The sequence below is a fragment of the Pseudophryne corroboree genome, chromosome 4, assembly GCF_028390025.1.
Source record: "Pseudophryne corroboree isolate aPseCor3 chromosome 4, aPseCor3.hap2, whole genome shotgun sequence".
NCBI lineage: Eukaryota > Metazoa > Chordata > Amphibia > Anura > Myobatrachidae > Pseudophryne > Pseudophryne corroboree.
Window position 1 is genome coordinate 450053284 of NC_086447.1, and position 144179 is coordinate 450197462.

General features: G+C 45.7%; 1 protein-coding gene across 1 annotated transcript; it reads left to right on the forward strand.

Annotated features, from left to right (window-relative positions):
* The first annotated feature begins 21835 nt into the window (after positions 1 to 21835).
* PM20D2 (peptidase M20 domain containing 2) lies at positions 21836 to 108839 on the forward strand. The gene is made up of 7 exons (XM_063916971.1): positions 21836 to 22425; positions 36418 to 36566; positions 40909 to 41051; positions 49281 to 49435; positions 57094 to 57229; positions 73316 to 73423; positions 108040 to 108839. The coding sequence occupies exons 1-7, from the start codon at positions 22003 to 22005 to the stop codon at positions 108240 to 108242; spliced, it is 1317 nt and encodes a 438-aa protein (XP_063773041.1). The 5' UTR covers positions 21836 to 22002; the 3' UTR covers positions 108243 to 108839.
* The last annotated feature ends 35340 nt before the right edge of the window (positions 108840 to 144179 follow it).

The window sequence follows — 144179 nt, forward strand, 5'->3', positions numbered from 1 at the left end:
CACAGCTAGGCCATAGTACAGTATCGTATTGCATAAATTGTATTGTGTATTCTGTTGTACTGTTTGCATTCTTTTTCCGAAAGTAATAGGCAGTTATGGGCCCTACACACTGGTCGATACCAGTGAAAGATATGAACAATATCGTTCATTAATGAGCAAGATACCGTTTATATCTTTCAGTGTGTAGGCACCAGCGATGAACGATGTGCGGCCCCGCGATAGTTCATCGCTGGAGCCGGCTTGTTTAAACATGCATGCCAATATGGACAATCTCGTCTATATTAGCATGCAGTGCTATGGAGTCGGGTGACAGGGGGAGTGAAGAAAGTTCACTCCCCCTGTCACCCCCCCCCCCGCCACCGGGTCGCCTGCCGACTGTATCGGCCGTCGGGCAGCTCAGCGGCGGGTCGACAAGTGTGTAGGGCCCATTAGGCATTCAAATGGGTGGGGCCATGATTGAGAATCTCAGTGCATGTCGTGCAAGATGTATGCGCACCTGGAGCAACCATCCCAGTGTGAGTACATCTGCGCGAGGTGTGTGCGAAAGGTTGCCCTGGAAGCCCAGGTAACTGATCTAGAGCAGACCGTTACACAACTGAGAGACATTCACAATCTTGAGCAAAGCTTAGATAGAATGGTGGAGGAGTTGCAGAGGGGAACACCGGTAGACAATGACGAGGACAGCCAGGTAGCTAGCTGGGTTACTGTTAGAAGGAAGGAGAAGAGGGGGAGACAGGACATCTCCGATCTGCCAAATCCCAATAAATTTGCATGACTGGACGAAGATTCTGGAGATGGCAGTGAGGAAATGACGGAGATGAAGGATACTGTCCCCTCTAGCAACCAGAGGAGCGGCCCCTCCATCAATAAGGGGAAAAAAGTAAGCAAGGTACCGAGTCAGGTTGTGGTGGTAGGGGATTCTATCATCAGGAAGACGGACAGGGCAATCTGCTACCGGGACCGTGATTGCCGTAAAGTCTGTTGTCTCCCGGGTGCTCAGGTACGGCACATCGCGGACCGGGTAGAAAGATTGTTGGGAGGGGCCGGGAAAGACCCGGCGGACTTGCTGCACGTTGGCACCAACGACAAAGTTAATGGTAGGTGGGATGTCCTTAAGAAAGATTATAGGGACCTAGGCCATAAACTAAAGGCAAGGACATCTAGGGTAATATTCTGTGAAATATTACCTGTGCCATGCGCTAGTTCAGGGAGGCAGAGAGAGATTAGGGAGGTTAATGTGTGGCTTAAAGACTGGTGTAGGAAAGAGGTTTTTGTGTTCCTGGAACACTGGGCAGACTTCTCAGTCAGGCGCCATCTTTTTTGGGGTGGTATTCATGTGACCGGCGGTCGGGAGACCGACAGTCACATGACCTACTCCACCATCCCGACCCCTCACTATCCCGATGGTCGGCATGCCGACCAACAGGGACTATTTTCACTCGTGGGTGTCCACGACACCCATAGAGTGGAAATAGAACGGTCGCCACCGAGCTCGCAATGGGCTTGCTGCACTCGCCCCTCCCCGCCAGGATCCTGGCGTCGTTATGCTGCCGGGATCCCGGCGTCGGTAAGCTGACCGGCAGTCTCCTGACCGCCGGTCAGCCATACTACACACTCTTTTTTGTCGTGATGGATTGCACCTGAATGAGGAGGGGGCAGCAGTGCTGGGGGAAGGATGGTTAGAAGGTTGGAGGAGATTTTAAACTAGTTGCCTGGGGTAGGGAGAAGAAAGAATTAGTGGGACAACTAAAGAGAGTAGAAAAAAACGATGTATAAACTATAATGGGGTGTAAAGGGGGTGAAGAGGAAAAATAGTCAGCGATGGTAAATTAAGGAAAACTCAACTTCCTAAGGAAACATCTACAACTAAACTTGCAGTCAAGGGAAGTAATAAGCTTAAGTGTATGCTTGCAAATGCACAAAACCTAACAAGTAAAATGGGGGAATTAGAAACGATTGCACTTAAGGACCAATATGATATCATAGCCATTACACAGACATGGTGGGACGATTCTCACGACTGGACAGCAAACATGGATGGGTACACCCTCTTCAGGAGAGATAGGACTAATAAAAAAGGAGAGGGTGTTTGTCTTTATGTTAAGCCATTCTTAAAACCGTATGTAAAGTAGGTCATTTACGAGGGTACTGGAGATAACGTGGAGTCATTATGGGTTGAGATTTCGAGTGGGGGTGAAGATAGAAAAAAGGTTTTAATAGGGACATGCTTCAAACCACCAGATATTAGTGTGTCTGATGAATTACAACTCTTGCAGCAAATCGAAAAAGCAGCATGGATGGGGGAGGTCATTATCATAGGAGATTTTAATTACCCGGACATAAATTGTAACACCAAAACAGCAAATACAAGAAGGGGAAACAAGTTCTTAAACACGCTAAAAGATCATTACTTGTCCCAGGTAATTGAGGATCCGACTAGGTATAGGACTATACTGGACCTAGTACTAACTAATAATATGGAGATAATATCAAATACTAAAGTAGGGGAGATCCTGGGAAATAGTGATCATAATATGATCACATTCGATATCAGCTTCCAAAAACAACACAATAAGGGTCTAACTAAGATTTTTAACTTTAAAAAAGCAAATTTCGACTTGCTGAAACAAGCAATGAAGGACATAAATTGGGAATTTGTGTTTCATGGTAAGAATACGGCTGAAATGTGGGATGTTTTTACAACTGAGCTCAATAAGTACACTCATTTGTACATTCTCAAGGTTAACAAAAACAGGAGTAGTAAATTCAAGCCAATGTGGCTTAATAAGAAGGTCAAGGAACAAATGGATAAAAAGAGGAGAGCTTTCAAAGCATTTAAGTCTGTCGGGAAGGCGGAATCTTTCCAGTTCTACAGGGAATGTAACAAAAAAATGCAAAAAAGAAATCAGAGCAGCCAAAATTGAAAATGAAAAACAAATTGCAAAGGAGAGTAAAACAAACCCCAAAAAGTTCTTTAAGTATATAAATGGTAAAAGGCTAAAAAAGGAGACTATTGGACCACTTAAGGGTGAGCTAGATGTCTTGATTAATGACGACAGGGAAAAGGCAGATTTATTGAATAAATTCTTTTCATCAGTATTCACAAGAGAGGACCGGTTAACGGAAGAAGTGCACAACATAAGCGATAATAGCGACCCTTTGCTAAGTACTTGGTTAAACAAGAAAGTGGTCTGAGAGAGATTAAGTAAAATTAAGATAAATAAATCTCCTGGGCCGGATGGACTACACCCCAGGCTTCTTATGGAACTTAACTCAGAGCTATTGAGGCCCCTATATTTGATTTTCAGTGAGTCAATTACATTAGGAATACCAAAGGACTGGCGTACAGCAGAGGTAGTCCCAATATTTAAAAAGGGAATTAAAAATCATCCCTGCAAACTATAGACCGGTAAGTTTGACATCAATAGAGGGGAAAATACTGGAAGGAATATTAAGGGATAGTATACTAGAGTACTTAGATACCTCTAATGTTATTAATAGTCACCAACATGGTTTTGTGAAGGACAGGTCATGTCAAACTAACTTAATAAGCTTCTACGAGAAAGTGAGTGACAATATTGATCGGGGTAAAGCAGTGGATGTGATCTTTTTGGACTTTGCTAAGGCCTTTGACACAGTGCCACATAAGAGACTAATTTTCAAATTTAGAGAACTTGGGGTGGAAAACACTATTTGTACTTGGGTAAGTAATTGGCTGTACAACAGAAAACAGCGAGTGGTGATAAATGGGATGTTTTCTGAATGGGCCTCAGTGCTTAGTGGAATACCGCAGGGTTCAGTACTCAGGCCATTGCTGTTTAACATATTCATTCATGACCTGGGAGTGGGCATAGAAAGCACAGTGTCAATTTTCACAGACGACACTAAACTGTGTCGAGTAATTAATTCAGACAAGGATGTTGAGTCTCTGCAGAATGATTTATCCAGACTGGAGGTCTGGGTAGACAAATGGGGAATGAGCTTCAATATAGAAAAATGTAAAGTTATGCACTTTGGGACTAAGAATAATCGGGCAGCCTTTAAATGAAATGGTGAAAATGTAGGGATAACCATAGTTGAAAAGGATTTGGGTGTGCTCATCGATAATAGACTTAGTAGCAGTACGCAATGTAAAAATGCAGCAACAAAAGCAAATAAGGTGTTAGCGTGCATAAAACGGGGAATGGAGACAAGGGATGAGAGTGTAATCCTGCCACTGTAAAAGTCATTGGTGCGGCTGCACCCGGAATATTGTGTACAGGTCTGGGCACCACACTATAAAAAAGATATCTTGGAACTCGAAAGGGTTCAGAGGTGAGCCACCAAACTGGTTAAGTGGTTAGAGGCACTGAATTATGAGGAAAGACTTACAAGGTTAGATATGTTTACACTGGAAATGAGGAGGCTGAGAGGAGACATTATTAACGTTTATAAATACATTAAGGGACAATACAAGGACTTATCAGACTAACTGTTTATCAAAAAAAGCTACACAGGACACGAGGACACCCCCTGAGGTTAGAAGAAAAAATATTTCATACACAACGGAGGAAAGGGTTCTTCACAGTAAAGGCCCGTACACACTGGCCGATATATCGGCCGTTCTCTTGAACGGCCGATATATCGCGGGTCCGTCGGCCAGTGTGTTCGGCCGATACGTCTGTGAACTCCGTCGTTCAGACGTATCGCGTCGGCCCCGCAGCACAGCCGGCGGCCAATATATCTAACGATATATTGGCACGTCGCTGTGTGTGTACGGCGGTCGGCGGTGATTGACACATGCTGCGGCGGCCGGCGGTGATTGACAGCTGAACTGGGCGGGAGTATGTACACGCCCGCCCAGTTCATGACGTCAGTCCCCGACGGATCGGGCAGTGTGTATGCTCAACACACTGCCCGATCCGTCCATGTATTATAAAATTATAAATCACTTAGTTGCTGTAGCCTTGGATAATTCTATCAGTTAGGAATTTATCTAATCCATTTTTGAACTTAGTTCACCATTACTACCTCCTCTGGTAGTGAATTCCAGATCTTTACTGTTCTTAAGGTGGGTACACACTCAGTGGCGTAAGTTCGTCCCAGTCGCCCGGAGGCATGATAAATGTTGGTGCCCCCCTACATATACACATACACACACATACCATATGTAGCTATCCGGCACTAAGGGTGAACAGTAGCAGCGTGCTCAGGTACCTTTCCCAGTAGTAATATAGATACACATACAAAGTGGACGCACACCAAGTCAGTTATTACAATAAAACAGACACCAGCATACCATTATAGTACACCTACAGTGCTCCCTCACCCGCCAGCAGGTCTCGATGGAGATGCTTTGGCGCAGTGGTGTGCCGATATAATTAGTGTTCACTGTAGGATTTTTTTTACGGCAGGGTGCTGATCACGGGGAGGGATGGGCAAACTTAGGTACATACTATAATGCTTGGTGCTCCCATACCTATGGGCCAAAACATGGACAGTGCGCGCCGAAGGCGCGCTCCAAAAATCTAGCGGCGTTGTTTCATAATAGGGGCCAAACACTTTATTACAACACGGTGGTGCACCTAATACACATTGCACCAGATAGAACCTCCTACACACTGCGACAGATAGAGACGTTATACACATTGCACCAGGTAGAGAGCACTGAGGCACACTGCACCAGGTAGAGAGCACTGAGGCACACTGCACCAGGTAGAGAGCACTGAGGCACACTGCACCAGGTAGAGAGCACTGAGGCACACTGCACCAGGTAGAGAGCACTGAGGCACACTGCACCAGGTAGAGAGCACTGAGGCACACTGCACCAGGTAGAGAGCACTGAGACACACTGCACCAGGTAGAGAGCACTGAGACACACTGCACCAGGTAGAGAGCACTGAGGCACACTGCACCAGGTAGAGAGCACTGAGACACACTGCACCAGGTAGAGAGCACTGAGGCACACTGCACCAGGTAGAGAGCACTGAGGCACACTGCACCAGGTAGAGAGCACTGAGACACACTGCACCAGGTAGAGAGCACTGAGGCACACTGCACCAGGTAGAGAGCACTGAGGCACACTGCACCAGGTAGAGAGCACTGAGACACACTGCACCAGGTAGAGAGCACTGAGACACACTGCACCAGGTAGAGAGCACTGAGGCACACTGCACCAGGTAGAGAGCACTGAGACACACTGCACCAGGTAGAGAGCACTGAGGCACACTGCACCAGGTAGAGAGCACTGAGGCACACTGCACCAGGTAGAGAGCACTGAGACACACTGCACCAGGTAGAGAGCACTGAGGCACACTGCACCAGGTAGAGAGCACTGAGGCACACTGCACCAGGTAGAGAGCACTGAGGCACACTGCACCAGGTAGAGAGCACTGAGGCACACTGCACCAGGTAGAGAGCACTGAGATTGAAGTTTACAGCTGCAAAATACTTACAAGGTTAATTTAGCCCAGGGGGACTCTCATGTGCTTACCGGGTCCGGCGGCGCACGGCTGGGTCTGGCGGCGTGGCGGGGTACGGCAGGCAGAAAACGGCGGGTTGGTAGGGCGCACAAAAACGGGCAGGGTGGGATTCATCTGTCTAAAAAAAGGTGCAGACACCTAGCGTGAACACTAGATATATATATAAAAAAAACACAAACGCCTCATTCACTTAAACACACACACACACGTCTCTTTCACTTACACACACAAGTCTCTCTTACATACACATGCCTCCCACTTACACACACATACATGCCTCTCACTTACATACACATGTCTCTCACTTACACACACACACACATCACTCACACACATGCCTTTTACTTGAATGCACAACTTTCATTAAAAACACACACACACCTCACTTAAAAACAAGCACACACAAAACACAGTGCTTCCCCCCAAATACACCTCTCCCCTACCCCCCACACAGTGTCTACCTTTGGCTTTCATCATCAGGCTGACGGAGCAGAGAGCTTCCCTCGGCTGGCTAGAAGAGGAGCTGTGCTCTGGAGCTCCCCCTAGCTGCAGCCAGTGCCATCTCTCCCTACAGGAGGCAGCTTCCGTGTCAGTGACTGCTCCTCCGTCCACAATAGCAGCGCAGTTCTCAGGCTGCGGGAGACAGTGGAGGAGATGCGCCCCCTTGTGGTCAGGAGCCCGGCGGCAGCCGACTCCACTGCCTCCCACAGTTCCGCCCCTGTACACACTGGAAAGATATATCTGCAGGTCAATTGATCTGCAGATATATCTTTCCAGTGTGTACCCACCTTAAGAACAGTAAAGATCTGGAATTCCCTACCAGAGGAGGTAGTAATGGTGAACTAAGTTCAAAAATGGATTAGATAAATTCCTAACTGATAGAATTATCCAAGGCTACAGCAACTAAGTGATTTATAATTTTATAATACAGGTTGAACTCGATAGACATCTTGTCTTTTTTCAACCTCACCAACTATGTAACTATGTAACTATGTAACTATGTAAACTAACCATTAAAATAAAAATACCTGTTTTGCAAATTGATATAGCTGAAAAGAGTTATTTCTATATGTTTGAGTTAATCAGCTCTTACAAAAACTTCCTCACCAGGAAGTCAACTGAACTGAACCCATGACCAAGCTCCACCAAACAAATGTGCGTTGAACCTTCTGGGGGTTCACGCTGTGTACAGACCGGGACCCCGCTGCACCATGGTCTCATGCAAGGAATATAGCAGGTGCAATCTGACATTGGCGGCGGGATGTAATGGAGTCTGAGATCGCTGGAGGTGCAGGGTGTTTGATGATCTCAGACTTTTTTTTAAAGGGGCAATCACTTACAAGTTATTATTCTCCCTTGTAAGTCTTTGGCCTTTTAAAAAAATGTCAGAGATTGACCGGCATCCCACACACGGTTATCTCAGACTCCATTACATCCAGCCGTGGGTGTTTATAAACACTGTGACTTTGTTATTTACCATAATACCCTTAAATGTATTTCCAATGCTCTAACATACATATGCAAAATTGTGTTTGAAACTGTTTGAATCCTACATGTTTGACCTTATATGCTGATTTAATAAAGTTAACCGTTCTATTGTATGCTTATTTTATCCCTTTTTTGTTTTATGGTGGAGATACAAATGTTGCAATGTGTAACTTTGGACTCTACAACGTGCTGATAAAATGTCTTTATGAACTAAAACAAATGTGAAATCACACATTTACTTTGTACAGTAACAATATTTGACTTTTTGAATTTACCTGTAGGAAGTAGAGAAATTATTGACTCACTTGTTTAAATAATATATCTAACACAATCTTCTTATGTGTATTATTTGAGAACTCCACCGTGGGAATTTGTTCCACATGCTACCATATTTACAAACCTTTTATATTTTTTCTGGGGTTTGCAGTTGTTAATAAAACCTTTCTGTAAGAGTTCTCCATTGTGATCAACATATACTTATTTTCGCTGATTGTACAACTTAATCAGGTCTGTCGTACATGAATCTATAGCTTTCTGATTCACCATTCAATGTTTTGACAAAGTGTTAGAATTTCATCATGAGAATTTTATTCCATATACTATTATAGCTAAACAGCTTTGATGTTTTTTCTAAAAATTTTAAAGTTGTCATTAAATCATTTATCTCAGAGTTCTCCATTATGATCAACATATAATTATTCTCACTATTACTCTAACTTATTCAGGTCTGTTGTACATGAATCTGTAGCTCTCTCATACAATGAAAAATATTTTGATAAACTGTCTTAGAATTCCAACATGGGAATTTTATTCCAGACTAGTTACCAGTCCATCAAAATGATGGAACAACAGAACAGTAATGTCAGCGGCGTTGCTCCGTCAGGCACTATCTAGTGGCTGCTGGCATGCAAAACATAGCCTTTTTATTATATAGGATACTACCGTAGCTACACAACTTTTGTAGCTATTTTTGTTTGAGGTTTCTAAAGTTGTCAATAAATCCTTTCTCTTAAAGTTCTCCATTTTTATTAACATATAATTATTCTCACTGTTACTACAACTGATTCTGGTCTGTCATACATGAATTTGTAGCTCTCTCATACACCGTCTAATATTTTGAAGAAAAAAAACAGAAGTGACCATTTATTTCTACACAGAACCTTGGTATCCCCTCTACTTCCACTAGATCATGGAATGTGCCATTAGCCCTCTCATCCACCATCCAATGCATTGTAAAATGGTGGAAAGCAGGAGTTATCATGCACAACCTGTCAATTAACTTATTTTCCGGGTGTGCCTGTGACTCTCTCATCCCCTATCCACATTTTTCAGACTTTTCCTCATACTTTGTACCCTTTTCCTTTAACATTTTCCTTAATACTTACTTGACCTTACTGAGATAAATTTTGGATTTATGAGACTGTGTTGCAATTGTTAGTATTAAGTGTTTTCTTCATTTACACAGTTTTTTTCAATATGTATCAGTTTTTGTTGGTATTATAAGACATAGGATGGGGAATTTGATACAAATTTACTTACATACACGGCATGAAGCAGACACAGTGCTGCAAGACACATCAGTTGGTATAATAAAAGCAACATTTGTCCATTTACAATAAGGTTAAATTAGCAAAACCACTACTAATATTGAGGTCTGACAGTGAGAATAAACCTATACATTAGCGAAGAGGAATTATTACATGTTAAATCTGTGTTTCAGTTGTCCAGTATTCGTTCCAGCCAAACCACTGGATCAGAGGGTTGGAGGCCGAGGAGGAATATGAAGATCCCATTGTTTCTAATTCATAATGGGAGTGAACATTATGTTCAATTTGGGCTATAGTAGAAACACAGGTATGCGGTTAACATACCATCCATCGGCATCCTGGCTGTCACAATAATGACGCCGGGATCCCGAGTGGGCTACTATGCCGCAGCCAGAATACTGGTGATTGCCCCTCTTTGGGTGTCCATGACACCCATAGAGGGAGAATAGTACCTGCGGTGAGCAAAGCTCGCCACCGAGCCTGCAAGGTGCTTCGCTGCACTTGCCCCCCCTGCTGGCATACTGGCGCACGGGATGCCGATGTTGGTATACTGACATTCGGCATCCTGTGTGGCGGCATGACATACCGATCCCGAAACATATGGTGACTGCCACTTTTGAGCTATCAGGAGTTTTGTAGCTATAAGAATGTGACTCATTCTATATCTATCATTATTATGGAGGTCTCCATGATACAAATTAACTAAAGCACAGGATCCAGTGCAATTGAGGTGCTCAAAACTTTATAAATAAGAGCAAATGTTAAGGACCATTTATTGGATAACGTTGGGCACGACTAGAAAATATGCAGAAGAGAGCCCTCATTGCCACAATTGTGCCAGCAAAGGTTCGAATGAGACGGTCATATCTTATGGAGTAAAACCGGTGTCAAGTATAGATGGTGCAATAGTTTATAGAAATGTCCCGAGTAAGACATACATTTAGTTGGAAACACGTCATCATCAGGGATTGACCTAAATAAATCAGCTTCCCATTTCATTAAGCAGGTAAGTTTAAAAATTCAGGTGAAATTATCATGAGGGAATACTGCCATGTGATTCCTCCTTTTGCTATCTGATCATTAAATTTGACATTAAGATTTTTGGGGAGTTTTGATAACTAATATGGGGACTGAGTAATACTAAACAACCAGTGTCTTAATTGCAAGTACTTAAAAAAATCCCTGGGTGAAAGGGAATATTGTGATTGAATCTGGGAGTAAGAGAGTAACGCCCCTGATGACATAACCTTGACTAAAGAAAATACTCCCTGAGTTATCCAGGATTCATAGGAAAGGTTCAGGATCAGGAGTGCTACACCCTCTAGTGAGAGAGGTAATGGAGAGGGATATATCTGCTAATTTAGCGACCAGCTCTAGCCACGCTTTATGTGTGGTCATAACAGAAGTAGATTGTATTAATGGGTGCAAATTGACAGATGGGGGTAGCCATAGACAATTTGTTAAAGGAAAAGGATAGACCATGCTCCACTCCAATATCACCCACACTTTAGGGTTATCTGTAGCAAACCATGCTACAATTTGGGAGAGGAGTTGGTAACTATGTATGTCCAGATATGCTAACCCTCCGTCATGTTTCGGGGGGTACAGGGTTTTCCTTGCCAATCTGGGTATTTTGCCAGATGTACTTGATAAAGGCAGTATGAAATGTATTTATCAACTAGCTGGAGTACCCGGCGTTGCCCGGGATTTTAAGAATGTCTGTTTACAAAAATAAATGTAAATATTAAACACACAGTATAAATAGCATTGTAGATAGCTGAATACCCGTGCTTCGCTACGGGATGAGGATGGTAAATGAGAATGTTAATTTACGTTGTTTGGAGATCTAGTATATAGGCATATCTTGCTTCCCTGACGCACTTTGTGTAGTGGATGGACCCCTTTTTAGTCCCCCAAGGGACCCTGCTCTTTCCACTATATAACTCTCAGTCTGTGGCTTCCTGCTGCCTCCATTCCCCTCCTCATATTATGTCAGTGGCCCTGTGAAATTATCGATTTTCTTACAGTTTCTTATATAGTGCAGCACATTATGTATCTCCTGATATACTCTGTGCTGCTGGGGGTCCGTGCTACTTCCACTATATAACTCTCAGTGTGTTGGTTTGTGCTACCTCCATTCCCCTCCTCACATCATGTCACTGGCCCTGTCACATGCAGCCCTGTCATCACTGACATATCATACATGTCCTGATGTAGTATGTGCTGCTGGCCCACTCCTAGGGGTCCTAGTGATGTGTTACCCCCACAGTGTTTGTTCCCAGAGTGTAAGTCATATGTGTAGCAAGTTTGGTGTAAATTGCTCCAGGCATTCCAGAGTTATGCTGTTTGCTGAAAAACTCTGTGCTACTGCCTCACCCCTAGGGGTGCTAGGGGTGTCTTATCCCCACAGTGTTGGTTCCCAGATTGTAAGTCATATGTGTACCAAGTTTGTTGTAAATTGGTCCAGGCATTCAGAAGTTATGTGGTCTCCTGAAATACTCTGTGCTGCTGTCCCACCCCTAGGGGTGCTATGGGTGTCTAACCCACACAGAGTTTGTTCCCAGATTGTAAGTCAGATGTGTACCAAGTTTTGTGTAAATTGCTCAAGGCCTTCCACAGTTTTTCTGTCTGCTAACATACTCTGTGCTGCTGTCCCACCCCTAGGGGTGTGTGACCCCCACAGTGGTTGTTTCCAGAGTGTAAGTCATATGTGTACCAAGTTTGGTGTAAATTGCTCCAGGCATTCCAGAGTTATGTTGTCTGCTGAAATACTCAGTGCTGCTGCTTCACCCCTAGGGGTGCTAGGGGTGTCTTTCTCCCACAGTGTTTGTTACCAGATTGTAAGGTATATGTGTACCAATTTTTTATTACATTGCTCCAGCAATTCCGGAGTTATGCTGTCTCCTGATATACTCTGTGCTGCTGTCTGCCCCCTAGGGGTGCTAGGGATTTCAAATTGTTTTAGTTGCCTCCGCCGTGTTTTAATACGCTCATATGTAAAATTTCACGATCTTCACCTGGCCAAAATTGGGGTAAGGTTGTCTTCAAAGTAGGTATACAATTTATTGATATATCTATCAGGACTATGGGCCTTATCTGTTGGGAGAGCGGCAATGACCACTTCTATTTCCTCTGTTGACCAAGGAGGTTCAAGGGAGTGGAGTGTATCTGCATCAAGCGAGGGTAACTTAACGGCTGTCAAAAACTTCCATTCTAACTGCGACTCCTTCCCAGGCTGGAAGTATTACTGAAGGCCGTAGGTTCAACTAGTCGGGTAGACCGAAACCTGCAAGGACACTGAAAAGTGTCCTCCAGCTCCGCAGACTGTACCCCTCGGAAGACTAGGCAAAGGGGCACCCACACAAGACGAGAAAAGCACTTTATATGTGCTGCTAGCTGGCAGCTCACTCAGTGCTCATCTGCTCCACTTGCTGGCTCCACTTACACATTTTTTTCACTTATCTGTCGTACTGTATTTCACCACTCATTTACATTTGTTTCACTTTGTATTATTTCTTTTTTGTATCCCTACATTTGTTGTTTATAATGTGTGTAGACCTTCTATTTTAAGTTCAGTATATTAAAATCTATACTTATATATTGTCATTATCACTATTACAAGTGTTCCCTCAAAAAAGTTAGTATTTTTCGGGGCATAGCTTGGACGCAAAAGCAAGAGGGAGCATGGTGCCGGAGCTCTGTCTTTTCTGATTGCCAACTCTACGAGGAGACCCTTTCAGCTGTCTACACCCGTCCAACCTTCCTCTCCAACATCTCCCCTGCCCCCATGGCTCGTGATTAGGACCTTCGGTTGCCTCTCCAACCCAGCCACAGCGATGTGCATGCAATCTGTACCCTATAGTCACTGGATGTATGACTGCCCTATTGCATTCCAGATGCTCCTACTTACCGCCTCCTTGGTGTCTGAGTCCCCGCTGGCCTCTGCTGCTGCCTGTCTCTTTCCCCCTGGGCTTTCTTGCAACTGAAATGCTCCTCTCCGTAGATTTTGACGCGTGTTGTTGCAATCTCCTGCCTGTTATCCACTTCCTGGCTGGGACCTCAATCTATCGGAACAAAAGGAAGTGGGGTGCGTGCTCCATGGTGACCTTCCTTTTATTTTATAATTCCTTTTTATTTGGAAGCTCACACCACCATTATGTGATTTTGGACTTTTGCCTTTATAAGTGCCCCACCTAGTGGTCAATCCTGCATGTGACATTGTTACTTATAAATTCATTTTCTCCATGTACCTTAAAAACACTGTGGACTTTATACCCCTTTTATCATTTCTATGTTTTTGCTTTCTGGGGTGTGGATATCTTCTTAGCCTTCCTCATCCAGCAAAATCTGCATATGGTCCTGTAGACGCTGCTGTGCTGACTATCTACCCACTCTACAACTCTGCTACGGCTCTGCTGCACCTGTTTCATTCAGCATGTAGTATGAGCGATTAAGGAAATCAGAGAGCCTCTTATGCAGCCACATGCTGATGAATTTGCTGCATGTCTCCAAGATATTAATGTTCAACTGCAGCACACTTTTAAACAGGTGACTGCGAATGAACAACACACTGGAAAATATTTACAAGATATTTCTGAGCTGGTTTACCAACTGCAGAATTCCAATACCCGAATGAAAAACAAAGTAAATGAGTGGGAAAATCGATCGCGAAGAAACAATCTCTGCCTGATTGGATTACCGGAATCTTTTGAAGGTTCTGCTCTGCTGTCTTTTATACAGATCTCCCGAGTGTATTAAGAGAGTTGTCCTTTTTCGAAAAATAGAGTGAGACCACTGTCTTTGTCCATCTGGGAGGGCCTTGATTCCAGACCCAGGGCAGTAATATTCCAGTGGCTACAGAGCCGGCCCTAGCCAATATGATGCCCTAGGCAAGATTTTGGCTGGTGCCCCCTAGCACCACCGCTGGTTCCGCCTCTGACCTTGCACCTCTTTCCCAGCACCATCAACCCTCACCCATAGCAGTCTTTATTTTGGGGTTTGTACCCCCTATATTTTAAATAGGAACAGTTCGCACATTTGGCGCACATCCCAAAAAGGGGTGTGTTTTTGCTGGCAAGGGGCATGGCCATACAATAGTAACCCCAATTCCAATTACGCCACACAGTACTGCAACTTTATTCACATTTGATCATGCGATAGTGTCCAAAATTCATATTACATCCCACAGTAGTATCACTTTACCTTATAAACGTTACTCCTCACAGTAGAGCCCCTTATTCACATTACACCACACTGAATTGCTCCTTATTCACATTACACCACACCATATTGCTCTTTATTCAAATTAGACGACACAGTAGTGACCTTTCTATACACAAGGCCACATAGTAGAGCACCTTATACACATAATACCACACAGTAATGCACCTTACACATATGAGACACATTATTAATGTCCTTATAAACATAATGCGTCTTACACATTATGACAACCTTTATTAATGCCCTTTTACACGTAATGTCCCTTACACATATGCTGCACATTATTAATGCCCTAATACACATAATGACATAGTGCCCCCTACACATTTGCTGCACATTATTAGTGCCCCTATACACATAATGACACACATACAGTAGTACCCTGTTACACATATGCCGCACATTATTAATGCCCTTATGCACATAATGACACACACGGTGCCCCTTACACATATGTTGCACATTATTAATGCATTTTAACATGACACACATAATGCTCCTTACACATATTCCAAACACTACTGCACAACCAACCCACTCACATGCACACAACAATCACACAGCCGCTAACACTGTGACCTCTGCCTCTGCTTGAATACAGATGTGTCCTCATAAATCTTGCCTCAATGCTAACGTCGGGCACTTTTTTTTATGAAAATGCATCTTATTTGCATTGCTATGTGGCTAGGATGCACAAGCAGCTTCTGCTGATTAAACTGATATGCAGCATGCCTATATACTCTGTGAGACTGTGGCTGTATCTGCATATGAAATGCTACACACAGAATATAGGCATGCCGCATATCATTTTAATCAGCAGAAGCTGCTGATGCCCCTAGGCATATCAAATACCCTAGGCAATTGCCTAGTTTGCCTATGCCTATGGCCGGCTCTGAGTGGCTAAACTTTCATCACAAGATGATACTGTGGTCTGCGGCTTGTCAGAATGGTCAGATTAAATGGAATGAGTTTACCCTCCTGATGTTCTAGGACTACTCCATGGAGGTTACTAGGGTTCATCGTGGAATGACTTCTATATGCATCAAGCTTGCCAGGGCTCACCAAAATTTGCTTTACTTTTCCCAGCACAATAAGGGTAAAGATTTCAAGGAATTCCTTACTGCTGCTGATGCTCATAAATTCTTTACAGAGAAGGATATGGAGAGTTTGGAGATAGCTGACCACCCCACTGCAGACTGTACAGGCTGAGTAATCAGCCTATATTTTAGTTATGAGTGCTTTATATTTGTTTCCTATCTAAGCTAATCATAGGACCTGCTATGGAAGATTTTAGTCTGTGCCCCCGTGCTTAATAATGTTTATACTGAGACTGCACACCCTAATTCTAAACATATTGAGAGGTACTACCATTCTGAGACTTGTAGTTCCACATAAAAAGGAGTCAATACAGGTGCACACTCTACTAAACACTAACAAGAAAAATTACAATAAACTCTGCATATAACAAATAGTTATTTTGTGGGTCCCTAACATTTCTAATGGTTCAGTCCATGCTGGCCTGGGGAGTCCCATACTCTGGACTTGAACCATAGTAATGTTAGGGGCCAAGCAGATGAGTTCACCTAGTCACAGTTGGTGGGCTCATATTTGTGGCCAAAATTATGCAAAGCACCTCAATTTTACTCTATGTTGCAGAGTTTATTATAGTTATTTTGATTAGCAGTGATTAGCAGTGTTTAGTACTTAGAGTGTGCATCTCCATTTTATCTATTTTAGGCTCATGTAAACATTGGCACTTTCAGACTTCCCTGTCAAGCTCCCCAAAATTTAGTGCTACGTTGCTAGCTGCATAGGACGATTTAACCTTTACTAATGAAATCCCTGTTGAGGAGCCTCTATTGTTTTGGCAGGCTGCCAAGGAATCTATCTGAGGCGCCATTATCTCTTTTGGCTCTAAATTTACTATAAAGACATGGGGTAAATTTACTAAGATGGGAGTTCTATTTAAGATGAGATGTTGCCCATAGTAACCAATCAGAATCCAGGTACAGGTTGAGTCTCCCTTATCCAAAATGCTTGGGACCAGAGGTATTTTGGATATGGGATTTTTCCGTATTTTGGAATAATTGCATACCATAATGAGATATCATGGTGATGGGACCTAAATCTAAGCACAGAATGTATTTATGTTACATATACACCTTATACACACAGCCTGAAGGTCATTTTAGCCAATATTTTTTTATAACTTTGTGCATTAAACAAAGGGTATGTACATTCACACAATTCATTTATGTTTCATATACACCTTATACACACAGCCCGCAGGTCATTTAATACAATATTTTTAATAACTTTGTGTATTAAACAAAGTTTGTGTACATTGAGCCATCAAAAAAACAAAGGTTTCACTATCTCACTCTCACTCAAAAAAGTCTGTATTTCGGAATATTCTGTATTTCGGAATATTTGGATATGGGATACTCAACCTGTATTATCTTCTAGAAGGTGTTAGATAAATAAGAACCTGATTGGTTGCTATGGACAACATCCCATCTTAACCCATTTTAGTAGATTTATCCCATGGTTTCATGAGTTCGGTGTGGAAGAACTTGATTGGCCCACACAAAGCCCTGACCTCAACAACATCAAGCACCATCAGGATGAACTGGAACGGGAGATTGTGAGCCAGGCCTACTCGTTCAATATCAGTGACTGACCTCATAAATGCTCCACAGAATGAATGGGCACAAATTTCCACAGAAACACTCCAAAATCTTGTGGAAAGCCTTCCAAGAGGAGTGGAAGCTGTTATAGCTGCAAAAGGGGGCCAACTCCATATTAAAGTATAAGTATTTGAATACGAATCCATTACAGTCCCTGTTAGTGTAATGGTCAGGCGTCTGAATACTTTTGTCCATATACATAGGCGTGCCTGGTGCGCACAGTCACCCCCTAATGCCTGGCACCCCCCCCCCCCCCCGCACGTCACGCCTGCTACTACAACATGAACACACACACACAGTGATGCCCGCGTGTTACCGCCGAGCCTGACCTCCTGTGCTGTCACTGTTCTCCCCCCACACCCTCTCCCGCTGCACCCGCCGCCCAAAGTCAGACTCTCAGTGTTGTGGATAGCCGGGGCCGCACAGCGCACCCGACGTCACGCTCCGAACGCCGCGCGCCCTCTCTCCCCTCATCCTGCACTGTCCTCCCGCCCGGCGCTCAGTCTCCCGCCCGCGCTCAGTGTGCCCTGCCACTGCCGACACGTCGGGAATCAGGAGGACTAAGAGCTGCCGCTGGAGCAGCTGGACAGACCACACTTAAGCAGAGAGAGTGACACAGGACCCTGTCACTCACTAACTATAGTCTGCAACTGTGAGTGAGTATGCTGCTGCAGCCTCCAGGGAGAAGAGTGGGGACCAGGGGGCATAAAATATAAAATATTAATTATTGAATAAATTTTTTTCAGAGATATCATATTAGTAATAGAACATTTTAACATTTGTTAAATTATATATATATATATATATATATATATATATATTTATAAATAATAAACAGAGGGCGTTCTATAGTGCAGATCAGTTTATTCATAAAAGACACAGCTATAAAGGATAAAAACCTCGGCACTTGATAATACTGTATATAACTGGTACTACATTTCTCAGCACTGTGGGCTTTAAACCACATGATTTTGTCTATTGTATCATGGCAAACAGGAACACTCTCCTAGTACCTCCATGTCGGACCACACACTGCACCACTGGCCGCAAGCCACAGCACGTCGGGACACCATCTACACTAGTACCAGAAGGTTCTAAATGGGACAAATGTATGGTGCAGTGTGTGGTCACAACATAGAGGTACTAGGAAGTGTTCCTGTCTGCCGTGATACAATAGACAAAATCATAAGGTTTTAAACCCACAGAGAAAGTTGGTACAAGTTATATATCTGTGTGCCAAGGTTTCTATCCTTTAAAGCTGTGTCTTTCATGAATAAACTGATCTGCACTATAGAACGCCCCCTCTGTTTATTACTTTCAGATCTTTTCATCCCATGGCGTCCCAGGACTTACTTACAACGGGGAGCTGTGATCTGGTAATTAAGAAGGGAGCGAGTGCAATCAGTCCTGTGGTTTATTGGATGTGGAATTGATTGATTCACCTATATATTATACACCTATATATTGGAATTTGAGCAAACCTATAAAGTAATCTTTTACTTCTTTGCATATTCAATGTGATCTGGACGCGATATTTGCATCCAGGATCTTATTGCAATATGCAGTCGTATCGCTTGGATGTATTAAGCAGGCTGAGAGATACAGATGGGAATGGGAGGCTGAAGGACTCAGAGTGTAGGGGACAGGCTGACAGAGACAGAGTGAAGGGGGGAGGCTGAGAGAGACAGAATGAAGGGGAGAGGCTGAGAGAGACAAAGTGAAGGGGATGATGATAGACGCAGGGATGAGATGATGGTGTGGCTAAGAGATGCAGAGGGGAGGAGGTGACACAAGTCTGGTTGAACCTCTGTTGTATGACGATAACTTTGGTTATATTACTACATAAACAGGCATCTTTTGGACCATGTTATTTCCTACATGAATAATGAATACCAACTGAAGATGTCGTCTGCCCAGGGAGGATACATTTCTTCAAAGGTTCCCCGTTGTGAGAAACCACTATATAGGTAAGGTGCATATGGAATGGAAAGGAATGCTCCCAGAGTGACAATAAACATATGGCATGTCATGTTGACACATCCTCATTTTCAGTAGTCATGCCCCTTGGGTGGGCTGTACAGTGTGTGTGTGTGTGTGGGGGGGGCTTGCTGCCGGACTGGGGAGAATTACTGTAATTGCATAGAGTGCCGTCAGGGGTGTTTGCTTGGTACACGCCACAATATCTGACAATGTTATAATTATTATGCATATATAATGTTATGCATTATTATGATTGGCACAAAGGTGGATGTTTTATATTGCAGTGACAGCCAATAGGCGGTGCTAGACATGCCCAATAGGTGGTTCTAGACATGCCCCCACGGTGCACCCCCTAACAAAATGTTCTGCGCACGCCTATGTCCATATAGTGTACCTACAGCATCTGGCATTTCCAGGTGGTCTCCCATCCAAGACCTAACCAGGCTCAGCACTGCTTTGCTTCCAAGGTCAGATGAGATTGGCTATTGCCAGTGTGATGTGGCTGAAATTTGCCATTGCAGGGTCACATAAGCCAGTCTGACCACAGCTCAAATAAGAAGAAATAGAAAGTTACCTGCTGTTAATAAAGTTTTCATTCTGTGATAGAGGGATACAGAATACTGTGCTATCACCACATGGTGCTAGGGTGCCCGCTCATGCACAATGGGTGCTTTGGAGTTCAATCGACAGCTGTTTTGAGCCATTGCTTCCTCAATATGACTTCTGATTCATCGTTCCAGTGTTCTTTGCTCATTGTAAATGTATCTACTTACTGACAATTGATCATTGTGTAATACTGTGTAACCAAGAGATGTTTTCATTTCATTCTCATGACAACTGTATTCTGGGTTTCCTTTCATTGTGTATGCACCAAGATTTATACACACATATGTATTCGTATCACAGTGATGATTAAGGAACAATGTACTTGCTTTAACACTTGCTGTGCTGATTGGGGAAATCTCCCTTGATGACCATCTTTGGCTGCTATTTTACAATGGTGAATTTTCACATCTAAATACTACACTATCATCTATTCGGATATAACATCTTATTACTTATCATATGTCGCAAACTACCTAAATTTATTATGTTTATCCTTTATACTGTATGTATGTTTGCCCTATTTTTTAAGCTGATTAATTAAAAGTTAAATATTAATATTGAACATGAGTTCCCCCAGCAACCCGAGAGTCCTTTTCCCCCTTTTTCCTGCTACATTATATATACTTCCAGTGGTGCACCTCCACCCGTGATATATTTTTCTCACATAATATGAGGCATAATAACCTTGCAAAAATTGTGGATGAATTTCCACACGAATATATCTCCACAGTTCAGAGTAATGTGACCTAATTCTTTCTTTAGTGCTTGGGTTTTCCCTGCTTTTCCTTTTCCCTGGCAATGAATGATAAACGGTGCTCCAGCCAATCGGTTTGAAATACAACTGTTGGAGCTGATTGGCTAGAGCACCATTAATCGTTAGTAATGAGTGAAAACAAGACTATATCTCATTGTGAAATCTGCACCTTTTTTGAAGAAGATAAATGCATTGGATGTCAGCATGCTGTTTCACTTATTTACTAGATTCAATGTCAGTGCTTGGGTTTGAAATCTATCTGCCTTGTTTTTGGCCAGTTCATCCTTCTTGTTTACTTCCCTAGAATCACCCTCTCAGTGACTGGAATACCTGGCACCATGCTCTGACTATTTCACAACATTAAGCAACATGGATCTATTATCCATAGTCATCAGAGTAAACAACCATGGTGCTGCTTAATAGTTGGACCCAAATGGGGGAAATTTACCACTTAAAAGGTTGCACAAAATAATTGCGTACAATATTTGTGCCCATATGCAGAACTGGAGAAGTACTGCAGCTAGCATGCCAGCTGAACTCCTATACCAGCCCCCATATAGCTGTGTATGGAAAACTACCAGGAGTGTGCATCTATAAAAACACGTTTATCATAAAAAATAAAATAATACTAATAATAATAATGCTATTATATATAATTACTATTTTGTTTACGTACTCTGTAATTGGGCGATGTGGATCCCTTATGGCGCCATATAAATAAAGGAGGATAATAATAATAATAATAATAATAATAATAATAATAATAATATCTGATCACTTTTCTACTGCATTATATAATTGTCCGATTGTCAGCTTTCTAGGCATACAGATATAGTTATAAATGACGATGTCTTCATACAGTACAGCTCACATTTAGTTCTTCATGCTCCAGATAAGAATAGTCAGTGGACACAGTGGATAAAGTAAAAATAGCAAAGAATGTGACAGTAACCAATTAAGGAGCGCTGAAAACAAACCTCGGGTGACTCTGGGAAATGGAGTCCCTGGGACAGTAACTGATAAGGATGTATAATAGGGAGCACCGAAGCTACTGACTACATTTCCCAGGAGGGCATTGCGGTGAGTCCTGGTACACGGTGCTGCGATCTGCAGCCTACTGCTGTTTCCAGGTATAATGATGTCACGGTCAACGCTCGGTGTTGGGGATAAATGCCAGCAGCGACTGCGTGTTCCTCAGTCTGTGTGTCAGTCACCGTTACAGAGTTAAGAGAAGAGGAGGAGGACATCTTGTTGCAATGGGACCTGACAGAGAGCTGAGCAGCCCGGACACCGGTCACCGGCTGGAGCAATGCAAGCAGCGGGTTTGCGACACTATCGAGCAGGAGTCAGAGCAGCTGCACACGCTGAGCCAGGACATATGGAAGCAGCCGGAGCTGGCTTATCAGGAGCACAAGGCCCACGATCTGCTCACCGGCTTCTTCTCCAGCAAGGGATGGTCGGTGCAGCCCCACTACCACCTGGCCACCGCTTTCCGGGCGGAATGGCACTCTGCCAACACCGGCTCTCCGCTCCTAAATGTGTGCTTCCTGTGCGAGTACGACGCACTGCCCGGGCTGGGGCACGGCTGTGGGCACAACCTGATTGCTGAGGTCGGGGTAGCCGCCGCGCTGGGGCTGAGGGAGGCTCTGGAGAGTGCGGAGCCGCCGCGGGAGGTCAAGGTGCGGGCACACTGTCAGGGCTGCCCCCTTATTCCAGCATTATGCCCTACCCAGCCTGTAATGGTGCTGATGGCCAGCACCTGCCAGCTCATGTACCCATCTCTAACTGGCCATTATTGCAGAGAACAATGGGCTGCGCACCCAGATAGCCTAATATCACACTTCTCAGTTAGTGGGCGAATGCTGATTGCAATGTAGAAGTCAGATAGTGGCATATTTCTTAGTGCAGACAGATATTGTCATATTTCTTAACATTGAATTGTATCAGACATGCAGAAAGAGGAGAATGTTTTGTATTGACTGGCACAAATTTACTTACAGCTGCAGCCCTACTTGTAGTAATGTGCACACCGTTTCTCACAATAGCATCATATAGCAATCGCATTCCAACACATTGAGCGCGATTCAGATCTGCGTGGATTGAATAGAACTGGGAATGAACTCCCGGTGCTATTCAATTCTGCACGCTGTCATGTCGATGATGGCCGGTTCTCGCAAACTAAACAGTGTTTAGGCGCAAGAATAGGCATTCTCCGTCTAAAGTCCCCTCGGTGATGCTGTTTTGTATGTGCTGCGGCACAAAACAGCATTGCGGACCTACGTTTTATCGGATTTCTGCTTGCTGGTGTGCAAGAAAAAATTCTCTAGTCGGGGATTACAGCTAGCTGAACTAGATAGCACTGGTAGCTCCCTCACGACGCTATTCAATCCGCAATGAATTGAATTGAGCCCAATTGGATTGGTTGGTTGTAAAAAATGTTAGGCCAAATAGATACTTTTGGTAGTGAATGACTTAAGCTGGCAGTACACCTAAATATATATTGTCAGATCTGGCTGGTTGGAATGAAAATTTGGTAATGAATGAGAGCAAATGACAATTGACCATTTGCTCCCAAACACTGGAAAACAGACAAAATGGTCAATCAGACAAATTAGTTAAATCCACAATCGTTATTGTCAGTTTTATGGCATCTAGGAGCAAATGGTCAATTGTCATTTGCTCTCATCCAATAGCAGGTTTTCATTCCAACCAGCCAGATCTGACAATAAATCTTTAGGTGTATGGGTAGCATTAGATATTGTTCTGTACAGTTGGTCAAATTAGTGATAATTTGGGTTGAAAGTGGCATTGTCGTTACCTTGCACAGATGAGCAGTAAGGTGGTTACTATTACCCCTTTTACACCGCCAGCTAGTAACATGGGTTATTGCACATGAACGTGCATAATCCGTGTTGCTGGCTGGTGTAAAAGGGTCGAGTTGGAATAGTCCGGGTCGAGTGACCCGGTATTCCAACTCGGGAAGTTTGCGGGGTTAAACACGTATTCAACCCGGCAAACTGCAGTGTAAACGGTAGCTGGGTCGATGCGACCCGGCTTCCCGTTTACACTCTATGTGTGGGCGGCGTTTGGAAATCATGTGATCTCCAAGCTCCGCCCCCGTCGCGTCACTGGCAACGTCACCAACCCGGCATTATGCCGGGTTGGTGACCGGTTTAAATGGGGGCTGACGCGGGTCGCAGCCGGGTAGCTCCCGTGTCGGGGCTCCCGGCTGCGACCCGCTATACTTGGTGTAAAAGCGGTATTTATGTAAAAAGTGTAGAGCAAGAGAAGAGCTGCAACGTCTGCAAAGTAAAATTCTAGCTATTACGTTGTTTAGTAAACTTGAAAATGCTATTAAACCTTCTTTGTTAATGTTTTCTGCTATCTTTTGAGTGTACTTTATAATTCATCCGTATCTGTTGTGAGATGCCCATAAGATGTCTTTCAGAATTAGGAGTTCTGCGTATGTTTAAAGTCAAAAAGTAAACAGGACAAAATTAATTGTTTTATGTCACATCGTAATGTAGTTATCCCGAACGCCGGTCACTAAACCGACGCCGGGATCCCGAACGTTTGCCTGCCCGACAGTCGGCATGCCAACTAAGGGTTTATCCACACTCGTGGGTGTCCATGACACCCATAGGACCAGATTCAAGTGTTCTCTCCCCCCTCCCGTCCGCAATCACACCTGCCGACAGTATTCTAATGTTACTGCCGACGGGCGCAACAAGTTAATTTCAGCTCGCTACCCCCGGTGGTAGCGAGCTGAAATGCGCGTAAAGAGACCCGTCTTTTCACGATCACGCCTATTACTTTAGTCGGGTTTGGGTGCTAAACCTGCGTATAATGGGCGTGATCAGCAGGATAACGGGGGGAATTTGTATATCGCCCCTCCGTCTCCCATCACTTAAGACAGGAGGAGATAGTGGGTGCGATAAAATTTGAATTCCCCCCATAGAGTGGGAATAGAACCTGTGGCGAGCACAGCGAGACACAGATACCGCTGCGTGTCGAGCCCGCAATGGGCTTTGTTACGCTCACCCCTCACCGGCAATGTAAAGGTCCGGATCCCGGTGTCGGTATGGTGACCGGTGGCATCCCAAACGCCGGTCACCCGAACCCAACCTGTCACATCTGCTGAAATCCCAGTATCCCATTAATATGTTTTGTTAGACAGTGCATTATTAATACACAGGCCCCCTGTCCTGCCAATTCCATTACACTGAAGTCGTCTGGTATAGATTTGGATTAACATAATTACATAATTTGAGGCTTGTGGCAGTTTTAAAACCACACCCAGGGGAGATGTATGTATAAGGCACATATTGTGCCCTAAACACTGGAGCAACAGCATTTGTTCGACAGCAGTACAAATGCCCTTGAGCCCAGATTCTGTGTACACACTGGAGCGACTTTAATGAAGGATGGGACGCTCATGTTCAGTCCTCCCATTAACATAAACAAGGTTGCTACCGATATTGCTGGGTTTGATGTGCAGCACATCAAACCTAGCGTCTGTCACATGCGACCACGGGAGCTGGAAATTACTCGTACACAGAGCGATGTAGGTGATTTGTCTGGCAGTGACACAACTGGTCAATTGTGACTTTGTCACTGCCAGGAGTATACTACACAAGAAATTCACTAAATAAGTCAAATATCCTATTGCTAACGAAAATTGCAGATTTGGGAATCTCTTAACTTAAATAAGTCAAATATCCTATTGCTAACGAAAATTGCAGATTTGGGAATCTCTTAACTGTATATTTTCGCCATTTGTGTCCTTTGCATCCATGTGATGTTGTTTTAAAGGAACCTCTCCTTTCCCCACTGACACCAATTTGCAGATTCAGTCAAAAGTTTCACTTCCAGGCAGGTGGAAAGTCTCCAAAACTAGGAGACCGGGGTCTCTATTCAGCTGGTTTTACAATTTCTCCTGTATTTGGCTCATAGCCCTTGCCAAATGTCTTTGTGAAGCTGCAGAGAAATGAATATTGCAGCTTCTTATTGGCTCCCTCTCTCACACCCACTGTGCTGCTATTTTGAGGGGCTGAACATAAAATATGCTAATATATCACTTTAGGTGGATTTCTCTTTGTAACCTGACACTGATTTTCTGAGGTCCCACATAAAACAGTGTATTCAACAAAAGCTATTTTCTAGCTTAGTCTATAGTATCCCATGGCGGGAGACGAGAACTGCATACCAACATTTCCCATAAGGGAGGTTTTTTAGCTGTGGAAAAATACTCGGCAGATGATGTTTGTTAGAGACATTGTGACCTTATTTTTTTCATTTAGATACAGGCCAGTAGTATTCCATTGAGCTTGGCCAACTTGTATATGGATATGTTTGATGATCAACATATCTGTGCAGGAAGGTTCAAAGTGAGACTATTATCCTATTGCCAGTACATAAACTGCTCTATTTTTTATTTTTTTGTTGTTTATTTGTGAGGATATTTTTCCATTAAGCACATGATCACATCTTTAAAAGCAATACTAGATCTTGCATGACCGCCATTCCCAACATTGACGGGTTGAGCTGCATGTCAGCTCAGTATTGATGAACGCTGAGCGATGTGCGGGAGCGCTTATCGTTCATCAATCTGACCCCCCATACACTCTGGCCGATTTCAAGCTAAAAATAAACACTTGTTTATTTTTTAAGCAGAAATCGGCTAGTGTGTGGGCACCTTAAGTGTTGTATAACTACCAAAATACATGGGGGGGTCATTCTGAGTTGATCGCTCGCTGCCGTTTTTCGCAGCATAGCGATCAGGCTAAAAACCGGCTGTTCTGCGCATGCGTATGGGCCGCAGGGCGCACGCGCCAAGTAAATTCACACAAAGCTAAGCAATTTTACACAGGGGCGAGCGACGCTTTTCAGTCGCTCTGCTGATCAGTGTGTGATTAACAGGAAGTGAGTGTTTCTGGGCGGAAACTGACCGTTTTCCGGGAGTGTGCTAAAAAATGCAGGAGTGGTTGGCCGAACGCAGGAGTGGCTGGAGAAACGGGGGAGTGGCTGGCCGAACGCAGGGCGTGTTTGTGACATCAAAACAGGAACTAAACGGACTGAGGTGATCACAATCTAGGAGTAGGTCTGGAGCTACTCAGAAACTGCAGGAAAAGATTTCCGAGCAGTTCTGCTAATCTTTCGTTCGCACTTCTGCTAAGATACAAACTCAGAGGGCGGCGGCTTAGCGTTTGCACTGCTGCTAAAAGCAGCTAGCGAGCGATCAACTCGGAATGAGGGCCATTGTAAGGAAAAATTAATAATCTGTAGTGGGTCAACAGTATACCACCATGGAGGGAGAACAGTATCCACAGGTTATGCTGAAAACTTTTGTATACTGTGAAATGTGGATGCAGAGGTCTATTCTTTTGATGTGTCTATGGGTGGTCTTCAGTATGCCGACTGTCGGGATCCCGGTGCACAGTATACCGGTGCCGGAATCTCGACAGCCGACATACCGACACTTTCTCTGACGTCCTAGTGGATGCTGGGGACTCCGTCAGGACCATGGGGAATAGCGGCTCCGCAGGAGACAGGGCACAAAATTTAAAAGTTTGACCACTAGGTGGTGTGTACTGGCTCCTCCCCCCATGACCCTCCTCCAAGCCTCAGTTAGGTTTTTGTGCCCGTCCGAGCAGGGTGCAATCTAGGTGGCTCTCATAAAGAGCTGCTTAGAGTAAAAGTTTTGATAGTTTTATTATTTTCAGTGAGTCCTGCTGGCAACAGGCTCACTGCAACGAGGGACCTAGGGGAGAAGAAGTGAACTCACCTGCGTGCAGGATGGATTTGCTTCTTAGGCTACTGGACACTAGCTCCAGAGGGACGATCACAGGTACAGCCTGGATGGGTCACCGGAGCCGCGCCGCCGACCCCCTTGCAGATGCCGAAGTAAGAAGAGGTCCAGAAACCGGCGGCTGAAGGCTTTTCAGTCTTCATGAGGTAGCGCACAGCACTGCAGCTGTGCGCCATTGCGCTCAGGCACACTTCACACCGGCGGTCACTGAGGGTGCAGGGCGCTGGGGGGGGCGCCCTGGGCAGCAATGTTAATACCTTTCTGGCTAAAAAGAATACATCACATATAGTCCATGAGGCTATATGGATGTATTTCACCCCTGCCAGGTCTCAGAAAAACCGGGAGAAGAGCCCGCCGGAATAGGGGGCGGGGCCTATCTCCTCAGCACACAGCGCCATTTTCCTACACAGCTCCGCTGCTAGGAAGGCTCCCAGGCTCTCCCCTGCACTGCACTACAGAAACAGGGTAAAAAACAGAGAGGGGGGGCATTTTTTGGCGATATTATATATATTTAAGCAGCTATAAGGAAACAACACTTATATAAGGTTGTTCCTATATAATTATAGCGCTTTGGTGTGTGCTGGCAAACTCTCCCTCTGTCTCCCCAAAGGGCTAGTGGGGTCCTGTCTTCTATCAGAGCATTCCCTGTGTGTCTGCTGTGTGTCGGTACGTGTGTGTCGACATGTATGAGGACGATGTTGGTGTGGAGGCGGAGCAATTGCCGGTAATGGTGATGTCACCCCCTAGGGAGTCGACACCGGAATGGATGGCTTTGTTTATGGAATTACGTGATAATGTCAGCACGCTGCAAAAGTCGGTTGACGTCATGAGACGACCGGCAAACCAGTTAGTACCTGTACAGGCGTCTCAAACACCGTCAGGGGCTGTAAAACGCCCTTTGCCTCACACGGACACCGAATCTAGTGTCGACGGTGAAGAAACGAACGTATTTTCCAGTAGGGCCACACGTTATATGATCACGGCAATGAAGGAGGCTTTGCATATCTCTGATACTGCAAGTACCACAAAAAGGGGTATTATGTGGGGTCTGAAAAAACTACCTGTAGTTTTTCCTGAATCAGAGGAATTGAATGACGTGTGTGATGAAGCGTGGGTTACCCCTGATAAAAAACTGCTAATTTCAAAGAAGTTATTGGCGTTATACCCTTTCCCGCCAGAGGTTAGGGCGCGCTGGGAAACACCCCCTAGGGTGGACAAGGCGCTCACACGTTTATCCAAACAAGTGGCGTTACCGTCTCCTGATACGGCCGCCCTCAAGGATCCAGCTGATAGGAGGCTGGAAAATACTCTAAAAAGTATATACACACATACTGGTGTTATACTGCGACCAGCAATCGCCTCAGCCTGGATGTGCAGTGCTGGGGTGGCTTGGTCGGATTCCCTGACTGAAAATATTGATACCCTGGATAGGGACAGTATTTTATTGACTATAGAGCAATTAAAGGATGCATTCCTTTATATGCGAGATGCACAGAGGGATATCTGCACTCTGGCATCAAGAGTAAGTGCGATGTCCATATCTGCCAGAAGAAGTCTATGGACACGACAGTGGTCAGGCGATGCGGATTCCAAACGGCATATGGAAGTATTGCCGTATAAAGGGGAGGAATTATTTGGGGTCGGTCTATCGGATTTGGTAGCCACGGCAACAGCCGGGAAGTCCACCTTTTTACCTCAAGTCCCCTCCCAGCAGAAAAAGACACAGTCTTTTCAGCCGCAGTCCTTTCGTTCCTATAAGAACAAGCGAGCAAAAGGACATTCATATTTGCCCCGAGGCAAAGGAAAGGGTAAGAGACTGCAGCAAGCAGCCCCTTCCCAGGAGCAGAAGTCCTCCCCGGCTTCTGCAAAGGCCTCAGCATGACGCTGGGACCTTACAAGCGGACTCAGGGGCGGTGGGGGGTCGCCTCAAGAATTTCAGCGCACAGTGGGCTCACTCGCAGGTGGACCCCTGGATCCTGCAGGTAGTATCTCAGGGTTACAGGTTGGAATTCGAGAAGTCTCCCCCTCGCCGGTTCCTAAAATCTGCTTTGCCAACGTCTCCCTCAGACAGGGCGACGGTATTGGAAGCCATTCACAAGCTGTATTCTCAGCAGGTGATAATCAAGGTACCCCTTCTACAACAGGGAAAGGGGTATTACTCCACGCTATTTGTGGTACCGAAGCCGGACGGCTCGGTAAGACCTATTCTAAATCTGAAATCTCTGAACCTGTACATACAAAAATTCAAGTTCAAGATGGAGTCACTCAGAGCAGTGATAGCGAATCTGGAAGAAGGGGATTTTATGGTGTCCTTGGACATCAAGGATGCTTACCTTCATGTCCCAATTTGCCCTTCACACCAAGGGTACCTCAGGTTCGTGGTACAAAACTGTCATTATCAGTTTCAGACGCTGCCGTTTGGATTGTCCACGGCACCCAGGGTCTTTACCAAGGTAATGGCCGAAATGATGATCCTTCTTCGAAGAGAAGGCGTATTAATTATCCCTTACTTGGACGATCTCCTGATAAGGGCAAGATCCAGAGAACAGCTGGAGGTCGGAGTAGCACTAACTCAAGTAGTGCTCCAACAGCACGGGTGGATTCTGAATTTTCCAAAATCCCAACTGATCCCGTCGACACGTCTGCTGTTCCTAGGGATGATTCTGGACACTGTTCAGAAAAAGGTATTTCTTCCGGAGGAGAAAGCCAGGGAGTTATCCGAACTCGTCAGGAACCTCCTAAAACCAGGGACAGTGTCTGTGCATCAATGCACAAGAGTCCTGGGAAAAATGGTGGCTTCTTACGAAGCGATTCCATTCGGCAGATTCCATGCACGAAGGTCACACAAGGAAGAAACTTCCAGGGCGTGTGGTCAAGCCTGGAAACGTCTCTTCACATAAATATACTGGAACTAAGAGCAATCTACAATGCTCTAAGCCTGGCAAACCCTCTGCTTCAGGGTCAGCCGGTGTTGATCCAGTCGGACAACATCACGGCAGTCGCCCACGTAAACAGACAGGGCGGCACAAGAAGCAGGAGGGCAATGGCAGAGGCTGCAAGGATTCTTCGCTGGGCGGAAAATCATGTGATAGCACTGTCAGCAGTGTTCATCCCGGGAGTGGACAACTGGGAAGCAGACTTCCTCAGCAGACACGATCTTCACCCGGGAGAGTGGGGACTTCATCCAGAAGTCTTCCACATGATTGTAGTCCATTGGGAAAGACCAATGGTGGACATGATGGCGTCCCGCCTCAACAAAAAACTGGACATGTATTGCGCCAGGTCAAGAGACCCTCAGGCAATAGCTGTGGACGCTCTGGTAACACCATGGGTGTACCAGTCAGTGTATGTGTTTCCTCCTCTGCCTCTCATACCCAAGGTACTGAGAATTATACGGCAAAGGGGAGTAAGAACGATACTAGTGGCTCCGGACTGGCCAAGAAGGACTTGGTACCCGGAACTTCAGGAGATGCTCACGGAAGATCCGTGGCCTCTACCTCTAAGAAGGGATCTGCTTCAGCAGGGACCGTGTCTATTCCAAGACTTACCGCTGCTGCGTTTGACGGCATGGCGGTTGAACGCCGGATCCTAAGGGAAAAAGGCATTCCGGAAGAGGTCATCCCTACCCTGGTCAAAGCCAGGAAGGAGGTGACTGCACAACATTATCACCGCATTTGGAGAAAATATGTTGCATGGTGTGAGGCCAGGAAGGCCCCGACAGAGGAATTTCAACTGGGTCGATTCCTACATTTCCTGCAAACAGGATTATCTATGGGCCTCAAATTAGGGTCCATTAAGGTTCAAATTTCGGCCCTGTCGATTTTCTTCCAGAAAGAATTGGCTTCAGTTCCTGAAGTCCAGACTTTTGTAAAAGGAGTACTACATATACAGCCCCCGGTTGTGCCCCCAGTGGCACCGTGGGATCTCAATGTAGTTTTGGATTTTCTCAAATCCCATTGGTTTGAGCCACTCAAATCGGTAGATTTGAAATATCTTACATGGAAAGTAACCATGCTACTGGCCCTGGCTTCAGCCAGGAGAGTGTCGGAATTGGCGGCTTTATCGTATAAAAGCCCATATCTGATTTTCCATTCGGACAGGGCAGAATTGAGGACGCGTCCTCATTTTCTGCCTAAGGTGGTATCAGCGTTTCACCTGAACCAGCCTATTGTGGTGCCTGCGGCTACTAGCGATTTGGAGGATTCCAAGTTGCTGGACGTTGTCAGAGCATTGAAAATACAGGTTGAGTATCCCTTATCCAAAATGCTTGGGACCAGAGGTATTTTGGATATCGGATTTTTCCGTATTTTGGAATAATTGCATACCATAATGAGATATCATGGTGATGGGACCTAAATCTAAGCACAGAATACATTTATGTCACATATACACCTTATACACACAGCCTGAAGGTCATTTTAGCCAATATTTTTTATAACTTTGTGTATTAAACAACGTGTGTGTACATTCACACAATTCATTTATGTTTCATATACACCTTATAAACACAGCCTGAAGGTCTTATAATACAATATTTTTAATAACTTTGTGTATTAAACAAAGTTTGTGTACATTGAGCCATCAGAAAACAAAGGTTTCACTATCTCACTCTCACTCAAAAAAGTCCGTATTTCGGAATATTCCGTATTTCGGAATATTTGGATAAGGGATACTCAACCTGTATATATTTCAAGGACGGCTGGAGTCAGAAAATCTGACTCGCTGTTTATACTGTATGCACCCAACAAGCTGGGTGCTCCTGCTTCTAAGCAGACGATTGCTCGTTGGATTGTAGCACAATTCAACTGGCACATTCTGTGGCAGGCCTGCCACAGCCTAAATCTGTCAATGCCCACTCCACAAGGAAGGTGGGCTCATCTTGGGCGGCTGCCCGAGGGGTCTCGGCATTACAACTCTGCCGAGCAGCTACGTGGTCAGGGGAGAACACGTTTGTAAAATTCTACAAATTTGATACCCTGGCTAAGGAGGACCTGGAGTTCTCTCATTCGGTGCTGCAGAGTCATCCGCACTCTCCCGCCCGTTTGGGAGCTTTGGTATAATCCCCATGGTCCTGACGGAGTCCCCAGCATCCACTAGGACGTCAGAGAAAATAAGAATTTACTCACCGGTAATTCTATTTCTCGTAGTCCGTAGTGGATGCTGGGCGCCCATCTTAAGTGCGGATTGTCTGCAATACTTGTACATAGTTATTGTTACAAAAAAATCGGGTTGTTTATTGTTGTGAGCCATCTTTTCAGAGGCTCCTACGTTATCATACTGTTAACTGGGTTCAGATCACAAGTTGTACGGTGTGATTGGTGTGGCTGGTATGAGTCTTACCCGGGATTCAAAATCCTTCCTTATTGTGTACGCTCGTCCGGGCACAGTATCCTAACTGAGGCTTGGAGGAGGGTCATGGGGGGAGGAGCCAGTACACACCACCTAGTGGTCAAACTTTTAAATTTTGTGCCCTGTCTCCTGCGGAGCCGCTATTCCCCATGGTCCTGACGGAGTCCCCAGCATCCACTACGGACTACGAGAAATAGAATTACCGGTGAGTAAATTCTTATTTTTTCTCCCTCGTGGGGGTCCACGACCCCCCTGGAGGGAGAATAAAATAGCGTGGCGCGCCACCGTGCCCGCAGCGAGCCCGCAAGGGGCTAATTTGCGCTCGCCACGCTGTCGGTATGCCGGCGGTTGGGCTCCCGGCGCCGGTATGCTGGTCGCCGGGAGCCCGGCCGCCGGCATACCATACTACACCCGTGTCGATGGTTAATGGGGTCAACAGCTATAGACAATATAAGAAACCTAGAATTTGACGGCAGATAAGAACCACTTTGGCCCATCCAGTTTGCGTCTTTTTTTTTTTTTTAACCTTGTAATAACATCAAAACCTATTTATCCTTCGTTGTTTGTAAGGATATCTGTATGCCTAGCCCATGCATGTTTAAATTACAGATGAGTGGTCCGGTTTTGACTCTGTTCTTCCCGTCAAGTTTGGATCTGAAAATGAGGCAAAATGTCATATTGCATGTGCATGCCAGAGTCGCCTATAAAAATCCCTGAAAGATGACATTTTGCCTGAAACGCTCAGAAATTGTCGTTTTTTTTTTTTTATGAGTGAATTAGGTGAAGAACATGAATTTAACCTTATCCAAAATAATTTTAGTTGTTGTGTTTTTTTTTATTAATTTAAAAATATTTTTTTTTTTTCTCAAACATCGGTCATTGCTTATTACACCCAAGACAGCTGCCAGGTACATAAAGGGGGGGTGGGGGTGGTTTACACTATCCCAGCAGCTGCCATTGGGTGCAGCCCCTGGGTGGGGGTCCTGCTGTACTGACCAATCGGCAACACTGAGGGGAGGGTGCAGGGAGAGCAGCAGCGGGGGGAAGTTTCCCTGCCGCTGCTAATACTGTATGTTTGACTGTTTGCAGCCTGTGAGACCAGGTCAGATAAAACACTTGCTGGTATGGTCACATCTGATGCGACCATGCCAGGCAAGTGGTTAAATTGCAGTAAAGTCCTGTTTTTAACCATAGTTATCAGGTACAATTGAATCCTCCCCATATCTATTGTGTGGAGGTTATGTCTTGGGGCTGCTTTGCTGCATTGGGCACAAACATACAGCCCAGAGTCAGAGAGCTGTGTCTCTGTTGTAGATCATAGGTCTTCCAACAAGATAATATCCAAAACCAACAGCTAAAAGTATCCGAGAATGGATAAGAACAAAACATTGTACTTTACTGAAGTAGCCTTCTATGAGCCCTGATCTGAATTCTATCGAACATCCAAGGAAAGACCTGAAACATGCAGTCTGGCGAGGGCACCCATCAAACCTGAGACAGCTGAAGCAGTTTGCTCAGTTAAAGTGGGCCAAACAACCTGTTGACAGGTGCAGAAGTCTCGTTGGGCTCGATTCAATATAGTGCAGGTTGAATAGCGCTGGAAATTAGCTCCCGGTGCTATTCAATTCAGCGCGCTGTGACACCCTGCAAAAGGTTTTCTTCTCTCACCCCTCTGGGGGTGCAAGCAGAAATCCAACAAAAGTGCTGGCACAATGTGATTTCTGCCCTTAGTGCGGCAGAAAACAGCATCGTGCCACACACTTTAGACTGAGAATACCAGTTCTCGCGGCAAAACACCCTGTTTAGTCTGCAAGAACCAGCCTTCCCCGACATAACTGCGCCATTAATTGAATACCATCGGGAGCTAATAAATGGTCCAACCATTTTTGTCCATCTCATTTTCGTTGTTTTATTTAAAATATCATTTTGAATCAAAAATCAAACGCAAAGTCTGATTTCTATTAAATCTGGAATAACCAATGATTAATGGCAATTCTTTTTGTCAGTTTCCAGTTATTTCCAAAAATAATATGGTTTCTTCTATTTTTTGTGGAAGCGTACTAGAAAATTTGTCCATGTCTATATAAGTGAACTGATGTGACACATCTGGGCAACCATACCATTCTTAGGTCTGTAGAAAGCATTGTGTAGCCAGTTTTCCTTTAATTTGTGCTGCCTATATAATAACACGCCACTGATACACATTTGATCAAAGATCTCTATGGAACTGTGAACTGCAGGCAAGTCAGCAAAATTGATGTAAGACAAAGTGCTCTTTTGTGCCTTTGGACTTTTACCTCCACAGTAACACAGCTATAGAGTATGTGGGTTGATAATTGTTTTATTCAAGAATATTTAAGTGATTCTCACTGGACTTTTAACTTTTTTGTATTCTGTAATATTGTTGATACAGATATTTTTTCCTAGCTAAAGTTAGTATATAGAATTTAGCATTTATTGAGACAAAATTTAGTTGCACAATTTCTGCCACATATTAACAGCCTTCTTTTTGTATTTTATTTTTTCTATCCACAGTTTCCTTTTATTGAACTGAATTATTTGCAGTAGGTACCTTGTTGAAGGCTTATTATTGTTGACATCCGAATCTTGACATAAAGGGGGGAATTCAGTTGTTTCAGGTGTCTAATATTCCTGTCTTTACGGGACTGTTTTGATGCCCAAACAGATAGGGTTTAGCTGCGTAAAACGGCTAAACTTTAGTTTGCGCAGTCGTGTCCCCCTTCCCCCCCCCCGCACCTCTGGAGGCTGCAAGAAAAGATGTGTACTACATGGCTAATGGGTGCACGAACAGCAGTACAATTACATTTCTGTAATTGGGCGCCCCCGCACCCCCACCCCCTCTCCATGACTATAATGCTCATCATCAGCACATAGCTTTATTGGTTGGGGCAGATGGATAATATATAATAAAGTAGCATGTTCCTCCTACAGTATCTATTCTAGTCCCACTGTAACACGGAGACCCACAGTGTTGGGTTTTCCAGACACTTCCATGTTAGTGGAATTACTTATGGTAATCGGCAGAGCAAACAATGGTCTGTCCCACACCCATCCTCTCTACCCTGTAAAGGCTGCAAAATAGCACTTGGACACATTCTGGCATCCATTGGATGGTGTTTGCCAGGGTAATGGTTTAAAGTCGGAAAGCATTACGTACCCTCCACATATTTCCATGCATCTACATAGTAATGGTGTATTTTGAATAGGATATGTGCATCACGCATTAAGGCCATCATTTTATCCTTCAGTTTGATCTACTCTAAATGAGGCTGCTGGAATGGTAATTGCTGAAATGGTGACGTCCTCTTGTAGTTGTCAGGCCAGCATCAAAAAAGGTCTTTCTCTGCTTTTGTCATCACCACGCTAAATACTCTCAGTGACTAATTTATGAAGGTAGTACGTGTATGTAGTTTCACACATTATTCTTGTCCAGTATGTTAGTGTTTTCTACAGAGACATAATACAAACAATGTGTGTATTTTTCTTTGCCTAGATTACGGTTTTAGGGACACCTGCCGAGGAGGAGGGTGGTGGTAAAGTCGATCTTATAAATGCCGGAGCCTTTGATGATATTGATGTTGCATTTATGGCCCATCCCGCCCAGTCTGATGCTGGATATCTACCAGATGTTGCTATACATGAGTAAGTAGGACAATAATAAAATAATAATTGTAAGCAGTGTCACAATACATTAATACACTGTGCTGCTTTAAAAACAAAAACAAAAAAACCCACCTTGATTTACCAATATTCAAAGGGGATTGTTTCTCCCAGTAAGAGAATTAGGAATGGTAACCGATAATAACCGCAGTGTTAACAACTTAATTTTCTAGAAAACAATTAGTCGTCATCAAGGGCGTAGCTACCATAGGTGCAGACAGTGAAGCTGCTATGGAGCCCAGAGCTGAGAGGGGCCCACCTTCCCTGTTAAAGTTACATGTGTTATATACATTTTTTTGCCATTGGGAGTTACGTAGGGGTCCTTCTAAACTTTTTCCTTGGGGCCTGCAATATATCTAAGTATGCCCCTGGTCCTGCTCATTGTAGTGTGGTATAAAATGAACTGGAGAGCATTTTAATGTTATATAATATGAACCGGGACACTGTAATGAGGCACAATATGAATGGGGAGCAATATATATCATAATGTGAATTGGGGGTACTGTGCAGCATAATGTGTACTGGCAGCTCTAAAATGTGACATTGGGTGAACTTAAGCACTACTGCGATTCATAAAAGAAATTAGGGCACTACTATGGGGCATAACATTTAATAAGGCTCTACTATGGTTCAGAAAATGAACTAGGGCACTATTATAGGGCATAAAATTATCAACTGCTGCAGAGAAGTTTCTCTCTAGAAGCATTGGGATGGGGGCCCCTTCAAAATGGGTCCCCACCCCCTTAACTGGCAGCTGCAGCTCTTCTCCTCAGCCTAGCACATGCTGCTGTATGCCTGGCTGCAGTGTGGCCAGGGAGGCGCTTAAAATACAAACATTTTTTTTCTAAGGGCGCATGGCCACACCTCCTGCAGTTAGTCCACCCCAATCCCGAAAAGTAACTGGGCCCAGCCAGGCTCTCTAGTGCTCTGATCCTATGTGTAAATCTTATCCTGGACAACAGGGCTGTTGGAACTTGTACTGTAGTATTCACTGTCTTTAGTGCGACGTTGGTGTCACCAGCCCCAGTGCTGTGGTGGCTATATCAAAGTTATGCCTGAGTCAGATGCCAGGCAGTGGCACTCCTCTCAAATGTTTCATAGATGCAATCCACCCCTTGCCCACCTCCCTCCCTGTTCCAATGCTTATGACCAAGCTGCATGTTTCCTTCTCTATCTTAGGGGAGCATTTTCTGTAGCCTGCGTGTGTCCATATTTGGGATGCAGAATGTTTGCATTATGACAACACACCTTTTTCATTCAGAATATATAATGAAAATATTAATGAGTTGCAGATATTTGCTTTACAGTCATTGGTTACAAATAATTCCTTTTGACATGGGCATTAAACAGCAGAATTACTTTATATATTGTGAGTGAGTTGCCCGTTATACATTTATTGTAAATTACAAATACAAAAAGATTAGGAAGAATAGTCTAGAACTAAATATCTTGTAAAATGTTCTTTTCGTATGTGTTACGGACCATAAAAGCTACAGTTTCTTGCAATGTAGACCTCTGCAAATATGTAGCTGCTGTCACAGTATGTAATTGGTGATTTTCTAGGCATTACCTACTACTAATCATGTAAGACAATCAAATGCAATCAAATGCAGTGACATTGGGCTACATGTAAAAATGGGTGGTCTTCAGTATGCCGGCGGTCGGGCTCCCGGCGACCAGCATACCGGCGCCGGGATCCCGACAGCCGGCATACCGACAGCCGGCATACCGACACTTATTCTCCCATGTGGGGGTCCACGACCCCCCTGGAGGGAGAATAAAATAGTGTGGCGCGCGTAGCGCGCCACCGTGCCCGTAGCGTGGCGAGCGCAGCGAGCCCGCAAGGGGCTCATTTGCGTTCGCCACACTGTCGGTAAGCCGGCGGTCGGGCTCCCGGCGCCGGTATGCTGGTCGCCGGGAGCCCGGCCGCCGGCATATCGTAGTGAACCCGTAAAAATAAACCCCATTCTATTCAGGGTGTCCATTCCCCTTTAAGCTATACTTCATTTGCATAATGCTGATTTTTTTCCAAATCTTCTTGGCCCTTTTCAGTATGTTCAAATGATGTCGCCACACTTGAAATTGCAATAATCTCTTCATGAGTGCATATGTACATGCCCACCACAGTGTAACAGTAGTTACTCCATTTTTGTGCTGTATTGAATACCTTTTTATTCAAATATCAAATTCATTTCAATGGGTTTTGTGCTACAGAACTTAAATTAAAATGAATGGGCCTTGGACCTGAATGGTGCTTCACCGCATTGTTAATTGGTTTCCCTACATAAATAAAAAAGTCTGCCAATATTTGTATGTGATCAAAGCAGGCATTCCCCAGAACCCACATTTCCAACCAAACTATTCATGATAAACCACTTCTCGAAATAATGATAATCATCATGTTATTAACTACGTTAGTCCGTTTTTCATAAGGAAAGTCTCTGGCTATAATGAGCAGCCCAGGACTTCCATATTTTCAAAATTATTTGTCAGAGTTCTTAATACAGGTCACACATTCCATCTACTATACAGGTCAAAGTCTAGACAGAACAGTCTGGAAAGATGGGTGCGTATGTTTCCAGTCATCCTCTAACTGGCAGGCAGCAGCCAAGGCTTTGTCTCATTCTGGTGCGAGAGACCATAGTACTGAACCCAACAGCATCCATTGGTTTGCTGTATGCACTCTGATTTCTAACGCATAAAATGAGAGACAGATTTAGATTTGGCTCAATTCTAAATGCCCAGTATGTGTGCTCTACATGGAAAATAATTCAGTATTCCGGCATGCAAAAAAACAATTGTGTTTGCCCCATTAACATTGCGTCATGGTTTGTCCACGTGCAATTTTTTTATTTTTTTTTATTTCTGCTCTGCTCCAAACTGTACATGAGGGTCACTGTTTTCAAAGGTTATTACCTGGCTAGTATTTTTTTTTTGTTTACTAATTTAACTTTGAGGTTATTCATTCTATTACTTACATTATATTTTGGCAGAATACATATGTAATCCCGGCAGACGGGATGCTGGCTGTCACTTTACCGACAGCGGCATCCAGTCTGCCGAAATCCCGCCAGCGAGTCCCCTCATCAGGCCCAGCGGCTTGTTTTGCTCGCCACAGGTTCTATTCCCACTCAGTTGGTGGCGTGGACCCACCAACCGAATGGGAAATACGAGCGTTTGCTGGGATTCCGGCCTGCGGCATATCACCGGCTGGCAGGATTCCTGAACGCCGAGATCACGACGGCCGGTATATTAACTGCATCCCATTTTGCCATGGTTATGTATTACAGCTGCGACTCCAATTGATAAATAAATTTGAGGGTACAGAGAATAGATCATGTCCATACGCTTTGCAAAATATGTAGAAATAATACTTGTATACTCTCTTGTGGTGATGGCATTGCTTCTATTTTGGGTAGTGTGACAGGTGCTTTGATTTCTAGTACTGCTCCTGTAAAATAGCCCTCAATCGTTCCCGTGTTGTCACGTTGAATTGAATGGGCACTGCTCTATGAATGCCATATAGGAGCGATTGCACTCTGAGAACATTGGGGGTCATTCCGAGTTGATCGTAGCTGTGCTAAATTTAGCACAGCTACGATCATCTTCCCTGACATGCGGGGGGACGCCCAGCACAAAGCTAGTTCGCCCCACATGTCAGTCCGGCCCCCCGCACAAATACAAAAGCATTGCATAGCGGAGATGCTTTTGTATTTGTGGAGTAACTACCGGTCAGCGCAGCTCCTGAGACGTAACGCAGCCGCCGCGGCCCGCCCCCCTCCAACGGACCAGCCACGCCTGCGTTGGCCGGACCGTGCCCCCTAAACGGCGGCTTAATGCCGCCGTCCAGCCCCCTCCCGCCCTGCGACCGCCTCTGCCTGTCAATCAGGCAGAGGCGATCGCTACTAAATGACGGCCTTCGGCCGTCCGGCATGCGCAATTCCGACCCGATCGCTGCGCTGTGATAAACTGCAGCGTGTGATCGGGTCGGAATAACCCCCATTGTGTGTATGATTACTATAAATGCCTGCGCTTTTAAAACTGGAATAGGACATGTCTGAGGCCACCATTTAGGTAGTTGCATGTAGAGAAACACCCAAACACATACCGTACTCCTTTAGAAATGTTAGGAGCCTTATCACTACAGATGTAGACTTGCAAAGAAAGTACTTCTGCACTTTATTTAATACTTGCTATTTATTTTTATTTTTCCCCCTTTCATGGTTGCTTAGTATGTTACCAATTTTATTTGTCTACTGCACTGGTCAGTTTAAAAACCAAAGAGAAATACAAGCGAATATAATTGCTGGCTTTTATTTCCTAGTGTTACTGTGAAATATCATGGAAAAGCTTCTCATGCAGCTGCATACCCATGGGAAGGAATTAATGCGTTAGATGCTGCTATTCTTGCATACAACAATCTTTCTGTCTTAAGGCAGCAAATGAAACCTTCCTGGAGAGTTCATGGTGAGAACTGTATTTAATAATTATGTTTTTCTTTATGTAATGATGAAGAAAATGACCATTTGTTGTTTGTACACGTCATATAACTTTAATTTCTCTATCGTCCTAGTGGATGCTGGGGTTCCTGAAAGGACCATGGGGGAATAGCGGCTCCGCAGGAGACAGGGCACAAAAAGTAAAGCTTTCCGATCAGGTGGTGTGCACTGGCTCCTCCCCCTATGACCCTCCTCCAAGCCTCAGTTAGATTTTTGTGCCCGGCCGAGAAGGGTGCAATCTAGGTGGCTCTCCTAAAGAGCTGCTTAGAAAAGTTTAGCTTAGGTTTTTTATTTTACAGTGAGTCCTGCTGGCAACAGGATCACTGCAACGAGGGACTTAGGGGAGAAGAAGTGAACTCACCTGCGTGCAGGATGGATTGGCTTCTTGGCTACTGGACATCAGCTCCAGAGGGACGATCACAGGTACAGCCTGGATGGTCACCGGAGCCTCGCCGCCGGCCCCCTTGCAGATGCTGAAACAAGAAGAGGTTCAGAATCGGCGGCAGAAGACTCCTCAGTCTTCTAAAGGTAGCGCACAGCACTGCAGCTGTGTGCCATTTTCCTCTCAGCACACTTCACACGGCAGTCACTGAGGGTGCAGGGCGCTGGGAGGGGAGCGCCCTGGGAGGCAAATGAAAACCTATTTGGCTAAAAAATACCTCACATATAGCCTCCGGGGGCTATATGGAGATATTTAACCCCTGCCAGAATCCACTAAAGAGCGGGAGACGAGCCCGCCGTAAAAGGGGCGGGGCCTATCTCCTCAGCACACAGCGCCATTTTCCTTACACAGCTCCGCTGGTCAGGACGGCTCCCAGGTCTCTCCCCTGCACTGCACTACAGAAACAGGGTAAAACAAGAGAGGGGGGGCAAAATAGTGGCAAAAATTATATTATAAAAGCAGCTATACAGGGAGCACTTATTATAAGGCTATCCCTGTCATATATATATAGCGCTTTGGTGTGTGCTGGCAGACTCTCCCTCTGTCTCCCCAAAGGGCTAGTCGGGTCCTGTCTTCGTTAAGAGCATTCCCTGTGTGTCTGCTGTGTGTCGGTACGTGTGTGTCGACATGTATGAGGACGATATTGGTGTGGAGGCGGAGCAATTGCCAAATATGGGGATGTCACCTCCTAGGGGGTCGACACCAGAATGGATGCCTTTATTTATGGAATTACGGGATAGTGTCAACACGCTAAAGCAGTCGTTTGACGACATGAGACGGCCGGACAATCAATTAGTGCCTGTCCAGGCGCCTCAAACACCGTCAGGGGCTGTAAAACGCCCTTTGCCTCAGTCGGTCGACACAGACCCAGACACAGGCACTAATTCCAGTGGCGACGGTGACGAATCAACCGTATTTTCCAGTAGGGCCACACGTTATATGATTTTGGCAATGAAGGAGGCGTTACATTTAGCTGATACTACAGGTACCACTAAACAGGGTATTATGTGGGGTGTGAAAAAACTACCTATAGTTTTTCCTGAATCAGAAGAACTAAATGAGGTGTGTGATGAAGCGTGGGTTGCCCCCGATAAAAAGATGCTAATTTCAAAGAAGTTATTGGCTTTATACCCTTTCCCGCCAGAGGTTAGGGCGCGCTGGGAAACACCTCCTAGGGTGGACAAGGGGCTCACACGCTTATCTAAACAAGTGGCGTTACCCTCTCCTGAGACGGCCGCACTTAAAGATCCAGTAGATAGGAGGATGGAAAATATCCAAAAAAGTATATACACACATACAGGTGTTATACTACGACCAGCTATAGCGACAGCCTGGATGTGCAGTGCTGGAGTAGCTTGGTCAGAGTCCCTGATTGAAAATATTGATACCCTGGATAGGGACAATGTTTTACTGTCTTTAGAGCAAATAAAGGATGCATTTCTTTATATGCGTGATGCACAGAGGGATATCTGCACACTGGCATCACGGGTAAGTGCTATGTCCATTTCGGCCAGAAGAAGTTTATGGACGCGACAGTGGTCAGGCGATGCGGACTCAAAACGGCATATGGAAGTTTTGCCGTATAAAGGGGAGGAGTTATTTGGAGTCGGTCTATCAGATTTGGTGGCCACGGCTACAGCCGGGAAATCCACCTTTTTACCTCAAGTTACTCCCCAGCAGAAAAAGACACCGACTTTTCAACCGCAGCCCTTTCGTTCCTTTAAAAACAAGAGAGCAAAGGGATATTCATATCTGCCACGAGGCAGAGGAAGGGGGAAGAGACAGCAACAGGCAGCTCCTTCCCAGGAACAGAAGCCCTCCCCCGCTTCTACAAAAGCCTCAGCATGACGCTGGGGCTTCTCAAGCGGACTCGGGGGCGGTGGGCGGTCGTCTCAAGAATTTCAGCGCGCAGTGGGCTCACTCGCAGGTAGATCCCTGGATCCTGCAGATAATATCTCAGGGATACAGGTTGGAACTAGAGACAGATCCACCTCGCCGTTTCCTGAAGTCTGCTTTACCAACGTCCCCCTCCGAAAGGGAGACGGTCTTGGAAGCCATTCACAAGCTGTACTCTCAGCAGGTGATAGTCAAGGTACCTCTTCTACAACAAGGAAAGGGGTATTATTCCACTCTATTTGTGGTACCGAAGCCGGATGGCTCGGTAAGACCTATTCTAAATCTGAAGTCATTGAACCTGTACATAAAGAAGTTCAAGTTCAAGATGGAGTCACTCAGAGCAGTGATAGCGAACCTGGAAGAAGGGGACTTTATGGTATCCTTGGACATCAAGGATGCGTACCTCCATGTTCCAATTTACCCCTTCACACCAGGGGTACCTCAGGTTCGTCGTACAAAACTGTCACTATCCGTTTCAGACGCTGCCGTTCGGATTGTCCACGGCACCTCGGGTCTTTACAAAGGTAATGGCCGAGATGATGATTCTTCTTCGAAGAAAAGGCGTATTAATTATCCCATACTTGGACGATCTCCTGATAAGGGCAAGGTCCAGAGAACAGCTAGAGATGGGATTAGCACTGTCTCAAGAAGTGCTAAAACAGCACGGGTGGATTCTGAATATTCCAAAATCCCAGTTAATGCCAACAACTCGTCTGCTGTTCCTAGGGATGATTCTGGACACGGTTCAGAAAAAGGTTTTTCTCCCGGAGGAAAAAGCCAAGGAGTTATCCGAGCTTGTCAGGAACCTCCTAAAACCAGGAAAGGTGTCTGTACATCAATGCACAAGAGTCCTGGGAAAAATGGTGGCTTCTTACGAAGCAATTCCATTCGGCAGATTCCACGCAAGAATTTTCCAGAGGGATCTGTTGGACAAATGGTCAGGGTCGCATCTTCAGATGCACCAGCGGATAACCCTGTCTCCAAGGACAAGGGTATCTCTTCTGTGGTGGTTGCAGAGTGCTCATCTATTGGAGGGCCGCAGATTCGGCATACAGGATTGGATCCTGGTGACCACGGACGCCAGCCTGAGAGGCTGGGGAGCAGTCACACAAGGAAGAAACTTCCAGGGAGTGTGGACGAGCCTGGAAACGTCTCTTCACATAAACATTCTGGAACTAAGAGCAATCTACAATGCTCTAAGCCAGGCAGAACCTCTGCTTCAGGGAAAACCGGTGTTGATCCAGTCGGACAACATCACGGCAGTCGCCCATGTGAACAGACAGGGCGGCACAAGAAGCAGGAGTGCAATGGCAGAAGCTGCAAGGATTCTTCGCTGGGCAGAGAATCATGTGATAGCACTGTCAGCAGTGTTCATCCCGGGAGTGGACAACTGGGAAGCAGACTTCCTCAGCAGACACGACCTTCACCCGGGAGAGTGGGGACTTCATCCAGAAGTCTTCCACATGCTGGTAACCCGTTGGGAAAGACCAATGGTGGACATGATGGCGTCTCGCCTCAACAAAAAACTGGACAGGTATTGCGCCAGGTCAAGAGATCCGCAGGCAATAGCTGTGGACGCGCTGGTAACGCCTTGGGTGTACCAGTCGGTGTATGTGTTTCCTCCTCTGCCTCTCATACCAAAAGTATTGAGAATTATACGGCAAAGAGGCGTAAGAACGATACTAGTGGTTCCGGATTGGCCAAGAAGGACTTGGTACCCGGAACTTCAAGAGATGATCACGGAAGATCCGTGGCCTCTACCTCTAAGGAGGGACTTGCTTCAGCAGGGTCCCTGTCTGTTTCAAGACTTACCGCGGCTGCGTTTGACGGCATGGCGGTTGAACGCCGGATCCTAAAGGAAAAAGGCATGCCGGAAGAAGTCATTCCTACTTTGATTAAAGCAAGGAAGGAAGTAACCGTGCAACATTATCACCGCATTTGGCGAAAATATGTTGCGTGGTGCGAGGATCGGAGTGCTCCGACGGAGGAATTTCATCTGGGTCGATTCCTACATTTCCTGCAATCAGGATTGTCTATGGGTCTCAAATTGGGATCTATTAAGGTTCAAATTTCGGCCCTGTCGATTTTCTTCCAGAAAGAATTGGCTTCAGTCCCTGAAGTCCAGACTTTCGTTAAGGGAGTGCTGCATATACAGCCTCCTGTGGTGCCTCCAGTGGCACCGTGGGATCTCAATGTGGTTTTGGACTTTCTAAAATCTCATTGGTTTGAACCACTAAAAAATGTGGATTTGAAATATCTCACATGGAAAGTGACCATGCTACTAGCCCTGGCTTCGGCCAGGAGAGTGTCAGAACTGGCAGCTTTATCTTACAAAAGCCCATATCTGATTTTCCATTCGGACAGGGCGGAACTGCGGACTCGTCCGCATTTTCTCCCTAAGGTGGTGTCAGCATTTCATCTGAACCAGCCTATTGTAGTGCCTGCGGCTACAAGTGACTTGGAGGACTCCAAGTTACTGGACGTTGTCAGAGCATTGAAAATATATATTGCAAGGACAGCTGGAGTCAGAAAATCTGACTCGTTGTTTATATTGTATGCACCCAACAAGATGGGTGCTCCTGCGTCTAAGCAGACGATTGCTCGTTGGATCTGTAGCACAATCCAACTTGCACATTCTGTGGCAGGCCTGCCACAGCCTAAATCTGTAAAGGCCCACTCCACAAGGAAGGTGGGCTCATCTTGGGCGGCTGCCCGAGGGGTCTCGGCATTACAACTTTGCCGAGCAGCTACGTGGTCAGGGGAGAACACGTTTGTAAAATTTTACAAATTTGATACTCTGGCTAAGGAGGACCTGGAGTTCTCTCATTCGGTGCTGCAGAGTCATCCGCACTCTCCCGCCCGTTTGGGAGCTTTGGTATAATCCCCATGGTCCTTTCAGGAACCCCAGCATCCACTAGGACGATAGAGAAAATAAGAATTTACTTACCGATAATTCTATTTCTCGGAGTCCGTAGTGGATGCTGGGCGCCCATCCCAAGTGCGGATTATCTGCAATAATTGTACATAGTTATTGTTAACTAATTCGGGTTATTGTTGTAGGGAGCCATCTTTCAGAGGCTCCTCTGTTATCATACTGTTAACTGGGTTTAGATCACAAGTTGTACGGTGTGATTGGTGTGGCTGGTATGAGTCTTACCCGGGATTCAAAATTCCTCCCTTATTGTGTACGCTCATCCGGGCACAGTACCTAACTGAGGCTTGGAGGAGGGTCATAGGGGGAGGAGCCAGTGCACACCACCTGATCGGAAAGCTTTACTTTTTGTGCCCTGTCTCCTGCGGAGCCGCTATTCCCCCATGGTCCTTTCAGGAACCCCAGCATCCACTACGGACTCCGAGAAATAGAATTATCGGTAAGTAAATTCTTATTTTACTTTCTTAGAATTATTTGTTACTGCTGTATGTATTACATTTGTGCTGTAAGCAATCTTGCTATTACATCTAAACCTGCCCTTAGAAACTCTCCTCACACTTATTTGCAGGGTTTGGGGGAAAAAAACAGATTTCTGGAAAAAATAAATAAATGAACAGTTTTGTTTCAACTTTTATTTTTTTTGCATAAATATTTTAATGAAGAAAAAATTAATCCTGCTTATTATATTAATACTGTGAAACATTGCTTAGTATTAGAAACCTTTTGTCACCCATGTTGTAATGCTTTCTAACATTAACAATCCAAAGTTTTACATCTATTAATTAACCAATTAACCATTTTTTGCTGTTAATCACTCCTATTACATCTGAATATGCCCCAACACCATAGTCCTCCTTTCTCTTTGTTTGACTGTACATCTGAATATTTGTAGATAAATTAAACATATTAAAACATACAAAGTACACTCAGATATAGATGAAATTGAAAATAAGAATTACAAGTTAATGTTAAGCGTTAGTCCTACTTATTACTTATAATTAAATAAATCTGAATAGTAATTACAAAATGTTAAAGCACATTTCAGAGAAACACACACACAAAAGGTTAAGTATCAGCACTGGGCATACCACTGGCATTAAACATTTTGGGGTAAATTTACGAAGATGGGAGTTCTATTTAAGATGGGATGTTGCCCATAGCAACCAATCAGATTCCCTGTATTATCTTCTAGAAGGTGGTAGATAAATGAGAAGTAGAATCTGATTGGTTGCTATGGGCAACATCCCATCTTAGTAAATTTACCCCCTTGAATAAAAAAACTTTTCTTTTAGTATAGTAGGATTTTTTAAGAAGTCATGGCGTCCTGCCTGTAGTCACAGCATAATAAAAACCCAGAGTGATTTTAAAAAACAAACAAACAAACAAACAAACAAACAAACAAACAAACACAAGAGAACCATTTGGTTTAAACCAGCTAACCCTGATTAATTGTTATATTCAGCTGCATTGACATACAAGAACAGCTGCCTGCCTCTTCTCCATAATCCAGTGGCTCCATGGTCTCCCTATGTTTCCTCCACTCTTGTATAAATAATGAAAACAGGATGGGCAATTGAACTGGTCATTCATCTTTATATGACCCAACAGATAAAGGAAGACTATGGTTGTTGGAGGTACCATCCTTGTAGTTGGAGCAGAGTGACTGCAGGGAATCTGCACATGTCCTCATTCATCTATCCTCAACACGTCACGCAGTGTGAGATGCCTGGCATAAGCAAGCCGCCAGGTCCTGTGCAACTCTCTTAATGTCAGGCCTCTTTTTTTTTTTTTTTTTTGACAAAAATACATCTTCATTAAAATGCAACTAGGACGCACAAAGAGATTTTGCTTATTAATTTGATATGACACTTGTGTGCGATGGAGTCTGTATATGGAGCAGAACAGAACTTGCATTGGGGAGAAAAAGCTGCGGCTGCTACATTGTAGCACTTCGTATACAGATTCAGAGACTCTGGCACACACAGATATACAAGTGTCATATACAGATATAGCCACACTCATTGTGGCTATGATGCGGCCACATGGGCACTCCCAGAGCACCTAGTTGCCCCTGCGCCTTAGTACGCCGGGCTGTGCTTTTTGCTGCTCCGTGCAATGTCAATGGGGCACAGGTGTCTTAGTCGCACCTGTGCTCCATTGACATTGCACTGAGCAGCAAAAAGCACAGCCTGGCATACTAAGGCCCGGGTGCAACTAGGTGCTCTGGGAGTGCCCATGTGGCCGCATCATAGCCACAATGAGTGTGGCTATATCTGTATATGACACTTGTATATCTGTGTGCGACGGAGGCACACCTGTGCCTAGATGCAGCCACAATGAGCATGGTTACATCTGTATCAAAGTAATCAGCACAGTCGCCTTGTACGTGTCATTGCGTTGCGACTAAGGCACATTTTTGGCAAATAAGTAGTCCGACGCTAGAAGTTTCTCACATGACCTGATTTGTCAAGAGGGGCTGTTTGGCGTGACTGCAGAAAAGATGAATGAGGACAAATATATTTCTATGCAAATCTACTTTTGCTGTGCACATACAGAAACTTTTAGTTGATGTTAAAAAGAATTGTGTGACATCAGTAATTACTGGTGCAATAAATCAAAGTAGCAGCTGTATGCCTATACAGCAAGTCATCGGTATGGTTTTTTTTTTTTGCCATAGGTAATGTTGCACTTTTAATTTGTATGGATGCAGATTATAATACATACCTTGCTATGCTTGTGTCAAAGAACACAATTATTGAATTGTAACAAGTTGTACATTGTGTCTAGATTCTGTTCCTGTCCTACTGTATTTGATAATTGCTTTTGTTTCCAGCACATGGAAGTACTTAATCCACTAAGGTCATTTAAATATTGATGACTAATACGAGACTTTAACTGTTTGTTTTGTTATTATTTCTTTCTCTTAGGAGTCATAAGAAATGGTGGTGTGAAGCCTAACATCATTCCATCATACGCTGAATTAGAATTTTATTTGCGAGCACCATCCCTCAAAGATCTTTCCATTTTAAACGAAAAGGCAAATGCTTGCTTTACTGCTGCTGGCACTGCTACTGGATGCAAGGTAAGTCTGAGATTGTACATGAGCGTGAGCTATGAGAAACCTGTCATGAGACCATTATACTATAATATTATTATTATTATTATTATTATTCAGACACTGTAATTTTCTCTTACGTCCTAGAGGATGCTGGGGTTCCATTTAGTACCATGGGGTATAGACGGGTCCCTTGGGAGCCACTGGCACTTTAAGAGTTTAATAGTGTTGGCTGGCCCCTCCCTCTATGCCCCTCCTACCAGACTCATTTTAGAAAATGTGCCCAGAGGAGCCGGTCACAGCTAGGGGAGCTCCAGGGAGTTTTTCTAACTTTATTGTTTTCTGAGTTTGTTAGGTTACAGGGAGGCTGCTGGCAACAGCCTTCCTGCTTCGTGGGACTTAGGGCGGGGAGTAGTTAATGGTTCTCTATCTCCACTGACAGGACACTGAGCTCCTGAGGGTGCTGATCGCAAGCCCACAAGGCGACCACTCCTGCAGAACGGCCGCCACCCCCTAACAGAGCCAGAAGAGTGATGAGTACAGCGCCGGCGGCCCAGTTAGCGGGTCGCCGGCGGGAATGGCGGCACAAGGGTGGGAGCGCAGCGCTGAAAAGGCTGCGCTCCGGCAGGCTCAGCAACACACTGTGTAGGCGCGTGAGGGGCGTCCTGGGCCAGCGCAATTCACCCTAAACTGGTCACTAGGCTAACAGGGGCTAATCCCTGCTGTTAGCAACAAACACCTCAGGCCAGTATAAACAACTTAGTGCGGGAAGCCGCATGCCATTGCAAGGGGCGGGGCTTCATCTCAGAGCGGATCCAGCACTCACCAGCGCCATTTTCTTCCTGCAAATCATAGGAAAGAGACACTGACAGGGAGCGCTGCCTTCCAGATAACTCCAGCAATACCTCTGCGGTACCAGGGTGTTATAGACAGGGGGGAGTGTGATTATAGTACTAGTTACCCTATTAAGGTTAATTAGTCAGCGCCAGAGTTTTATCATAATAACTGCCTACAGGGGCGCTGTGTGGCTGGCTCCTTTTACTCCGTGACTCTCTGAAGGTACTCTGGGGGAAACTGTGTCTGACATTTTCCTGTGTGTGTGTGTGTGTGTGTGTGTGTGTGTGTGTGTGTATTCACTTTACCATGTCTAAGTAAGGACTGTGTGTCCTGTGCTGCAGAGTGTGCATCTTCTTCTGAGGAGTCTATCCCATGTACTCAGAACTGCAATGTGCTTTCCCGGCCTTCTGAATCCGAACCCCCATGGGTGGATTCTTTAAGGGGAATGATATCCCATATTTCAACAAGGATGTCACATAGTGAGAAAGAGACGCAGTTTTTGTGAAAATTTGTAGAGGGTTTTACGTATTCAGCTCCTACTACTTCCTCAAAAACCCCACCTACATACCTGAAAAAACGTACACTTGCCCAGATAATGCAAGCTGACACTGATACCGACTCTGATACAGGTGACGGTCATGGGGATATGCAGGGGAAGATGCATCCCTTGCTAGAGGGGTGCAGCTAATTATTGAAGCCATTAGGGATGTTTTACATATTTCTGAGAAGGTACCTGAGCAGGAGGAGGAATCTTATTTTACCGAAAATAAGAAATCCTCGCTTACCTTCCCTACTTCTATACAGTTAAACTCTTTATTTGAAAAATCCTGGGAAAACCCAGAGAAGAAATTCCAGATCCCTAAAAGAATTCTCATTGCTTTCCCTTTCCCTGAAGAGGATAGAAAGAAGTGGGAAAACCCACCTATAGTAGACTCTTTTGTATCTAGGTTGTCTAAAAAGGTAGTTTTACCTGTCCCTGGTTCAAACGCCTTAAAAGAGCCAACTGACCGCAAAATTGAGACTACGCTCAAATCACTATACACAGCTACTGGTGTGGTTTTAAGGCCCACTATTGCTTGTGCATGGATTTCTAAGGCCATAGTAAAGTGGTCAGGCACATTACTAGAGGACTTCGATACTATGGATAGGAATGACATTGAATTGCTTTTACGTCACATGCAGGATTCTGCAGGTTTCATAGTGGAGGCCATGAAGGACCTTGGTATGCTGAACGCAAGGGCTACTTCCATGGCGGTCTCGGCGTGCAGAGGACTCTGGCTACGCCAATGTACGGCAGATGTAGAATCCAATAAAAGTGTGGAGAACCTACCCTTCACAGGTCAGGCTCTGTTTGGGATCGCACTGAATGTGTGGATCTCCACGGCAACTGCGGGTAAGTCAACCTTTCTTCCCTCAGCAACACCACCAACTAGGAAATCTTATCCTACGTCTACACTGCAGTCCTTTCGGACCGCAAAAGTTAAGAAGTCCAAACCCCCTTCCACTTTCTTTAGGGGTGGTCGGAGAAAGTCCAGAAAACCTGCACCAACAGGTTCTCAGAACAGAAACCAGGTTCTGCTTCCTCAAAATCTTCAGCATGACGGACCTCCCAGCCTGTAGATCGGTAAGGTGGGAGCGAGACTAAAAAATTTCAGTCACATCTGGGCATCATCATGCCCAGACCCCTGGGTAAGAGATATTGTTGCCCAGGGGTACAGACTGGAATTTCAAGAACTCCCACCTCACAGATTCTTCAAATCAAGCTTACCAGCTTCGCTGACAAAAAGTGCTATCCTACAGGCAGCCATTCAAAAACTGGTTCAAACAAATGTTATTGTTCCAGTTCCACCTCGCCTAAAACACAAGGGTTATTACTCAAACCTGTTTGTGCTACCGAAACCGGATGGTTCGGGTAGGCCGATATTAAACCTAAAGTCATTGAACCCATACTTGAGGGAATTCAAATTCAAGATGGAGTCTATGAGAGCGTGATCTCAAGTCTGGAGGAGGGGGAATTCCTAGTATCCCTGGATATCAAGGATTTGTACCTTCACATTCCGATCTGGCCGCCTCACCAGCCTTATCTCAGATTTGCGCTACTGGACTGTCACTATCCGTTCCAGGCACTGCCATTTGGCCTCTCCACAGCACCAAGGGTGTTCACCAAGGTCATGGCAGAGATGATGCTACTCCTCCGCAGGCAGGGAGTGAACATAATTCCATATCTGCACGATCTGCTGATAAAAGCATCTTCCAGGGAGAGGTTGTTGCAGAGTATTGCTCTCTCAACTCGACTACTCCAGGGTCATGGGTGGACCCTAAATTTTCCAAAGTCACATTTGGAACCGACAAGGAGACTGCCCTTCCTGGGGATGATGCTCGACACGGAAGTGTAGAGGGTGTTTCTACCGGTGGAGAAAGCGTTGGTGATCCAATCAATGGTACGGGATGTCCTGAAGCCAGCCCGGGTATCGGTTCATCAGTGCATTCGCCTTCTGGGGAAGATGGTAGCCTCCTACGAGGCTCTACAGTACAGAAGATTCCATGCAAGGTCATTCCAACTCGATCTTCTAGACAAATGGTTGGGATCACATCTTAACATGCACCAGCGGATACGCCTGTCGCCAAAAGCCAGAATTTCACTCCTCTGGTGGCTGCAAACTTCTCACCTGCTCGAGGGCCGCAGGTTCAGGATTCAGAATTGGATCCTTCTAACCACGGATGCAAGTCTCAGATGTTGTGGAGCAGTCACCCTAGGGGAAAACTTCCAAGGAAAGTGGTCAAATCTGGAATCCATCCTTCCAATAAACATTCTGGAACTAAGGGCCATATACAACGGCCTTCTACAAGCGGCACACCTTCTGCAAGATCAAGCCATTCAGGTTCAGTCGGATAATGCAACGGCAGTATCCTACATAAACCATCAAGGCGGAACAAAGAGCAGAGTGGCAATGTCAGAGGTAACAAGAATCCTCCACTGGGCAGAAAAGCACGCAGTGACGCTGTCAGCAATCTTCATTCCGGGAGTAGACAACTGGGAAGCGGACTTCCTCAGCAGACGCGATCTCCATCCAGGAGACTGGGGCCTCCACCCGGAGGTGTTCGCAGAGGTGACAGGCCGATGAGGTGTACCTCAGATAGACATGATGGCCTCTCTCCGCAACAAGAAACTTCGGAGGTACTGTTCCAGGTCGAGAGACCCACAAGCAGTGGTGGTGGACGCACTGGTAACTCCGTGGATGTTCCAGTCAGTGTATGTGTTTCCTCCACTTCCACTCAGCACAAAGATTCTCAAACTAATAAAAAGAACAAGAGTTCAGGCGATCCTCATTGCTCCGGATTGGCCAAGAAGGACTTGGTACGCGGATCTTCTGGAATTACTGCTGGAGGATACGAGGCATCTTCCTCTTCGCGAGGACCTTCAACAGGGGCCATTCGCCTATCAAGACTTACCGCGGCTACGTTTGACGGCATGGAGGTTGAACGCCAGATCTTAGCTCGGAAGGGCATTCCAAACAAAGTCATTCCTACCCTGATACAGGCTAGGAAGGGAGTAACATCTAAACATTACCATCGTATTTGGAAAAAGTATGTATCTTGGTGTGAATCCAAGAAGTTTCCTACGGTGGAGTTTCAACTGGGACGGTTTCTCCTCTTTCTGCAAGCAGGTGTGGATGTGGGCCTACGCTTGGGCTCCATAAAGATCCAGATTTCTGCCTTGTCCATTTTCTTTTAGAAACTATTGGCTTCTCTTCCTGAGGTTTAGACATTCTTGAAAGGGGTTCTGCACATCCAACCACCCTTTGTGCCTCCTGCAGCAACATGGGATCTTAATGTGGTACTGCAGTTCCTGCAATCGGCTTGGTTCGAGCCCTTCAGGAAGTGGATGTCAAGTTTCTTACTTGGAAGGCGGTCACTCTGTTGGCATTAGCATCTCCTAGACGTGTGTCGGAATTGGGTGCATTGTCATGCAAGAGCTTCTATATGATTTTCCATGAGGATAGAGCTGAGCTCAGAACGCTTTTCATATCAACCAACCTATTGTGGTGCCATTGGCTACTGACTCCTCAATTACCTCAAAGTTCTTTCATTGTTGTGAGGGCTTTGAAAATTTATGTGAAGAGAACTTCTCGTCACAGGAATTCGGACGCTCTATTTGTCCTTTATGATCACAACAAGATTGTGTGTCCTGCTTCTAAGCAGACGATTTCTCGCTGGATCAGGCTTACTATCCAGCATGCTTATTCTACGGCAGGCTTGCCGTGCCCAAAATCCGTTAAGGCCCACTCTACTCGTAAGGTGGGTTCTTCCTGGGCGGCTGCCCGGGGTGTCTCGGCTTTACAGAGCAGCTACTTGGTCAGTGTCGAACACGTTTGCTAAGTTCTACAAGTTCAATACTTTGGCCTCTGAGGACCTAAAGTTTGGTCAATCTGTTCTGCAGGAACCTCAGCACTCTCCCTCCTGTGCTGGGAGCTTTGGTACATCCCCATGGTACTAAATGGAACCCTAGCATCCTCTAGGACGTAAGAGATTTTACTTACCTACCAGTAAATCCTTTTCTCGTAGTCCGTAGAGGATGCTGGGCACCCGCCCAGTGCTTCATTTCCTGCATTGTTACTTGGTTAAGTATTGTTGGTTCAGTCGTTGCTGAATCGTTTCAAGTTGGTTAGCTTGGCTTTCCTTTTCTTATGTGTGAGCTGGTGTGAATCTTGCCACTATCTGTGTAAAATCCTTCTCTCGAAGATGTCCGTCTCCTCGGGCACAGTTTCTAGACTGAGTCTAGTAGGAGGGGCATAGAGGGAGGAGCCAGCCCACACTCTCAAACTCTTAAAGTGCCAATGACTCCTAGTGGACCCGTCTATACCCCATGGTACTAATGTGGATACCAGCATCCTCTACGGACTACGAGAAAATCCTATTTTTACTGATCTATCAACACCTGGAAAATGCTTATTGATATACAGTGAAGTCACATTATTATGACCACCAGCTAATATCCAGAATTACCGCCGTGTGCAGCATGGACGGCAGCTAGACATTCGCTGAACTGTCGTTTTAGACACACGTCTGGTAGCCCCCAGGTTCATTTTGATGGTGAGCTGCTCCACTGTAGCGTGTCGGTCGGCCCTCACGCACCTTTACAGACGACGTTCACATCTCACATAAATGGCATATGGTGATCCACAGTTTCCACGACGGTTGTTCGCAATGGTGCCATTTGTCCAGTCACGATACACCTTCACAGCAGCACGCGAACAGTTCACTAACTGCGCTGTTTCAGAAATACTGCCACCCTTGTCCCAAAAGCAGGATAATCATTCCTTTTTGCAACTTGGATAAATCGCCCCTTTTAATAATGACAGCAACGAGTGAATGCTGTGCAGACGGCCTATCACATACCTTTTTATACCCACCAAGCCAGCGCACCACACGTGACGTACTTCATGGGCTACGTACTGCCGACATGAAATGTAGGAGGTGGTCATAATAATGTGACTCGATCGTGTAGTTTTACAGAGAATTGGCACAGGAGAAATAGGCTCTACATTGTCGGAGCACTAAATCCAAGAATTAATATCTTCAGATATGAACTACAAACATAAGATACATTGGCCCTCATTCCGAGTTGTTCGCTCGCTAGCTGCTTTTAGCAGCATTGCAAACGCTAGGCCGCCGCCCTCTGGGAGTGTATTTTAGCTTAGCAGATTAGCAAACGAAAGATTAGCAGAACTGCTACTAAATAATTCCTTGCAGTTTCTGAGTAGCTCCAGACCTACTCCTAGATTGCGATCACCTCAGTCCGTTTAGTTCCTGGTTTGACGTCCCAAACACGCCCTGCGTTCGGCCAGCCACTCCCCCATTTCTCCAGCCACTCCTGCGTTTTTACCTGGCACGCCTGCGTTTTTTAGCACACTCCCGGAAAACGGCCAGTTTCCGCCCAGAAACACCCACTTCCTGTCAATCACACTACGATCACTCGAGCGTTGAAAAAATGTCGCTTGAGCTTGTGTAAATCTCCAAAGTTTTGTGTTAAATTACTTAACGCATGCGCGCTGCGTACCATGCGCATGCGCATTTTCCATCTAATCGCTCCGTTGCGAAAAACGGCAACGAGCGAACAACTCGGAATGACCACCATTGTTCGGTGGTAGTCTGATTGCACTCTAGTAATGAACAACCTCCCCACTTCGGTACAGACAAACTTCTTATTAAGATTAGTTTTGTTATTATTCATTATCTTTCAACTCCTTTACAGACATTATTATTATTATTATTATTATTATTATTATTCCCTTTTCATTTTTATTGTCTTTATAGTACTTATCTTTCACTAATGGTAAGCTGTATAAGGAGCCTATTTATTACATTTCCGCACGTTTTGACTAATGGGCGCATTCATCATTGAAGCCTTGATATGTTCATCAAGCTCCTCAAAAGATGGCCTTTGCTCCTGCAGTCCAGCATGTGAAGAGGAATCTATGTGGATCCCTCCGCATCTCTTCTGTTGCATGTGGGGGAAAAAGTTCACATGTGCACTTATACTGCCTCTCAGTGTAACCTTCCACTGTTACTAATTAGCGGCAAACGTGACTGTTTTAGTGATTTCGGTGCAGCTGTCCCAGCACCAGAGCAATACTAAACTGCTTTTGTGCTTTCATCAGCCTCTGAAAATCACAGTCAGTCTAAAACCTATTTTCCATTGGGCATTCATTTATAATGAGTAGGCTCCTAAGACTCTGGGAGTATACTTACTAGAATCTACAAGTCAGTATTTTAGTATAGCATAACAACTCTGTTATTGCAAGGTCTAGAATATTTTAACTTTTATGGTAATGTTTCCTTTTCAGGTAGAGTTGTGTCCTGTTGGCAATGATTATTTTAATGTGCTTCCAAACAAAACTCTTGTAAAAGCTTTTACAGAGAATGGAAAAAAACTGGGAATGCAGTTTACATCTGATGAATTGGTTTTAAATGCTCTAACAGGTAATTGTAAACTTTTTCAAACATACACAATGTATTTATTAAAATGGTTAAGTGGAAATTTAGTAAAATAAGTTTTTTTTTCTATTTAAGCCAATTGAAAATGGCTGCAAAATGGCAAAAATTGGCAGGTATTGTTCACACCGTTATATTTATTGAAGTAGGGGCTTTTGGCGATTTCTGACTGTTTCAATGTGTTCACTCATTTGAATGTGGTTTTCGCCTTGTGCATAATATGTAAAATCTCATTGAGATGGATGGGAAAAGCTTGATTTTCTGGAGCCTCTGTAATACTTTGACATTTGGACCCCCTTCTGGAGTAGTGAGGTATATTCTGGAAATCGAATTTCTCTATCGTCCTACTGGATGCTGGGGTTCCTGAAAGGACCATGGGGAATAGCGGCTCCGCAGGAGACAGGGCACAAAAAGTAAAGCTTTAGGATCAGGTGGTGTGCACTGGCTCCTCCCCCTATGACCCTCCTCCAAGCCAGTTAGATTTTTGTGCCCGGCCGAGAAGGGTGCAATCTAGGTGGCTCTCCTAAAGAGCTGCTTAGGAAAGTTTAGCTTAGGTTTTTTATTTTACAGTGAGTCCTGCTGGCAACAGGATCACTGCAACGAGGGACTTAGGGGAGAAGAAGTGAACTCACCTGCGTGCAGGATGGATTGGCTTCTTGGCTACTGGACATCAGCTCCAGAGGGACGATCACAGGTACAGCCTGGATGGTCACCGGAGCCTTGCCGCCGGCCCCCTTGCAGATGCTGAAGTAAGAAGAGGTCCAGAATCGGCGGCAGAAGACTCCTCAGTCTTCTAAAGGTAGCGCACAGCACTGCAGCTGTGCGCCATTTTCCTCTCAGCACACTTCACACGGCAGTCACTGAGGGTGCAGGGCGCTGGGAGGGGGGCGCCCTGGGAGGCAAATGAATACCTATTTTGGCTAAAAATACCTCACATATAGCCTCCGGAGGCTATATGGAGATATTTAACCCCTGCCAGAATCCGTTAAGAGCGGGAGACGAGGCCGCCGAAAAAGGGGCGGGGCCTATCTCCTCAGCACACAGCGCCATTTTCCCTCACAGAAAGGCTGGAGGGAAGGCTCCCAGGCTCTCCCCTGCACTGCACTACAGAAACAGGGTTAAAACAGAGAGGGGGGGCACTAATTTGGCGATATGCTTATATATATATTAAGATGCTATAAGGGAAAACACTTATATAAGGTTGTCCCTATATAATTATAGCGTTTTTGGTGTGTGCTGGCAAACTCTCCCTCTGTCTCTCCAAAGGGCTAGTGGGTCCTGTCCTCTATCAGAGCATTCCCTGTGTGTGTGCTGTGTGTCGGTACGTGTGTGTCGACAGGTAGGAGGACGATGTTGGTGAGGAGGCGGAGCAATTGCCTGTAATGGTGATGTCACTCTCTAGGGAGTCGACACCGGAATGGATGGCTTATTTAGGAAATTACGTGATAATGTCAACACGCTGCAAGGTCGGTTGACGACATGAGACGGCCGACAAACAATTAGTACGGTCCAGACGTCTCAAAAACACCGTCAAGGGTTTTAAAACGCCCGTTTACTTTAGTCGGTCGACACAGACACAGACAGGGACACTGAATCCAGTGTCGACGGTGAATAAACAAACGTATTCCTTATTAGGGCCACACGTTAAAGGCAATGAAGGAGGTGTTACGTATTTCTGATACTACAAGTACCACAAAAGAGGGTATTATGTGGGATGTGAAAAAACTACCATAGTTTTTCCTGAATCAGATAAATTAAATAAAGTGTGTGATGATGCGTGGGTTCCCCCCGATAGAAAATTATGGGCGGTATACCCTTTCCCGCCAGAAGTTAGGGCGCGTTGGGAAACACCCTTTAAGGTGGATAAGGCGCTCACACGCTTATCAAAACAAGTGGCGGTACCGTCTATAGATAGGGCCGTCCTCAAGGACCAGCTGACAAGGCTGGAAAATATAATAAAAAGTATATACACACATACTGGTGTTATACTGCGGCCAGCGATCGCCTCAGCCTGGATGTGCAGAGCTAGGGTGGCTTGGTCGGATTCCTTGACTAAAAATATTGATACCCTTGACAGGGACAGTATTTTATTGACTATAGAGCATTTCTATATATGCGAGATGCACAGAGGGATATTTGCACTCTGGCATCATGAATAAACGCGATGTCCATAACTGCCAGAAGATGTTATGGACACGACAGTGGTCAGGTGATGCAGATTCCAAACGGCACAGTATGGCCGTATACAGGAAGAGGACTTGTTTGGGGTCGGTCCATCGGACCTGGTGGTCACGGCAACTGCTGGAAAATCCACAGTTTTTTACCCTAAGTCACATCTCTGCAGAAAAAGACACCGTCTTTTCAGCCTCAGTCCTCTCGTCCCTATAAGATCATATCTGCCCAGGGATAGAGGAAAGGGAAGAAGACTGCAGCAGGCAGCCCATTCCCAGGAACAGAAGCGTTCCACCGCGTCTGACAAGTTCTCAGCATGGCGCTGAGACCGTACAGGACCCCTGGATCCTACAAGTAGTATACCGGGGGTACAGATGGGAATGTCGAGACGTTTCCCCTTCGCAGGCTCCTGAAGTCTGCTTTACCAAGTCTCCCTCCGACAAGGAGGTAGTATGGGAAAAAATTCACAAGCTGTATTCCCAGCAGGTGATAATTAAATTACCCCTCCTACTACAGAAAAGGGGTATTATTCCACACTATATTGTGGTACTGAAGCCAGAAGGCTAGGTGAGACTTATTCTAAAAAATTTTTTTTGAACACTTACAAAGGTTCAAATTAAGATGAAGTCACTCAGAGCAGTGATAACGAACCAGGAATAAGGGGACTATATAGTGTCCCGGGACATCAGGGATGCTTACCTCTATGTCCCAAATTTGCCCTTCTCACTAAGGGTACCTCAGGTTCGTGGTGCAGAACTGTCACTATCAGTTTCAGACGCTGCCGTTTGGATTGTCCACGGCACCCTGGGGTCTTTACCAAGGTAATGGCCGAATTGATGATTCTTCTTCGAAGAAAAGGCGTCTTAATTATCCCTTACTTGGACGATCTCCTGATAGGGGCATAGTCCAGGGAACAGTTGGAGGTCGGAGTAGCACTATCTCGGATACTGCTACAATCAGCACGGGTGGATTCTAAATATTCCAAAATCGCAGCTGATCCCGACGACACGTCTGCTGTGCCTAGGGATGATTCTGGACACAGTCCAGAAAAAGGTGTTTCTCCCGGAAGAGAAAGCCAGGGAGTTATCCGAGCAAGTCAGGAACCTCCTAAAAACAGTGCATCATTGCACAAGGGTCCTGGTAAAAATGGTGGCTTCCTACGAAGCAATTCCATTCGGCAGATTTCACGTAAGAACTTTTCAGTGGGATCTGCTGGACAAATGGTCCGGATCGCATCTTCAGATGCATCAGCGGATAACCCAATATCCAAGGACAAGGGTGTCTCTCCTGTGGTGGTTATAGAGTGCTCATCTTCTAGAGGGCAGCAGATTCGGCATTCAGGATTGGATGCTGGTAACCACGGAGCCCAGCCTGAGAGGCTGGGGAGCAGTCACACAAGGAAAAAATTTCCAGGGAGTGTGATCAAGTATGGAGACTTTTCTCCACATAAATATACTGGAGCTAAGGGTAAATTTATAATGCTCTAAGCTTAGCAAGACCTCTGCTTCAAGGTCAGCCGGTATTGATCCAGTGGGAAAAACATCACGGCAGTCGCCCACGTAAACAGACAGGGCGACACAAGAAGCAGGAGGGCAATGGCAGAAACTGCAAGGACTTTTCGCTGGGCGGAAAATCATGTGATAACACTGTCAGCAGTTTTTCATCCCGGGAATGGAAACTGGGAAGCAGACTTCCTCAGCACGACCTCCACCCGGGAGAGTGGAAACTTCATTGAGAAGTTTTTTCCACATGATTGTAAACCGTTGGGAAATACCAAAGGTGGACATGATGGCGTCCCGTCTGAACAAAAAACGGGACAGGTATTGCGCCAGGTCAAGAGACCCTCAGGCAATAGATGTGGACGTTCTGGTAACACCGTGGGTGTACCAGTCGGTGTATGTGTTCCCTCCTCTGCTTCTCATACCTAAGGTGCTGAGAATTATAAGACGTAGAGGAGTAAGAACTATACTCATGGCTCCGGATTGGCCAAGAAGGACTTGGTATCCGGAACTTCAAGAGATGCTTACAGAGGTCTTATGGCCTCTGCCGCTAAGAAGGGACTTGCTTCAGCAAGTACCATGTCTGTTCCAAGACTTACCGCAGCTGCGTTTGTCGGCATGGCGATGGAAAGCCGGATCCTAAGGGAAAAAAGGCATTCCGGAAGAGGTCATTCCTACCCTGGTCAAAGCCAGAAAGGAGGTGACCGCACAACATTATCACCACGTGTGGCGAAAATATGTTGCGTGGTGTGAGGCCAGGAAGGCCCCACAAAGAAATTTCAACTCGGTCGTTTCCTGCATTTCCTGCAAACAGAAGTGTCTATGGGCCTCAAATTGGGGTCCATTAAGGTTCAAATTCGGCCCTGTAAATTTTCTTCCAGAAAGAATTGGCTTCAGTTCCTGAAGTCCAGAAGTTTGTCAAGGGAGTATTGCATATACAAACCCCTTTTTTGTGCCTCCAGTGGCACTGTGGGATCTCAACGTAGTTCTGGGATTCCTCAAATCACATTGGTTTAAAACCAGTCAAATATGTGGATTTGAAGCATCTCACATAAAAAGTGACCATGCTCTTGGCCCTGGCCTGGACCAGGCGAGTGTCAAATTGGTGGTTTTTTCTCAAAAAAGCCCATATCTGTTTGTCCATTCGGACAGGGCAGAGCTGCGGACTCGTCCCCAGTTCTCTCCCTAAGGTGGTGTCAGTGTTTCACCTGAACCAGCTTATTGTGGTGCCTTGCACCTACTAGGGACTTGGAGGACTCCAAGTTGCTAGGAGTTGTCAGGGCCCTGAAAATATGTTCCAGGACAGCTGGAGTCAGAAAATCTGACTCGCTGTTTATACTGTATGCACCCAACAAGTTGGGTGCGCCTGCTTCTAAGCAGGCGATTGCTCGTTGGATTTGTAACACAATTCAACTTGCACATTCTGAGGCAGGCCTGCCACAGTCTAAATCGGTTAAGGCCCATTCCACAAGGAAGGTGGGCTCATCTTGGGCGTCTGCCCGAGAGGTCTCGGCATTACAACTCTGCCGAGCAGCTACGTGGTCAGGGGAGAACACGTTTGTAAAATTCTACAAATTTGATATCCTGGCAAAAGAGGACCTGGAGTTCTCTCATTCGGTGCTGCAGAGTCATCCGCACTCTCCCGCCCGTTTGGGAGCTTTGGTATAATCCCCATGGTCCTTTCAGGAACCCCAGCATCCACTAGGACGATAGAGAAAATAAGAATTTACTTACCGATAATTCTATTTCTCGGAGTCCGTAGTGGATGCTGGGCGCCCATCCCAAGTGCGGATTATCTGCAATACTTGTACATAGTTACAAAAATCGGGTTATTATTGTTGTGAGCCATCTTTTCAGAGGCTCCGCTGTTATCATACTGTTAACTGGGTTTAGATCACAAGTTGTACGGTGTGATTGGTGTGGCTGGTATGAGTCTTACCCGGGATTCAAAATTCCTCCCTTATTGTGTACGCTCGTCCGGGCACAGTACCTAACTGGCTTGGAGGAGGGTCATAGGGGGAGGAGCCAGTGCACACCACCTGATCCTAAAGCTTTACTTTTTGTGCCCTGTCTCCTGCGGAGCCGCTATTCCCCATGGTCCTTTCAGGAACCCCAGCATCCACTACGGACTCCGAGAAATAGAATTATCGGTAAGTAAATTCTTATTATTGCACTGTTCAGAAGTTCCCAAAATGTGTTTCACTTGTAGATTGCTTTGTTTTCACTCTTCTGTCCAGCTCATTCCAAACCAGCTCAATGTAAGTCTGGAGACTGTGGCCATTTCAATATCTGAATCCTACAAGTTTGCAGTTTTCCCTAATGTTGGTTCTGACATAGGTGGTCATTCCGAGTTGATCGCTCGCTAGCTGTTTTTAGCAGCCGTGCAAACGCTAAGTCGCCGCCCCCTGGGAGTGTATCTTAGCTTAGCAGAAGTGCGAACGAAAGGATTGCACAGCGGCTACAAAAAAAAATTGTGCAGTTTCAGAGTAGCTCCAGACCTACTCAGCGCTTGCGATCACTTCAGACTGTTCAGTTCCGGATTTGACGTCACAAACACGCCCTGCGTTCTCCCAGCCACACCTGCGTTTTTCCTGGCATGCCTGCGTTTTTTCGAACACTCCCTAAAAACAGTCAGATAACACCCAGAAACGCCCTCTTCCTGTCAATCACTCTGCGGCCAGCAGTGCGACAGAAAAGCTTAGCTAGACCTTGTGTGAAACTGCATCGGCCATTGTGAAAGTATGTCGCGCGTGCGCATTGCGCCGCAGTGCCGGTTTTTTGCTTCATCGCTGCGCAGCGAACATTTTCTCTGACGTCATAGTGGATGCTGGGTACTCCGTAAGGACCATGGGGAATAGACGGGCTCCGCAGGAGACTGGGCACTCTTTAAAGAAAGATTAGGTCCCTCTATGCCCCTCCTCCAGACCTCAGTTAGAATCTGTGCCCGGCCAGAGCTGGATGCACTTAGTGGGCTCTCCTGAGTTCACTAAAAAAGAAAGTATTTGTTAGGTTTTTTATTTTCAGTGAGATCTGCTGGCAACAGACTCACTGCTACGTGGGACTTAGGGGAGAGAAGCAAACCTACCTGCTTGCAGCTAGCTTGTGCTTCTAAGGCTACTGGACACCATTAGCTCCAGAGGGATCGAACACAGGGCCCGACCTCGATCGTCCGTTCCCGGAGCCGCGCCGCCGTCCCCCTTGCAGAGCCAGAAGACGGAAGATTCCAGAGAAAATCGGCGGCTGAAGACTCCGGTCTTCAATAAGGTAGCGCACAGCACTGCAGCTGTGCGCCTTTGCTCCCACAGCACACCACACGCTCCGGTCACTGGTGGGTGCAGGGCGCTGGGGGGGGGGCGCCCTGTGCTGCAATTTGTATACCTTACTTGGCAAAATGCACATAATACAGTTCTAAACTGTATATGTGCCTAATCCCCCGCCATAAATATTATTAAAAAAGCGGGAGAAGCCCGCCGCTGAAGGGGCGGGGCTATCTTCCTCAGCACAGCCAGCGCCATTTTCTCTTCACAGCTCCGCTGGAAGGACGCTCCCCAGGCTCTCCCCTGCAGTATACACTACGGAAAGGGTAAAAAAGAGAGGGGGGGCACATAAATTTAGGCGCAATTGTGATAATAAGCAGCTATTGGGGGAAAATTCACTTTGTATTAGTGTAAATCCCTCTGTTATAAAGCGCTCTGGTGTGTGCTGGCATACTCTCTCTCTGTCTCCCCAAAGGACTTTGTGGGGTCCTGTCCTCAGTCAAGCATTCCCTGTGTGCGGTGTGTCGGTACGGCTGTGTCGACATGTTTGATGAGGACGCTTACGTGGAGGCGGAGCAGGAGCCGATAAGTGTGATGTCGCCCCCTGCGGGGCCGACACCAGAGTGGATGGATATGTGGAAGGTATTAACCGACAGTGTCAACTCCTTGCATAAAAGGTTCGATGACGTAACAGCTTTGGGACAGCCGGCATCTCAGCCCGCGCCTGCCCAAGCGTCTCAGAGGCCATCAGGGGCTCAAAAACGCCCGCTACCTCAGATGACAGACACAGATGTCGACACGGAGTCTGACTCCAGTGTCGACGAGGATGAGACAAATGTACAATCCACAAGGGCCATCCGATGCATGATTACGGCAATGAAAAATGCGTTGCACATTTCTGACATTAACCCGGTTACCACAAAAAAGGGTATTATGTTTGGGGAGAAAAAGCAGCCAGTGACTTTTCCCCCATCTGATGAGTTAAATGAATTGTGTGAAGAAGCGTGGTGTTCCCCAGATAAGAAACTAGTGATTTCTAAGCGGTTACTAATGGCGTACCCTTTCCCGCCAACGGATAGGTTACGCTGGGAGACATCCCCTAGTGTGGACAAGGCGCTCACACGCTTATCAAAAAAGGTGGCACTGCCGTCTCAGGATACGGCCGCCTTAAAGGAGCCTGCAGATAGAAAGCAGGAGGCTATCCTGAAGTCTGTGTATACTTTGCTCCCACAGCACACCACACGCTCCGGTCACTGGTGGGTGCAGGGCGCTTGGAGGGGGGCGCCCTGTGCTGCAATTTGTATACCTTACTTGGCAAAATGCACATAATACAGTTCTAAACTGTATATGTGCCTAATCCCCCGCCATAAATATTATTAAAAAAGCGGGAGAAGCCCGCCGCTGAAGGGGCGGGGCTATCTTCCTCAGCACAGCCAGCGCCATTTTCTCTTCACAGCTCCGCTGGAAGGACGCTCCCCAGGCTCTCCCCTGCAGTATACACTACGGAAAGGGTAAAAAAGAGAGGGGGGGCACATAAATGTAGGCGCAATTGTGATAATAAGCAGCTATTGGGGGAAAATTCACTTTGTATTAGTGTAAATCCCTCTGTTATAAAGCGCTCTGGTGTGTGCTGGCATACTCTCTCTCTGTCTCCCCAAAGGACTTTGTTGGGTCCTGTCCTCAGTCAAGCATTCCCTGTGTGCGGTGTGTCGGTACGGCTGTGTCGACATGTTTGATGAGGACGCTTACGTGGAGGCGTAGCAGGAGCCGATAAGTGTGATGTCGCCCCCTGCGGGGCCGACACCAGAGTGGATGGATATGTGGAAGGTATTAACCGACAGTGTCAACTCCTTGCATAAAAGGTTCGATGACGTAACAGCTTTGGGACAGCCGGCATCTAAGCCCGCGCCTGCCCAAGCGTCTCAGAGGCCATCAGGGGCTCAAAAACGCCCGCTACCTCAGATGACAGACACAGATGTCGACACGGAGTCTGACTCCAGTGTCGACGAGGATGAGACAAATGTACAATCCACAAGGGCCATCCGATGCATGATTACGGCAATGAAAAATGCGTTGCACATTTCTGACATTAACCCGGTTACCACAAAAAAGGGTATTATGTTTGGGGAGAAAAAGCAGCCAGTGACTTTTCCCCCATCTGATGAGTTAAATGAATTGTGTGAAGAAGCGTGGTGTTCCCCAGATAAGAAACTAGTGATTTCTAAGCGGTTACTAATGGCGTACCCTTTCCCGCCAACGGATAGGTTACGCTGGGAGACATCCCCTAGTGTGGACAAGGCGCTCACACGCTTATCAAAAAAGGTGGCACTGCCGTCTCAGGATACGGCCGCCTTAAAGGAGCCTGCAGATAGAAAGCAGGAGGCTATCCTGAAGTCTGTGTATACACACTCAGGTACTATACTGAGACCTGCTATTGCTTCAGCATGGATGTGTAGTGCTGCAGCAGCATGGTCTGATTCCCTGTCAGATAACATTGATTCCCTTGACAGGGATACTATTTTGCTAACCATAGAGCATATTAAAGACGTAGTCTTATATATGAGGGATGCACAGAGGGACATTTGCCGGCTGGCATCTAGAATTAATGCAATGTCCATTTCTGCCAGGAGAGTATTATGGACTCGGCAGTGGACAGGTGATGCTGATTCTAAAAGGCACATGGAAGTTTTGCCTTATAAGGGTGAGGAATTGTTTGGGGACGGTCTCTCGGACCTCGTGTCCACAGCAACAGCTGGGAAGTCGACCTTTTTACCTCAGGTTCCCTCACAGCCTAAGAAAGCACCGTATTATCAAGTACAGTCCTTTCGGCCCCAGAAAGGCAAGCGGGTCAGAGGTGCGTCCTTTCTGCCCAGAGGCAGGGGTAGAGGGAAAAAGCTGCACCAGACAGCCAGTTCCCAGGAACAAAAATCCTCCCCTGCTTCCACTAAGTCCACCGCATGACGCTGGGGCTCCACAGGTGGAGCCAAGTGCGGTGGGGGCCCGTCTCTGGAACTTCAGCGACCAGTGGGTTCGCTCACAGGTGGATCTCTGGGTTCTACAAGTGGTATCTCAGGGATACAAGCTGGAGTTCGAGACGTCTCCCCCCTCGCTGTTACCTCAAATCAGCCTTGCCAGCTACTCCCAAGGAAAGGGAGGTAGTACTGGCGGCAATTCACAAGCTGTACCTTCAGCAGGTGATAATCAAAGTTCCCCTCCTTCAACAGGGACGGGGTTACTATTCCACAATGTTTGTGGTACCGAAACCAGACGGTGAGACCCATTCTAAATTTGAAATCCTTGAACACTTATATAAGGAAGTTCAAGTTCAAAATGGAATCGCTCAGGGCGGTTATTGCAAGCCTGGAAGAGGGGGATTCTATGGTATCACTGGACATCAAGGATGCTTACCTACATGTCCCCATTTACCCACCTCACCAGGAGTACCTCCGGTTTGTGGTACAGGACTGCCATTACCAATTCCAGACGTTGCCGTTTGGTCTGTCCACGGCACCGAGGGTATTTACCAAGGTAATGGCCGAAATGATGATACTCCTTCGAAAGAAGGGAGTTATAATTATCCCGTACTTGGACGATCTCCTTATAAAGGCGAGGTCCATGGAGCAGTTGTTGGTCGGAGTAGCACTATCTCAGGAAGTGCTACAACAGCACGGCTGGATTCTGAATATCCCAAAGTCGCAGCTGGTTCCTACGACGCGTCTGCTCTTCTTGGGTATGATTCTGGACACAGAACAGAAGAAGGTGTTTCTCCCGGAGGAGAAGGCCAAGGAGTTGTCATCTCTGGTCAGAGACCTCCTGAAACCAAAACAGGTGTCGGTGCATCACTGCACGCGAGTCCTGGGAAAGATGGTAGCTTCTTACGAAGCAATTCCCTTCGGCAGGTTCCATGCAAGGATCTTTCAGTGGGATCTGTTAGACAAGTGGTCCGGATCGCATCTTCAGATGCATCGGCTGATCACCCTGTCCCCGAGGGCCAGGGTGTCTCTGCTGTGGTGGCTGCAGAGTGCTCATCTTCTCGAGGGCCGCAGATTCGGCATTCAGGACTGGGTCCTGGTGACCACGGATGCAAGCCTCCGAGGTTGGGGGGCAGTCACTCAGGGAAGAAACTTCCAAGGACAATGGTCGAGTCAGTAGACTTCCCTACACATAAATATTCTGGAACTAAGGGCCATTTACAATGCCCTAAGTCAAGCAAAACCCCTGCTTCAAAACCAGCCGGTGCTGATTCAGTCAGACAACATCACGGCGGTCGCCCATGTAAACCGACAGGGCGGCACAAGAAGCAGGATGGCAATGGCAGAAGCCACAAGGATTCTCCAATGGGCGGAGAATCACGTGATAGCACTGTCAGCAGTGTTCATTCCGGGAGTGGACAACTGGGAAGCAGACTTCCTCAGCAGGCACGACCTCCACCCGGGAGAGTGGGGACTTCATCCAGAAGTCTTCCAGCTGATTGTAAATCGTTGGGAAAGGCCACAGGTGGACATGATGGCGTCCCGCCTCAACAAAAAGCTAAAAAGATATTGCGCCAGGTCAAGGGACCCTCAGGCGATAGCTGTGGACGCTCTAGTGACACCGTGGGTGTACCAGTCGGTTTATGTGTTCACTCCTCTTCCTCTCATACCAGAGGTACTGAGGATAATAAGAAAGAGAGGAGTAAGAACTATACTCATCGTTCCGGATTGGCCAAGAAGAACTTGGTACCCGGAACTACAAGAAAAGATCTCAGAGGACCCTTGGCCTCTGCCGCTCCGACAGGACCTGCTACAGCAGGGGCCCTGTCTGTTCCAAGACTTACCGCGGCTGCGTTTGACGTCATGGCGGTTGAACGCCGGATCCTGATGGAAAAGGGCATTCCGGTTGAAGTCATTCCTACGCTGATAAAAGCTAGGAAGGATGTGACAGCAAAACATTATCACCGCATATGGCGAAAATATGTTGCTTGGTGTGAGGCTATGAAGGCCCCAACAGAGGAATTTCAGCTGGGTCGATTTCTGCACTTCCTACAGTCAGGAGTGACTATGGGCCTAAAATTGGGATCCATAAAAGTCCAGATTTCGGCCCTGTCTATTTTCTTTCAAAAAGAACTGGCTTCACTGCCTGAAGTTCAGACGTTTGTTAAGGGAGTGCTGCATATTCAGCCCCCTTTTGTGCCTCCAGTGGCACCTAGGGATCTCAACGTAGTGTTGGATTTCCTAAAATCACATTGGTTTGAGCCACTTCAGACCATGGAGTTGAAGCATCTCACGTGGAAAGTGGTCATGCTTTTGGCCTTGGCTTCGGCTAGGCGTGTGTCAGAATTGGCGGCTTTGTCATGTAAAAGCCCTTATCTGATCTTCCATATGGACAGGGCAGAATTGAGGACTCGTCCCCAATTTCTCCCTAAGGTGGTATCAGCGTTTCATTTGAACCAACCTATTGTGGTACCTGCGGCTACTCGGGACTTGGAGGATTCCAAGTTGCTGGACGTAGTCCGGGCCCTGAAAAGTATATGTTTCCAGGACGGCTAGAGTCAGAAAAACTGACTCGCTGTTTATCCTGCATGCACCCAACAAGCTGGGTGCTCCTGCTTCAAAGCAGACGATTGCTCGCTGGATCTGTAGCACGATTCAACTTGCACATTCTGCGGCTGGACTGCCGCATCCTAAATCAGTAAAAGCCCATTCCACAAGGAATGTGGGCTCTTCTTGGGCGGCTGCCCGAGGGGTCTCGGCTTTACAACTTTGCCGAGCTGCTACCTGGTCGGGTTAAAACATTTTTGTAAGAGTCTACAAGTTTGATACCCTGGCTGAGGAGGACCTAGAGTTTGCTCATTCGGTGCTGCAGAGTCATCCGCACTCTCCCGCCCGTTTGGGAGCTTTGGTATAATCCCCATGGTCCTTACGGAGTCCCAGCATCCACTAGGACGTTAGAGAAAATAAGATTTTACTCACCGGTAAATCTATTTCTCGTAGTCCGTAGTGGATGCTGGGCGCCCATCCCAAGTGCGGATTGTCTGCAATACTTGTTTATAGTTATTGCCTAACTAAAGGGTTATTGTTGAGCCATCTGTTGAGAGGCTCAGTTATATTTCATACTGTTAACTGGGTATAGTATCACGATTTATACGGTGTGATTGGTGTGGCTGGTATGAGTCTTACCCGGGATTCAAAATCCTTCCTTATTGTGTCAGCTCTTCCGGGCACAGTATCCTAACTGAGGTCTGGAGGAGGGTCTTAGTGGGAGGAGCCAGTGCACACCAGGTAGTCCTAAAGCTTTCTTTAGTTGTGCCCAGTCTCCTGCGGAGCCGCTAATCCCCATGGTCCTTACGGAGTCCCAGCATCCACTACGGACTACGAGAAATAGATTTACCGGTGAGTAAAATCTTATTTTTAAAGGTGAAAACGGAAAATCATATATATTTTTTTAAGCTTGAGTAATATATATTGATTTTCTCTTACGTCCTAGAGGATGCTGGGGTCCATATTAGTACCATGGGGTATAGACTGGTCCAGCAGGAGCCATTAGCACTTTAAGAGTTTAAGAGTGTGGTCTGGCTCCTCCCTCTATGCCCCTCCTACCAGACTCAGTTTAGAAAATGTGCCCGGAGGAGCCGGTCTCAGCTAGGGGAGCTCTACAGACCTTCTTTAGTAAAAGTTATTTTTTTTAGAGTTTATTTTACAGGGAGGCTGCTGGCAACAGCCTCTCTGCATCGAGGGACTGCGGAGGGGGAGTAGTGTCCGCTCTGCAGGTTCTGAGCCACTATTTCCACTGACTGGACACTGAGCTCCAGAGGGGATAGATCACTCCCCGCCCTCACCCCAGCAGCATGCCGCCACCCCCTTGCAGAGCTGAAGAACGGTGGCGAGTGAGTCATCGGCTCCCTGGCAAGCGGGGTGCCGATGTGAAGATGGCAGCAACAGGGTAGGGAGCGCAGTACTAACTATACCCTATACTGACCATAAAGACTGTCGGGGTCCCTGGATCTCAGTCAGCAACAAAATCCTCAGGCCGGTATAATCTTCAAGGAGCGGGAAGCCAGCGCCATTGAGCGGACCCAGCAGCGTTTCAGCGCCATTTTCCTGCCTGCAGCAGAAGAGCAGTCCCTCCAGATACACAAATGCCCCACGGTGCCAAATACATAATTGCCCCAAAGTTCCAGATACAGAAATGCCCCCAGCAGTGCCATATATGCCCCCAGAGTGCCAGATACACATATGCCCCCAGCAGTGCCATGTATGCCCCCACAGTGCCAGATACACAAATGCCCCCAGCAGTGCCATATATGCCCCCACAGTGCCAGATACACATTTGTGTATCCCGACCACTGCAGACTATGGACCTGCTGCTACCACCAAGTATGCGAACAATGGTTATATCTGGTAAAATGGCGCTTCAGGAAAATAACTTTCAATAGTACTCCCCTGTTAACCTATTACCAAGTGCCCGGCAGGTAAGAGAAGCAATTCTGCTGTTCTTGCACTGAAATGTTGCCATAGCCTTTGGAAAATTGTTGTCTTCTTAGTCCTTATGCCAGCCCAGAGTCCCCCTAACTTACAGCACCTCTCCTGGTCTGTGTCTGAGTACTGTCTCTGGATCCTGTCCTGCTCAAAGCTGTATAACCAGGATGCAGTGACAATCCTCACAGATATTAATAATATTTGCACTTACTTGTGTTACTGCATGTTGACTTTATTTTGTCTCTGGTACCTATTTAAGTATTTATATGTGCATTTTGTGCTGCCTATTTCCCTTTTGGGGATGCAGGGATTTTGCACTGCCAATTAGCAGCTAACACTCTGCTCATTTACCACCTTTTTTTAATATGTACTCTCATTAACAATCTTAGGGCTATTTCGCTTACCCTGTGACTCTAAACCCATGGTTATCAGCAGATTCAGAACCTTAACGTAATGATGTGGGTAGTATGGTGCTCTCATTAACCATTCACTGCCATCTGGCACACTGTTAACAGTAGAACCTAGCACACACTTTATGTACCTTTTCCACTTCCACTTGCACTTTACTTTTCTATACACACATTTAACAGACTGCAGTATTATTGTGCACATTTTTTTTTTTTATCTCTGCTATATGTGGATCGATTTATGTGCTTGAATATCAGTACATTTGCAGATTCCACATAAACTGCACCTTTCATTACAGGTTGAGTATCCCATATCCAAATATTCCGAAATACGGAATATTCTGAAATATGGACTTTTTTGAGTGAGAGTGAGATAGTGAAACCTTTGTTTTTTGATGGCTCAATGTACACAAACTTTGTTTAATACACAAAGTTATTAATAATATTGTATTAAATGACCTTCAGGCTGTGTATATAAGGTGTATATGAAACATAAATTAATTGTGTGAATGTAGACACCCTTTGTTTAATGAACAACGTTATAACAAATATTGGCTAAAATTACCTTCAGGCTGTGTGTATAAGGTGCATATGTAACATAAATGCATTCTGTGCTTAGATTTAGGTCCCATCGCTATGATTTCTCATTATGGTATCTAATTATTCCAAAATACGGAAAAATCCGATATCCAAAATACCTCTGGTCCCAAGCATTTTGGATAAGGGATACTCAACCTGTATTCGTTTTAGAGACTCTCTTGCTTCAGCAATATCCAATTTTGTCTTGGATATGATATTTGAACTATACTATGTTACCAAAGGGGCTCATACCCAATGTATAATTATTTGGAACACCAATATACTTTGTTCTGTATTAGCTAATCTTACCCTGCGTGACTTATTCACATTATTACTACATGCATGTACATCCCCTTATTATATGATTCTTAGAAACTTTGTTGTTGTTGTGTATTTTGTTTTTTTACTTGTTTTTTTATTTTTATTTAAATCTGATCTGTGACAATGGGTTATTAAAAGTTTTTATTAGAACTACAAGAGTTCCCCTAAGAAAAAAAAAAAAAGTACTTCCTTTCCATTTACTATGAATCAGGCATTTGGGGCAGCTCTGGCCTGTTGGAGCTTTCGGGGACATTCTGAAAGAAATTTTATGAAATATCGGGTTACTGTATGGTGTACACTGATGTCTGCATATTTTATACTAAACTCATTTTACAGTCGTCTTTCCATTCTTTTAACATGTTTTACTATATCTTTGTTTAAGGCTCTACAGATTTTGGAAATGTTACCTTTGTAGTTCCTGGAATTCATCCTTATTTTTATATTGGTTCTGATGCTCTTAATCACACTGAAGAATACACTAAATCTGCAGGTAAGCATGGAAATGGGGAAATCCATGTAATAGATAAAAAGCTGAACTGTGCAAATCAACAAATAAGTAAAAGTTTGCAATACAGGTTTCCTTTCTGTATATAGAGAGATAGAAAAAAATATTTATATATATATATATATATATATATATATATGTAAAAAATAGAAGTAATCAGCGCCTAATAATGCCCAGAAAATGACGGTGGGGACATAGAATGAAATTTAGTGAAACAAATGGGACAAGCACTTATCTCAGATAGGAATCTTCGGTCCTCAGACCAATATCATCACAGTGATATGCAAAAGAGAAAAAGAAACAACTAATAGTGTGTACCGTTTAAACCTATATGTACTTATAGCATTTTTCTACTTAGTGAGTGTTAATTGGAAACGCTCCCAGAATATCACACTCCACAATAGAGTAGTAGAAAGATAATTTTTCACATTTAATTAAGTACATAAAATATATCCACGGTTTAAAATGAGCAGGTATCGCACGTACAAGAAACAAATGATATAGAAGCTTATCTGTCCATAAATATAGGGTCCAGGATATCTCCCTTCACATTTACTTTAGTACATAAATTAAACCACGGTTTAAAACGAGCAGGTATCACACGTACAAGAAACAATTGATATAAAAGCTTATATGTCCATCAAAAGAGGGTCCAGGGTTACCCTGACACACTCCAGCCACATGAGGTCTAGCATTGTCTTGCATTAGGAGGAACCCAGGGCCAACCGCACCAGCATATGGTCTCACAAGGGGTCTGAGGATCTCATCTCGGTACCTAATGGCTGTCAGGCTACATCTGGCGAGCACATGGAGGGCAGTGCGGCCCCCCAAAGAAATACCACCCCACACCATTACTGACCCACTGCCAAACCGGTCATGCTGGAGGATGTTGCAGGCAGCAGAACGTTCTCCTTGGCGTCTCCAGACTCTGTCATGTCTGTCACATGTGCTCAGTGAGAACCTGCTTTCAACTGTGAAGAGCACAGGGCGCCAGTGGCGAATTTGCCAATCTTGGTGTTCTCCGGCAAATGCCAAACATCCTGCACGATGTTGGGCTGTAAGCACAACCCCCACCTGTGGACGTCGGGCCCTCATACCACCCTCATGGAGTCTGTTTCTGAACGTTTGAGTAGACACATGCACATTTGTGGCTTGCTGGAGGTCATTTTGCAGGGCTCTTGCAGTGCTCCTCCTGTTCCTCCTTGCACAAAGGCGAAGGTAGCGGTCCTGCTTCTGGGTTGGTGCCCTCCTACGGCCTCCTCCACGTCTCCTGATGTACTGGCCTGTCTCCTGGTAGTGTCTCCATGCTCTGGACACTACGCTGACAGACACAGCAAACCTTCTTGCCACAGCTCGCATTGATGTGCCATCCTGGATGAGCTGCACTACCTGAGCCACTTGCGTGGGTTGTAGACTCTGTCTCATGCTACCACTAGAATGAATGCACCGCCAGCTTTCAAAAGTGACCAAAACATCAGCCAGAAAACATAGGAGCTGAGAAGTGGTCTGTGGTCACCACCTGCAGAACAACTCCTTTATTGGGGGTGTCTTGGTAATTGCCTATAATTTCCACCTGTTGTCTATTCCATTTGCACAACAGCATGTTAAATTGATTGTCAATCAGTGTTGCTTCCTAAGTGGACAGTTTGATTTCACAGAAGTGTGATTGACTTGGAGTTTTTTTTTAGCAGTGTATATATGTATATATACTGTTTATGTATGTATGTGTATAGATTTTTTTTTTATATATATATATATATATATATATATATATCGAATGTGGTTCTAATAGAGAGGGGTATGCATCCATCCACTCATCATTTATATAGAACAGGAGGCACTCACAGGTCTTTGTAAAAGAGTGTATTCTCAAAAATTCAATAAAGTGATTGGCACATGCTGCCAACGTTTCAGCGCCGCGCAGGGCGCTTTTCTCAAGGCTGTGTGCAAAGCTACAAGCAAAAGAAACCCAAATAGTGTATGTTCTTACCTTAAGTAGGTGAAGGACCGCGCTGTGGAGCTGCGAGGACTGGCGTTCGGCGGGGCTTCCGGTGAGTGTTCCCCTCGCATAACCAGGAAGTGACGTCACTGGTTGCTGGGTTACCGCGAGCGTCCCCGCCGTCGTTGTTATCCCGCTGATCCTGGCGGAAAATAATACAAAACATTGACAGATCGTGTCCCTGAGTGCTTAAATGTATGTGCACGATTCTGAATATTAACCACGAGTAAGTGCAGTGAAAGATCTGTGTTTCCCAGTGTGGGGGACAGAACCGAGAAGTGATTAATGATGCACCCTGTGTAAAAAAGAAACAGTGACTGACACATAATTAAAATAACTGAACCAGCAAGAAGATGCCTATTATTACAACAATGTATATATAGCAACTGTGCTTGTGGAATAACGATGTTTTAGATGACATGTGTGTGAGGGAACAAGCTGAGGATTATTAGTTGCAGATTAGGAACACCAAGAGCGTGTTGAGGAGGTGGGCATGCTATATAGATGTGACTTTATGTTGACATGTTACCATGTATGTATGCATGGCTAATGCACAAAGCCCACAGAGGCTTGGTGCAGTATACTGCTATGGATAAAATAAACGACACATTTGGCTGTTGCATCCTTGGATGGCACTAAAGTTTGCAGCATCTATGTGTATAATGCCATTCAATGTTCATTCCCAGAAAACGCTCCAAGCGACATGTTCGTTAAGTCCGTGCGGAGTTAATGTGGACAAGCGGTATATCCATTCGATCTCCCGTTGGGCCAATGCCCTGGCTCGATCTCCTCCTCTAGCATTGGCCGGTATATGGTCCACAATCATATGTCTAAGATGTTGTAGTTGGTGCTGTGCTTGTTTGAAGTGACGCGCCACTGGTTGGTCATTGGGCTTTCCCTCCAGGGCGGCCTTAATGGCCGATCTGTGTAAGGCCATTCTCTCCCTGAAACTCCAGACGGTCAATATGGACTATGAGGAGAATCGAGTTTACCGATGGCTATACGGCATCTCTGACGCACCGGCAGGTGGAGGCAGAAAACAACGACAATCCTGGAGAGATAAAAGAGCCAGGTCGACCAGACGTACGTATTCTTCTAATTCGGATAGCGACTTCCGCTGCCAGGACTCTGACGGATCCAAATCTCCCAAACAGGCCCCTTTAGGGGCAGCTACCAAGATGCGCCACGAACCAGGAGGCCAAGGCCAACTAGACGGGGAGGACAAAATTATAGAATCTGGAAAACCTCCGCGCGGAGTCAGGAACAGAAAGAAGACTTAGTGTTCAACTTATCATCCAGAACTCTAACCGACACAGAAAATCAAATCCTCAAAAAGGGACTCTCATTCATTCCCACCAACCCACATGACGATTTCAAATGGACAGTCGAACAGCACCGATTCAGCAGGACATTGCGACTCAAGGAGTTTTTCCAGCATCAACCCACAGTCAAAAATACGGATGAACGCAGCAAGCTCCGGTCGAGATCAACTTTTGATCCCCCATCCAACAACGCAGCTATAAAAACTTTCTCCAGACTGCTGGACACTTCAATTAAAAAATACGACCGAGCAGCTCCGGTCTTACACAGTAACCTTACTAGGCAGGAACAACAAGCCATTAAAAACTTAAGTTCCTACAAGGACATCATTATACGACCGGCGGACAAAGGGGGAGCAATTGTCATACAAGACCGCAACAAGTACATCGCTGAGATAGACAGACAGCTGACAGACACTACCACATACAAAAAATTAAGAAATAATCCCACTGTTCAATTTAAATCTGAAATTGACAACATTTTGAAACAGGCAGTAACAGACGGGCATTTGGATTCAAAAACGGCAACATCCCTTATGCAACCTCACCCCATGGTTCCAGTACTGTACACGGTCCCGAAAATACACAAGAATCCTACACATCCACCTGGGCGTCCAATTACCTCAGCCAGAGGATCTTTAATACAGCCAATTTCCATATTTCTGGACACTCTAATTCAACCATTTGTCACCAAGCAAGACACATATTTAAAGGACACCACGCACCTATTACTCATACTACAGGAAATATCAAAAGTACCCAATAACACAATCATGTGTACAATGGATGTACAAAGTTTGTACACAGTAATTCCGCACACACAAGGTCTGGCCGCAATGTCACAATTCTTGGAAACAGAAAAATTCAAAGCTTTGCACATACTGTACCCCTGTTTATGAAACTGCTGGAATACATCTTGACACATAATTATTTTTTACATAATGGCGAATTCTTTTTGCAACTCACAGGATGCTCGATGGGATCCAACGTATCCCCTAGTTACGCCAACATATACATGTATGCTTTTGAACGCAAACATCTGAGGTCAGAGAGCATTTCAGCTAAAACACTCCTGTACAAACGCTACATAGATGACCTCTTACTTTTTTGGACGGGGAGTGCTGGAGAATTAGATAACCTGTTTAACCAAATCAACACAAGTAACACCCCAATTAAACTAACTATAGAAAGCAGTACAAAGTCTATACACTTTCTAGATGTCCAAATTGACATAAGGGATGACATCATCTCTACCTCAGTATACCAAAAACCTACGGATCGTAATACACTACTGAGAAACAATAGCTTCCATCCCCCAGCATTGAAAAAGGGCCTACCCAGGTCCCAAATGCTACGGGTGGCTCGCATCACCAGCAATAGTGAACTATTAGACAGTGCCCTCGATCAAGTCGTTTTCAAATTCACACAAAGGGGGTACGACAGACGCCAGCTGGCACGTATTAAACAGGAAGTTCTCATCATCCCGAGGAACAAATTATTTGGTTCCATGAAACGTGAAAGTACCAACAAAATACCGTTCATTACAGAATATACCACAGCCAGCTCTATTACTACCCGAGCCACGAGGGCATTGTGGCCCATAGTGAGCACGGATCCGTCACTACCCGCCTTTAAAAACACCACCATCATGCCTTGCTTCAAAAGAGGTCGCAACCTCAAGGACACCCTAGTAAAAACCGATGTGACACAGAAAAAACAAACAGCTTTCAAAACCGGGTGCCAAAGATGCTTGACGTGCACCACTTGCAAGCACATGGACACAGGTCCGACGTTTGTGCATCCGAAAAGTCACAAGACATTTAAAATTCGTCACCATGTCACCTGCATGTCACAATTTGTCATTTATGTCATCTCCTGTCCGTGCGGCTTACTCTATGTGGGCCAAACTGTCCGCACTTTCAGGGAGAGAATGGCCTTACACAGATCGGCCATTAAGGCCGCCCTGGAGGGAAAGCCCAATGACCAACCAGTGGCGCGTCACTTCAAACAAGCACAGCACCAACTACAACATCTTAGACATATGATTGTGGACCATATACCGGCCAATGCTAGAGGAGGAGATCGAGCCAGGGCATTGGCCCAACGGGAGATCGAATGGATATACCGCTTGTCCACATTAACTCCGCACGGACTTAACGAACATGTCGCTTGGAGCGTTTTCTGGGAATGAACATTGAATGGCATTATACACATAGATGCTGCAAACTTTAGTGCCATCCAAGGATGCAACAGCCAAATGTGTCGTTTATTTTATCCATAGCAGTATACTGCACCAAGCCTCTGTGGGCTTTGTGCATTAGCCATGCATACATACATGGTAACATGTCAACATAAAGTCACATCTATATAGCATGCCCACCTCCTCAACACGCTCTTGGTGTTCCTAATCTGCAACTAATAATCCTCAGCTTGTTCCCTCACACACATGTCATCTAAAACATCGTTATTCCACAAGCACAGTTGCTATATATACATTGTTGTAATAATAGGCATCTTCTTGCTGGTTCAGTTATTTTAATTATGTGTCAGTCACTGTTTCTTTTTTACACAGGGTGCATCATTAATCACTTCTCGGTTCTGTCCCCCACACTGGGAAACACAGATCTTTCACTGCACTTACTCGTGGTTAATATTCAGAATCGTGCACATACATTTAAGCACTCAGGGACACGATCTGTCAATGTTTTGTATTATTTTCCGCCAGGATCAGCGGGATAACAACGACGGCGGGGACGCTCGCGGTAACCCAGCAACCAGTGACGTCACTTCCTGGTTATGCGAGGGGAACACTCACCGGAAGCCCCGCCGAACGCCAGTCCTCGCAGCTCCACAGCGCGGTCCTTCACCTACTTAAGGTAAGAACATACACTATTTGGGTTTCTTTTGCTTGTAGCTTTGCACACAGCCTTGAGAGAAGCGCCCTGCGCGGCGCTGAAACGTTGGCAGCATGTGCCAATCACTTTATTGAATTTTTGAGAATACACTCTTTTACAAAGACCTGTGAGTGCCTCCTGTTCTATATAAATGATGAGTGGATGGATGCATACCGCTCTCTATTAGAACCACATTCGATATCCATTGGACTTTAGGACGGCACCCAGGCAGATGTCGACATAAGTGAGTGCCGACCTCACCAGTTTTGTGTATATATATATATATATATATATATATATATATATATATATATAATCCAAAATCATACCGGCACTCCAGAAGATAAATAAGTTCCTTTGCTGCGGTGCCATCCAAGTCAGCAAGTGACAAGCATATGGTGTAGAGATCGGTGGCACTCAGGCAGACTTGTTAAATGCAGAAAAATGTCTTTATTTTATGGCAAATAAAGAAATTTTTCTGCATTTAACAAGTCTGCCTGAGTGCCACCGATCTCTACACCATATATATATATATATATTCTAGTTCACACTGATACATTTTCTATCTCACTGCACTATCCAATTCGCTCCGATGCGTCCTGCTGCTGCCCCCGATGGGGATAATGCATAATCTGCGATAAGTGTCCTGCCGGAGCAGCGATAACACATGGTCTCGTAGATCAATATTTTATTATAGATTCTATGGGGCAGATATATGAGTGATATTCTTATTTTCTCTTACGTCATAGAGGATGCTGGGAACTCCAAAAGGACCATGGGGTACAGACGGATCCGCAGGAGCTTGGGCACACTATAAAGACTTAAACTGGGTGTGGACTGGCTCCTCCCTCTATGCCCCTCCTCCAGACCTCAGTTAGACTTTGTGCCCAGGAGTGACTGGATGCACACTAGGGGAGCTCTACAGAGTTTCTCTGGAAAGACTTTTGTTAGGTTTTTTATCTTCAGGGAGACCTGCTGGCTACAGGCTCCCTGCATCGTGGGACTAAGGGGAGAGAAGTCAGAACTACTTCTGCTTAGTTAAGGGCTCTGCTTCTTATGCTACTGGACACCATTAGCTCCAGAGGGTTTGATCACTTGGTTCGCCTAGCTGCTTGTTCCCGGAGCCGTGCCGTCACCCCCCTCAGAGAAGCCAGAAGAAAGAAGCCGGGTAAGTATTAGAAGAAAAGAAGACTTCAGTGACGGTAGAAGACTTCATTAACGGAGGTAACACGCAGCGGTTGCGCTGCGCTCCAGGCTCCCACACACCAACGACACTCACAGGGTGCAGGGCGCTGGGGGGGGCGCCCTGGGCAGCCAGTTACTGTAAGTTGAAATAAAGCTGGCATATGTACATGTTAGTTGCTTGGGCACCGTTTCCGATACCCCCCGCCAGATCCCGCTACGGCCTCACTGCGCGCCATTGTTCCTACACGCTGATGGTGGTTACAAGGGTGCAGGGCGCTGGGGGTAGCGCCCTGGGCAGCAGGTTAGAGGATCGTTGTTTTTACAAACCCCGATACCCTATACGATACCCCCGCCATTTAGCAGCGGTAGCGCTGCGCGCCATGGTTCCCGTACACGCCTGCGGCTGGTTGGGTGCAGGGCGCTGGGGGGGGGGGGCGCCCTGGACGGTAATTTAGAGGTGTTTGGTGACTGTATATAGTGCCTAGACACTATATACAGTCCTTTGACTGCATTATATACTTTTTTATAAAGAGGGCTGAAGCGTGCCGAAAAGAGGCGGGGCTTACCCCTCACAGCAGGGTTCAGCGCCATTTTTCTGTCTGTCCCCGCCAAAATGGTGATGAATACTAGTTTTTCTGTCGACCATATCGTTCCTGGTGAATCCACAAGTGGGGCGTATTTGTACATGATTATACATTCGGAACAAATTACTGTCACTAGGGACCTATTGGGTCCGGACTATTCACTTATGTATATATGTTATATATATATATATATTTGTGTGTGTGTGTGTGTGTGTGTGTGTGTATATATATATATATATATATATATATATTATAGATAGATAGATAGATAAATACGTTGTTGGGTATTACATGTTGTATATTAATGAATGCTGAAGTAATAGTATTCTTTTTCATGTGCTGGTCGCTCTGTAGATTAAGCTTTACGTCGGCAGTGACGAGTTGGTGTTCGGTCCTCTCAAGGAGTACGAAGGTTTAAATACTTTCCCCGACGAGGTGAGAATTCTGTGGAAGTCAACTCCTGGTCGACACGGGGCCCTGTCAGAAAGGATCGTATACAGGAAGCTAATTGATATTTTATTCCTATACTTTGACCCTGTTTACATTACATGCACCTGCGGGTAAGGTTGGTTTCTCCTGGTGGTTCTTCTTATGCCATTACGGTGGCTGCCGTGGGTATACAGGAGGGCGACCGGGGAAATGCTGAGGTTGTCTCCGGGAGATTCTGGAGTTTTTTCCCCTGGGACGGTGTATCACTGTTGGGGGATACCTCGGCTCAGTCAATACCGGGGCATGCTGCTGGTGATTCTAACTTCCTGAGTTAGTCTCCTTCACAAGGGTTGGTGACGCATTTTTTGGTGGGATGTAGTCGTTTTAACCAGTTCGATTCCGTTCTTTTTCCTTTTCTGTATTGACAGTGGAAGGTGAAAAATTTAAGGTTTCTGCAACCTTGTTCGGTTCGCAGAACGGGATGTCGTTGTCTGTTTATACCACATACATTACATGTCGCTGGGTCTACCTGGCTGGAGGCCACCTTGGTGCGACCTCGTTTACTACGTGTCAGTCGGTCTGGGAATAGACTAGGAACTGTGAGTTACTTATAGAATCCTAGGGGGACCTTCTGGTGTGACAGATGGTTCCCCGCACTGATTTTTCTGTTAGATCTTGCTGTTCCCCTTTGGGAGGGGAGGTGGTACGCAACGCCATACCAGAGGTGCGTAAGGTTCAGGGAATTGTCCTGATTTTCCAAAAAAAAAAAAAAAAAGACAAGGATTTCTCCTTACGATATTGGACTACAGGGTGGAACCTCTCCGACGAGGGAGCTCCACCACGTCATGATAGTAAGGAGTTCAAGGCGTTCTTCTCCGCATTCAGGTTACCTGGATGGGTATTCAGGGATGTCGTGGCCATTTCACCGGAGGGATGGCAGTAGGATGGTATTTTTTCCATAGTAAGATCCATCGTTATTCTGTAGGGGGGCACTCTCCTGATTAAGGCGAGGTCAAGCCATAAGTGATGCAAATTGTCGTTTTCTCTCTGACTGTTCTTTGACACAAGGGAAGCCGGTCATTCTCAACGGCACAGACGTCGGAGGTGGGTATCTGAGTAGATACAGAAAGGTTGAGGCTCTGTGTGTTCCTGTGGACGGTAGTCGGAGGATCCGGAGTCGGATCAGATAAGGAGAGTGGGTTTTTTTCAGTGAGCTCGTCGCCTGCCAGAGTGGTTGTCACACTCGCGGCGCTGCGGCTGCCGCGCTTACCGCTCCGGGTGCGCTGGGTCTCTCGGCGGTCGCCGCCCCCGGTGGGCACCGGGTTGTTGCGTCTTGCTGGCGCTGCCTCCGGCGGGTTCCCGGGGTGTGGGCGCCGCCATTGCGCCTGGCGTTCACGGGAGCGTGGTGGGCGAGTGACGTCATCGGCCCCTTCCGCCAATTGGGAGAGAGCGGGAAGTTCAAAGGAAGACGCCGTGCAGAGCTCCGGCGCCTGAGTATCGTCTCTTCTATGATCACCAGTGCTAGCAGCGTTCAGTGAGTTCTCTAACTGAACGTCTCCTGTGTACCAGCGTTTGCAGAGTATCTCTCAGTGGAACATTCCTTGTGCTTCCAGCGTTTGCAGAGTATCACTCAGTGGAACATTCCTTGTGCTTCCAGCGTTTGCAGAGTATCACTCAGTGGAACATTCCTTGTGCTACCAGCGTTTGCAGAGTATCACTCAGTGGAACAATCACTGTGCTACCAGCGTTACAGTGTATCACCTAGTGGAACATTCACTGTGCTACCAGCGTTACAGTGTATCACTCAGTGGAACATTCACTGTGCTACCAGCGTTACAGTGTATCACTCAGTGGGACATTCTCTGAGTTACAGTGTTTCTCTTAAGGGGACACCTCCTGTGTTTCCTGTATTACATGATATCTCCAAGTGGAACGCCTTCCATACTTCCAGAGTTACACTGAATCTTAAATCCTCATTCATTTCTTCAACATCGCTCACAAGCTTCTCATTCTTCCAACATCGCTCACAAATTCTTCATTCTTCAGTGTGCTTCACCATCGTTCTCAAATCCTCATTCATTTCTTCAGCAACGCTCACAAGTTCTTCATTCTTCTGTGTGCTTCACCATTGTTCTCAAATCCTCATTCATCTCTTCAGCATCGCTCACAAGTTCTTCATTCTTCTGTGTGCTTTACCATCATTCTCAAATCATCATTTAATTCCTCAGCATTATACGCCAGTTACTACGGCTAGTTCTGCATGAGGAAAACCTACATCCGGCCATCCCTGCTCCGGCCCAGCTGTGGTTCCTCCTTCCGATCATCGGAGGAACCCCCGAGTTCTCAACACTCCGAACCCAGGTCAGTGACAGTATACTCAGGCCACATGGACCCGGGGGATCGGAACCCAGAATCAAGTGCCATCCAAAACTTAGTTTCCCGAGTTCAGAGTCAGGAGGCGGCACAGTGCCAGGTGATGCAGTATCTCCAGGAATTATTCGGCCGGCTGGATCAAATTCAGGCTTCCCTGGCTTCTGTAGTTCCGGCTCCAGTTCCAGTACCCGCTCCAGTGGTTGCCACCAGTAATGTTCAATCCTTGTCCGGAACCAGGTCACGCCTTCAGCTTCCCACTCCCTCTCGCTATAATGGGAATCCAAAGAATTGCCGTGGTTTTCTCAATCAATGCGAGGTGCATTTTGAACTTAGAGAAAATAGACCCCTAATGCGCTATACCACCAATAGCAGCCTTGGAGAACCAAAAGAGAACCTTTCACCGTGATTCTAAATGATACACAATATATAAACAACTTGGAACTCCACGTGGCGCTACTTAATCATCTTCAGAGAAAGCTTACATAGTAGGCATACCAAATTTCAGGTCTCACAGCTGTCTTGATTTGAAAATCAACTACAAGACATAAAATATATACAACACATAGTGCAATACTGTAAAATAATTATTGGGTATTTTATTAATGGTCCCACTCACATATAAATGTGAAATAAATTGCATGTAGAAAATCACAAGACACGCAGTGTAGTTTTCACTCCACGACTGAATCCTCCTCCATAGAACTCTTGAAATAAAAAATAGGGATAATAGTGCAACACCGTCTTTTTTAAGGACAAAAATTTAATAAGGAATGCACTCACAAAACATATAATTAAAATCAGCATAAAATATCCACATAGAACTGCAAGCCTGATAAGGTCTCCCGGATATAATCACCGCAAAGTCCTCAAGTTCCAGCGTCTCCACCGGTCTCAGGTCGCAGCTCCAATCCTCGTCTGGCTCGTTTGTCTGCTTAAGCGCTTTCGGACTTGCGTCCTTCCTCAGAAGCATGAGAGCCAAAGTGTTCTATTCCTCCTTAAGTAGCACTTTGATTAGTCTTTAATCAAAACACCTGTTTCCTCTTCGGAAGCCGCAGCCCCCGGATATGATGTTTTCCGGATATGTAGTGCTGGTCACATTACCCGTGCGTCTCAGCTCTATTGATGAAAAGCCGTTCGTACTATCCGTCCCAGGAAATGACATAGACGGAAGTGACGTTAGCGGAAGTGACCATGCGTTCCACACCATAATGTTTGCATTCCACTGCAGATTCCTCCATATTGTATCAGTGAATCCATTCATTACATAAAAATGAAAATAACAAACAATCATAAAAACGAATAAAAATAGGATTTTAACGAAAGTGACTGTGCATTCCACAATAAGACACCTCTGTATTAAAACAGTAATTGATTACATAGGATAATAATAATCTTAAAAAATAATTAAAAGGGTAGGAGTAGAGATACAGAAATAGCTTATAAGAACTAGAGAAACCATTTTAGTTCGAAGTCACTATTTAGACCAAGGGGTACTAGAGATTTCAATTTATATATCCATTTCATTTCTGTTTTTGAAAGGACAGTTTCTATTTCCTTATTCCGTGGTGTGGGTTTAATTATTTGTATTCCCCAAAAACTTTTAAAATGATTCGGGTTGCAGGAGTGTTTATCTTTAAAATGTTTAGAGACCGTGTGCGTCTCTACCCCTTTCCTAACATTGTATGTGTGTTCATACAATCTAGTTTTCAGATTTCGGCCTGTCTTGCCGACATAGACCAAGCCACAATCACACTCCAGCGCGTATATCACATCCCTTGAGTTACAGGTGATAAAGTCATTTATCGGATATGTGGTACCATTAACTGTAAATTCCTTTAATTTGCTAGGTCCGTTGGTACATTTACACATGGCACACAGCCCACACCTATAAAAGCCTTTGCTTCTAATACTACTTCTTTTTATAGGTTCTATAGAGCTGTGTACTAAACGATCTTTAATAGACTTCGATCTCCTATAGACAAATTTCGGTTTAGCCGGTAATAGAGAACCTATAACCGGATCTTTGACCAAAACCTTCCAATGTTTTTTTATCGTGGATTCAATTTCTCTATGTTGCGAATTAAAATCCAAAGAAAAAAGGGAAAAAGGGGAGGAGTAAAAAAGAAAAAACCCCCAACTAAAACAAAATTGAATACCCCTGATAAAACAGTCAATAATACTGTTAAGATATTCAATTTGAGCAAAAGGGTCCTTACAATAGATGAACAAAGAGTGCTCACTAGAGGGCTAAAGTTTTCGCCAACTAGCCAGTTAGAACCCTTTGACTTCTATATAGACCTACAAAAGTTTATACGGAAGCTCACATTGAGAAAGTTCTTTGTCAATAAAGGAGATTTAGTTAATGAGAATGTTGTGAGTTCCACTAAATCTCAATTTAAACCTAAATCAACATTCTTTCCATCATATGTGAAGGGGAGTTTTATTGACTGTTTCAGTAAATTGGTTCTGGACGAAGTTGAAACCACTCTTCGTAAGAAACGGAAGAAATGTAATTTGTCGAAAAAAGAGTGGATAGCTTTAAAATCACTAAGGGAGGATACCAATTTGATAATTAAGCCTGCCGATAAAGGCAGTGGATTGGTGCTTATGGATAAGACTGACTATGTAGCAGAATTAGATCGTCAATTAGGAGATGGTGTCACCTATTCAAAAATAAAATCTGATCCCACTAATAAAATCAGCGAGGCATTGTATAAATTAACTTCTGAGGCACTTGTGAATAATACCATCACTAAAGATGAATTTGAATTCATCAATATTAAACAACCCTCTATACCTACAATATATTGCCTACCCAAGGTCCATAAAGACCCTCTACATCCACCGGGTAGGCCTATTGTTTCGGGGACTAATAGTATTACCTCCAATTTATCTATGATCATTGATCATTACCTTCAACCACTGGTCAAAGAGACCAAGTCTTATTTAAAAGATACGGGTCATCTTCTAAAATTCCTGGAGGACTTTGATTGGAGTAGGGACTATTTACTTGTGAGTGCTGATGTGTCAACCCTATATACCATCATTGTAGAAGAGAAGGGGTTGGAGGCAGTTTCCTACTTTTTAGACAAATCTGAATATACGAGTGACTTACAAGACTTTATAAAAGAAGGCATTAAATTCATCCTTAGAAACAACTATTTTGTTTTCAATGGGAATTATTATCTCCAGCGGGTGGGCACCGCCACCCGCTTTCGTTAAAATCCTATTTTTATTCGTTTTTATAATTGTTTGTTATTTTCATTTTTATGTAATGAATGGATTCACTGATACAATATGGAGGAATCTGCAGTGGAATGCAAACATTATGGTGTGGAACGCATGGTCACTTCCGCTAATGTCACTTCCGTCTATGTCATTTCCTGGGACGGATAGTACGAACGGCTTTTCATCAATAGAGCTGAGACGCACGGGTAATGTGACCAGCACTACATATCCGGAAAACATCATATCCGGGGGCTGCGGCTTCCGAAGAGGAAACAGGTGTTTTGATTAAAGACTAATCAAAGTGCTACTTAAGGAGGAATAGAACACTTTGGCTCTCATGCTTCTGAGGAAGGACGCAAGTCCGAAAGCGCTTAAGCAGACAAACGAGCCAGACGAGGATTGGAGCTGCGACCTGGGACCGGTGGAGACGCTGGAACTTGAGGACTTTGCGGTGATTATATCCGGGAGACCTTATCAGGCTTGCAGTTCTATGTGGATATTTTATGCTGATTTTAATTATATGTTTTGTGAGTGCATTCCTTATTAAATTTTTGTCCTTAAAAAAGACGGTGTTGCACTATTATCCCTATTTTTTATTTCAAGAGTTCTATGGAGGAGGATTCAGTCGTGGAGTGAAAACTACCCTGCGTGTCTTGTGATTTTCTACATGCAATTTATTTCACATTTATATGTGAGTGGGACCATTAATAAAATACCCAATAATTATTTTACAGTATTGCACTATGTGTTGTATATATTTTATGTCTTGTAGTTGATTTTCAAATCAAGACAGCTGTGAGACCTGAAATTTGGTATGCCTACTATGTAAGCTTTCTCTGAAGGTGATTAAGTAGCGCCACGTGGAGTTCCAAGTTGTTTATATATTGTGCATTTTGAACTTCTCTCACACAACTTCCCCACGGATCGGGCCAAAGGGGCATACATTATTTCCTTGCTTGAAGGTTCAGCGTTGGATTGGGTGTCTCCGTTGTGGGAGCGATCTGACCCTTTGGTTTCCAGTTACACCAATTTCATCGCGTCATTCCGAAGGATTTTTGACGAGCCCGGCAGAATGACCGCTGCTTCCTCGGACCTGCTCCGAGTCCGTCAAGGCTCCCGTTCAGTGGGACAGTATGTGATTCACTTCCAGACCATAGCCTCGGAACTACGCTGGAATAATGATGCTCTCCGGGCCGCTTTCTGGAACGGGCTCTCCGACCGTCTAAAAGACGAGCTGGTCACTAGGGATCTGCCAGATTCCTTAGAACAGTTGATCTCACTCTGCGTTAAGGTGGATTCCGCATGCAGGAACGAGGTGGCGAACGTAGTCTGTCAGGTCGATCCAGATTCCGGTCTCTCCCGTCTAAGCAAACAGTTACCCCAAGTTCGGATGAACCCATGCAAATCAATCAATCCCGGCAGTCCCCGGAAGAACGACAGCGCCGTCGTGAGGGTAAACTCTGCCTCTACTGTGGAGCCGCGGATCCCTTTATCAAATACTGCAAGTCCCGTCCGGGAAACGGGCAGTCCTAGCTTGTTCCGGAGAAGTCGAGTTAGGGGTTACATCTAAATCTTCTCCGACAGTGGATTGTTTACTCTCCGTGTCTCTGTTTTCTGAGTCTATAGCTAAACCTGTTAAAGCCCTGCTGGACTCTGGGGCTGCAGGGAACTTTGTTTCTCTTTCTGGGTTTACAGTTACAGTCTGTCAAACGACCTATTACGTTGACCGCCATTAATGGTACCAAAATATCTAATGGTCTTATTACAAATCGCACAGAGCCAATCAAGCTGCAGGTCGGAGCTCTGCATCAAGAACATCTGGAGTTCCTAGTAATTCCGGAGATGCCTCACGATCTTGTTCTTGGTCTACCATGGCTTAGAATTCACAATCCTCACATCGACTGGAAGTCGTCACAAATAATGTCCTGGAGTTCGTTTTGTCACTCTAATTGTCTCACTCCTGTTTACCCGCTCCGTGCATCTTCCAAGTCGGATGAGGAGCTTATTCCAGAGGCCTATCGGGAGTTCACAGACGTATTTTCAGAACAGGCGGCCGATCAGTTACCACTGCATAGACCCTGGGACTGTCCCATTGAGCTTATCCCAGGGAGAATGCCACCTCGGGGACGCACATATCCCTTATCATTACCCGAGACCCAAGCTATGTCGGACTACATAAAGTCTAATCTGCTGAAAGGATTCATTCGCCCCTCTACCTCCCCGGCTGGAGCAGGTTTCTTTTTCGTCAAGAAGGACGGAGGGTTAAGACCATGTATTGATTATCGTGGCTTAAACGATATCACCGTTAAGAACAAATACCCTCTACGGCTAATCACGGAGCTATTTGATAGGGTTCGTGGAGCCCACGTTTTCACTAAGCTCGACTTAAGAGGAGCCTATAATTTGATACGTATCCGACAGGGGGACGAATGGCAGACGGCCTTTAATACCAGGGACGGGCATTACGAGTATCTGGTAATGCCGTTTGGCCTCAGCAATGCCCCTGCCGTTTTTCAGGGATTTGTAAATGAAATCTTCCGAGATATGTTATATCAAAGCGTAGTGGTGTACTTGGATGACATTCTGATATTTTCTAAGAATCTTGCAGAGCACAGAGTACAGGTCAAAGAAGTACTTCTTCGCCTACGAAGGAATCGTCTCTACGGCAAGATTTCCAAATGCGTCTTCGAGGTCCCTTCAATTCCATTGCTCGGATATGTCATCTCAGGTACGGAGCTTCGCATGGATCCGGAGAAACTCACTGCCATTCGAGACTGGACTCAGCCTCTCTCCTTGAAAGCGGTACAAAGATTTCTGGGCTTTGCAAATTACTACCGGAAATTTATAAAGGGATTTTCTGCCATTGTTGCACCTATTACTGCCCTAACCAAAAAGGGGTCTGACCCAAGTCACTGGTCTTCAAAAGCTGAAGTAGCGTTTGCCCGGTTGAAATCAGCCTTCATGTCTGCTCCGGTACTCCAACAACCAAATTTTTCTAAACCATTCTTCTTGGAAGTCGATGCTTCTTCAGTAGGCATCGGTGCCGTTTTTTCACAGTACTCCTCTGATGGGAAGTTACATCCATGTGGTTTCCATTCTCGTAAGTACTCTCCTGCTGAACTAAACTACACCATTGGAGATCAGGAGCTTTTAGCAATAAAATCTGCCCTAGAAGAATGGAGGTACTTATTGGAAGGTGCTAAACACCTAATTACGATCTATACCGATCACAAGAACTTGTTGTATATCAAGACGGCCCAGTGCTTGAATTCCCGTCAAGCTAGATGGGCGCTCTTTTTCACTCGATTCTCGTTTGTTATTAAGTACCGGGCCGGGACTCTCAATGCTAAGGCTGATGCTCTGTCTCGTTCTTTAACGGCCTCGGATGAGGAGAATTCCTTTGAAAAGAGTTTGATTCTCAGTCCAGTCTCTATTTCAGCAGCTCCCACTACTTTGGGTCCTCCTCCTGGGAGAATGTCTGTACCAGTTGAATTTTGTCCAAAGTTGCTGCAGTGGGCTCATCCTGGTGTTCAAAAAATGTGTGAATTTCTACGAAGGTCATATTGGTGGGACACCATGAAGAAGGATATACAAGATTATGTCAACTCATGTCCTCAATGTGCTCAGCACAAAACTCTTCGTCTGCCTCCTGCGGGGTTGCTTCGTCCACTGTCCATTCCTAAGAAACCCTGGACCCATATTTCCATGGACTTTGTTACTGAATGACCCCTCTCCAAGGGTTACAATACCATCTGGGTGATTATTGACCGCTTTTCTAAAATGGCACATTTTGTTCCGTTGTCCGGGTTACCAACAGCTCCCAAGTTGGCTTTACTATTTATTCGTGAACACTTCCGCCTGCACGGGTTACCTCGGGAGATAGTCTCTGATCGAGGGGTACAGTTCACTGCTAGATTCTGGAGGGCCCTCTGTTCAGCTTTACAAATAAAACTCAAGTTGTCATCTGCTTACCATCCACAAACCAATGGGCAGACTGAATGCGTCAATCAAGATTTAGAGACTTTTCTCCGCGTTTATCTTTCTCCTTCGCAGGGCGATTGGGTGGAACGGTTACCCTGGGCCGAGTTTGCCCATAACCATCTGTATCACTCTTCCACTGGTGAGTCTCCATTCTTCATTAATTATGGATTCCATCCACGAGTTCCAGAATTACCCATCTCTCCTTCGGAGGATGTTCCTGCTGCAGCTTCTACTCTCCAGCACTTCAGTCAAATCTGGAGTAAGGTTCATGCTAATCTCAAAAAAATCTCTGGCCGCTACAAATTCTTTGCGGATAGGAAATGGCGAGCAGCTCCTCAATACAAAGTTGGTGACAGGGTATGGCTCTCTACCCGCAATCTTCGTTTAAGAGTGCCCGCTATGAAGTTTGCTCCGAGGTTCATCGGTCCTTACCCTGTTTTCCAAGTCCTGAACCCGGTTGTCTGCAAATTGGGGTTGCCTTCCCACTTTCGGGTACCAAATTCGTTCCATGTTTCTCTTCTTCGTCCCCTCATCTTAAATCGGTTCCATTCAGAGTCTCCTAGGCCGACCTCGGTAGAGACTGAAGCTGGAACAGAATTTGAAATCAAAGCTATTCTTGACTCTCGTTATCTTCACAAGAATTTACAGTATCTGGTAGAATGGAAAGGTTATGGTCCTGAGGAGAGGAGCTGGGTCAAAGCTTCTGAAGTCACTGCTCCCCGACTAGTCCGGATCTTTCATTCTAAGCATCCCACGAAACCAGGAAAGTGTCCAGGGGCCACTCCTAGAGGAGGGGGTACTGTCACACTCGTGGCGCTGCGGCTGCCGCGCTTACCGCTCCAGGTGCACTGGGTCTCTCGGCGGTCGCCGCTCCCGGTGGGCACCGGGTTGTTGCGTCTTGCTGGCGCTGCCTCCGGCGTGTTCCCGGGGTGTGGGCGCCGCCATTGCGCCTGGCGTTCACGGGAGCGTGGTGGGCGAGTGACGTCATCGGCCCCTTCCGCCAATTGGGAGAGAGCGGGAAGTTCAAAGGAAGACGCCGTGCAGAGCTCCGTTGCCTGAGTATCGTCTCTTCTATGATCACCAGTGCTAGCAGCGTTCAGTGAGTTCTTTAACTGAACGTCTCCTGTGTACCAGCGTTTGCAGAGCATCTCTCAGTGGAACATTCCTTGTGCTTCCAGCGTTTGCAGAGTATCACTCAGTGGAACATTCCTTGTGCTTCCAGCGTTTGCAGAGTATCACTCAGTGGAACATTCCTTGTGCTTCCAGCGTTTGCAGAGTATCACTCAGTGGAACATTCCTTGTGCTACCAGCGTTTGCAGAGTATCACTCAGTGGAACAATCACTGTGCTACCAGCGTTACAGTGTATCACCTAGTGGAACATTCACTGTGCTACCAGCGTTACAGTGTATCACTCAGTGGAACAATCACTGTGCTACCAGCGTTACAGTGTATCACTCAGTGGAACATTCACTGTGCTACCAGCGTTACAGTGTATCACTCAGTGGGACATTCTCTGAGTTACAGTGTTTCTCTTAAGGGACACCTCCTGTGTTTCCTGTATTACATGATATCTCCAAGTGGAACGCCTTCCATACTTCCAGAGTTACACTGAATCTTAAATCCTCATTCATTTCTTCAACATCGCTCACAAGCTTCTCATTCTTCAAACATCGCTCACAAATTCTTCATTCTTCAGTGTGCTTCACCATCGTTCTCAAATCCTCATTCATTTCTTCAGCAACGCCCACAAGTTCTTCATTCTTCTGTGTGCTTCACCATCGTTCTCAAATCCTCATTCATTTCTTCAGCAACGCTCACAAGTTCTTCATTCTTCTGTGTGCTTCACCATCGTTCTCAAATCCTCATTCATTTCTTCAGCATCGCTCACAAGTTCTTCATTCTTCTGTGTGCTTCACCATCATTCTCAAATCCTCATTCATCTCTTCAGCATCGCTCACAAGTTCTTCATTCTTCTGTGTGCTTCACCATCGTTCTCAAATCATCATTTAATTCCTCAGCATTATACGCCAGTTACTACGGCTAGTTCTGCATGAGGAAAACCTACATCCGGCCATCCCTGCTCCGGCCCAGCTGTGGTTCCTCCTTCCGATCATCGGAAGAACACCCGAGTTCTCAACACTCCGAACCCAGGTCAGTGACAGTGGTTTCACGAGACCAGTTAGGAGGTGCTCCGGGTCTCCCCTACACATGCGCCGGAATTATAATCCTAATAGCCAGGATGTCGTTCCTGTGGTGTTGGCTGTGTTCTCACCTCATAGAGGGACGAAGGTTCGGAATCCAGAATGGGATCCTGGTGTCTGTGCATGCAGATCTCCGAGACTGGGGAGCAGTCCTTGCATGGGAAGTATTTCCAGAGTAAAAGGTCAAGCTGGGAAGCTTGTCTGCATTAAGCCTTCTTGTGTTAAGAGATATTTTCAATGAACATATGCTTCGGGATCTGCCCGTGCTAATTCTGTCGGACGGCTGGACAGCAGTGGTGTATGTAAGCCGAGAAGGCGGAACGAGGTGAAAAGCGGCAATGGCAGAGGCCAAGAAGTTTTCCGCTGGGTGGAAAGACTGGTAAATGCTATATTAGTAGTTTTCGTTCCGGAGGTGAATGACAGTGAAATAGATTCCTCTGCAGACGCGAACGCCGTCCGGGAGAAATATAGTCGCCATCGAGAAGTTTCTCTGAAGTGACAGGTCTTTGAGGAGTGCCTCAGGTGGACATGTTGGCGTCTTGCCCCAAAGAGAGTTCTCAGGGATATTGTTCCGGGCCAGGGGACACTCATGCTGTAGCGGTGGACGTCATAGGGACACCTTGGGTGTTTCAGTCAGTTTATGTATTTTCCCTGTTTTCACTTTTTGGACGGTGATAATCGTAAGAAGAACAAGGGTTCAGACGATCTTCATTGTTCCGGTCTCACCAAGGAGCGCTTGGTATCCAGTTATTCAAGATTTACTTGTAGAAGATCCATGTCCTTTCCTCTATGTGAGGGACTGTTACAGATTGATCCGGGCGTGTATCAATACTTACCGAGGATGCGTTTGACGGCGTGCCGGTTGAACGCCATATCCTGGCCAGAAAATGTATTCCCATGTGAAGTCTTTCCAACACTTCTTCAGACTGGAAAGAAGTAACGGCAAGGTCTTACCACCGTGTTTGGAGAAAATAGGTGTCTTGGTGTGAATTCAAGGTGGCTACTACGGAAGACATTCCCCTGGGTCGTTCTTCTCCATTATTTTTTGGAAAGCAGGTGTGGGTGCAGGCTTAAAGTTAGGCTCCTTTGAGTGCGAAGTTTTGGCCTTATAAATTTTCTTTCAAATAAGAATTGGCAAACCTTTACGGAAGTTCGGACCTTCGTGAAAGGAGTACTGTACATCCAACCTCCATTTGTGCCCACGTTGGCACCATGGGACCTGGACGTGGTGTTGCGTTTTCATGTGTCACACTGTTGGAACCTTTTGTGAAAGGTTTGGTTGAAAATTCTCTCTTGGAAGGTGGTCATGCTATTGGCTTTGGCGTCCGCAAGGCGGATGTCGGAGGTAGCGGCTTTGTCTCACAAGAGTCCTGTTTGATCTTCCATGTGGATAGAGAGGACTTGGGAACTTGGTTAATAATTCTGCCAAGAGTGGTTACTGGGTTTCGCAGAAATCAGCCTGTTTTGATCCCGGTGGTTACTTAGACATTAGCTGATTCAAAGTATCTCGATGTAGTCAGGGCTTTGAATATTTATGTCGCCATTTTGGCTCAGGACGCCTGCGTCTATGCAGTCTGTTACACGTTGGTTCTGTGTTACGATGCGGCGTGTTCGTTCTACGGCTGGATTGCCGTTACAGTAGTTGGTGGAGACCAATTCTACTAGGAAGGTGGGCTCATCTTGGGCGGCTGCCCGAGGGCTCTCGGCACTTCAACTTTGCCGAGCAGCTACGTGGTCGGGTTCAAACACTTTGCTAAGTTTACAAGTTTGATACCCTGGCTGGGGAGGACCTCGTGTTTGCTCAATCGGTGCTACAGAGTCGTACGCACTCTCCCGCCCGGTCTGGAGCTTTGGTATAGACCCCATGGTCCTTTTGGAGTCCCCAGCATCCTCTAGGACGTAAGAGAAAATAGGATTTTAATACCTACCGGTAAATCCTTTTCTTCTAGTCCGTAGAGGATGCTGGGCGCCCGTCCCAGTGCGTACTGTCGCTGCGGTAATTGGTTATGGTTACACTCTTGGGGTGTTTCTTTTCTGTCGGCTGTTGCTGGTGTTGTGCATGCCAGGGCGTGCGGTGTATTATTATTGTTTGTCTTGACACACAGGTTGTGTTACCTATTCTCTCAGCATATGGCTGTATGTTTTTTCATGCCGTGGGCTGGTATTCTATTGAATGCCATGCTTTGCGGTATGGTCGTGGTGTGAGCTGGTGTACCACTCATTGTGTTAAATTGAAAAATTCTTTCCTCGAAATGTCCGTCTCTCCTGGGCACAGTTTTCTAACTGAGGTCTGGGGGAGGGGCATAGAGGGAGGAGCCAGTTCACACCCAGTTTAAGTCTTTATAGTGTGCCCAAGCTCCTGCGGATCCGTCTATACCCCATGGTCCTTTTGGAGTCCCCAGCATCCTCTACGGACTAGGAGAAAAGGATTTACCGGTAGGTATTAAAATCCTATTATCACTCTTTATGCTTTTAAAGCTTTAAAATGGTGCTCAAGCCAATGAGCTCCTAACTGTCAGGTGTTTGAAAAGTGACAATTATGAGCTGATTGGCTGGAGCACCATTTATTATTCTTAACAGGTGATAACAAGAATATAATTTGTTGTTAAATCTGCGCCTATATTTTTTCTTTTCCTTTTTTTTTTTTACACCTAAAAATTTTACTTTTAATTTTTTGAGTTTTATTCACTATTAACTGCTTAACTTACTTTTACTATTCAAAAGTGACAAAAAATGTCTTTTTTATTTTTTCTGTTCACAGATGTGTCCTCTGTCAGCTTGTGGGTAGTCGCTTGCCAGCGATTACCCGCAGCCTGCCGTGACTAGCCGTAGCCTGCCGTGACTAGCCGTAGCCTGCGTACTCTCCATGCTTCCCTATTGAAGTGTGTACGCACGTGCCTGCAGACATTTGGCAACGATTACCCGCAGCCTGCCATGACTAGCCGTAGCCTGCGTACTATCCATGCTTCCCTATTGAAGTGTGTACGCACGTGCCTGCAGACATTTGGCAACGATTACCCGCAGCCTGCCATGACTAGCCGTAGCCTGCGTACTCTCCATGCTTCCCTATTGAAGTGTGTATGCACGTGCCTGCAGAAATATGTGGTCACACTATTAGCTGCGCATGAGTCTCGTTTTCCGCAACTCCTTTGCAGGATGTCAGGCCATATATGTAAAAATCAGTAAAAAAAAAAAAAAAAAGTATCTAAATTTCACTATCAACGGGTCCCCAAAGTAATGTTGCACCTCACCCCTGGTTGCAATTCGTCCCCAAGTGATATTATTCCCATCCACCTGCCACGGGATCAGTATGTGAGTTAAACAGTTGAAAGGTCAGCACTGAGAATGTAGATACTATTAGATCAAACATGGGATGTGGACCTTTAATAATGTTATTTACAGCAGTTTAGCTGTGTTGGCTTTACAACTTCAAGTGTGATGAATTAAATGTTGAAATGGGAACTGCATACCCCTTCCTACCTCCAGTGTCCATTGGTCCTTATCTAAGAATAAGCCCCTTACCCCAGTGGCAGCAAATTCATTCAGTCCATCGAATCCCCTAGGAGGCAATGATACCTTATGTTGAACTAACACCTCCCTCCCCACCACCTTCACCCTAATGAAGAGTACAGCTGAGCTGGTCATGCACTTGATTTTTACTTTTCTAACCAGCATGAGCAGAATGCTGTTTGCACGGCTTTCCTAGAAGCTTATTTGGCAGTGATGTTGGCGGTCACAAACTGCTATATTACTGCCTAAGTGACAAAGTAGCACCGCTCTGCACATGTGCACAACAGATGTCCTCTGAAATTGCTGGGGTACAGTGGAGCAGACACCATGGGATGTGATTATGTCAGTAAAAGCCCAGCTGGCAGCACTTCCATACCATGCGACCACGCCTTTTAAATGGTTACACCAAAGACACTGGATTCAAAATGTTGTTGACGTAAGTGGGGCATGTACAGTAATATCCAGCTTTTCATCCTTCTAACCAACTGAAAGATTATTTGACCAACTAAACAATCATGAAGTGTTCTCCCTACTCCTAACCAACATTTGCATCAGTCTAGCCAACTTCTGTCCAACTAAACTGTTCTGTCATCACAAAAGTAGGCAGAAAGTGTCTGCCTACTTTGCCCCTTCCCACACAGTGGCTTTATTACACATACCACATAAGAACCATGCAACCTATTATTCAGTCGGGTATCCGAATGTTAGGTTGAAAGTGTATAGGTTGACTCCATATACCCGACATCATAAGGTTGACAGGTTCAAAAGGTTGACATGAAAATTGTCGACACACACTTTGGGTGGGTCTTTACATGTTTTCTTAACTTTTGCTTGATTTACTGTCCACGTGGACTATGATTGAGAATAGTAACCTGTGGCGAGTGCAGCGAGCCACCTTGCCTGAAATATGGCGAGCCCGCGATGGTACACTTTTCCACTGATTGGGTCACATGTGATGAAACATACAAAATGACACCCAAAACCCCCCCAAAAAAACAACTTATGTTGAACATTCATTACTTTTGATCCTGTTGACCTAATGACGGGCTACCTAGACACACTAGGTCTTCTATACCACACCCATTCAGAGAAATGCGGTAGTGTTTGGTTTTTAAAGGTTAAACACATACTTTCCTTTTTATGCACTTGAACATAATGAAGAAATCAATTATATTTCTGCAACAGGGTACACTGTGTTCCACAGGGAAAACATTGGGTGTAGAGTGGATCTTGTTCCAGAGGCACCAACAGGCTGAAGCTTTAGGCTGTCCCAGGATGCATTGGGGCCTTCTCTGTAACCCCGCCTCCAGGCACTGTGAACAGGAGGGCTGCACTGGGCATCCCTGAAAAAGCTTTTTCTGGCAGAAAATTTCTTCAAAACTGGGCTGTCAGCACTGTATGCCATCGTGACACTTCAGAGCTGCAGCTCCATCACCTCCCAAGCGGCGTCGCATACTCCAGCGGCCTGTTCCCGGGTACTTGCGGCGGAGACTCTGGCTTTAGGCACACGGTTGCAGACGCGTGGTTCGCGTGGCTGCTACAGGGAGGAGATAAGAGGGTCCCCCAGGCGGGACCCGACATTAAATCTTGTTCCAATCACACGTCTAGGGAGACGGACTGCGACGCTGGCGTGGACACTGTCACCGAGCAGGGACCCCACTATATCCGCCAGGGCATAGGAGTACAGGTCGGGTGTGCTAATGCCCCTGTTAATAAGGCTCCATAGTACCGAGGGTGAGGCCCAGCATAGGGGAGTCGGCGCTTGACCTGTAGCCACTCCCTGGCCCAGGGCGACATCTACTGCAGAGTTTCCCACCCTGGAGCTTCCTCACACTCTCCCTCACTCCCTGACTGAAACGTTGGGCGCCATCTTGGGTATAGCTGCAGCTGGTCTCCGGGACTGCAGGGCAAGGGCTCCCTTGTAAAGCAGCCTGTATAAAGCTCTGTGACTTTACAAACACTTGAGTATTATACATGTCTTTATACAGACCGTGTTAGTTAAGAAAAAGTGTATCGATACAGAATATATTGTACAAGTATTCTGATGTATACCTCCGGTCTAGGACCGCGCTGTGTGTTATGGTGTGTTCAGTGCAGTTTTATTGTACTATAATAATTACATGCATTGCTAATGTGACTGTGTGTGCCTGTATCTGCAGTGAGGTTTCACTTTCAGTGTTTCCCAGAGATCTATCACTATATTCTGTACCCTAAGGGACTAGGTGCGTCAGGGTCGTGTATATAGTGCGTCACAGAATTTACCTATGACGTGTATTCTACTGTGTACTCAGTCACATAATACCAGATTTATTCGCAGGTGTTGTGTACTGGGGACTCTGGTCATTCCGAGTTGTTCGTTCGCTACCAGTTTTTAGCAGCCGTGCAAACGCTATGCCGCCTCTCACTGGGAGTGTATTTTAGCTTAGCAGAAGTGCAAACGAAAGGATCGCAGAGCGGCTACAAAATAATTTTGTGCAGTTTCAGAGTAGCTTCAGACCTGCTCAGCGCTTGCGATGACTTCAGACTGTTCAGTTTCTGTTTTGACGTCATGAACACGCCCTGTGTTCGGCCAGCCACGCCTGCGTTTTTCCTAGCACGCCTGCGTTTTTTCGCACACTCCCTGAAAACGGTCAGTTGCCACCCAGGAACGCCCTCTTCTTGTCAATCACTCTGCGGCCACCAGTACGACTGAAAAGCTTTGCTATACCTTGTGTGAAACTACATCGTTCATTGTAATAGTACGCATGTGCAGAAGTGACGATTATTTGCCTGATCGCTACGCAGCGACCGAAAGCAGCTAGCGATCAACTCGGAATGACTCCCTCAGTCACATATTATCGGATTTATTCGCAGGTATTATACTCTGTCTGGCTTCATCCTACTAAACCGCTCTGTGTTGCATTTGTGTGCAATGTGTAACAGAAAGGGGAGTTAGTCTGGACGCTCCTGCATCATGCAGAGTATGCGCCAAGGATTTACCAAAGGGGGAAGCTGTGTATGATGGTCTGTGTACTACAGATGTAGCCACCTTTAACTTGACCGATTCTCCGCCTAGACGGACGTTTAATCACAGGCAGGCGCGTTGAGGCGATTCTAGATACTCAGCATGCATTATACATCTCCACCACTGGGTGGCTAATGCTCCACTAAATCCAGTACTTTCGATCGTATAGCGGCGGATTGATCTACAGCTCTGGCAAATGGTCAGTGACGACTGTAATGTTAATAGATGGTGACCAATGTTCAGACGGTGAGAGTTCTCAATATGAATTAATCGTTTATACAGACACAAACGAACATGTTAAAACACTTGTGTATGCAGACGCAAGATTGTGTATGGAGACGCAACTAATTGTGCAAAAGGAAATATGTACAATGCATAAACACCGTGCTTTTGAAATACATGTACAGTATGAGCGTCCGAGTTCCCATGACATTCACTTTATTAAATTTTTTTTTCTTTGTTATACATTCAATGGAAGGGTGCACACAGGTTTCACATAAATCTTGTCTTGTAACCTGATCGGAACTCCCTGTCTACTGCATGAACTGTGCAGGCTCCCAGGGGGGAAGGGGAAAGTGGGATGGGGGTAGGGCGAGGCAGTGGAAAATACTGTGTTCAAAGAATGGGCCAATGCTGAAGGAGCGTCAGAATCCCCTAGCTAAAATACACAGGGTCGATAGGGATAAGCGAGGTCTATGCACATAACGATACACCAGACCCCATCGCATCACAAAGTGACAAAATGTCCGAGGCACATGACCCCCCTTCTTGTAGCATTATGTGCATAGACCTCACTTAACCCTATCACCCCTGTGTATTTTAGCTAGGGGATTCCGACGCTCCTTCAGCACTGCCCCGAAGCCTGCAAAACCTATGTCATCACTCGCTCCATAGCTGAGTGCTGACACAAGGTGGATGTTCATGTGCCTTGGACATTTTGTCACTTTGTGATGCAATGGGGTCTGGGGTATCGTTAAGTGCATAGACCTCGCTTATCCCTATCGACCAGGGGATTCTGACGCTCCTTCAGCATTGCCCCGTGACCTACAAAATCTGTGCTGTTACTTGGTCCATAGCCGAGGGCCTCCATGGGGCAAGGAGTCACAGGCGGTAGCCATTTCAATTGAGTCTGCCCTGCTACAGAATTGTATGTGTACCGTATGGTGCATAGAACCTTAACAGTACAACCGCTCCTGCAGCTTTGCCCTGGTTTATGTGAATAACTCCCTCCCTGTTTACTGCATGACCTGTGCAGGCTCCCAGGGGGGAAGGGCGATGGGCTAGCGGGAGGCGGTGGAAAATGCCGTGCTTTTGAAATGCAAGTACTGTATGAGTCCGATACCCCAGTATGTTCTTCTAGTGTACTAATTAGCACGAACAGCTTGTAAATTACAGTGGCAAGTTTAATCTTTCTATGTATAATGGAGAGATAAAAGCTCCTCCCTAAGTTCCTAGATGCCAAATCACCGTCCTTAGTATCTCTGTACAGTATGTTCTACTAGTGTACTAATTAGCACGAACAGCTTTTAACTAGATGCCAAATCACCGTACTTAGTATCTCTGTACAGTATGTTCTATTAGGGTACTAATTAGCACGGACAGCTTGTAACGTACAGCGGCAAGTTTAATCTTTCTATGTATAATGGAGAGAGATAAAAGCTCCTCAGTAAGTTCCTGGATGACAAATCACCATACTTAATATCTCTGTACAGTATGTTCTATTAGGGTACTATTTAGCTGTTCGTGCTAATTAGTACCCTAATAGAAAATACTATACAGAGATACTAAGGACGGAGATTTGGCAACCAGGAACTTAGGGAGGAGCTTTTATCTCTCTATATATGGAAGGGTGCACACAGGTTTCACATAAATCAGAGTGGGTGGGGGATTTTCCTACATACAGTAGTATACTGTTGCACGTGTCTTGTAACCTGATCGGAACTCCCTCCCTGTCTACTGCATGTACTTTGCAGGCTCCCAGGGGGGAAGGGGAAAGTGGGATGGGGGTAGGGCGAGGCAGTGGAAAATACCGTGTTCAAAGAAAAGGCATAATCAAAACCATGGGGAACTTTGTGGTGTATCGTTATGTGCATAGACCTCGCTTATCCCTATCACCCCTGTGTATTTTAGCTAGGGAATTCTGACGCTCCTTCAGCATTACCCCGTAGCCTGCAAAACCTATGCCATTGCTCGCTCCATAGCTGAGTACTGCCACAAGGCAGGGGTTCATGTGCCTCGGACATTTTGTCACTTTGCGATACGATGGGGTCCGGTGTATCATTATGTGCATAGACCTCGCTTATCCCTATCGCCCCTGTGTGTTTTAGCTAGGGGATTCTGACGCTCCTTCAGCATTGCCCCGTAGCCTGCAAAATCTGTGCTGTTACTTGCTCTATAGCCGAGTGCCTCCATGGAGCTAGGAGTCACAGGCGGTAGCCATTTCAATTGAGTCTGTCCTGCTATAGAATTGTATGTGTACCGTATGGTGCATAGAACCTTGACAGTAGAAACTCTCCTGCAGCTTTGCCCTGCTTTATGTAAAACTTGTGTTTTGTCAGTTTGCTATGCGATCGAGCCCGGTGTAATGTAATGTGCATAGACCTCGCTTATCTTTATCGCCCCTGTGAATTTTGGCTAGGGGACTGTGACGCTCCTTCAGCATTGCCCCGTAGCCTGCAAACTTATGCCATCTCTCACTCCATATCCGAGCGCTGCCTGCCATGTAGTGGGGGTTCAGGGGCGGCGGCCATTTTGCCAGTGTGCTATGCGATTGAGTCCGGTGTACCGTAATGTGCATAGACCTCGCTTATTCCTATCGCCCCTGTGTATTTTAGCTAGGGGATTGTGACGCTCCTACAGCATTGCCCCATAGCCTGCAAAATCTGGACTGTTACTTGCTCCGTAGCCTAGGGCCTCCGTGGGGAAGGAGTCATAGGTGGTAGCCGTTTCTATTGAGTCTGCCCTGCTACAGAATTGTATGTGTACTGTACGGTGTATAGAACCTTAACAGTAGAACCGCTCCTGCAGCTTTGCCCTGGTTTATGTGAATAAAAATAATAATAAAGTGTCTGGAAAAAACTAACATGCATTCGTACTTTAGGAATCGAACTCGGGACTCTGAGTATAGGAAGCGGAACACTTCACCACTTCGCCGCAGACAGATTAATAAATCCATTGGTTTTGATTATGCTGTAATGGCTATGGGATTAGGGCGCTAACATACTGTACAAAATTCCTAATCTCAAGAGGCAATAGTGAACTTCTAACACGTCCATTTGCAACAGTGTACACTACTGGTTTTATGTTGTTTTGTCTGCGGGACTTGGACGCTCACATATTCATAAAGTACTGTAGATGGATCATATACTGCATGCTGTTCTATTTGCGTCTGTACCATATATACTGTATAAAATAATGCAGCTTAATGAGTATTTACTGTATGCAGCGTAATGAGACGCCTTAGTAAAGTAGTCCTTATTATATATTTCAGTATTGTATTTTACGGGAGACCACACGCATGCGCAGTGGTGATTGTAAAAAGCGACATCTGGTGGATGATTGCAGGTATTACACGTAAAGGTAACGCCAAACGCTCTGTCTGCCTCATGCGATTAGGTACGCCTCTCTGTGACTAGGCGCGCCTCCCTACTCCCCGGTACGCTGCGTATGCTCGATCGGGACAAACGCCTCAGCCAGTCAAGATAAAGGTGGCTACATGTGTATGTGCCATACTCCCCTAGTCAGTCCGCGGCTCCTGTAACCAATCAAGAGCCACCCTGGGCCGCATGCCCAAATCTACTGGGTACTCTATTGGAACGCCTAATGCCCCCTATGGGACCACCTGTGCCATTACAGCCTCAAATAGTCCCTATGGTCAATCCGCCTTGGGCGGACAACCTGTCTAACCAGTTGCAGCAGTTCCTTGGTCAGACAAAAATCTACCCCAGGTCAATCCCGTGTCTCTGGGTCATCTAAGCGGGCTGCTTCCTCCTCAAAATCCACAAATCTCTCAGACGTTTCATTGGAAGAGGAGGGGAAACATACTGAATCAGGCGTTTCTGATGAGGATTCTACATTGCAAGTTGACGTCCCTTCTCTAGTGGTTGCTATTAAGCAAATCCTACAAATCACTGATGATGAGGATTCCACTATTGTCACCAAGAAAACTGACATGCTTAAGTGGCAGAATGGCTAAAAATCTATTACCCTCTTCTGACCACTTGGTAGACATCAGGCAGGAACCCTGGTCTAATCCAGGGATAAAAATCCCTCTCTCCAAACGGGCCTTAGCTCACTATCCTCTCCAGGCAGAGTTATGTAACAAGTGGGAAAATTCACCGCCGTTGGATTCTCATGTCACCCGCCAGTGGTGTCATCCACTCTGCCTGTCACCACTGTCAGTCACTGAAAGAACCGACAGATAAGCATGTGGAGGGATGCCTAAAATCTATTTACTCCCTGACAGGTGCTGTACATAGACCCACTATTGCTGCCTCCTGGGCTGCTAAAGGTATTGAAGCATGGGTTCAGACATTAGAGGGAGAGCTGCCCGAGGATATATCTAACAATGCCAGACAATACCTGTCTCACATCACCACCGCCTCTTATTATATTCAAGAGGCGTCCTCTGAGGCGGGTGTGTTGGCGGCCAAGGCGTCGACTACGTCTGTCCTGGCTCACCGCATTCTGTGGTTGAGGTCATGTAAGGTGGACCTGGACTCCAAAAAGACCTTGGAGGTACTCCCTTTTAAAGGAGACATCTTGATTGGGGAAGACTTAAATAAAATTGTGTCTGAACATGGCGGCTGCTAAGACTGCCTTTCTCCCAAATACTAATCCTCCTTCACAGAAGGCAAAACATACCACTTTTCATTCCTTTCGACCTCAAGGGAAAGCAAAAGGTCAGGCATTCTCAAGACAATCTCGTGCTTCCGAAACCACAAAGCCCAAGGCAAAGCAGTCCTGGGCGGCCCGTCAGCCTGCTTCTAAACAAGACAAGCCTGCCGCATGACGGGGCGGGCCTCCCTCTGGGGAACCTCAGGGTGGAAGGCCAACTTCTGCAGTTCACCCAGGTCTGGGTAAAGACCACTTCAGATGCATGGGTGCGAGGAACTGTCTCTCACGGGTACGCAGTCTCTTTCAAGAGACGTCCCCCTTGCCAGCTTTGCACCACGGTCATCCCTTTGGATCCACTAAAGTCGCAAACTCTGGATACAGGAGTGGTAGTCGACCCTGTATCTAGTCCCGAAACCATTCTGGCCTATACTCAACCTCAAATCACTAGACAAGTTTGTGAGAGTGTCCACGTTCCGTATGGAGATGTTGCTCTCAATTGTGCTGGCGCTGGAACCCGGAGACTATATGGTATCCCTGGATATTCAGGATGCGTACCTGCATATACCTATTGCCAAGTCACATCAGCAGTATCTGCGGTTTGCAATTGGCAATCTACATTATCAGTTCCAGGCTCTGCCATTTGGACTGGCTACGTCTCCTCGGATCTTCACCAAGGTCATGGCCGTAATGACGGCACATCTCCGTCGCCAGGGAGTCAGAATCCTACCGTATCTGGACGACTTGCTGATCCTGGCAAACTCCCACGATGTCCTCCTCAGTCATCTACAACTGTAAGCTTCCTACAAGCCCATGGGTGGCTCATCAGTTGGAAGAAATCCTCGCTGGTCCCAGCTCAGAACATGGTGCACCTGGGGGCACTCCTGGACATACACAGTCAACATCTGTTCCTGTCTCTGGAGAAAGTCCTGAAGCTTCAGGACAGGATAAGATGCTTTCTCTGTCGCCCCAGTGTGTTGATACACTCATCGATGAAAGTACTTGGCCTGATGGTGTCGGCATTCGACATGGTAGAGTACGCTCAATTTCATTTCCGCCCTCTGCAGAGGTTAATTCTTTCCAAGTGGGACGGCTTACCTCATCGGATCAGATCTCACATGGTCCGGAGGTTCGTCAAACGCTGACCTGGTGGCTCCAGGACCAGCAATTGAGCAGGGGCCGTCCCTTCTGTATCCTCGACTGGGTCCTGCTGATGACAGGTGCCAGTCTGTGGGGATGGGGTGCGTTGTTGGAGCAACACTCTTTCCAGGGTAATTGGACCAAGGAGGAGTCCCTCTTCCTGATAAACATTTTGGAACTGCGGGCAGTGTTCAATGCGTTAACTCTCGCCCTGCCTCTGGTACAGAACAGGCCTGTTTAAGTACGGTCAGACAACGCCACCACAATGGCATGCATCAACCATCAAGGCGGCACTCGAAGCCGCATAGCAATGTTGGAAGTGTCAAAAATCCTTCAATGGGCAGAACACCATCTGCCAGCAATATTGGCAGTGTTCATTCCGGGGGTCCTAAACTGGGAAGTGGACTTCCTCAGTCGCCAGGACGTGCACGCCAGAGAGTGGAGTCTTCATCCGGAAGTCTTTCAACTCCTAATGGACACATGGGGCCTACCAGATGTAGAACTGATGGCGTCTTGACACAATCACAAAGTTCCGGTCTTCGGATCAAGGACCAGGTATCCTCAAGCAGCATTCATGGATGCAGTAGCCATTCCATGGAACTTTTGGGTGCCTTACATGTTCCCTCCAGTGTCACTCCTGCCCAGGGTCCTGCGGAAGTTCGAGCAAGAAGGAGGAATACTACTTCTAGTCCCTCCGGTGTGGCCCAGACGGCATTGGTTCTCAGACCTGTTGGGTCTATCAACAGAGCGTCCTCTTTTTTTACTTCCTCAACTACCAGACCTCCTCGTACAGGGCCCTTGTCTCTATCCACACTTCAACAGTGTTCAACTATTTTTGGCCTTATATTCGGCTGGTTGAAATTATAATAAAGTATGATAATCTATCGGTAGACTGAACTGTTCGTCAGACACATTTTTTATTGAGAAATTCAATATTGCATCAGATGCATTTTTTCCATCATTTACTAAATGTATCTATTATTATTTATTAAAGCTACATCTCTAAATAGGTATAGTTTTTTTATTTTTAGTAAAAAGTGGGAGATGCGGGCAACTCTGCCATAAGGATGTAAGGTTTTGTTTTTTGTTGTTTTTTGTGTTTGTGCATGTGGAATTCAGGTCCGTATTTAATATTCAAGCACATACAGTATGTTCAACTTTACCTGCGATCCAAAAGCTCTACCTACAGTTTGTATTTGAATACAAAATCTGTTAAATTTGATCTTTACAATAAAAAAAAAAATAGTAGATTTTTAAGCGGCTGTCGGGATACCGGCTGTCAGAATCCCGACACTATTCGGAATGCAGACACAGGCATCCGGAATATGTACACCATCCCTGCACCAGAAACCTGACAGCCAGGATGCCGAGCAACAAGCCAGTTGGACTCGGGACAGGTAAGCATGGGGTGGAATTAGGTTTAGGCTGCGGGGAGGGTTAGGCTGTGGCCCCAGGGGGCTAGGTTTAGGTACCAGGAAGGGGGTTAGGGAGGTGGGGGTGGGAAGTATACTTACCTTCCCATGTTGGGATTATGATCTTTGGGATGCCACTGTCGGTATTCTGACTGCCGGCAAATTAATCCCAACCATTTTCAGCAGTCATGGTAAGTTAAGTGTTAAAGTATTTTGCAAATCTAATTAGAGAATATATCTTTGTTCAGTGGTTCTCTAACTCTCTTTGGGACACCAAACAGGTCACATTTTCTAAGTCTACTTGTTACTCACTGGCACATTTTAAAAGTCCCATAGTTGGAGCTAAATATTATACTTGTGATTCTGTGAACAGACCTGGAAAACATGAACTGTTTAGGGGCATGTGAACTGAGTTTGAGAACCTATGGCTTTGTTGATCTATTCTAAATAGCTGCAGTGTAAATACAGATTATTTTCTTACATTTTCTGTTGCCTTTTTCTTGTATAGGCTCAAAAGATGCTCAATTTTACACACTTCGGACTGCCAAATCATTGGCAATGACAGCATTGGATGTTATTTTTAATCCAGACATGATGGATCATGTTCGTGAAGACTGGAAGACAGTGAAACAAACGGAAGAAGAGAATAATTCTGGTTCCTCTGACAGAGGCCGGGAGTCGAGTAGTGGAGCAGCATCTGCCTCATGCTGAGCACTTTACCCACAGAAACTATACTATCTACACTTCCATTTTATAGAATGCTGTGGGGTGGAATCATTTGGGGTGGTTAAAAACATGTTTCTCAAAAGTGTTGGTGAAATTAGATCTTTATGTCATCGTTCTTTATATACCTTTTGTACATTTTTATGTGCAGTTTCTCTACTTTTTTTTTCTTGTGTGAATGTGTATGAATTGCTTCTGAATGTCAATATTATGCTGTCCCTCAGTCAATCAGCTATATCAAATTTATTCACCACCTTCCAGATAAATTTCAGCAAATATTCCAAATAAGTATCTATCTGTCTAAAATCTACTTAAATCGAAGTCTCTTCTGAATGTTGTGCTGTCCATGAAGTGGAGTGGGCAGTTGCTTCCTGTTAAGTTATGCTACCAGAGAGTAACCATCGCACAAAGTGGACAGTACAAACAGAGAAACATAGTTTGTGGTGTTCTGAAAGCAGCAGTGCCTTGCAAAAGTAGTCTTTCCCCTTGAATGTTTTCAAATGATCCTTCTAAATGTACCTTACTGTTTGGCAAAGGGTGTGTAAGTGTCTTTAAACTTGTGGAGTAAAAATTTCTTTAACTTTTTTGGTTTTGTGGTTTTCCTTGTTTTGTTTTTTGTAACCTGATTAATGATTCTGCAACACTTTCATTGTTGTGATCCATTCCACTTGCATGTAAATGTTACAGCCTACAAACTTTTTTTTTTTCTTGCAAATTGTTCTTTATTGAAAGATTTTCACCAAAACAAATATCATGTAGTACGGGTTTGCGAGACACAATGTATATAGGATATAGCATAACATTCCAAAGTACAAAGAAATTAGCATTACACAAACTGGAATCCATATGGAAATTGACATATCACAAATATAATCCGATCCGTACAAATATTGGGGGTAATTCCAAGTTGATCGCAGCAGGATTTTTGATAGCAACTGGGCAAAACCATGTGCACTGCAGGGGAGGCAGATATAACATGTGCAGAAAGAGTTAGATTTGGGTGGGTTATATTGTTTCTGTGCAGGGTAAATACTGGCTGCTTTATTTTTACACTGCAAATTAGATTGCAGATTGAACACACCACACCCAAATCTAACTCTCTCTGCACATGTTATATCTGCCTCCATTATTAAGAAGTGAAAATAAACTAAAATTTAGAAGAACCAATAGGAGAACTGAAGATCTATACGAAAGAAGGGAAGAGAGAAAGAAGAAGAAAAAAAAGTCACTCCGCCCACCCGTCCTGGAAGCAGGTTCGATGCCCATTTGAGTAAAAAAGAACTTGAAAAAGACACATTGCTCCCTAGCATAGAGATTTGTAATAATCCAGAGGCAGAACTCTGGGAGGCAACGGAGTCCTCTGCCGCCGGGCTCCTGCTCTGAAGGGGGGCACCTCTCCTCCCATTCTGTGGCACCATTGAATTAAGTTAATTGATACCTGCGGCTGTCTTTTCAGTGGCCGACTTCCTCACTGGTCCCTGCACCTTACAAATCACACCCTCTTTATTATACTGAATATACACATTTTACAAGTGCCACACCCAGGATTAGAAACCACAACCTATTACACTGGAAGCAGACACCTTACTGATGAAGTTGTTTGCTCCTGTATAGGAAATATAAGAATTCTAACTATATGAAGATACTTCTCTGACAATTACTCGTAACTTCATATAGTTAGAATTCTCATGCTTCCTCTACAGGAGCAAAAAACTCCATCAGTAAAGTGTCTGCTGTTAGTGTAACAGGTCATGGGTTCTAATCCTGGGTATGACTGCTGAGAAATGTGTATTTTAAAATAAAAGACAAATGTATAAATACAGTATATACATTTCTCTATCGTCCTAGTGGATGCTGGGGTTCCTGAAAGGACCATGGGGAATAGCGGCTCCGCAGGAGACAGGGCACAAAAAGTAAAGCTTTAGGATCAGGTGGTGTGCACTGGCTCCTCCCCCTATGACCCTCCTCCAAGCCTCAGTTAGATTTTTGTGCCCGGCCGAGAAGGGTGCAATCTAGGTGGCTCTCCTAAAGAGCTGCTTAGAAAAGTTTAGCTTAGGTTTTTTATTTTACAGTGAGTCCTGCTGGCAACAGGATCACTGCAACGAGGGACTTAGGGGAGAAGAAGTGAACTCACCTGCGTGCAGGATGGATTGGCTTCTTTGGCTACTGAACATTAGCTCCAGAGGGACGATCACAGGTACAGCCTGGATGGTCACCGGAGCCTCGCCGCCGGCCCCCTTGCAGATGCTGAAACAAGAAGAAGGTCCAGAATCGGCGGCATGAAGACTCCTCAGTCTTCTTAAGGTAGCGCACAGCACTGCAGCTGTGCGCCATTTCCTCTCAGCACACTTCACACGGCAGTCACTGAGGGTGCAGGGCGCTGGGAGGGGGGCGCCCTGGGAGGCAATGAAAACCTATTTTTGGCTAAAAATACCTCACATATAGCCTCCGGGGGCTATATGGAGATATTTAACCCCTGCCAGAATCCGTTAAGAGCGGGAGACGAGGCCGCCGAAAAAGGGGCGGGGCCTATCTCCTCAGCACACAGCGCCATTTTCCCTCACAGAAAGGCTGGAGGGAAGGCTCCCAGGCTCTCCCCTGCACTGCACTACAGAAACAGGGTTAAAACAGAGAGGGGGGGGCACTAATTTGGCGTTAAAAATATATAAAAAAGATGCTATAAGGGAAAACACTTATATAAGGTTGTCCCTATATAATTATAGCGTTTTTGGTGTGTGCTGGCAAACTCTCCCTCTGTCTCTCCAAAGGGCTAGTAGGTCCTGTCCTCTATCAGAGCATTCCCTGTGTGTGTGCTGTGTGTCGGTACGTGTGTGTCGACATGTATGAGGACGATGTTGGTGAGGAGGCGGAGCAATTGCCTGTAATGGTGATGTCACTCTCTAGGGAGTCGACACCGGAATGGATGGCTTATTTAGGGAATTACGTGATAATGTCAACACGCGGCAAGGTCGGTTGACGACATGAGACGGCCGACAAACAATTAGTACCGGTCCAGACGTCTCAAAAACACCGTCAGGGGTTTTAAAACGCCCGTTTACTTTAGTCGGTCGACACAGACACAGACAGGGACACTGAATCCAGTGTCGACGGTGAATAAACAAACGTATTCCTTATTAGGGCCACACGTTAAGGGCAATGAAGGAGGTGTTACATATTTCTGATACTACAAGTACCACAAAAGAGGGTATTATGTGGGATGTGAAAAAACTACCGTAGTTTTTCCTGAATCAGATAAATTAAATGAAGTGTGTGATGATGCGTGGGTTCCCCCCGATAGAAAATATGGGCGGTATACCCTTTCCCGCCAGAAGTTAGGGCGCGTTGGGAAACACCCCTTAGGGTGGATAAGGCGCTCACACGCTTATCAGAACAAGTGGCGGTACCGTCTATAGATAGGGCCGTCCTCAAGGAGCCAGCTGACAGGAGGCTGGAAAATATCATAAAAAGTATATACACACATACTGGTGTTATACTGCGACCAGCGATCGCCTCAGCCTGGATGTGCAGAGCTGGGGTGGCTTGGTCGGATTCCCTGACTAAAAATATTGATACCCTTGACAGGGACAGTATTTTATTGACTATAGAGCATTTAAAGGATGCATTTCTATATATGCGAGATGCACAGAGGGATATTTGCACTCTGGCATCAAGAGTAAGTGCGATGTCCATATCTGCCAGAAGATGTTTATGGACACGACAGTGGTCAGGTGATGCAGATTCCAAACGGCACAAAGGTGTATTGCCGTATAAAGGAAGAGGAGTTATTTGGGGTCGGTCCATCGGACCTGGTGGCCACGGCAACTGCTGGAAAATCCACCGTTTTTACCCTAAGTCACATCTCTGCAGAAAAAGACACCGTCTTTTCAGCTTCAGTCCTTTCGTCCCTATAAGAGTCATATCTGCCCAGGGATAGAGGAAAGGGAAGAAGACTGCAGCAGGCAGCCCATTCCCAGGAACAGAAGCGTTCCACCGCTTCTGACAAGCTCTCAGCATGACGCTGAGACCGTACAGGACCCCTGGATCCTACAAGTAGTATCCCAGGGGTACAGATTGGAATGTCGAGACGTTTCCCCTGCGCAGGCTCCTGAAGTCTGCTTTACCAAGGTCTCCCTCCGACAAGGAGGCAGTATGGGAAACAATTCACGAGCTGTAGTCCCAGCAGGTGATAATTAAATTACCCCTCCTACAACAAGAAAAGGGGTATTATTCCACACTATATTGTGGTACTGAAGCCAGAAGGCTAGGTGAGACCTATTCTAAATCTAAAAAAAAAAAAAAAATTTGAACACTTACAAAGGTTCAAATCAAGATGGAGTCACTCAGAGCAGTGATAACGAACCGGGAAGAAAGGGACTATATGGTGTCCCGAGACATCAGGGATGCTTACCTCCATGTCCCAAATTTGCCCTTATCACTAAGGGTACCTCAGGTTCGTGGTACAGAACTGTCACTATCAGTTTCAGACGCTGCCGTTTGGATTGTCCACGGCACCCCGGGTCTTTACCAAGGTAATGGCCGAAATGATGGTTCTTCTTCGAAGAAAAGGCGTCTTAATTATCCCTTACTTGGACGATCTCCTGATAAGGGCAAAGTCCAGGGAACAGTTGGAGGTCGGAGTAGCACTATCTCGGATACTGTTACAACAGCAGGGGTGGATTCTAAATATTCCAAAATCGCAGCTGATCCCGACAACAAGTCTCCTGTGCTTAGGGATGATTCTGGACACAGTCCAGAAAAAGGTGTTTCTCCCGGAAGAGAAAGCCAGGGAGTTATCCGAGCTAGTCAGGAACCTCCTAAAATCAGTGCATCATTGCACAAGGGCCATGGTAAAAAAATGGTGACTTCCTTCGAAGCAATTCCAGTCGGCAGATTTCATGCAAGAACTTTTCAGTGGGATCTGCTGGACAAATGGTCCGGATCGCATCTTCAGATGCATCAGCGGATAACCCTATATCCAAGGACAAGGGTGTCTCTCCTGTGGTGGTTACAGAGTGCTCATCTTCTAGAGGGCCGCAGATTCGGCATTCAGTTTTGGATGTTGGTGACCACGGAGGCCAGCCCGAGAGGCTGGGGAGCAGTCACACAAGGAAAAAATTTCCAGGGAGTGTGATCAAGTCTGGAGACTTTTCTCCACATAAATATAGCTAAGGGTAAATTTATAATGCTCTAAGCTTAGCAAGACCTCTGCTTCAAGGTCAGCCGGTATTGATCCAGTGGGAAAAACATCACGGCAGTCGCCCACGTAAACAGACAGGGCGGCACAAGAAGCAGGAGGGCAATGGCAAAAACTGCAAGGACTTTTCGCTGGGCGGAAAATCATGTGATAGCACTGTCAGCAGTGTTTCATTCCGGGAATGGAAACTGGGAAGCAGACTTCCTCAGTAGGCACGACCTCCACCCGGCAGAGTGGGAACTTCATGGGGAAGTTTTCCACATGATTGTAAACCGTTGGGAATTACCAAAGGTGGACATGATGGCGTCCCGTCTGAACAAAAAACGGGACAGGTATTGCGCCAGGTTAAGAGACCCTCAGGCAATAGCTGTGGACGTTCTGGTAACACCGTGGGTGTACCAGTCGGTGTATGTGTTCCATCCTCTGCTTTTCATACCTAAGGTACTGAGAATTATAAGACGTAGAGGAGTAAGAACTATACTCATGGCTCCGGATTGGCCAAGAAGGACTTGGTACCCGGAACTTCAAGAGATGCTCACAGAGGACTTATGGCCTCTGCCGCTAAGAAGGGACTTGTTTCAGCAAGTACCATGTCTGTTCCAAGACTTACCGCAGCTGCGTTTGACGGCATGGCGGTGGAACGCCGGATCCTAAGGGAAAAGGCATTCAGGAAGAGGTCATTCCTACCCTGGTCAAAGCCAGAAAGGAGGTGACCGCACAACATTATCACCACATGTGGCGAAAATATGTTGCGTGGTGTGAGGCCAGGAAGGCCCCACGAAGAAATTTCAACTCGGTCGATTCCTGCATTTCCTGCAAACAGGAGTGTCTATGGGCCTCAAATTGGGGTCCATTAAGGTTCAAATTTCGGCCCTGTCGATTTTTCTTCCAGAAAGAATTGGCTTCAGTTCCTGAAGTCCAGAAGTTTGTCAAGGGAGTATTGCATATACAACCCCCTTTTGTGCCTCCAGTGGCACTGTGGGATCTCAACGTAGTTCTGGGATTCCTCAAAACACATTGGTTTAAAACCAGTCAAATCTGTGGATTTGAAGCATCTCACATGAAAAGTGAACATGCTCTTGGACCTGGCCTGGACCAGGTGAGTGTCAAATTGGTGGTTTTTTTCTCAAAAAAGCCCATATCTGTTTGTCCATTCGGACAGGGCAGAGCTGCGGACTCGTCCCCAGTTCTCTCCCTAAGGTGGTGTCAGTGTTTCACCTGAACCAGCTTATTGTGGTGTCTTGCGCCTACTAGGGACTTGGAGGACTCCAAGTTGCTAGATGTGGTCAGGGCCCTGAAAATATAGGTTCCAGGACGGCTGGAGTCAGGAAAACTGACTTGCTGTTATCCTGTATGCACCCAACAAACTGGGTGCTCTTGCTTCTAAGCAGACTTTTGCTAGTTGGATGTGTAATACAATTCAGCTTGCACATTCTGTGGCAGGCCTGCCACAGCCAAAATATGTAAATGCCCATTCCACAAGGAAGGTGGGCTCATCTTGGGCGGCTGCCCGAGGGGTCTCGGCTTTACAACTTTGCCGAGCGGCTATTTAGTCAGGGGCAAACACGTTTGTAAAATCCTACAAATTTGATAACCTGGCTAAGGAGGACCTGGAGTTCTCTCATTCGGTGCTGCAGAGTCATCCGCACTCTCCCGCCCGTTTGGGAGCTTTGGTATAATCCCCATGGTCCTTTCAGGAACCCCAGCATCCACTAGGACGATAGAGAAAATAAGAATTTACTTACCGATAATTCTATTTCTCGGAGTCCGTAGTGGATGCTGGGCGCCCATCCCAAGTGCGGATTATCTGCAATACTTGTACATAGTTACAAAAATCGGGTTATTATTGTTGTGAGCCATCTTTCAGAGGCTCCGCTGTTATCATACTGTTAACTGGGTTCAGATCACAGGTTGTACAGTGTGATTGGTGTGGCTGGTATGAGTCTTACCCGGGATTCATAAATCCTTCCTTATTGTGTACGCTCGTCCGGGCACAGTATCCTAACTGAGGCTTGGAGGAGGGTCATAGGGGGAGGAGCCAGTGCACACCACCTGATCCTAAAGCTTTACTTTTTGTGCCCTGTCTCCTGCGGAGCCGCTATTCCCCATGGTCCTTTCAGGAACCCCAGCATCCACTACGGACTCCGAGAAATAGAATTATCGGTAAGTAAATTCTTATTTTTTTTCAGAACACCACACACACATATATATATACGCACACATACATACATATATTTATCTTAATATAGGAAATAGGGGGGCACCAATATTTATCTTGCCTCCGGGCAACTGGGACGCAGTTACGCCACTGTAATGATCTGATTCTTTGTATGCCAGTTGTCACACGCCAGAGGCGGCATTCACCGCGCTTACCCCTGCGTGCCTGCTGGTCGGTGTTGTGGCTTCCGCCTTCGGTGGTCCACGGGCTCCGGCGTCTGGCTGGCGCGGCTCCCCGGGGCAGGGGCACCGCCATGACACCCGGCATCACGTGGGCAGGGAACTGGTGACGTCATCAGACTGTTCCGCCAATCCTGCAGAGGCGGAAGATTCAAAGTCAGACGCCGGGCAGAGCCTCGGCGCCTGAGTATCGTCTTTTCCCCTGAAGTGGATGCCAGTGCTCCTGTTCTCGGCGGATCTCTCTGCAGTAATATCCCAGTGTCTCCGGCATTTCCAGGTGTCAGTTGTTGCACAGCTTCCAGCGTTCCCAGCCGCGGCTGGGTTCCACTGCGCTCCAGTCACCAGTGCTTCTTGGAGTCAGCGTGGGCTGCAGGTTAAACTCCGCTCTCAAGTTTTGCAAGTTACCAGTGCCTTTAAACACCGCTCTCAAGTTATACAAATCCTCAGCGTCCTTTAACCCTCGCTCTCAAGTTATACAAATCACCAGTGTCTTTAACCACCGCTCTCAAGTTCTTCAAATCACCAGTGTCTTTAACCACCGCTCTCAAGTTCTTCAAATCACCAGTGTCTTTAACCACCGCTCTCAAGTTCTTCTAATCACCAGTGTCTTTAACCACCGCTCTCAAGTTCTTCAAATCATCAGTGTCTTTAACCACCGCTCTCAAGTTCTTCAAATCATGTGTCTTTAACTACCACTCTCAAGTTCTTCAAATCACCAGTGTCTTTAACCACTGCTCTCAAGTTCTTCAAATCATCAGTGTCTTTAACCACCGCTCTCAAGTTCTTCAAATCACCAGTGTCTTTAACCACCACTCTCAAGTACTTCAAATCACCAGTGTCTTTAACCACCGCTCTCAAGTTCTTCAAATCATCAGTGTCTTTAACCACCGCTCTCAAGTTCTTCAAATCACCATTGTCTTTAACCACCGCTCTCAAGTTCTTCAAATCACCAGTGTCTTTAACCACCGCTCTCAAGTTCTTCAAATCATCAGTGTCTTTAACCACCGCTCTCAAGTTCTTCAAATCACCAGTGTCTTTAACCACCGCTCTCAAGTTCTTCAAATCATCAGTGTCTTTAACCACCGCTCTCAAGTTCTTCAAATTATCAGTGTCTCTAAAACCATCACTCATAAGTTCTTCAGTCACCAGTATCTTTTACCATCACTCACAAGTACTTCCTGGACATTTCTCCATACGTTCCTTCTCTGTTATGTGACATTGTGTTGTCCTTTTCCTGCAATAAAGTTCTTCAATCATTTCATCAAGCCTTACTGTCAGAGTCCTGTATGAGGAAGACCTATGTCAGGCCATCCCTGTTCCGACCCAACTGTGGTTCCTCTTCCTTACCATCGGAAGAACCCCCGAGTTCACAACACCCCCAACCTAGGTCAGTGACACCAGTCAAGGATACCAAGTTGCTGTAAAAGACTGATGGTTCACTGCTAATGTGGAAATAAGGTCATCCATAGCCATATAATGGTCTAATCGAATATTCCACTCCCTCATACTAGGAATCACTCCCGATTTCCAGTGTATTGGGATAACAGCCTTTGAGGCACTGAGAATGTGTCTAAGTAAAGTTTTCTTAAATTGAGAGCGAGGTCTACGTAGAAGATTTAGAAGCTGGGGCAAAGAGGCAAGTCCTCATTAAGAATGATGTTAGCTGTGTCTACAGCTTTGCGCCAAAAAGGCTGAAGAAGCGAACACTCCCACCAAATATGTAAAGGTGTACCAACCGCCATCTCGCATCTCCAGCATGTATTGGGGACCCCTGTATAAATTTTAAATAGCAAACTAGGACAGCGATACCAACGGGTGAGAATCTTATGAGTTTCTAGCACCAGTACACTAACTGAGGATGAAAATGTGTTGCTGAAAATCTCTTCCCAATCATCCTCCCATATCAGGCCCTTAACATCTGTATCTTTTACCATCACTCACAAGTACTTCCTGGACATTTCTCCATACGTTCCTTCTCTGTTATGTGACATTGTGTTGTCCTTTTCCTGCAATAAAGTTCTTCAATAATTTCATCAAGCCTTACTGTCAGAGTCCTGTATGAGGAAGACCTATGTCAGGCCATCCCTGTTCCGACCCAACTGTGGTTCCTCTTACCATCGGAAGAACCCCCGAGTTCACAACATCCCCAACCTAGGTCAGTGACAGTATACTCAGGCCTCATGGACCCGGGGGATCGGAGCCCAGAGGCAAGTACCATCCAGGACTTGGTTTCCCGAGTTCAAAGTCAGGAAGCAGCACAGGGCCAGGTGATGCATTATCTTCAGGAATTATCTGGCCGGCTGGATCAAATTCAGACTTCTCTGGCTTCAGTAGTACCGGTCTCAGTTCCAGTACCCGCTCCAGTGGCTGGCGCTAGTAATGTTCCATCCCTCTCCGGAACCAGATCACGCCTTCAGCTCCCTACTCCTTCTCGCTATAATGGGAATCCAAAGAGTTGCCGTGGTTTTCTTAATCAGTGCGAGGTACATTTTGAACTCCTTTCATATAACTTCCCTACGGATCAGTCCAAGGTGGCATACATTATTTCTTTGCTCGAGGGTTCAGCGTTGGATTGGGTGTCTCCGTTATGGGAGCGATCTGATCCACTGGTTTCCAGTTACACCAATTTTATTACGTCATTCCGGAGGATCTTTGATGAGCCTGGCAGGACGACCGCTGCCTCTGCAGACTTGCTCCGTGTCCGACAAGGCTCTCGTTCAGTGGGACAGTATGTGATTAACTTTCAGACCATAGCATCAGAACTGCGCTGGAATAATGATGCCCTACGGGCTGCCTTTTGGAACGGACTCTCCGATCGTCTAAAGGACGAGTTGATCACTAGAGATTTGCCTGATTCCCTAGAACAGTTGATCTCGCTCTGTGTAAAGGTGGATCTTCGCATGCAGGAACGAGGTGGCGAACGTAGACGGTCAGATCGATCAAGGGTCCGATCTTTTCTGTCCAAGCAAACGTTTATTCCGAGTCCTGACGAGCCCATGCAGATTAATCGATCCCGGCTGTCTCCAGAAGAACGTCAGCGTCGTCGTGAGGGTGGTCTCTGCCTCTACTGTGGAGCCGCGGATCATTTTCTTAAGTTTTGCAAGTCTCGCCCGGGAAACGGGCAGTCCTAGCTTGTTCCAGAGGAGTTTCTTCTAAATCTTCTCCTTCAGTGGACTGTTTACTCTCCGTGTCTCTGTTTTCTGGGTCAATAGTCAAGCCCGTTAAGGCCCTATTGGACTCAGGGGCTGCAGGGAATTTTATTTCCCTTTCCTGTGCCCAGGATCTGGGTTTTCAGTTACGGTCGGTCGAACGACCTATTACGCTGACTGCTATTAATGGTACCCAAATTTCTAACGGTCTGATTTCAAGTTGTACAGTACCAATCAAGCTGCAAGTGGGAGCTCTGCATCAAGAACACCTGGAGTTCTTAGTGATTCGGGAGATGCCCCACGATCTGGTTCTTGGCCTTCCTTGGCTTAAACTTCACAACCCTCATGTCGACTGGAGTTCGACGCAAATAACATCTTGGAGTCCATTTTGTCATTCCAATTGTCTCACTCCTGTCTACCCACTCCGTGTATCTTCCCAATCAGATGAAGGGCTCATTCCGGAGGCCTATCGGGAGTTTTCAGATGTATTCTCGGAACAGGCGGCTGACCAGTTACCACCGCATAGACCCTGGGACTGCCCCATTGAGCTCATTCCGGGGAAAATGCCACCTCGGGGTCGCACTTATCCCCTATCATTACCCGAGACCCAAGCTATGTCGGACTATATCAAGTCTAATCTGCAGAAAGGATTCATCCGTCCCTCTACCTCCCCGGCGGGGGCGGGTTTCTTTTTTGTGAAGAAGAAGGACGGAGGGCTGAGACCGTGTATTGACTATCGTGGTCTAAATGATGTCACCATTAAGAATAAGTATCCTTTGCCGCTTATCACGGAGCTTTTTGATAGAGTTCGAGGAGCCCCGAGTTTTCACCAAGCTCGATCTAAGGGGAGCTTATAATTTGATACGTATCCGACAGGGGGATGAATGGAAGACGGCCTTCAATACTAGGGACGGGCATTACGAGTATCTGGTAATGCCGTTTGGCCTCAGCAACGCCCCAGCCGTCTTCCAGGGATTCATTAATGAAGTCTTTCGGGATATGCTATACCTAAGTGTAGTGGTATATTTGGATGACATTCTGATATTTTCTAAGAATCTCACAGAGCACAGAATGTAGGTCAAGGAGGTACTTCTTCGATTGCGAGAGAACCATCTTTATGGTAAGATTTCCAAATGCACCTTTGAGGTCCCTTCCATTCCATTTCTGGGTTACATCATTTTGGGCACGGAGCTTCGTATGGATCCAGAGAAACTCACTGCCATTCGGGACTGGACTCAGCCTCTTTCCTTGAAAGCGGTACAACGATTTCTGGGTTTCGCAAACTATTACCGGAAGTTCATAAAGGGATTCTCTACCATTGTGGCACCTATCACTGCCCTAACCAAAAAGGGTTCTGACCCAAGTCATTGGTCCTCTGAAGCTGTAGCAGCATTCGTTCAGTTGAAAGCAGCCTTTATGTCCGCTCCAGTACTTCAACAACCAAATTTTTCTAAACCATTCTTTTTGGAGGTTGATGCTTCCACGGTAGGCATAGGTGCCGTGCTTTCACAGTACGCTCCAGACGGGAAGTTACATCCATGTGGTTTCCATTCTCGCATTCTCTCCTGCTGAACGGAATTACACCATTGGAGATAAGGAGCTTTTGGCAATAAAATCTGCCTTAGAGGAATGGAGATATCTTTTGGAAGGTGCTAAACACCTAATTACAATTTTCACTGATCACAAGAATTTGCTGTACCTCAAGACGGCCCAGTGCTTGAATCCCCGTCAAGCTAGATGGGCGCTCTTTTTTACTCGGTTCTCATTTGTTATTAAGTACCGGGCTGGGACTTTTAACACCAAGGCTGATGCTTTATCCCATTCCTTAACGGCTTCGGATGAGAATTCCGTTGAGAGGGCTTTGATTCTCAATCCAGTTTCTATGCCAGCGGCTCCCACCGCTCTGGACCCTCCTCCTGGGAGAATGTCTGTGCCAGCTAAATTTCGACCGAGGTTGTTGCAGTGGGCTCATATTTCCAAGTTTTCCGGTCACCCTGGAGTTCAAAAGATGTGGGAGTTTCTACGAAGATCTTACTGGTGGGACACTACGAAGAAGGATATTCAAGATTATGTCAGCTCATGTCCTCAGTGTGCTCAGCACAAAATTCTCCGTCTGCCGCCTGCAGAGTTGTTGCATCCACTGTCCATTCCTAGGAGGCCATGGACTCGTATCTCTATGGACTTTGTCACCGAATTGCCTCTCCAAGGGTCATAATACTGTCTGGGTATTTTTTGACCGTTTCTCTAAAATGGCGCATTTTGTACCTCTGACCGGGTTACCATCAGCTCCCAAGTTGGCCCTGTTATTTATCCGAGAACATTTCCGCCTGCACGGGTTACCTCAGGAGATTGTCTCTGACCGGGGGGTACAATTCACTACAAGATTCTGGAGAGCTCTCTGTACGGCCTTACAAATAAAACTCAAGTTTTCATCCGCTTACCATCCACAAACCAATGGGCAGACTGAACGCGTCACTCAAGATTTGGAGACTTTTCTCCATGTTTATCTCTCTCCCTCGCAAGACGACTGGGTGGAACTGTTGCCATGGGCCGAGTTTGCCCATAATCATCTGTACCACTCTTCGACTGGTGAATCCCTATTTTTCATTAATTACGGATTCCATCCTCAAGTTCCAGAATTGCCCATTTGTCCTCCGGAGGATGTTCCTGTTGCAGCCTCTACTCTCCGGCACTTCAATCAAATTTGGAGTCAAGTTCATGCTAACCTCAAGAGAGTCTCCAGCCGCTATAAGTTCTTTGCGGATAGGAAGCGACGAGCAGCTCCCCAGTACAAGGTTGGTGACCGGGTATGGCTCTCTACCCGCAATCTTCGGTTAAGGGTGCCCACTATGAAGTTTGCTCCGAGGTTTATTGGTCCTTACCCCGTGTTACAAGTCCTGAACCCGGTTGTCTGCAAATTGGGATTTGCCTTCCCACCTCCGGATACCAAATTCCTTCCATGTCTCTCTCCTTCGCCCCCTTATTTTAAACCGGTTCCATTCAAAATCCCAGAGGCCAACCTCTGCAGAGACTGAAGCTGGAACGGACTTTGAAATTAAAGCTATTCTTGACTCTCGTTACCTCCACAAGAATCTGCAGTATTTGGTGGAGTGGAAAGGTTTTGGCCCCGAGGAGAGGAGCTGGGTTAAGGCTACTGAAGTTATGGCTTCCCGACTGGTGCGGATTTTCCATTCCAGACATCCAACAAAACCTGGAAAGTGTCCGGGGGCCACTCCTGGAGGAGGGGGTACTGTCACACGCCAGAGGCGGCGTTCACCACGCTTACCCCTGCATGCCTGCTGGTCGGTGTTGCGGCTTCTGCCTTCGTGGTCCACGGGCTCCGGCGTCTGGCTGGCGCGGCTCCCGGCGGTTCCCCGGAGCAGGGGCGCCGCCATGACACCTGGCATCACGTGGGCGGGGAACTGGTGACGTCATCAGACTGTTCCGCCAATCCTGCAGAGGCGGAAGATTCAAAGTCAGACGCCGGGCAGAGCCTCGGCTCCTGAGTATCGTCTTTTCCCCTGAAGTGGATGCCAGTGCTCCTGTTCTCGGCGGATCTCTCTGCAGTAATGTCCCAGTGTCTCCGGCATTTCCAGGTGTCAGTTGTTGCACAGCTTCCAGCGTTCCCAGCCGCGGCTGGGTTCCACTGCGCTCCAGTCACCAGTGCTTCTTGGAGTCAGCGTGGGCTGCAGGTTAAACTCCGCTCTCAAGTTTTGCAAGTTACCAGTGCCTTTAAACACCACTCTCAAGTTCTACAAATCCTCAGCGTCCTTTAACCCTTGCTCTCAAGTTATACAAGTCCTCAGTGTCTTTAACCATCGCTCTCAAGTTATACAAATCCTCAGTGTCCTTTAACCCTCGCTCTCAAGTTATACAAATCACCAGTGTCTTTAACCACCGCTCTCAAGTTCTTCAAATCACCAGTGTCTTTAACCACCGCTCTCAAGTTCTTCAAATACCAGTGTCTTTAACCACCGCTCTCAAGTTCTTCAAATCATCAGTGTCTTTAACCACCGCTCTCAAGTTCTTCAAATCACCAGTGTCTTTAACCACCGCTCTCAAGTTCTTCAAATCATCAGTGTCTTTAATCACCGCTCTCAAGTTCTTCAAATTATCAGTGTCTCTAAAACCATCACTCATAAGTTCTTCAGTCACCAGTATCTTTTACCATCACTCACAAGTACTTCCTGGACATTTCTCCATACGTTCCTTCTCTGTTATGTGACATTGTGTTGTCCTTTTCCTGCAATAAAGTTCTTCAATCATTTCATCAAGCCTTACTGTCAGAGTCCTGTATGAGGAAGACCTATGTCAGGCCATCCCTGTTCCGACCCAACTGTGGTTCCTCTTCCTTACCATCGGAAGAACCCCCGAGTTCACAACACCCCCAACCTAGGTCAGTGACACCAGTCAAGGATACCAAGTTGCTGTAAAAGACTGATGGTTCACTGCTAATGTGGAAATAAGGTCATCCATAGCCATATAATGGTCTAATCGAATATTCCACTCCCTCATACTAGGAATCACTCCCGATTTCCAGTGTATTGGGATAACAGCCTTTGAGGCACTGAGAATGTGTCTAAGTAAAGTTTTCTTAAATTGAGAGCGAGGTCTACGTAGAAGATTTAGAAGCTGGGGCAAAGAGGCAAGTCCTCATTAAGAATGATGTTAGCTGTGTCTACAGCTTTGCGCCAAAAAGGCTGAAGAAGCGAACACTCCCACCAAATATGTAAAGGTGTACCAACCGCCATCTCGCATCTCCAGCATGTATTGGGGACCCCTGGATAAATTTTAAATAGCAAACTAGGACAGCGATACCAACGGGTGAGAATCTTATGAGTTTCTAGCACCAGTACACTAACTGAGGATGAAAATGTGTTGCTGAAAATCTCTTCCCAATCATCCTCCCATATCAGGCCCTTAACATCTGATTCCCAGTCACTGACAAATTTAGGTTGGGAGGAAAAACTCTGATCAATTACTAGTTTATATATTGCAGAAAGGGAATGTTGCGGGTAAGTTTTAGAGTGGCATAAGTTTTCAAATAAAGTCGTCGCCCGTCTACAGTCACCAGGAGAGCCCAAGCTCATGAGAAAATGTTTGACCTGGAGATCCCCAGATTTCCCTGTTGGGCAGGTAACAGTTAGCTTGCACTACAGTGAACCCCAGTATGCCAGATGAATCTAACAGCTGATCGGCTTTCACTATGTCTCTGTCTTGCCATAGCTGGAACGACAAGGATGAAATATCTCATGGGAACTCAGGATTTCGAAACAGTGTAGTAAGTGGGGAAGGCAGTGGTGAAAGGAGGGTTTGAGTACGCAAACGGCGCCAGCATGCGATAGTAGACCCTGCTAGCGGGTGTGATACAAGGGGAATTTTGGTAAGCCAGGGGGAGTCCGAGTGTAGAACAGGGAGCGAGGCTAGTTCAGTATCAACCCACTGTTTTATATATGGTTTATCGCTCCACTCCCTAATTCTCATGAGAAGTACTGCCCAATTCTAAGATAGAAAATGTGGTAATTGGAGCCCTCGCCTGGTGTTTTCTCCTATAGAGTATCTCGTGCTTAAACCTGGGCTTTCGCCCTGCCCAAATAAAATCTCTGATCCTTCGCTGCAGTGCAAGAAACCAGGACCGGGGACAGCAATAGGTAGGGTTTGTAGAAGGTATAAGACTGTAGGTAAATCATAAAATAATAAAATAATTTTCGCTCCCCAATTGGTGAGTTCTCCAGCAGTTTCCAGGCAATTTGAGAGCCCAGCTGTGTCAGCTCTAACCTGAGCGCCGATATTTCAGAGTGTACCACCTCCCGCAGCTTGCTTTCTAAGTACGTGAAATACACTTTAGTAGGAATGTCCGCCTTAGTGGGCAGGGATTTTAGTAACTGAAGAACCTTCTGCATGTCCTGGTTACCATCCTGGCCCGAAGCGGTTGGAAAAACTCAGATTTCTGCAGAGGCCTTTGAGTGAGCAGGCGAGGTGGGCGTTGGTGGGGCTGACATATCTGAATCTCTCTGGAGGTTAAGATATCGCCTAAGATCGGAACATGGAGCCTCAGGTGGTTAGTGCTCTTTACACCCTCGTGCTTCCTACGTTTCATGAAAAGGCTGCCAACTTCACAGGGAGTGGCTTCCAGGCAAACTTTGCTGTTGATTGGACTCCACAACAGAGGAGGCACAGATGAGCTCGGTTCCTGCTAAAGGAAGATGTTCAACTCAAGAAACCGCAGAAGAGATCAAACATCATTGTCTCACAAGCGGAATGCACACAGTTGCAGTAGGTCTTGTCAAAACTATGGTAGGGTTGTGCGGTAGAACTTTGGTCACATGATAAGGTGAATGTGTCAGAAAATAGTTGTCCCTTGTAAATTTCTAATTATTTCTAAATAAACATTTCAAATGCCAGCGTTAATATATTCTGCGGACGCACGGCGCATCTTATTACCATATATGATAAAAGTGCGCTGTACGTCGCAAACACTACATCCCTCGAGAGAAAACAAGTACACGCACACATTATTGGCTGGGGTCCAACACTCAGAGCTGTATATATTTGATATTAAAAGGGTATGCATACAATATAACATGTACAGTGTATTATTCAGTTTTATATATATATATATATATATATATATATGGTTACAGAGTTACAATTACACAGGAAGCAGTTGTAGTTACATAAGGATCAGATACAGCTACAGCCAGCATACTTCACCCTATTTGCTCAATGCACAGTCCGCTCTCTGTGAATCTAAAAAAAAAGCTTCCTGGGTGAGGAATACTGTGTATTGGGGGAGGTACATGTCTGGGACTGAGTCTTCTGTTATTGGTCCAGGGGAGGAGATCTCTTGTTCGTGATGTGTTATTGGTCAGTTCATATGCAAGCAAAGTCCAGTTTTGAAGAAGCCATTATAGGGATAAGCCGTGCTGTCTTTCAGGAGATTATTTTGTTCCCTTTAGAATATGGCTTCAAATGCATACATTTAATCATAACTAATCATTGCAATGTGCTACAATCTACTCATAGCTATCAAATTAACACACATTCTCATGATCACTTTGACACCAAGCATAACATGTTTAACTTGTTCCGTTCCAATAATACATATATATGATGTTATAACTCTCATATAAATACATTATAATGTCTGGTGCTTGACATGTTTAATGTATGTGTTATATGAAATATGTGTTGAATATATCTTTGTGGCTTGCCTGTGTGAATGCGTAGGCTACCATATATCGCTGTGCACACTGCGTGTATGCGCACGCACAGAGATCCATCTGTTTGGAGTTTGTATGTGGTGTATATGTAATATTTTTGACTTCGACAGTCCACCCTTTGACAGTACACAATAACTGTCATAACTGTCACACTAAACATAATTACAAAAAATATTTCAAACACATAACCGGTGACCTAGACACACGTATGTATCCATTTTGCAAATCAGATATTGACTATAGTTGGGGATGACAGGGAGGAGGACGGGACATCCTCTATATGCACTCAGCGGTCACGGGACCACTGGTTGGGTGTGGGACGACATTCAACCTATAGAGTATGCTGGGACAGTGCTATGGCCTATGATGTCTGATTTGAACGAACGTTGCACACATACATGTACCTACGTCTTTGCACACTGATGTTCGGATTCGATAGACGTTTTGCTGGGTAGAGGGAGAACACACAAACAAATCGTGAAAGAGACATATAAAATTTTCATGATATATATTCCTATCACTCCCTGAACATTGTTTCCATTTCTGGATCGTATGCTAGGTCTGTTTCATCATTGAACAAGGGTTATTATTTCAGGTAGTGTCCTTCCTAGATAACATAAACCTTCGGAGTTCAGGGAGAGCCACTCATACACTTCTCTTCCACATATATTAATGAGCTCTTTATCTGCTATGTGTGAATAGGCCATTGTCTGATTGTTCCCGATTACCTCCCAATTTCCTGATTTCCTGAAATTGGTGAGATTTAAATATACCAGGGATTTATCTATGGTACTGGTGGATCTTAAGTCTAGGGGGTCTAGTTATATTCCTTGTTCACCGGTCCCCCCCCCCTCTGTGTAATTAAAGTACCTCAGATAACTCTAAGGAGGGTGGCACTAGTCCTGCATTATTTTGTCTTAGAGGTACCTGTGAGCACATCCAACATTCCGTTTGGTTTAAGATCTTACCCACTAGTGAGTAGTAATCACTCAAGGGATGTCTGTCAAATGCTGCCTTATTGCTAGACTGACATCTCTGGATGCACTCATCTTCAATTATGGGGTCACAATAACTACAAAATACATTATTCCTCAGACAATAGCCTATCACGTTACCTCCGAACTTCGTAACTACTAGACCTTTGATTTTCTCTGGCTTTAACAAAGTGATAGGCTGATCCTGGGATCCTATAAAGACATCACTCCTTTCTCCAGAACCAGTTCCAGTCCCACACTCGACTCCTCTTGAAAACCTCACAAAAATAGAAAGTCCTGAAAAAAAATGTTTGTTCAACAGGAAAAAGAAAGAACAAAAAAATCTTGCTTATAGTAAATCCGTTACAACGAGTGGTCTTTCTGTAATCCTTTAGTACGCTCAGGTGGTATTCAACAGTGCCGCCTCTCAATCTTCACGGAACAGACTCTCGGGTGATACTTCTGCGATCTCACTCCATTTACGAGTTCCTTCCGGACTACTGACTTTCCTGTGATGGGAATCGTGGACCCAAGTCTCTCGGCTACTTTCACTGGGATCGTGCTGTCAACAAAACTTGGTACGGTCCTTCCCACCTGTCTATTAGGCAACCTGAGCGTAAGAACAATCACACAGTCTCTTGGTTCACAATCAAGACAGTTAGTAGTTGGCATACCAGGAATCAACAGTTTAAAGTTCTTTTGTTAAGTTCTCAAAAGCTGGCTCATCTCGATAAGGTACTGTACTGTCACCTCATTGGTGTATTTCTGATCATGGTACGGATCAATCATGACATGAGGTTGTCTTCCAAAACCAAAAAAGAAAAATTCAAAGAGGGTGATTCGTTAAGTGGGGACCTGGGAGTGGTTCCGATGCTACATAACACTAGTGGCAGTGTCTATAACAGTGATGGCTAACCTTGACACTCCAGCTGTTATTGAACTACACATCCCAGCATGCCCTGCTACAGTTTTGTTATTTGGTCATGCTAAAACTGACGCAGGGCATGCTGGGATGTGTAGTTCAACAGCTGGAGTGTCAAGGTTAGCCATCACTGGTCTATGACCACAATAGTCCATATTCAAACTATCACTTTGCTCCTAATCAAAGGGATACCATATCTACACACACATTTCTGCACAATTTTCTTTGCGGTAAACACAGCAATATTTGTGGCAGCAGGAAATGCCTCTACCCAGTTTGAGAAAACAGTGCACACCAATACATATTTCAAATTCCTACAGGGTGTTAACTGTACGAAGTCGATTTGTATTACCTGAAAAAGGTCCGTCTGTAGGAGGAGTATGGGATGGCTCTGTCACTGCTACCTTACCAATATTCTTCCTCAAGCAAGTAAGATATGTCATTGCTTGCCTGAGAAGAGATCCCTGGTACATGCCAGTAAGCTCTTACCAATTTACACATACCTTCCTTACCCTAGGTCAGTCAGACCATGTGCCGCCTCAGCTAGGCCTGGGAGATGGGGCCACTGGCTTACCTTGTCCATCTCTCCAGAGTCCTGAGGACTCCTGACCATACCCCTTCGCCTTCCAGACCTCCTTTTCCTGTAGGGAACACATTTGCATCTCAATTTAATTGTTGTGTGTTTGCAAATGTAGAGTACCATGAGCATCACTCATAAAAATAAAAAAAAAACATCTCTAGATGGAAAAAAGAAAAAAAAATATCAGGTCTGCATTCACTAATGGGCTGTCACTTATGTCTGGTTTTGTAGTAAAGGTCTGATTCAGATATTCCATACCATCATGCATATCGGTGTCTATACAAAATTTTCCTTCACCAGTATTCTCATCCTTCCTCCACCCTTTGTGCATTACAAAGCACACTGCAGTAATATACTGGTGCCATCGTGCTGATGAGACATACCGGGTTCAGGCAGAACTTTAAATGACCAATACGGCATGTGGTGTATGAACTGTCAAATCATGTACCAGTACTACGTCCCAGGTATTTGACTCTTGTCCTACACAACTGTAGTTTATCCCTTGAGACCTTGTGTCCTGCCTGGAAGAGACGAAACAGAAACTGCTTCGTATCTGCTAGGGACGACTCAAATGAATCAGCGCACAACAACAAGTCATCAACATATTGTATCAGCACCGACCCATTCTCAGGCTGAAAGGACTGTGAACAGTCATGTAGGGCTTGGAAGAAAATACTCAGGCTGTCACTTGAAACCTTGAGAGAATCCGGTCCATGTATTGTACCCCCTTTCTGAACGCAAAGATGAAGAGGAAACTGAAGAAAACAGAATAGAGGTTGGTGACAGTAAAGTTTGTAGAAGTGGAGAGGACTTTATTAAAATGACAACTGGATTGGGCACTACGGGGAATTGATTCTTAAATACTTGGTCTACCCCCTTTAAAGCTTGTGCTTGCTGTGTCACTACTGGGACTACCTCAGCCATCAATCCAGTATCCTGTCCATCCTAAATTCATAGGGAACCCAGTATCTGTGAGATAATTTCCTCTACCTGTGATGGACATGAATCTAGAACAGTGGAATGCAACATTATTCTTTGAGGAGTATCTAACATACCTTGTACTTCCTGAGTGGGAGTACAATATATGTATTCACATTTCAATTTACATAACAAAATCTCTGTCGATTAAGTTAGCCAGAGGCCACTGCTGCTAGGAGAAAAAGAAAAAGGGTTTAGCATCATAGAGGCCCAATCGTAACTTCTGCAGGTTTTGTCAAAGGGTAATGTTGCACTTCTCTCGTTCCTCCCATTTGCTGAATTAGTGTTTACCAGTGATCTTATCCTGACAGAGAATTTTCTAGTGCTGCAAAAAAAAAAACCCAACAAGCTTCTAGGTCATTCGAAGTATTCAATCCTTCTCATCCCGTATTAAGGGTCTGTACATGGTCCAACAAACATTTCCGAGCTTATCTACACAAGGGCATTCCTAGAAATGAATACTTTTTATGTGGTAATTAAAAAGAAATACCCGGGGGTTACCCTATCTCTGTCCGCTTTCCTACTGGGAAATACTAATGTGCGGACAGGATATTCTCCATTTATGACGTTACTTTCTTGATTTCTATTTTATTTTTGGGTTTTACTATATATGTACAGTACTTGAATGGCTCCATTTATACCAGTTCCACTGGTCTTAGCCACTTCCCCTGCAGGCTACAGATCCTCTTTTATCAGTTGGATACTCCTCTGAGTGCATGAGAAATGGCTGAAACCAGTCAGGTCACCTTCTCCTCCTATATAAAACTTTGACATTCATTAGTACATATATAGGTTACATTCATATTTTTCATATTTTTATCATTTTCTATAGTTCGTATACTGGCTGTAACTGCTTCCACATCCACATATGGTGGTGTACTTGCTTTCTCTTTTTCTTACTTATTGTTGCTACGAGTTCAAATGGTTAATATGTTTTCGTTCTTGTCTTATATGACTTTGGTTAAACATATTACCTGTAATACCTCATGATCAAAACCACCAATCACTGGAAATGATATTTCACCATTCATACGTATGCAATCATTACAAAAAGCCTCTGTGTGTGGACCATATTTCCCACACATAATATACAGAGCGGACCCTCTTGGCCTCTGCTCCTCAGCCTTAACTCTGGCTACTGAACACCTCTCGCATGCCCATTTGGCTCCCATTGTGGGCTTTTTTCACAACACACCAAATGGCCCACACGAGACGACAGTGAAAAGTTCCTTCGAGCGGTTTTCACCTGCTCCTTCTCCGCTGGAATGTACCATGACTCACTCCTGTAGTGATTTCCCGCGTACCCAGTGAGGATCCCTACCAGAACCCTGCACTGGAAGTATGGAGCATGCGGGATCCCGATCAGGGGCTGGCTGGGCAGGGGGCCATCTGCCTCCCAGGCCAGTGCAATTCAAGTGTTCCAGGGCCATTTTTGCATTGCATTCCCTGTGAAAATCTGGGCCACTTGAGTCTGCCCCCAGACTGAAAGGTGCCAGCCAGCCCCTGATCCCGATGCTGCGTAGGGTATTGAACCCCTCATTTTGGCTATAAGGGATGTGTTAAAGCTCCCTCTAGAGCAGTGATTTTCAACCGCTGTGCCGCGGCACACTGGTGTGCCGCCAGCGGTTGTCAAGTGTGCCGCCGCCGCCAGAGATCCCTGCTGCCAGTCCCCGTCTGCTGCCGTCTTCACTATACAATGACCGCGTAAGAGCTGCCTGCGCTGCCCGATAGTGATACTAATTTACAGCATCACTATCGGGCAGCACAGGCAGCTCTTCTGCGGTCACTGTATAGTGAAGACGGCAGCTCTCCTGCGGGCCCGCCCGTGACCCCTACGACGTGGCGTGACTCATAGGTCACGTACACATCACCATCCCGCCTAGGCAGCGACTAGTTTCCCTTCGTGGCCCGTGCTGCTGTGTTCTGCTCCTCAATGCTCCTGCCGCTAAGGGGGAAAACAAAAAAGGTTTGGGCCAGTGCTTTATGATGTTTGTGCAGTGCCATTACTATGTGTGTGGTGGCATTACTATGGGGGTCAGTGTGTGTGTGGTGGCATTACAGTGGGTGTCAGTGTGTTTGGTGGCATTATTATGGGGGTCAGTGTCTCTGGTGGCATTACTGTGGGTGTCAGTGTGTTTGGTGGCATTACTATGGGGGTCAGTGTATTTGGTGGCATTACTGTGGGTGTCAGTGTGTTTGGTGGCATTACTATGGGGGTCAGTGTCTCTGTTGGCATTACTGTGGGTGTCAGTGTGTTTGGTGGCATTACTATGGGGGTCAGTGTATTTGGTGGCATTACTGTGGGTGTCAGTGTGTTTGGTGGCATTACTATGGGGGTCAGTGTCTCTGGTTGCATTACTGTGGGTGTCAGTGTGTTTGGTGGCATTACTATGGGGGTCAGTGTATTTGGTGGCATTACTGTGGGTGTCAGTGTGTTTGGTGGCATTACTATGGGGGTCAGTGTCTCTGGTGGCATTACTGTGGGTGTCAGTATGTTTGGTGGCATTACTATGGGGGTCAGTGTATTTGGTGGCATTACTGTGGGTGTCAGTGTGTTTGGTGGCATTACTATGGGGGTCAGTGTCTCTGGTGGCATTACTGTGGGTGTCAGTGTGTTTCGTGGCATTACTATGGGGGTCAGTGTATTTGGTGGCATTACTATGGGGGTCAGTATATTTGGTGGCATTACTATGGGGGTCAGTGTGTCTGGTGGCATTACTGTGGGGGTCGGTGTGTGTGGTGGTATTACTATGGGGGGCAATGTGTGCAATTACTATGGGGGACAGTGTGATGGCATTACTATGAGGGTCAATGTGTGGAATTACTGTGGCAGACAGTGTGTTCAAGTACTGTGCATTATTTTAATAACTGTTGGGGACAATGTGTGTGTGTTTTTAGCCTTGGGGACAAATATGTTTGTTTAATTTCCCTGTGTGTGTTTTATTTTTCCGTGGGGTACTGATGGTGTGCCTTGGCAATTTTTAAATCTTTTTGGTGTGCCGCGAACTGAAAAAGGTTGAAAATCACTGCTCTAGAGGATGCTGTGTCACAGTAGTCGTTCTTCTTTGTACAAAACAAGCCTAATGTCACTTTCCCTGATTCTATAGAGTTAGATGACTTATTCAAACAGGCCTGGAAAAATCCAGACAAAAAATTCCAAGTGTCCAAAAAGTTTTTGCGCACTTTCCCATTAGCTCCTGAAGGCAGAAAATTTTAGGAGGAACCCCCTGGGGTGGATGTCTTAGTCTCTCGCCTGTCTAAAAAGGTGGTGCTGTCTGCTCCGGGCTCCTTTACCATGAAGGATCCTGGGGATAGGAAGATAGAGACGATAAAGTCTATATAGACTATGTCACAAAGACCGGTCATTGCGGGTTGCTAGATGACCCATGCCATTCATTTCTGGGCCACTCAAATTCAGGGGGGCCTATCGGGAGATATGCACTTGGATACTATGGTAACCCTCCTGAAGCACATTCAGGACACTGCCCGTGTCCTCTGTGATTCCCTCAAGGAGATGGGGAACATTAATGCTCGGACTTCTGCCATAGCAGTGTCGGCGCGCAGGGCCTTGTGGTTGCGCCAGTGGATTGCGGACGCGGAATACAAACATAGTGTGGAATCACTCTTTTCGGGGAAATTGGTTTTTGGGGTTGAATTGGATACCTGGTTGTCCTAAATTACGGCTGGAAAATCCACATTTCTCCCCTCTGGGGCCCCGCAGGCAAGAGGCTCCTATCCAGGGCCGTCTGTCCAGTCCTTTCGGTCTCACAGATTTTGATCGAAGGCCAGAGGTGCCTCCAATGCAGCTAGAGGCACCAGAGGTAAGTCCAGAAAACCTGCAAGCACCTGTTCTCAGGAACAATCCACCAGTTCTGCTTCCACTGAGGTGGGAGCTCGACTGTGGCAAGGGGTTTACTCAAACCTGTTGGTGGTGCTGAAGCCAGACAGTTCAGTCAGACCCATTCTGAATCTGAAATCCTTGAATCCTTATTTGAGGGTGTTCAAGTTCAAAATGGAATCCCTGAGAGCAGTGATTGTGTGCCTGGAAGAACAGGAATTTATGGTCTCCTTGGATATCAAGGATGCCTATCTCCATATTCCGATTTGGCCTCTTCATCAGGCTTACCTGAACTGCCCTCCGGCCTGTCTACAGCCCCGAGGGTATTCATGAAGGTGATGGCAGAGATGATGCTTCAACTCAGGGTCCAGTGAGTCAATGTGGTCCCTTATCTGGACGATCTTCTGATAAAGGCAAAATCCAGGGAGCTTTTGTTATTCCATATCGACCGCACCATCCGTCTTCTGTCCAACCATGGGTGGATCCTCAACTTACAGAAGTCCCACCTGGAGCCAACTCAGAGGCTCCAATTCCTGGGGATGTTGCTGGATACTGTGGCCTAGAAGGTGTTTCTACCAGAGGACAAGGCAAAAACACTTCAGGAGATGGTCCGCATGGTGCTCCGACCTACTCGAGTGTCTGTACATCTTTGCATAAGATTTTAGGAAAGATGGTTGCCTTATACAAGGCGATCAAGTATGGGTGGTTCCATGCCCGAACGTTTCCATTGGATCTCCTGAGCAAGTGGTCCAGATCGCATCTCCAGATTCACCGGATGATTCAGCTGTCACCTCAGGCCAGGATTTCCCTCCTATGGTGGCTACAGTCCTCGAATCTCCTGGAGGGCAGGAGTTTCGGGATTCAGGATTGGACCCTCTTGATGACAGATGCAAGTCTGAGAGGATGGGGTGCTGTCACCCAAGGGGCGCAGTTACATGGCAGGTGGTCAGCCCACGAAAGCCTCCTTCCAATCAACATGCTGGAACTTCGGGCGATCTACAATGCTGTACTTCAAGCCTCTCCTCTGCTCAAGGATCGCGCAATCCAGATACAGTCGGACAACGCCACGGCGGTGGCATATATCAATCGAGAAGGAGGGACAAAAATCAGAGCCTGCATGCAAGAGGTGTCCTAGATACTCCTCTGGGCAGAAAGAAATGCAAGAGCCATGTCGGCAATCTTCATTCCGGGTGTGGACAACTGGGAGGCGGACTTCCTGAGTCATCACGGTCTCCACCCGAGGGGAGTGGGGGCTCTACCATCTGGTGTTCCAGTAGATCATCGACCGGTGGGGTTGCCCACAAAAAGACATGATGGCTTCTCATCTCAACAAGAAACTCCCCTGGTATTGCTCGTGAACCGGGGACCCTCAGGTGAGGGCAGTGGACGCACTGGCATCGCCTTGGCTGGTCTACCTGTTTCCTCCGATCCCATTGCTCCCAAGAGTGCTGAGGCGACTCAGCAATCAAGGTGTCCAGGCAATTCTAATTGCCCTGGATTGGCCTCGGAGGGCATGGTATGCGGATCTTCTGGACATGTCCGTCGAAGACCCTTGGCCTCTACCACTCAGAAGAAATCTTCAACAAGGACCATTCGTCTACCCGGACTTACGGTGGCTTTGTTTGACAGCATGAAGGTTGAGCGGAACATCCAAGCTCCTTTCCAAGAAGGGCCTTTCCAAGAAGGTTATTGCAACCATGGTTCAGGCCAGGAAACCTGTGACGTCAAAACACTTTCATATCTGGAGAAGATATGTCTCTTGGTGCGAGGAACGCACGTATCCACTTGCAGAGTTTCACTTGGGACATTTCCTATGTTTCCTGCAGGCTGGTGTTGATAGGGACTTATGTCTGGGTTCCGTTAAGATCCAGATTTCAGCTCTCTCAATTTTCTTTCAGAAGAAATTGACAGTGTTGCCAGAAGTTCAGACCTTCTTGCAAGGGGTACTCCAAATACAACCTCCCTTTGTGCCGCCTACGGCACCCTGGAATTTGGATGTAGTGTTGACATTTCTACAGTTCTCCTGGTTTGAACCTCTGATGACGATAGAAGATAAGTACCTCACGTGGAAGACTGTGATGTAACTGGCCCTGGCTTCTGCTTGACGTGTCTCGGAATTGGGGGCCTTCTCGTGTAAAAGTCCGTACTTGGTCTTTTATGAGGACAGAGCGGAGCTACGGACTAGACAGCAGTTCCTGCCGACGGTTGTCTCCGCGTTTCACCTGAATCAACCTATTGTAATTCCGTCCTGTTCTGATGCTTCTGCTCCTCCGGAGGCATTGGATGCTGTGCGTGTCTTGAAAATCTATGTCAGGCGCATGGCTTGGGTCAGAAAAACTGATTCCTTGTTCGTACTCTATGATGCGCAGAAAAAGAGTTGCCTGCTTCAAAGCAGTCCATTGCTTATTGGATTCGTCTTACTATCCAACAGGCCTATGTGTCGGCAGCCTTACTTGTTCCAAAGTCTCTGAAGGCCCACTCTACAAGGTCAGTGGGCTCTTCCTGGGTGGCTGCCCGTGGAGTCACGGCCTTGCAATTATGCCGAGCCGCTACCTGGTCAGGAAGAACACCTTTGTGAATTTCTATTAGTTTGATACCCTGGCCATAGAGGATACCAGTTTGGGCAGGCGGTGCTGCAGCAGTCTCCGCACATTCCCGCACGTTCTGGAAGCTTTGGGACGTCCCCATCGTACTAGTTTTCCCCAATATCCCTTATAGATGCTAGAGAAAATAGGATTTTAATACCTACCGGTAAATCCTTCTCTCGTAGTCCATAAGGGATATTGGGCGGCTGCCTCAGTGCATTGAATTTTCTGCAGGTTATTGTTCTATAGTTACCTGTTCAGCTGTTGCTGCTGTTGTCGCCAGCCGTTGCTGATTGTTCTATGTTAGCGGTGTGCTGGTATGTAAATCTCACCACCTTTTTGTTTTCATGTTCCTTCTCTCATATATGTCTTTTCTCCTTCTGGCACGTTTTTACCTATAACTGCCTGTGGGAGGGGGCATAGAGGGGAGGAGCCAGCACACCCAGTTGAAGAAATTTAAAGTGCACTGGCTCCTTTGGACCCCGTCTATACCCCATCGTACTAGTTTCACCCAATATCCCTTATGGATTACATGAAAAGGATTTACCTGTAAGTATTAAAATCCTATTTTTAAATGTCAGGATTTTGACCTTGTCAGGATTTTGACCGTCGGTCAATTGTTGGGATTTTGATATTTCATACTGATCCCTTTTTATCCACATGCCCATAAACTTTGACTATCCATGTGACAAAAACTTTTTTTATCCCCCTTTAATGCAAAATGTACAGTTTTATTAGAAACTCCCATGCATAAGCAGAATTATTTTTGTCAATGTATAGCTTAAAGAACAGGAATAATATATATTGACAGGTAGAGGTGGTCGCAGGGCGGGCCGGCATTAAGCCGCCGTTTAGGGGGGAGCAGTCCGGGCAACGATTAGCTTCCTACCAGCACTCAGGAGCTGCACTGGCAGGGATCTACTACTAAAGTACAAAAAGCGATGCTTTAGTATTTGTACGACGGGGTAGGGCCTGACAAGTGTGGCGGACTAGCCCTGTGCTGGGTGTCCCCCCGCATGTCAGGAAAGCTGATCATAGATGTGCTAAATTTAGCACATCTACGATCAGGTCTAAATCACCCCCATAGTCTTTAAAAAAATGCCTATAATCTCTGTATAAATAACCCAATCTAATTTTAAATTGAGAACCTGTAGTCTTTGTTGCACCACTATTATGTCATCAGACATAACCTTACTGCTGTAATATTTATACCTTTCAGTTTACAGCTGGGCATAGACTTGTAAAAGTCCCTTAATTTTAAACAGTACTAAATAGTTTGCTACGGACGAAACTGAGTCTATTTGCGTAACGCACCCCCGGTGCGGTTATACGCATGCTAATACCTTAATAAAAGAGAGTATGGTATCATATACTGTTAATTGTGGTCCAATGCACAATCAGATTTAATTTAGCCGTACGATTCTATGCACAGTGCGCGATAAGACCCATAGTGCGTCTCCATACGTCAATTGCGTAATTACGCCACCACTGAGAAATGCCACTCCGTGTGTTGTTTGTATGTGTTATTTTTCTGACTTTGGCAGTCCACCTTTTGATAGTAAACAAAACTATCACCTAAACAGATCTACCTTCTATAGCATTTTTATAACACATTTAATTGTACATTGTGAATCACCATACAATATTTGCACAATGTTTAAACTATATAAGAAAGAAATAGTATGAAAGACAAGTGTGGAAAGTGTATGTATGTCTATATTTATATATTACTGGGGAGCTGTTACTCCATGCTCTCGGCAAAATCACAGATTTAATTTAAATCAAACCCTAGAGTTATTGATAAATATTGGAAAAATATCTATCTGAAGAAACATCTAAGGGGAATATTAATTTTGGGTTATGTATGTGTATGTGTGTGTGTGAGTGTTAGTACAGGTGTTTAAAGATGGAAAAAATTTAGTTTACAAAGTAATTTCACTGTTCAAAGTATAAAGTAATGAAAGGTTTGAGAAGAGGCATTTCTTCCCTGCACTGCCATAGGTCATAATGCCTAAAGAAAATAATACATATAAATATACATTGACAGGGGGGCGTGGCCTGACTGGAGAGGCGGATGGATGCAGGTGGTCTGAGCTCCTGCTCCCTAATATCATTAAAGACACTGCCTCTGAAGATTATCCCCCCCTTGTTGCCCACACCATTCTTCCTATACCTCCGGGCACCCGGGTGTCTGGTTACGGAGCTGGGAAACCGTTTACTCGGCCTCTGCGGGTTGTGGCCTGCACCGGGGGCCGGAGCCGCGGGCTAAATTTCTAACACCAGCCCGCTGAGAAGCTCCGTAGGACGAGTGATTACCGGCGCCTCCCGCGATTGACTGGTGCCCTCCCACACCATCCGAAGCCTGAGACTCACCCTCTGGGGCCCCCTCTGTGCCGTCGCTGGTCCGTGGATCGGGAGTCGGTAACCCGGCGGTCGCAGCCGGGGAGAGACGCGGGACTGCACTTCCGGCGCTGCACCACTCTCCTCCACAGGATCAGCGTCCTCCCAGCACCTCTCCCTCCCTGCATACCTCGGCTTTTGAAGGGGGGAAAAGGGGATAAAAGAGAGGGGGAAGGCTGGAAAAGGGGATTAAAGAAATTATATCCATATACCTAACACCTGGCAGAGGATCACCTGTGGTGGATGTGTGGGTAAGCCAACTCACTCCTATTCCCTGCTATATGGTCGCTCATTCTACATTCTGCATTTGGGTTGCTCTATAGTGGGCCAAGGCTTCCCTACCATCCTTATTGTCAATCTTTGGGGCCAGTGACTTTCTCTCCAGTCCGCTGCCACAAAGTGAATTATATCTCCTACACCCCCCACCCCGTATGTGGGGAGTGATCATATTCATCTCATTGCTTATTGATTTTTCATCAGATAGAGTGTCCGCATGACGATGCTGCCGGTCGGATCGCCGTGATTACTGAATCAATTTACTAACGTTACTACTTGTCACGCTCTCTCAATCTTACCGCTCACTCTGCTATATATATACAGGTGGTGTTATTATTATACCTGGTGAACACAGTTGAATTTTCTAACACCTTGGTGGAGTACGTCAGCTCTGCATTTTTCCTGATGACCCCCCTAGGTTGTGTTATGTGATCCTCCACTGCCTACTGCTGTGATGTAAGGTTTTTTTTTTCACCTTCCATTGCTAACGGCATACCGTCTCATCTATTCGACTCCCCATGAGTTTGTAATTATAATTATGGACAAATTCTTAAGTACTTTTACACCGAAACCTCAACGATATAGAAGTGGCCATAAGCGAGGAGAACCAAGCCCTGAATCCCCGCTACCGTCATCTATTTCAGATTGCCCAGATACTGTGGTTGATTCATCGCCCACTATGTCTCCTAAAGCTCCCCCCGCTCCTCCTTCCTACTCGGAAATAGTAAAAGCGATTAAGGAGACTGTGGAGCCTCTGTTACAAGCCCAGGTGGATAAATTCATGTCTGCAGTATCAGATCTGAAATCGGAACTTGGGTCTATGTTGCGCAGAATCTCGGTGAACGAGAATAGGATTGGAGTGAACTTCAAGGAAATTGAAGACCTCAAAGAACAAGTCGCCTCCCTAGCTTCCTCACGTCAGCATACGGTGATGAAGATAGACGATCTTGAAAATAGATCACGACATAACAACCTGAGAATTGATCCTGTCCGCCACGTGACTAGACCTCGCCTGGTTATCTTAAAGTGCTTGAACTTCCGACATAAGGATATGATATGGGCGGCGGCTCGGAACATAGGTCCTCTTCATTGGGACGGTCAATGGTTGTTCCTATTCCAAGATTATTCCACGGAGGTCTCCAGGGCCAGAAGAGAAATGTCTCCAATATGCTCTCAACTGGTGAAAAGTGGCACCCATTTTGCCCTTCTTTACCCTGCACGGCTGCACATCTTCACTCCACAAGGTCCAAAGGATTTCACGTCAGTGGACTCTGCCAAAGATTTTGTAGCTGAAATCGAGAGAGCAATGCAGTCATCCTCAGTTTCACATCCGTCTTCTCCGTCCATGGATTGTAATGACTGACATCTGATTCGGGGACTGAGTTTTTCTTCTCCTACTGATTGATATTACCGATATTTCTTCATTATTGAGGGGTGGGTTATGTTTGAATCCTTGTTTGATGGTATTAATGGCGCTTTATTTCTTTCTATAAGGGTCATTGTGTCATTTTCTTAAATTAATTATCTCGGTATTGCCTGTTAACTGTTATTTTTTTTCCTTTGTTCTACATCGCAGCAGTTCCATGCTGACTGTTTATGTTGATGTACACTGTTATGTGTGCTTTCGTATTCTGCTTTTGTTTCTACTTTTTTCTCTCTTTTCTGACTTTCTCTTTTTTCCTCTCTATTTCTTCTCATGTGCAGCTGTTTTGCCGGATGGGCGGGGATTTGTTTTGTTTTTGATGCTTTGGTTTACTTATTTAAGAATTTTTCCCGTTTATAGTCATATCGCTGTCTCTCTGTATTCTCCTGCTGACTACATAAATATCACACCTTAACATATTTTCGTGGAATGTTAGGGGCATTAATTCTCCCATCAAACGGAGACATATCCTTACCTATTTAAATAAAGTGAAAGCAGATATCTCAATGCTCCAGGAAACACATTTAACCCTGCTGAACATGTTAAGCTTGCTATGTTTAGGCATGAGGTTATTGCCTATTCTTCCTATTCTTCTAAAGCGAGGGGAGTTGCGATCCTCATTCGCAGGGGGATTGAATTTGACATTCATCATCAAATTATTGATCCCATGGGTAGATATATTGTTTTGGACATCACTATAGAGGGGACCAGGTTGACCCTATGTAATGTCTATGCCCCGGCTGTCTATGATAAATCGTTTTATTTGGAGATAACAAATCTTCTTCGACCTTATTCTCATGCCTCTCTTATTGTCGGAGGTGATATGAATCTGGTGTCCTCTTTGGTTTTGGATAGGAAGGGTACTTCTTCTCAGGGGACCCGACTTCCCAAAATCAATCTGGATTATGTATCGGAACAATTGGGCCTGGTAGATATATGGCGTCTCCATAACCCTGTTGAATTGGAATATACTTATTACTCTGCAACTCATAATTCTTTTTCCCGTATTGACTACTTTTTTGTATCCACTGATCTGTCCCCCAGGATCATTGAGGTGGTTATTAATCCCATAAGTATTTCGGATCACGCTCTTATTTCAATAGTATTACAGGGTAAATTTATTTTGGGTTCTAACTCACATTGGAGATTCCTGGCCAAATTGGCGGCCTCTCCAGGCTTTAAATCCATGCTAATAGATTCCTGGGATTCTTACTGTCTTAATAACTCTGACCATATGTCTGACCCTACCCTGTTTTGGCAGACTGCTAAAGCTGTTCTGCGAGGGGACATAATTACATACATGTCTAAATATAGACGGGATCAGGATGCCGCCTATAGGGCGGTACAATCTACACTTACTTCCTCCTTTCAATCTCTTAAAACCGCACCTACATTAGTTAACAAGCAGAAGTATAGGGACGCTAAGATCCAGTTTGGCTACACTCTAACACATATGGATAATAGATTCCTAATCGCAGGTAAATACAAATTCTTTCAGTATGGGGATAGGCCTAGCCGGCTGCTTTCCAATTTACTTAAATCCGATAAGGGCCCCCAGCATGTAACGGCTCTGAAAGACTCTACTTCTACTGTACATTCTGATGGGAAAGTGGTGACTGACATTTTTTACTCTTTTTTTAGTGATCTTTACTCCCATAGTGATGTTGACCAGGCAAACAAATGTTCTTTTTGGGAATCTGTCACTGCCGCTGAAGTTACAGAAGCCATTAAGGCCCTTAAACCCTTGAAAACCCCGGGCCCTGATGGTTTGTCTGGGGAATTCTTTCAATTACTCTCCCCTAAAATAGCTGACTCCCTGACTGCCTTCTTTAATTCTATTTTTTCGAATCTCACTATCCCACATTATTTTAACTCAGCTCTGATTCTTGTTTTACCCAAACCTGGTAAGGACCCTCTCCTCCCCTCCTCTTACCGTCCTATTTGCTTGCTTATTGTGGACTACAAACTGTTTACAAAACTACTGGCTGACAGGCTGAAATTTATCTTGCCTGAAATAATTCACGAGGATCAAACCAGTTTTATCTCGGGCAGGCATTCAGTAACTAATATTCGTAAGGTCCTGACAGCTCTCCAGTTCTTGGGAGGTGTGGGAGCAGATGATCCCACTTTCTTATTATCGCTTGATGCAGAAAAGGCGTTTGCTTTGGTGACGTGGGATCATCTGTTCGAAACACTCCGACGTTTTGGATTTCCTGACCGATTTGTGGCCATACTACATACCTTATATCGTAATGCGTCTACTCAAATTTTCACTAATCGATTTCTCTCCCAACCCTTAGTGATTCATAGGGGGACTAGACAGGGTTGCCCCTTATCCCCTTTGCTTTTCGCAGCGGCTTTAGAACCGCTGGCTATAGCACTGAGACAGTTACCGGCCTTTTCAGGAATTTCGGTGGGAGGGAAGGTGGTTAAGCTTGGACTATATGCGGATGATATGATTCTATTTGTTTCCAATCCCCGTATGTCGATCCCAGCTATTTTTGATACTATACACTGCTTTAGCACTTTCGCTGGTTACCGCATAAATACACATAAGTCCAAATTACTCCCTCTCACTAATATTGATAACCCCCATCTCTATGCTGACTTCTCTTCCCAATTTACACTGACCCCTACTAAATTAAAATATTTAGGTATTTATATTCCTTCAAAGCTTTCTCGGTTATATTTGTTTAACTACACTCCCATTATTCAAAAAATTAAAACACGTTTAGAAACTTGGAAGGACCTCAAACTTTCTCCGTTAGGTAGAATTATGGTGATAAAGGCTGTTATCTTCCCAAAACTGGCTTATCTACTTCAAATGCTCCCCATCACGATTACTAAACAGGATTCCTTACTTTGCTCGCAATTATTTTCAAAATTTATTTGGAAAAATGCTAAGCCCCGCATGCCCAGAGCCCGAACTTATGTGAATAAACGAAAGGGAGGCTTGAGTATGCCTAACGTGACGATGTTTGCTAGATCTGCATTGTTTAAGTTTGCCTCTGACTGGCTATTACAGTCAGGCTTATTTACGAACTTGGAGTTGGAAGAGGCCTTGTTTTTCCCATATTCCCCTGCAGCGTTACTGCACACCCCCCTATCTAAACTTCCTTAGGAATTTAAGACTAATGTTTTATTCTGGGATACTTATAAGGCTTGGGTCTCTATTCATAAGATATTTCACAATGACCCTTTTGAATCACCATATATACCTTTGTGGGGCAACCCAAATTTCCCCTCATCTTTAGACAACCGACACTTTTATACATGGAAATGTAAGGGAATATACACAATCAAGGATGTTTTTGATCCTGGTGGACAGATGCTTTCCTTCACACAGCTGCAGGATAAATTTTCTTTGCCCCGCACTAGTTTCTTTATATATCTTCAGGCGCGCCATTATATTAACTCTCTCGCTGATCCATTAGGTAAAGCAACCTCTATTCGAACAGTCCTAGACACCCTCACGTTTTGTAAGTAAAATCCATTTAAGATTCATTATCTTTACAATGACCTGTTTGAGGTATCAGCCCCTTCCTGGTCCCCTCTCTCTGTTTCATGGCAGCGGAAACTTCCAGAGGCACCCACAATGGATGAGGTATCTGCGAACACTGAATCGGTCTTGAGGGCTCTAAAATCTGCTAAATTGCAGGAAATACTGTCAAAGTCAGAAAAATATTACATAGAGAGACCATATAAACTGCACACATATAAGCCGCTATACTTGCAAATATGCGCAGCGAGCACAGCAAACACCAGACGTCATGGAGATTTAGAATTGGCTGATGAATTAATGTCATGGATGTGTATCATTTGAACCGAACCAGATAAACACATCATGTTTGGTATTGAAGCAAGCAGAATAAGGTGTGGTTTAGTTTGAGACCTATTGTGTTGTCGTGGGACATTGCAGCGGATAGATATGATTATATGTATAAAAGTTAAGATCAGCTTTGTTGGGAACAATGGATGATCAACTA

Bases quoted from the DNA above. Each gene is read 5' to 3' on its own strand.
- PM20D2 (XM_063916971.1), top strand. From the start codon at position 22,003: ATGGGACCTGACAGAGAGCTGAGCAGCCCGGACACCGGTCACCGGCTG. The intron at 41,052-49,280 runs GTGAGAACTGTA...TCTTTCTCTTAG, and splicing joins ACCTTCCTGGAGAGTTCATG to GAGTCATAAGAAATGGTGGT. The intron at 73,424-108,039 runs GTAAGCATGGAA...TTTCTTGTATAG, and splicing joins AGAATACACTAAATCTGCAG to GCTCAAAAGATGCTCAATTT.